Source organism: Mchenga conophoros, linkage group LG18 (assembly GCF_057382185.1).
Source record: "Mchenga conophoros isolate Kocher_MC1m ecotype Shallow Benthic linkage group LG18, M_conophoros_male_GT1.1, whole genome shotgun sequence".
Lineage (NCBI taxonomy): Eukaryota > Metazoa > Chordata > Actinopteri > Cichliformes > Cichlidae > Mchenga > Mchenga conophoros.
Genome location: NC_140543.1, coordinates 14,193,862 through 14,321,730, shown reverse-complemented (window position 1 = coordinate 14,321,730; position 127,869 = coordinate 14,193,862). Strand labels below are relative to the sequence as shown.

Sequence of the window (127,869 nt, the reverse complement as noted above, 5' to 3'; positions counted from 1 at the left end):
GGATACTGTCATGGTCCGGAGTCTGTGACTCCGTGTTTATGTTTAGTTTATTAGTATTCTGTGGTTTTGGTTACCTTGGGTGTTTGTACTCTTCTGTTTCATGGTTCATGTTCCTATGTTCTGTGTCCCCCAGTCTGTGTTAAGTTGGTGTGTTATGTCATTGCGTGTATGTGTTTCCTGTTTTATTGTGAAGGTCTGCATCCTATGTGAGTGTTTTCAGTTTGCCTCCCTAGTCTCGTCACGTTAATCACTCCCAGCTGTGTTCCCCACCTGTGTGTAATCTCCGTGTTTAATCTCCCTGTGTTCTCTGAGTGTATTTAAGTTGTGTCTTCTGTCATAGTAGTTGCTGGTTTGTCTGTGTTGTTTCCCCTCGTCTCCCTGCGTCTCTCCGTATGTATTTCCTCGGACCTCCCTGCATCTTCGTTTCTGGCTTGTTTTGCTAGTTTTACCCAGTTTAGGTTTCCGGTTTCATGTTCACCCACCATTGCTGTTTGTACCCACTCCTGTAAATAAATACTCACCTGCACCAGAGCTGCCGCCTTTTGGGTCCTTTCTCCAACTCCACACGGCTTGCAGCGGCAAATCGTGACAGATACATTTGTTGGCTGCATTTAGAGGAGTCTACGAATTTGGACAGCCTTTGTCGCGTCACTGTGATGTAATCGGCCTACAAATGCGGCCTCAGGAGGATGCATTCCATGAATTTAGACACCCCCAGTGTACCCCTTTGGCCTCTCCCGTTTTCTACAATTCCCCCGTGGGAGAGGTTGGTGTAATTTCTTTCCCAACACTGTAAAGCGATCATATAATGTATATTTATCCACCCTGATGCTTCTGATTGTGATTTTAGTTCAATTATTGTCATCATTGTGCCTGTTTTTGTTAGATGCTATAAATGTGTAGTATGTGTGTGTCATAAATGTGTTTTAGGCGCCGTTAACACTAGCATTAATATATAATTCTGGCTAGCTTGGAAGTTGTGATGGGTTGAGCTAACCCTCTCCCCCACTGTTGTATTTGGTCATAGGAGCTGGAGCAGGCAAGTTATTTACTTGGAGGTCTTTCTTTCTTTTACCTTTCTTTGTCAGACACAACGCAGGAACACATCGGTTACACACCGTATGTATCAATTCTGGTTGTGCTTACTGACCTCGAACTGATTTTGTGTGGTACATGGTGCTCAAAAATCTCTCAAAAAATGTTTTAGTACAACTTTGGTGAGCTACGAAGCTGCACCGCTTGATGGATTGTCGGAGCATTATGGCTACCGTTGTCAGAAGCTTTGCGGAGTAAACAGAGTTCAAACTCTGCTTAAGGTCCCAAAGTCAAACAAACACTGCGGCATCACTTAGACTTAAAATCTGCCTAAATTCTTTCATCTTTAATAAAAGGATCACCGTTGCTGCTTCACCAGGTGTAACAATTAAGTTTAACATCCAGGCATCCATGAAAACAGAATTTATTAAATTTAATGGAGTTCGAAGTTAGCAGGAAGTTAGCTTGTTAGTTTCCACCTAATCAGTGATGCTGCAGTGTTGGTTTGACTTTAAGTGGACTGAGTTTAGGACCCAGATTACTCCCAGATTTATGAGCGCCTTAGTCCAACAAATACGGCAATAATGACGGCCCGCTTGCATGTTCTACAAAAAATTTGCTTTGTAGTGTATCTGACGGGGAAACACCAAACCAGTTCCACATCACTGAAGTGGCACCATTTTTACAAACTAATGCTGGTTCATCCGCTTCACTCAACGATCTGCTTTCTCCCTTCTCATTCTCCGTTGCCGCCATGCTTGTTTGGCCATGTGCGTATGAAAACAAAGGCACTGCACATGCGCGTTTTACCCATATTCTATTGCGATATTTCATTTTCTTATCGTTGCCTAACATTGTAGCGGTATTACCGTGAACGGTATAATATGGCCCAGCCCTACCTCGAACCAACCTGAGTAAGAGTCAACTACAACCAGGTGATGTTGACCATTCCACTCAAAGATGTCAGTGGCGACGGTTGACCAGGGTAACTCCGGCACTGGATGTAGCTTGAGTGGCTCCTTCTGTTGATGTGGCCTGGTGCTGTTGCACACTGGACACACAGTTGTTTCTTGCTCTATATCTTCAGTCATTGTGGGCCAAAACACGATACCACGGGCCCTTTTGCAAAGACTTTGGGATCACTGTCTTCGGGCCTTTCATGACAATGCCATCTTCTAGGGTGAGTTCATCTCGATATGGGTGGTATTGACGAATTTCTGTGGGCAGCTGAGTTTGTCTGCAAGGCCACTCATTGTGACATTTCTCAGTTTCTGTAGCTCTGGATCAGAGGCAGTGTGTTCCTTCAGCTGGGTCAGCCTAGAAGAAGAGATTTGTTGGATCGACATGATCTCGTAGTCTGCTGTTTCATCACTGTGCTGACCTGTCAAGGTTGTGGGAGCACGGGACAAAGTGTCGGCGAGGTACATCTGTGAGCCTTTTTTGTACACCATCTGAAAGTTGTACTTTCATACATGCAGTATGAAAGTCTGAGCATCAGTCTGAGCAGTCTGAGCATCATGCGCTGCAGTTTGGCTGGAGCTGAGTGTATGGGCTTGTTCAGGATAGTGACTAACGGCTGGTGATCGGTTTCGATTTGGATTTGCTTTCCATAGATGTAATCATTGAACTTGGAACATGCAAATACAACTGCAAGAAGTTCCTTCTCGATCTGCGCATAGCGCATTTCGGTCTGTGTCAGAGTACGAGAGGAGTAGGCGATTGGGGCGCCTTCCTGGAGGCATGCAGCCCCGAGTCCATACTCCGAGGCATCACACGTTAGCGTGACGGGTTTCTGGACGTTGTAGTAGCTGAGAGTGGGTGGACTGGTCAGGCTCTGTTTTAAAGCATCGAATGCATCCTGATGCTGCTTCAGCCAGCACCACTGAATGTCTTTTCACGTTAGCTCCCGAAGTGGGGCTGAGAGCTCACTGAAATTAGGAATGAACATTCCTAGGTAATTAATCATCCCTAAGAAGCGTTGGAGACCTGTGACATTTTCAGGTGTGAGCATCTCCTTAATTGCTTTAGTCTTTGCTGGGTCAGGCTTTAAGCCCTTGCTTGTGAAGACATGACCAACATAACAGACTTCTTTGAGAAGGAATTTGCACTTTAGGGGGTTGAGTCTCAGCTTGACTTCCCTTGCACAGTCAAGTACCTTTCTGAGATTCTGTTCATGCTCTTTCATATCTCTTCCGCCGATGATTATGTCGTCGACGATGACAGCACAGGGGTATCCAGCAAAGATCTGCTCCATTGCACGCTGGAACACTTCGCTGGCTGAGTTTATTCCATACGGCATTCTGAGAAAGCGGAATCTGCCAAATGGAGAGCTTAAAGTCATGAGCATGGATGATTTGTGTTCAAGCATTACCTGCCAAAAGGAGCATTTTGCATCCGGGACAGAAAAGACTTTGGAGTTAGCCATTTGGGCGGCTACCTCCTCTATAGTATGCATAGGGTGATGCGGGCATTTCAGCGCTTTGTTTAGATCTCTTGGATCGATGCAGAGTCTGATGTCATCTGAATTTTTTTTGGTGGGTTGCCACCATAGACAACACCCATTCTGTTGGCTCGGTGACAGGGGTGATCACACCCAACTTGACCATGCGGGTTAATTCTGCTTTAATCTTGTCTTGCATTGGAACTGGTATTTTACGTGCAGGCTTTACTACTGGTGTGACTTCTCGGTCTATTTTCATGGAATAGGTAACCAGAAGCTTACTAAGTTTATCTTCGAAGAGATCTGAATACTCTAAGAAGATCTTTTCTGAAAAGGTGCTTTCCACATCCATGGCTACATGGTGGACTTCTTTGTTCAATGTGATTAATTGTAAGCGGAGTGAGCCTGGTAAGCCAAGTAGGGGTTGTACGTCCCATTTCACTACGAAGAACTGCAGAGGGTATTCCTTGCCTGCAGAGTGGCATGAGAGTGTTGCTGTGCCAGCGGTTTGATTTCCTCACCTCCATATGCCACCAGTTTAGTTTTCTGTGATGGCAGGAGTTTTTCATCTTGTCTCAGATGTTCAAAAAGGTCAGCTGGCATGACATTACATTTGGCGCCAGTGTCCACCTTGAGCTCTATGGGTTTTCCATTAATATACACTGTGGTGAAAATTTCATTCTTGTATGGAAAGCAGGGATTTATAGTGTCTATATTAATTCCAATCACATAGAACATTTCCTCATCGCTGCTAGGCGCTTGCATCTCAGTGTGGTTAATGGGTCTCTTTTTGAATTGCCGTGTGTGTGATGACTTGCAGTATTTCTGGAAGTGATTCCATTTTTGGCACTTATGGCATTGCTGGCCATATTTATTATTATTAACCTTTATTTAACCAGGAAAAGTCCCATTGAGATTAAGAACCTCTTTTTCAAGGGAGTCCTGGCCAAGAGGCGACAACATGTTGAAATTATTATGCTGGGCATTTGTCTCTTTTTGCCCCGTGGCTGCCCCCGCAGTTGTTGCAGTTTGTTATTGCGTGAGCGGGCCTCTGTTCTTGTTGTGTTGCACGCCGCTCATTGCCTGTCCTCGTCTTGACTTTGTGTAGATGTTTTTTCTTTATTATGTGATGCAAGGTGTCCACCTTTGCTGCCATTTGTTCTGGAGCTGCTAGAGCTTTTTTGTATGTTGATCTGTCTGCTCGAATATCTGGCACATTTCAATTGCTTTGCTCAAAGTTAGGTCACTGTTGCACAGCAGTTGCTTTCTCATGCTGTCACTATTTATGCCACAAACGAGTCTGTCTCTGATGAGCTCGTCTTTAAGCTGGCCAAATCTGCAACTGCCTGCCTTCTTTTTCAAGTCGCTCATGTAAGACTCAATTGTTTCATCTGGTCGTTGGTTTCTAGCGTTAAACTTGTGCCTTTCCATTGTTATGTTTGTTTGGGAATTACACAGTTTCCGAAATTTGCGCTTGAGACATTCCGGGTCTTCTCTCGATTCTGCTTCTCTCACCAATTGTCTGTGTTCTCCTTCCCCCGCGTGCACAGCGGGTGCATAAACGAAGGCGCGCTCCCGCTCGATGGCTTCAGAGCTGGCCAGGTTTAGCAGGATGAACGCTCTAGTTCGAGCATCCTTATGCTATGAATATGTCGTATTCCTGCTCGAAAACACGCCACTTCTCGGCGATGTTTCCACTGAACACCAATGGTTCTGGTCTACGGAATCCGTCTGACATGGTCATTGATGCTTAATAGCCTTTCCTGCGATAGCCGAGCAACGCTAGCTGGTTACTTGCTTGCTTCGTCTGCAAAGTGCTGAGAAAACTTTGGCCTTACCACTCTGTCAGCAGGGCTGTAGCACACGGCCAAACCACAACTTCTGACACCATGTTTGATGTTCAGCAATGACTCTGGATTCGTGATTACTAGCAAGCTTTGTTTTACTACGTAACTGAGCAGACATTACATGTAAGCAACTCCACACCCGGGGGGGGGGTAGGAAAATCACTATTGGTTGTCCTAAAAGTCGCTAGAAGTCGCTAAATGATGTCATCGCCTAATTTGCATACTTGGTTATGCTAATGTAATTGTAACCTACGTTGTTGGAGAGAGAAATAACATCGTGGAAGAGACATAAAGTGAGTAAAAGACATCCTAAATGCATTTAGAGTTTATTTAGAACTACAAATTAAATTTCTATTAGCAATTATTGTTTTTTTTAATGTCACAATTCCAGCCCTGCGTCGTCATAAATAAGTCTCCAATAACACCAGAAAAAGTCACCAGATTTGTCGCTAGTCGCTTTTTAGAAAAAAAGTCGCTAAGTTGGCAACACTGGGGGGGGGTCTCACCTTCGCGCTGTATCGCTGCATGCGTGCGCAGCGTACTACTCGGAACAGGTATATGAAAGCGGCATTAACGAACAATATTAGTCAGATGTTCTACAATGACTGAAAGGCACAGACAGTTATTTTTGCAGGTTTTTCGACTGTAATTTTAAATCAGAATTTACTTGACAGGTTAGGCACAAAATTTGGGATTTAGTCTGCATTTGGTCTTATTCAATGTCAGGCACAAAAGCATTAGTTTATTGTGTGTGTGTTTGTCTGTTTTTCCAATAACCTGTCCAATCTGTACCCCACTGTCATCCAATGCTAACATTCACACCTACTGTCAGTTTAGAATCACCAGTTAACCTAACTTCATGCATGCCTTTGGGTTGTGGGAGGAAACCTCTCAGACACATGCGAACACCACACAGAAAGCCCTGACTTTACACCCATGAACTACTTGCAAGAGGCAAGAGGTACTAAGTACTAATCACCAACACCATGCTGTTTCATATGTAGATCAAATCTGTTAGTCCAAAGTGTGCCTGAGAAAAAACAAATTACACGGTAACGCTAACACAAATTTTGCTTTTGAAAACTAGAAAGATAGCAACTAAACATACTAAATACACATTAATTGTTTATTGCCAAGTTTAATGTTTATTCAATACCAACAGGCAGTACATTTATGTATTTCAAGACTACAAGCAATGAACAGCTACTAGTGGATCTAAGCACCACATGTAATAATTATATACATTCAATCACAGGGATAAAGAAAAACAAATTGTTATGGGGAAATGTTTTTATGCTTCGCTTCATAATAATAGTGTTCATATTTTACACTGTGCAGCCCAGCTTCTAAACAGTAAACTGTAAGCCATATAAGCCATATGATAAGACCACATGAGATTAACACACAAAGCTGAGTTTTGCAGAATTTGACTCACAAACAACACCCACACACGAACATGAAAAACAGGAACTGCTATGCTTGTTAAATAAAGGAAACGCCTGCGACTCGGTGTGAGTCTCTCTGTTGAGCTCTCACCCGTGCACGTTAAAAATCTCTCCAAGTGTCTAAGTGTTGTTTCTTCACCTGAGTGTTTGATAATTGTTGATATCCTTGACACAAATCAAATAATAATCCTATTCATACAGACATCCTAGAGCTTAAATTGGTCTGTAATGAGGTTGCCACCTCCACTGAAACTCACAGTTAGTGACTTACTGTTAAATAATTGCATGTATTTACTGCATATAGTAAACAACCAAATAATAAATCATCAAAGTGTAATGCATCAGTTTGGAACACAGTAAAGTTTATATCCTAATAGACCCTACCTAAAATCACAAAGTTAAAACTGGTTCAGGGTTTTCTGCATTCTCTATTAGTTTATTGGTGTCAAGCACATCAGGTTGCGATCGTTCACCATTGAAGTACAGTGGATTTTCAAATGTGGGGAAGGGACCAGGAGACTTCTTGTAGAGGAAAAATGCAATGACTACCAGTGTGGAAGTGATCGTAATCACCAGTACAACTACCACAGTAGTGTGGACACGAGTTTGATGAGCTTGATCTCCATTAGATCCTGCAGGTTTAAGCAAGTAAGTTCAGATTTTAAAACATGATTTAAATTTTCACAAATTTTCACTAAATTTTTCACATTATTAGTAGTAGTATTGTTATATAATTAAACAACACAGAGCCATATAAAGACAGAACTTACCATCTTTTGATCCTGAAGTTTGAGGCATCACTAGTGGCAAAAAAACAAAGGAAAAGAAAGAAAGAAATGGTAAAAATGCAAACATATAGGTTTATTAGCTCTCTCTTTCCTGTAAACCATAAAACTTTAGCATTAATGTAAAGTAAGATGTAAGATATCCAATGGTAGATGGCATCTGTGTGGTGTACTAACAAGCTGCTTAGTAACACATGTAATGAGTATTATTAATTATAAATTATTATAGTTGTGCATTTGTTAACATTTTCCTTCAATAAATAATTGGATATAATTACTTCACATTGACACAATTATTTTACCTTTGGCTGTTTTACAGATATATGGTCTGTCGTGCCATCTGCGACCCGAGTTCCAAGTCCCATCTGAGGTTTGGATTGCTCCAAAATCAGAATCCGGCTCATCTGGAGCCCAGTTAGTGAAGTCCAAAATAGTTCTATCCAACCAAAGCCATGTCCCTAGAGACAAACAGAAATGTATTCCTTTTTTCACTTTGCTAACTTACCAATACCCCACTGAATGTGGCTACACAGTTGCTGACAAGAAAGACATGATAAATAGTACTGATTTAGTGGTGATTTGAGGTTATAGTTTGTTTCTTCAATTAAGTCAATAAATTGTTAATATGGTTTCATTAAATAGTTTTTCTATAAACACTAAAAGATTACACTTATTGTGGCCATACCTTTATGAGTTTTAAACAGACCAATCCAGAAAGAGTTGTGTCTGTCTTTGAAATTTGTCACAAAGCCTTTGATGAATTCTTGCTCGGAGGGATCTTCAATGCTAGCCAACACTCCACCTTAAAAACAAAAATCGACTGGTTGTGACAATGTTGAAAACACATATTAGGCTTAATCTTAACACCACATATTTACTGTATAGTGATTCTAAAATTATTCAGCATGTATCTTACCATGCCTTACACAGCTGCTAGCTGCATCTGCCCATTCAATTTCATCTTGGATAAACAAATAACAATAACCCCTATACGGCAGCCATGTGTAGCTCTGTTGGTACTCTAGATCTGTATCTTCAGGACAATTTCCAGGAAATATTGTAGACTCAGTTGGTGCCACTTCTGTGAAGAATAGAAGCAATAATGCTCAATGAATCACAAAATGTTTTACTGTGACTTGGTGAAACGGTTATCTCCTGGGATCAAAATGTTCTGCGATGTCTGTTACTGTAAATTAATGTAAATAATAAAAGAAGAACACTTGAGCTGACCAACAGCCAGCTAAGGAAAAAAAGCCCTCTGAAATAGCTCTTATTTAATGGACAGTAATGGGTCTCAAACACTCACAGGCCATCAAAGTTCTGTTCTCGTTACTCTCACATGATCAGAACACAGAGCACTGAAAATCCTGCCTCTTACTTTTAACTACATCCTTCTAAAGACATTAATAAGCACAGATTGCTTGACATTGGCCAGTTACCTAGCAGTTGCCAATTTAGTGATATCTAATATAGACGTTAAGACGTATAATCAAGATGCCAAAGATGTAGGAAAAATCATTAACTTGTTAAAACATACCTGTAGACTGCATACAGGCACTTTTTATGGTCACATTGCAGAAAGCGGTCCTCCATTTTCCATCCACATCTACATACACACAAGGTTTGTCCCTGCTTGGTTCAAATTCAGCCCAGCCGGCATTGTTCAGATGCCAACCATCAATATATTTAAAATAACCTCCAGTCTGAAAATAAACATGGATCAGATGTTGTCAAATCAATAGTTTTGTGGGGGATGTTTTCTGTCTGTCATACCTTGTTAAAACTGCTTCTGCCAATATGTGTTATATAGATTACAAATTTTGATTTTATTAAGAAGTCAGCAATCTTGGGTCATATGCCATTTGTCATGATTTTCCAAAATAAGTCATTTAATAACTTTATCACATCTTATTTCATACATAACCAAGAACCCTGTATAACTCTTATTTTCAGGTGTCCTGTATGTTTAATCATTTTATAGTACTTTTTATAGTTTTTATAGTAATTTTGGATAGTTGCAGCCTTGTACCTGCTGTTTGTTAAGTCCAATCCAAAGAGGACTATTGAGTTTTATAGCCAGTAGCTCAACATATGCCTGTGTCCAGTCATTTCGCAGGCTGGCCAAGTTGGCTTTCTCAGCGTTACAACGTTTCTGGGCATCATCCCAGGTCAGATTTTGAGTATTAATCTTGATGCTGTCATTTCCCAGAGTCTCATAGATATTATAATCTATGGTTTCAGGTGGTGCTTTAATGTTTGGATCTGTTAAGAGCAAAAATAAAATTAGACATGAGATTAATTCACATTTTTTGCACCACTGCAAACATTATAACTGTCAACAGGACTTTTTATTTATTTTGTTGTGCATTATTTGCAAATTTGTTCCCCATAGCAGGCCAAACACATTGATATGAGTGAACTACCACTGGAATGCAGTTGTACAACAACAATTTAACTTCTTAACATCCACCAGATCTCCAACGACCTCATTATGGGTTAGAGCTGGGTTTACATCAACCTCTCTATAACATTTTCACCTGTTTGCTCAAATGTAAATATAATAATAGAATTAAGGCTTATGTTTGAAATGAAGCTCTTTTTGAATTTGGATCAAATGCTACTTAACACTACCCCTAAATGGTGAGACTGCAGGAGAACAAAATATTTTATGAACTATGTTTAGCCTCTGAAAATGTCTACTCCAAAGAGATGAACTCACCAAGATTCTGTTGACATATATATCCATTGGTGTCATTGCAAGACCTTGTTGTCCATTTACCAATCCCAAAAACAGGATTTCCATTCAATACAACACATTCATCCTGGGTAAGAATGGTAAGTGAACATGATTTTAAAATCTATTTTTTTAAAATGCGCAATTAATTAAGATTACTTGTTGCATACAAACAGTGGTGACATGCTTAAATTAATATGGAAAATCATTACCTCATTCCATCTTTTATAAAAGCTGCCAGGATGACGATGATGTCTCTGCAATCAAAATGATCATTATTAATATTTCATTAACATTTCTATTCCTGGGAGAAGAAAAACTTTTGGTTGGAGTTTGACATTGACCTCTGACCAAGCCCAGCATCACTGGACACATCTCTAACCACACCTACCTGTCAAATCACAACGCATAGCTCAAACTATGTTTACCTCATTCCATCTCGGATACACCATCCCAAAAGGTTGTTCACGTCTCTAAAATCAAAATTTGCTAGTGTAAATATTTCTTTAAAATGTCAGTGAAAACTCAAAAGCTGGTCAAAGCTTGACACTAAATTCTGTGTAGTTCAATTAAATCATAGCATCACTGAATATATATCTGTAACTCGACAAGAAATGCGCATTGGCGACGGCTGCTGTGATTTGGTGCTATATAAATGAAATTTAATTTAATTTAATTGAAAATGTGAAATCATGATACAAAAGCAAGCTGTAAAATGACAATACAGCTACTGATAGTTGTACAAAGGATTAGCTTCACATTACACCTGTATGAGATTGAATGAACTCACAGAATAGCCCCAGTTGGTGTATTGCCTTTTTTTCCCATCGGTCCAGAAAAATCCCTCTTGGCTTATAGCATTCAAACCAATCCACAGGTCTGTAGATGCTGTATGAACCATTCTGGTGATCAAAAATGCTGAAAATTGAAGATACAGACACAAGATATTAAATGTAGGTTTCTGGTTTCTTTTCCATTTTTGGTAAAGTATTCACATCTTCATAAGCTGTATGATATGTTTAACTCTTTCCTCCATAATGACCTCCCCTGTGCCCTTAATGAGGAGTTTTGAAACCTTAATATACACCAATAAAAATGTGGTTTGACAACCATTTGAATGGGCTTTAGGTTTTTCCAAACTTAGCCCTAGAAATATGTAGCGCTAAGTACAGACAGAGATCAACCACACTAACTTCAGAAGCACACCCAGTAATTTTGTTCTGGAAGCAGACCTAAAATATAACAGAAACCATTGAGTCCAGAAAAGAGAAACAAGGGATACACCTAGTAGGTATTTAAGGGGGAAAGAGTTAAAGTTTAAATCCAAATCTGAATAAAACACAATTAGAACTAACCTTGCACACTTCTTGTAGGTATAGAGACTAAATTGCCTCCCACCTCAGTGCATTTTGACCGTGCATATTCCCAGGTGATCTGCCTTTCGTTAAAGATGTTGTAACACTGCAGAAAAGAAATGTAATTATTATTATGATAAGACTTAGGTGAAACATTTCACCACTGAAACCTGTGTATTTTAGATGATCTCATTTATAATTAGTACTGAATGAAGTACACAGATGGAGGGGTCAAAATTTGCTGACTTTTTTTAATGCCACTCCACATTCGACAAACTTCTTTCTGCTTCCTTCATTCTCCTTCATTCGTGTTTTATTTAGTTATTTATTACATTTTAAAGAATCAACTTGACATTTGAAGCCAAATAAAGGCTCAATGTAAAATTTGATGGTGGGCCTCTGCTGTAATGTTGTCATTTTAAAAACTTCTCTGAAATAAAGGTTTAAAAGTCTGACCTTTGTGCCAAATTTCATCCATCTTTTTGGGCAGCCACCTGTTGGAGCAACTGTTGGGGCTGCAGTGGTGTTGGTTGGCAACATCCTTCCTCGCTTGCAAATAAATGAAAGCTCTCTTCCACAATTAGAAGTCCTCCAGAAGCCTATAAGATCAACAAAGAATTCATTAGGAACATTATCCTAATCCATTAATCAATTATTTTAATCCAGACATCGTGTCTAGATTTGATCATTTTTCAATTCAAGCGTTCAGCGCATTTTTACTCACCCATGTGATAAGACATAAAAACACAGTTTTGATCAAAGCCACTAGTGCTGGGTTGATCTTCATCCCATCTTCGAAATGACACTGGAGTACCATCCATCCACCTTAATGTAGAGAATTATGGTTAAATTTTTAATTGTATCATATGAAAATATTCATCATTTGATGTTAGACTTTTTTGTATTATGGTGTCACTATTTCTATTCCATAATAAATAAACAAACATGTGACCACATGGATTTAGTTCACTGATGGCTAAAAAAGAAAAATCTTCTTTAGATCAAATGACAGGTCTTTTGAACTGATATCTGAAACTTAACCAGTAAAAAAAAGGAAATGTACCTCATTACAAATCTAATAGGAAATGCACTTCTTATCAATGATCATGAGTTGGCCTAAAAGCTCCCTTTTCCCCTTATGGCATTAATGATTACTCACCAAGCTGACCCATCAAGATCCACAGACAAACCTATATAATAACGCCCATAGCTTCTGGATATCTGTAGACACACACATAAATATGCACAATTATCTCTAGTGTGTGTCACATTCTAATGTTTTCAGCCTGCTCTAATGTATTAATAAAACAAAACAAAAAAGTACAAATTAAATACATAGATATTTACCTGTTTCCATAAGAAAACATTTTCCTCTTTACTGGTTATAGATACTAGGTCACTGTGCCTCTGCTGACAGAAGTGACGAGCATCTTCCATGGGCATTGACATTCTGTTAATATAATACTGATTCCCTCTCCGCTCCAGCCAACCATCCGAAGTGGTATTGAATTCTGTAAAAGTTTAGAAATACATTGATAGACTTGTCAGTGTTCTACCGTATCTTTTGGTCAGATCCGTTTGTCCAAGGAGACCCAACCTTAAAAAAGAGCAACTAAAACACCTGGTGGCCACATCAGACTTTTGAAGAGGGCTGAAGGTACACAATGAATAAAAAGGTATAAAATGTAAAATCTATCCCATTGATATTCAGATCATCCCAAATATTTTTCAACTAAAATTTATTTTTATTCATTAATTTCTTCAGTGATGTCATTATCAGAGGTGGAGCAAGTAAAGTACAAGCATTCTTTACCCAAGTAGAAGTACAGATATATTTGTTTAATTAAAAAAAGTACTAATTCAATACTAATTCAAGTTCATTACACACTCACTCAATTCTACCACCTATTTTTTATGCAAAGGTAACTGAACCTTGTCCTGTATTAATGTCATTCTAAAATAATATTATTATTACATGAGAACACAAATGTTATTCCAATCTAAATCTAAACCTAATGAATGAACTTTGCTTAAATCTTTTATGTAGGACACAAGTAGTTAAAAAACATTTTTTAAAATAACCATTTTCAGTTGTCCACATCGTAGAGCGTGACTTTGCCTCCACACCGCCACCAAATAATTTTTAATGTGTTCTCCAGTAGATTTTCTTAATGTGCAGGGTTTGATCACTTCATCACTTTGTGGATTTACAAAACTGAATTCAACATGATGTATGCAGATGTTTCACAGCTATACTAACAGTATACTGTATATTGTCCTTATACTAGACCTTTAAAGATGGTAAAAAGGTGGATGCTTAATCTAAGCATCACATGCTTAAATGCAAATTAATATACTACATTTACATAACACTGATCATGAGCACCACAATATGAAAATGGATAGAAATTATCAAAACACATCATATACAAATCCAATATGTAAAAATGCTGATGATTACATGCAATCAGTTTATGAGGTGTCACTAAGCAGTCCTTATCTTTAAATATAACCTCTCTTTTTCCTCCTTAGTTTTTTTCTATATTGGTCTCATGCTCTATAAAAAATACTGTTTATAATTTATAGTATAAGTTTGTTTATTTGAAAGGTAACAATGAAAATGATTTATCAGACTGCTTTGGGAAATTGCAAGTTTGAGCTACAATGCAAAACCACCAAAAAGGATGAAGCTGTACTCGGGCAAATCCGCAATCCAGGTTTTGTAGTGCATATGTGTTATTCACCCAGGTTATGTTCAAGGTTAATTCATGTGAACTTACCCACCACAGTATTATTCGAAGGTAGTTTTGGAGTCACTCCTGCAAGAACACAGACAGAAGTCCATTTTATTCAAAGGAAAGGAAAGCAACAGTAAACATGTGGTGGCACTCTGTAGTCTACACTGCGGTATACTGTAATGCAGTCATTATTTTTAGTCCGAAATGTGTTTCAACAATAGTGACAATTTCTCCAATCATATACACTGAAATCATGGCAAGAAGAGATTACATAATATTGTGAATATTAACAATAATCTCTTCACCCCTGAAGACAGAAAAGAACATGCATATGAAAGTTAGTTAAAAAATGTTCCAGCAGTGAGACTGGTCAGCATTCAGTCAACTATACCTGCACGGATCTGACACAACCAGTCATTGTAACTGTCACAGTTCAAATCATTCCAGGAACCTTCTTCATCCCAGTTATGTATCACAAACTCAGCACAAGATTCTGCATTGTTGAAATTGTTTGGTTCTCCTTCCTGCCAGTGCTGGAAATCTAGCTGTTAACAATAAGAAACAACAATATTATGTTGAGTTATTGTAAATATTTTATTAAAATAACATTTAATGATTTAATGACCAAAAACAAAAGAACAACAAGAACAGAATGCCATTAACTTACTGGGCTTCCATCAGTCCAGGCATAACCAGTGGTTGTTTCAGGAATGTGAAGTCCAATCCAGGCTTTTCCACCTCTGCTGTACAAAAAAGGAAACGACACTCTCACTGTCTTCTAAAGTACTAAAACAAACATTTTAGCTACATTTGCAGTTAGCTGATGGTGTCAGTCTCATCAGAGAAGCTAAAACATGTCCATATGTTTTCACCCTACAGGCAAGATGTGGTACTTCAGGTGATGAAAGTCGAAAATATGGTGCATCTGAATTTGCTACTGCATAGAACAGCAGTCCCCAACCCCCGGGCCTCGGACCGGTACCGGTCCGTGAGAGTTGAGGCTCAGGTGTGAAATGTATGGTTTTCAGCGTTATTTTGTTATCGTTTTTATCGTTAACTCAGTTGTCCTGGGTCTTTTCACGTGTGTTATGAATAAATCTTCTTTTTTTCGGTACCGGTACTAGTTGTATTTTGTTGTATTTGCCGGTCCGTGAAAATATTGTCGGGCATAAACCGGTCCGTAGTGCAAAAATGGTTGGGGACCGCTGGCATAGAACACAGGTCAGATAAGTCGGTGTGAAATGTACTACTATATGAATGCTTTTTTTCAGTAGGTTAAAATACCAACATGGTGTGTTGTGTGAATGTGAAACATATTTGCCAGCATGCTGAATATTTTTAAACAGGATTATTTCACATAGATGATCATTGTCTAGAGTTTGATCTTATGTTAGGATAAACTAATGGTTGTATGATTTAGACTGGAAAATAATTGACAGAAGATATTATAAACAGTAGTTGTTATTGTAGACTAAGTCATGCTGTACCTGAACAGTCGTAGCTCAGCAGAACTGTGGATGCTAAGCAGATCTCCTCCAATGGCCCTGCAGTAATCCCTGGCCTCAAACCAAGTCTTTTCTTCTGAGCGAGGACCTGTAAAAAACTTCAAACGCAAGACAACAACTCTGTAAATTTCTCAACCGCAGATAGTTCATGCAATTGAAGGTAATTGAATTTAATTTAATTTTGTGAGCACAACACTGAATGGAGTCCTGAGGAATAAGGAGAAATAGAATGCAAAACACGAAGAACAAGTCCCTATCGTGATGAATGAAGAGATTCTTAAAACTGACAGGTTGCTAGTGTATCATAGGACTAACACACAGAGACCCAGTTACACTCACATTCACACTTATAGCATATTTTGGCTGACATCGCATTGCTGTAAAGTGCCAGTGCTAAATACTCCACAATAGACAAAGTTTCTTTGAGTTCACTCAAGGCTGACCGAAGGTTGTACCTTAGCGCACATAGCTCTCGTTCCCACTCGAGTCCAACCCTCTGGACATTTAGGAGGAGCTACAGTTGGTGGTGGAGCAGTTGGAACCATCCCCTCTGCCATGTACTTGCAGATATATTTTTCTTTGTTGGTGCAGGGAAGCAGGTCCCAAAGTCCAGCCAAAACCCCAGTTGTCATGGCAACACAACCCTGCTGGTAACCTTGGGGCATTGAGGAAAGCAATAGTCATGTGCAACTTATTGGGCTGCAGTTTATTCCTGATATTTAAGTACAGAAATTCAGATGCATCCATACCTGGCATTTGACTATTCCAGTGAGTGAACCTTACTGTGGGTGAGTTGGTCCACTCAAAAACATCAATATTCTTTTGATTTGAGAGCCCTATCCAGAAGTGTTTCTCTGGTCTCAACCCCACCAAGCTGACAAGGAAGGCATTATCCACCCTGCAAAAATGTATACAATTCATGGATTTCTTGTCATTTTTAATATACCGTGCAGCACATGCATCTGCATGCATGTTTGTGGATTTCCCAAAGAAGTCGTTATGTGATTTATAACAAAGATGAACTGGTTGTTTTCTTACCCATTTGAAACATCAGCTAAGTATGAGTTTGAACTCTTGCAGTCTTCACTAGCTTGACTGAAAGTCTTTGTCTCAGTGCCTACAAAGTAGCAGTAGGAGCCATGTTTTTTCCATCCCTATAGGAGAGTAAATACATCACAACTGAGGAGTACATTAAAATTTCATTTATCTATTTTTAATCTGTTTTTTAGAATGTACTACTGATTTCACAAAGTGAAATTTGAACCTTAATCATGCTTTGTTATTACTCACGGCTTTACATCCGATGTCTATATCTGGTTCATTTCCAGTGCTTTCAGTGGAACTTTGCTTCATACAGATAAAGCCATGTTGCTCATCACATGACCGATCTGCCCAGTTCCCGTTCTGCAAGAACAAAAGCATTGTAAACACTTGCAGATTTGTGGGCTGGATTGCTGAATCAATAAAATTCAAATATTTAAAGCACTGTAATTACAGTTACTCCAAGGTTCTTTGGTATATTTCTCAGAATGCTAAGCACTCAAAGTGCTTATATTTGCAGTAAAACACTATCACATCCAAAAAGCCTGTAACTTGCCCAAAACCTTTAAATCATGAAAGGTTTTAAAGTTTAGATATTTCGTAAGAATGACACATGGCTATAGAAGTAAATGCATTGCCTTCTAATTCTAAAGGAGTCTTGTCGTGTTTTCTCTCACAGTGAATCTACTTTACCAGTCTACCACACCTAAGATACTGATTTCATAACATTCAACTTTGTAAACCAGTGTGGAAACTATGAAGAAAAATGTCGGAAGAAAATATTCTGCAGCTCACAACTAAGTTAAAACGGTAGAAAAATATGTAAAATATCAGTATTGTAAAACATGTACTCTAGAAACAGCACAAAAAATACAGTTTAATATTTCTTGCAAAACTTTTTCTTGAAGATCAATACATCAAGGGTAGTGGATTATGCTTCCTCCATGCATGATTTGTCTAGCTAAACACATATAGATGAATAAATATGCACAAGGTCTTACCTCTCCCCTGATGAGAACACAGTCATCTCCATCAGTGGAGAGTCCTGGTTTTCCATATTCCCAGCTGGTGAAGGACACATGAGACTGGTCACTCCAATCAAACAGTCCCTCTGTCCTAATGTCATTCAGTCCAATCCAAAGCTCATCAGTGGATGCTACAGAAAAATAATGGACCAAATATCAGCCAGAAGCTCAAATTTCCCCATTGCACTGAAAATTACTTGTACAGTTCATAGACTGGTAAAGAGCGACAGGCATTGTCTAAATCGTACTTTAACATATGAAAAAATCAACAGCTCACACATGCGTGGAAATATTTGACATAGACTCGCAGCAAGCTAGAGCTGAATGAATGACATGATCTCTATTGTCACTCCTAAATGTACAGTCATGCTGCCAGTTATTATGTGTAAAGTGTGCATGTCATTCTCATCTGTTAAGGCTTTCTTAATAATTAGTCTTTTATACAAAATTCAGTATTTTTTTATTATTTGCCAGAGTAAAAACAATTATGATATAGGGATGAATACAGCACTCTCTCAGTGATATTACGAAGTGAAACTGTTATTCATATATTGTTATTCATATATCACTGGCTGTTTATGTATTAGTAAACATTTTGGTTTTAATTAAAGACAAACTTGAATAAACTCAGTAGGTGTAAATAGAAACTGGATTAGGTGGAATACACATTTTGATTAGGTTTAGGTGAGATAGACAGTTTAGTTAGAGTTTAAAAAAACACGATTTAAATTAAATGCAAATAAAGATGTTGTGACCTAGCCTGTGTACTTTTTTTAAACCACAAAATATCCCTAAAGTTTACCATATCCTGCCACAACAATAAAGAGTTTAATGATGCTATTAGTGAATTACAAACTGGAAACTGATGTGTTCAATCTCAGCACATGTGCACCTTGTCAAATGTATGAAATATATTTGCTGTTGGGAATCTGTTTTATATTAACATTATTTCTTGGAGATATGATTGCCACATACCGTATCCAAGCTGAGAGATCACAAAGCTTTGATCCTCCACATTTCGGACGGTCGCTAAGTCGCCGCCTTCTGCACGACAAGCTTTCTGAGCGCCAGACCATGTTTGAGCATTACGCTGAAGATGAAAACAGTGGCCATTGTAGGGAATCCAAGGTGTTGAGCAAAATCCTTGTTCAACTGATGATGAAAAGAACAAATATATAAGAACTTCACTTCTGATGTCCCCCAAGAAACTACTGCAATCTAGAGAAATATTCAAATCGCGGTAAAACAGAATCGAATTTTTTTATATACTTTGTGGAGGTGCTGGTGGGACCCCATCTTTGTAGCAGATGTAGCCCATTTTCTTGGTACAGGATGAACTTTGCCAAGAGTGCTCTCCAGCAGTGTCAAGAATTGCACAGTTGTGTCCTGGATTAGGAAGTGGATTCCCTAAATCAAGATAATAATGATGATGGTTAACACTCACACATTACCCAATCATGCACAATAAGAATTTTAGGAGTACTTTAAATCTTTGAGTAATTTGTAACAATATTGGTAGTATTTAGCATTTAGAAAAACTAACAAAAGACGGATAGAAAATGAAAATACTGTATTAGTTGTTAAAAAGATAAAAATGTGTAATAATTAGCCGAAACTTGGAGACATGAATGAATATTTAGTTGTTGGTTTTTTTAGGTTTAGACTGTTGTACTTCTTACGTACATGAATTCTTGAAAAACCTTTTACCCTAAGAGTCTAGTTGTCACAGGAGTTAGGCTAACAGATTATATTTGCTTAACACTGTAATTTTCTGCAACTTTTCAGTTAATTTCCAGATCGCTCAGATGTTTTGAGGATTATTGCTGAAAGGAACTTCGTCCTTGCAGGGAGGACTTACCAGAATCCCATCGCAGATAACGGAAAGGTTTGCCATCAGTCCACTGCCAACCATGTTCTGGGTCCAAAACTAACCCAATCCAAAGTTTTTTTCTCCCTGCTCCCAATAATGCTGTGTGTTCAAGTGTTTACGAGACAGCGGGACGAAAAAAGAAAAGCACTTATTTTTCTTTCCTGAATTAAAATATCAGCTTTACAAAAGTCAGTTGGTAGGAATAACACAGATAAATACTAAAATATAGTGCAGGTTCATGCAACATCAAAAGTATTTGTAATCCAAAATCTTGATTATTTCATTTAAAATTCAAAAAGCTGCATCTGTTTGAGCTCTGGCAAATATCCACCAGGTGGCACCTCACCTGAGATCAAAGCTTGCTCACTGGGCTCCACAATACTGACCAAGGAGGCAGCCTGCTGTTTACAGCTGGTATCAGCTTGTCCCCAAGTCAGAGATGACTGTATGTTCAGCTGGTAATATGCTCCTGTTATGAGATTTTTTCTCCAGTGATCTGTGGCTGTATTTTGACAGAAAAAAAAATGAATTCAAATAATTCTTACATTTTCACTCCAGTGATGTTGAAATTTGACAAACTCACAAGTGGTTGGGCAGTATCCCCACTGTTCACGTTCAAATTTTGTTTCAACTGCACACCATGGTCGCTTTGTTGAGGAGTCAAATGTAGTGCAGTCTCCATACCACCGGTCTTTGTAAAGGAAGGGAAACATGCAGATCTTTCCTAATGCATTTCCCTCAATGGTAAATAACTCTGGAGGTGAAAAGAAAAGGCTTCAGGTTGGGTCAAGTGGCTATAGACAAATGCACACTTACACATAAAAGCATATGTTTTATACTATACCTCTGTATGTTCTTGTACAAGCACCGCTTGAGGTCCCTGTAATTGTGAACTGGTTATTTGGTCCTGTTGTTTTTGAGAGAGCAATTGTTTCATCAGCTTTCATCTCAATGAATAAATTATTATTTTTGAGGGCAAGCAGAGTTCCATTCCTGCATTCCCACTTTTGCAGGTCGCTCTTGTCATCACAGTCATACAGGCTCACTTCACTTCCTATACTTTTGCCCTGAGCTCCCAGGCATTTTTTAGTTGTGGTAACATAAAGCCGGTCATCAGTCGTCCAGCGTAGGTCAAGGCAGCGGCTAACCCTTTTCAGCAAACAAAAACCAGTGGCTTTGTTCATGAGTGAAAACGGGGAATCTGCAAAGGGGAAAGTTAAAAAAAAAGATCAGCCTGTTGCACAAAGTTTATTCCAGTATGGATTCAAACAAGCCTTTAATGAAAGCCGTGTTTGAATCAATAAACATCCTAATATATAAATATATTTCCCAAACAATTGTGGGGTTTCTCAAGGCTTGGTCATGACAAATCGTTAAATCAAATGTTTGAGCTTATACTGTACCATTTGTTGTTGAGCATTGGCATGTTGTGATGAAGAGGCCAAAGACTGCTAGAGATATTCTTGGGAGCATCATTCCTCCAATCAGTCTCAGAGCAGTAGACAATGTCCATGCATTGCAAGCAGAGGACTTATGTGCCTGAACATGAAAAGGAGGCAACCTTAATATCTCTGACATGACTTTGTTTCCCCCCCTTCATTGAGAAAGTCTCATGTTTCACATTGGCACATTTCAACATTTTGCTACTGGTACGTGGGTGGACAGGAAGGAAGGAAGGGCAACATACACAAAAGCACACAAACACACACTCTTTCTGTTAGACTCCAGACACGGCAAAAAGCTGTCCCATTCACTTCCCCTCCATAGGAAGAACGAAATGTGTAAGACAATTTGCTAAACATGTTTCATGAATCAGCATTAGTGATCCAGAGAAACAGTAATTCACAAGCTTTGATGCAGTACATATGGATTTATAGTGTTGCCTTTGACATCTTCCTTATGATTAAGTAAGGGTCAGAATCACAAAGTTCCTCACAGTACTACAGTACCATAATACTGTAACAATGTTATCAGGATAAAGGCATTCAGCAATATTCTACACAGCCCAAGATTGTCTACTATCACACTCAGTGATATATTTGTTACGAATTAAGAATATTGCTCTGAAGAGGCAAAGGCAGGAAATGTGCTTCTATTTATTTGTACACATATATTAAATTCATAATGAATTTTCTGTGTAGAGTTTGCATGTTCACTGCAAGGCTGCGTGGAGTCTCTCCAGGTTTTCTGGCTTTTAAGCCAACAAGTAACGTACCCAATGGCATGTTAGCTTATCTTGTGATTCTAAATTGGCTGTAGGTGCAAATGTGTGCAAGTGAATGGTTACCCTGTGTCTCACCCAATGAAGCTGAGGTGACTGATGCTACCAATGCTATAATTCATGATGTTATGACAGATCCGGGGGGGGGGGGGGGGGGGGGCTGTGTGCATCCTGAGTGTAGTAACATAATGTCCTGCTTTACGGAGTAGGCATTCAGATGTTTTTCTTTTTGTTTGGTTTGTTGTGTTTTGTTTCCAGTTCTTCCTTAATATCTATCACTGCATTTTGTATTTTCACTTCCCCTTTGGTTATTCTCCTTTTTGTGGTGGCACATTGTGCTGAAGTATGAACCTTTGTTACCACGATGATGTTTTTATGATGCCTGGATGAAGCTGCTACACTAATAAAGCTCGAGCTTTTGTTAAGCAAAAAATAAAATTATACTTTTTTCAACATATTTAGAAACAAAACTATTATTGTAGGGTAAATCAAAAGAAATACCTTCAAGAATATAAACACAAATGCTTTGCAACAAGGTGCAAACTATTGTTTACACAAAAAGCCCAGATTAGACACAAAAATATCTAAAATAGAGTGCACAGTTCTGAAAAAAAAATCTTTGGAGAAATGAAAGTAAGATAAATTTGGATGATGGGAAAAGAAAAATGCAAAGAAAGAGAAAAACATTAACGATCCGAAAAATTATCCGACAAACATGGTGAAGGCAGTGTTATGGTATCAGCATGTTTGGCTACCAGTGGGACTGGGTCACTGGTGTTTATTGATGATATTAATGCTATTGATGATAGAAGCATCCGGATGAACTCTCTGCTCAGATTTAGCCAAATCCTGGAAAACTGATCGGACAGAGCTTCACAAATGGATAAAGTAAAGCTGTTGGTTATTTAAGATGTTCTTAAATAACCAAGTCAGTCAGCTGATCTAAACCCAACAGAGCATGCTTCTCACAAGCAAGCAGCAACTAATGGTGGCTGCTTTAAAGGCCTGGCAGAGCATTATTAGGGAATAATTACATGTGATGTACAAGGGTAAAAGGTGTGTTATTTCAATTGCTATCCAAGTATAAAAAACAATCCTTATATCCTTATATTAGTTTGTCCAGATTTTCCTGGAGCCGACCCAGTTAGAAGGTCAGATCAGACCCAACAGGCTTGACCATTACATCTTTTAAACAGGAAGTTTACTTCACAAAAAAAGTGAGAGGTCTCCACTTTTGTATATTTATATCAATTTTAATAACAACGAGACACATTAGTAAGACCAAAAGAAAAAAAACACTTAAATGCTTGACCATAAACCATGTTCTCAAGCCATTAAATGCTTTTATAATCTACAAAATATAAGTTAGCCATGCATTACGAGTTATGATTTACAAGCAAATGATAGAAATGCAGTGTCGCTCATTGAGCACACCCTGGACTTTGGTGTTTGATAAGGTTTCACAGTCTCAGCTCAGCTGTGGTAATAAAAGCTGATGTCCAGTATTTCAGGTACAAACTGAAATACTGGACTTACACTGTAACCTGGTTATGATGTTGAGATGTTTCTCTTTATTTGGACTCCTCACGTTTCTCTTGTCATCTTTGTTTAGATGTGAAACAAATATTTGCTCTGCTTTCAGGTATGTTTCTCTAATCTGAAATTGCTTGCAATATATTTTTTGTACATCCTGAGGAAATAAGGGGTATAACAGTGAGGGAGAGCACTCATGACTTGTGTAACCTCTGACAAATTGTGCAATGTTTGCTGTAGACGCTTTAAAATGTATGAATAAGAGTAATATAAATAAATATGCACCAATAAACATGTCTCCTTGATATCTTCTTGTAATGAAACTGTCTTCACAGTACTGTTAGTCATCGTCTCGTCTCGTCCTGATGAGGAATTTAACAGTAATTCTGGTGAATGTGTTCCTGCTGGCCTCAACTGTGATTTCAAAGAATTGTGGCGACGGCTCTGATGAAGAATTTTGTGGTATGTGGTCGTTCTACACAAGTTAAGCTGAAGCTTAAATTTATATTTTAGTGTCAGCTATTTAAAATTTACCTGGAGAAATTGTGATGTCCTTGTCTCATGCACATGGCCAGTTTAACATGTGTTGAGTAACTCGTGCATCTGTTAAGATTTTTAACTCTTTGACTACATCATGATCATTATTTTCAGACCTGTTGCAGTCTGTGAGAAATGTAAACACAATTAAAGCACAAATAAACAAATATAAGCGATCATGTGTTCTACTTACTGTTCTACTTTGAAGTGACTATTTTTCTTTTTACATGAGTAAATTTGTTCATTAATTTACAAACACTGGTCGTGAGATGCTATGTAAAAGCTTGATATCAGAACTTTTTCTTTGCACTTTTAGTTTGTAGCTTTCAATGATAAATCCATAATTTGATATATCATCTAAAAGGCTCATGCGACTTTGAGGATCACTCCTGTGGTTGGAAAGATGTTAGTCAGACCTCTTATTCCTGGAGAAGGCAGATGGCAAACATTACCTTAATACCTGGACAGGACCATACCACAGGAAGTGCATGGGGTGATTAGTATAACTTCCTGTCATATTGTTGATGGCACATTTTAAAGTGGATGCAAAAACTACTGAGATCCATTTTTCATTTGATTATGAGATTTAGCCTGTTAACACTGGATTTTTTTTTCTGATTGCCACAGGTCATGTAATGCATATAGATGGTAAGGAAGGAGGTGGGGTTTTTTCAGATGCTAATTTGGAATATTCTGTTGACCAGGGAGCTGCTCTGGGATGCCAGATTAGGTACTAAAAATTAATCATTAATATATGAGTCCCACAGCTGAGTTCCTGATTGATAGTGCATATCAGTATGCCCCATGCCAGCAGTTATCTGTTTTTATGTAATCTGTCTGTTAATATGTTTCAGGTTTTGGTACCATATTTATGATCAAGAATCATCATCGCTCCCATCAAGATCAGCTCTTACAGTAAAAGTGATCAGAGACCACACTGAAACAGATTTACTGACGATTTCTGGTGAAACAGATGGTTGGGAGAATGCCACAGCGCTAATTGGGAATCAGCCAGGAGGATACAAGGTTAGCAAAGCATCCTGTAGACTTTAACCAATACACAGAAAGTAACAGCAAACATTTAATTAAGGTTAATATCTTTTTAGTTCCTCCCTCATATTATATTGATCTTTATCTGATCTTTAACTGTTTCATGTTCTTCTGGAACACCTCTGCATCTGGGGCAACAATAAAGCATTTTTTTCACTAAAAATGCAACACCATAGCACTCAGAATGATGAAGATGCTTTTGTAAATTAAAATACACATCATAATTTCAGGTGAACTTAAGCAAACAGGCCAACCAGGTAAAATCCGGATGCTTTCCATTAATCAAAGCAACAAATGTATCAAAATTTAGATGTACATGAATGTCAGTGACCTAAAGTGTTATTAAAAAAAGAGATTACAGTAATACTAATTTTATGGCTGTTTGTTCTGACGTATCGACCAAAGTAGTTGTCATTGTTAAAAAATATGCCTTTAATTCTTTTAATTTAATAATCTAATCTATTCTTCTCATTTTGTCATGTATGGACCCAATAGACGTCTTTTCTACTTGTAAAAAATGTCAACATCCGTCGGTTTTTTCAGCTATACTGGAACCCAGTAGATCACATCAGGGTTTCAACCGTGTTTTCATGGCAAGATGAAAGTGTCATGTTTTCAGTAATTTCCTACTGTACTTAAAAGCAGCAGTGTACAAACAGTACAGAGAGTTTAAGGAACCATTTCTTCATTTCTGACCCTCTGCAATCATAACTAAGAGATTGTGGGGGGGTGTCTTCAAAGAAATGCAGTAATCTTCTCTTATAAGGGTGAAAAAATACTTTCTAACTTTTGATTATGAATTTAATACTGACTTTTCAGAACAAATGAAGAGTAAAGGTCTTTTTCTTTTTGCAGCTACTGTTTTTATTCAGTCTTTCATTTTTGGAAAAACTGGATGTTATGTTGGATGATATCAACTTTGAATACTGTAAAGAAGGGGAAGTCCCAGCTGGAGGTATAGACAACCTTTCATGTGACTTTGAAAAGGATACCTGTGCATGGTACCATGACTACAGAGCCAGTCTCTTGTGGGAAAAGAGTAAAGGTGGATATGATCTCCCAACTGGGAATGGTGAGTAGCCTACTGAGCATTAACATATAGGTTTAATATTTTGGATCTTCCTGGGTGACATGGATTGAAATATTGTGATTAATAAATAATATTAAAGCCATCATGAAACTATATACAGTGGGGCAAAAAAGTATTTAGTCAGCCACCGATTGTGCAAGTTCCCCCACCTAAAATGATGACAGAGGTCAGTAATTTGCACCAGAGGTACACTTCAACTGTGAGAGACAGAATGTGAAAAAAAAATCCATGAATCCACATGGTAGGATTTGTAAAGAATTTATTCGTAAATTAGGGTGGAAAATAAGTATTTGGTCACCTCAAACAAGGAAAATCTCTGGCTCTCACAGACCTGTAACGTCTTCTGTAAGAAGCTTTTCTGTCCCCCACTTGTTACCTGTATGAATGGCACCTGTTTGAACTCATCATCTGTATAAAAGACACCTGTCCACAGCCTCAAACAGTCAGACTCCAAACTCCGCCATGGCCAAGACCAAAGAGCTTTCGAAGGACACCAGGAAAAGTATTGTAGACCTGCACCAGACTGGGAAGAGTGAATCTACAATAGGCAAGCAGCTTGGTGTGAAAAAATCAACTGTGGGAGCAATCATCAGAAAATGGAAGACATACAAGACCACTGATAATCTCCCTCGATCTGGGGCTCCACGCAAGATCTCATCCCGTGGGGTCAAAATGATCATGAGAACGGTGAGCAAAGATCCCAGAACCACACGGGGGGGACCTGGTGAATGACCTGCAGAGAGCTGGGACCAAAGTAACAAAGGTCACCATCAGTAACACACTACAACGGCAGGGAATCAAATCCCGCAGTGCCAGACGTGTTCCGCTGCTGAAGCCAGTGCATGTCCAGGCCCGTCTGAAGTTTGCCAGAGAGCACATGGATGATACAGCAGAGGATTGGGAGAATGTCATGTGGTCAGATGAAACCAAAGTAGAACTTTTTGGTATAAACTCAACTCGTTGTGTTTGGAGGAAGAAGAATACTGAGTTGCATCCCAAGAACAGCATACCTACTGTGAAGCATGGGGGTGGAAACATCATGCTATGGGTCTGTTTTTCTGCCAAGGGGACAGGACGACTGATCCGTGTTAAGGACAGAATGAATGGGGCCAATGGGGCAACAAAGGAGTGGCTCCGTAAGAAGCATTTGAAAGTCCTGGAGTGGCCTAGCCAGTCTCCAGACCTCAACCCCATAGAAAATCTGTGGCGGGAGTTGAAAGTCCGTGTTGCTCGGCGACAGCCCCAAAACATCACTGCTCTCGAGAAGATCTGCATGGAGGAATGGGCCAAAATACCAGCTACTGTGTGTGCAAACCTGGTAAAGACCTATAGTAAACGTTTGACCTCTGTTATTGCCAACAAAGGTTATGTTACAAAGTATTGAGTTGTATTTTTGTTATTGACCAAATACTTATTTTCCACCCTGATTTACGAATAAATTCTTTACAAATCCTACCATGTGGATTCATGGATTTTTTTTTCACATTTTGTCTTTCACAGTTGAAGTGTACCTCTGGTGCAAATTACTGACCTCTGTCATCATTTTAGGTGGGGGAACTTGCACAATTGGTGGCTGACTAAATACTTTTTTGCCCCACTGTAGCAACACAGTTTAAGTAAACTATAAAACCATCCAGAGTACTATGCATGGCCTCTGATGTGTCTTTTAGGTCATGTGATCTTCTGTAGTATTAATAACGCAGTCATTATCTTAAATATCTGCTCACGTGTAAGATTTATGTATCATCTATTACAAATTGCAGTAAATTCAAGTGAGTGTATAACTTGACTTTTGCATCTCACTCATCACTTCAAAGTTTATGAGATTGCTCTGAGTGTATCTCCTGTTGTGTTTTGTTTTTCTTCTGCAGGCTACTACATGCTCATAGAAGCTAAACGAAACCTAAACATCTCATCAGCAGCCAGACTCATTAGCTTTCCTCAGCCTGCGGGTCAAGTGCTTTGTGTGAGTTTCTGGTACCACATATTTGGCAACAGCATTGGTACGTGAACCGCTGTCCCTAACTGCACTTGGAGGCAAATTTTATCTAAATGCACAGAGAGATAACAATATGTATTTTAATGAATTGAGATACATTTAATGTATTGCTGTTCTCTCATCATCAGGCTCACTCAAGTTTATTGCAAAGCATTCTGGTGAGCCAGAGACAGTTATGTGGATGAGAAGCGGCACCCAAGGAAACAAATGGCATTATGCTGATCTTACCTTCAACAGCAACAAACCAATACAGGTATAACTGATGCTTTTGTAATTGCTATAGCTTGTTTGTTTGTCTGTTGGCAAAATCTTTTTCAAGAAATACTACTGGAAAAATATTTTGTGCAACAAAATCTGATGTATACCTGTTTTCCAGTTTATTATAGAAGCTGTTACCGGAGGTGAACAAGGGAGCATAGCCATTGATGACGTAGTGGTGTTCAGTGGCAAAAATGGTTCTTGTCCACCAGAGAGAGAGTGCACCTTCCAGGGCTCCCTTTGTGGTCTGCTGCCTCACCAATCTGCAAACTTCAGCTGGGATCGGATCACCGGAGAGTCCCAACCATCCCTCTCTTCAGGCCCCAGAGTGGATCACACACTGGGGACAGATCAAGGTATGCAAATGTTTAGAATAACGATATACGGTTGATTTTCAAAACCACACATATATTAAATGTTTTGTGTTGTTGGAATAAAGCTCAGTAGATCAGTTGAAGTGATATGATTCATCCTCTGGGGAGTATGAATGAATTACATTTTATCAAGGCCAAAGTCCACTTTATTGTCAGTATTTGTTGTTTCCTTTCCAATCTTGAAGTTTTAGGCAGGAATAGAGATGCAGTGCATGTGTTGTGTTTATTGGCACATGATACGTTTTCAGTAGAAATATTTGATCTTATTTGAAAGTACCTGCAATGTTTTTTTGAGGATGACGCATTGTCACACATGATATAGTTAGTGATTTCATAAACACGGTGCCTTTCCAAGCTAAGCAACCTGTGCACAAAGATAACTATGCATTTCCTCAAAATAAAGCAGAATGTATGATAACGCCACAAATTTTGTAGGTTATTACCTGAGCGCCCAATTGTGGAGCCATCCTGTGGGGTCCAGAGGTGCAATGACGAGCGCGGTGCTCGAGCCTACCCCTTCAAAGGGGGAATGCCTAATGTTCTGGTACTACATGGAGGGAAGTGGCGTGGGAGAGCTAAATGTGTATCTTCAAACCCCCGACAGCCATGAAGATCCCGTCCAGCTCTGGACCAGAGCTGGTGATCAGGGGAAGCACTGGAGGCATGGAAGAGTGACACTTCTCAGTCCTCATAGCACATATCAGGTATGTACACATAGACACAATGTTTTTTGTTTTTTATGTCATTTTATATATTTTCTGTAGTTTGTCTAATAATATAATATAAAATATATACTGTTTTGAGGTTTTTTCCTCTGGGACAATATTGTTACGCTTCATCTAATACTATATATATCTATAAAGATTGCCACTGTCGATTAACTGATTTTTTTAGTTATGTTTTCTCCTGTATGGCTTTTTACTTGTGCCTTGTGTTCAAACATTTTATATATTTCAAGGATAATGAAACACTTAAAAAAACACTTACTTTCATCATTTTAGCAATTATACTTTAAAGGATGTCATGTAAAAGACAGAGCTATTACACGACATTTGTGCTTTTGAATTCGAGGTGATTTTTGAGGCGATAGTTGGGGATGAACCAAGCAGAGATATAGCCATTGACGACCTCATAGTCCTGAATGATGCATGCCCTCCGACGGGTAAGTAGCCACTGTAGATTTTAGATAACAAATTAATCGTAGTGTTTATTTGTTCGATTGATTTGATTTGATTACACTGTGTGTATCCAGCTGTATAATGTGTCTGTGTATTTCTTTGAAGGTTTTTGTGACTTTGAGAGGGACTTCTGTGGTTGGGTCAACAATCCTCCCCCAGAGTTTGGAGTTGAGTGGGATTGGCTCTCTAGCAAAAGTGATGGCTCAATGATTCCACCCAGAGACCACACCACAGGATCTGCTTTAGGTAATTTACATGTCACACATGTACTTTAACTATAATGGCAGGCTCACTTCAATATTACTGTTATAGCATTTGCTCTATAAGTGAAGATATCCTTCAAATTCTTAGGCAATGTCAGAAGATGCCACTTTTTAAAAAATAAATATGTTTTTCAGGCCACTTTGCATTTTTCATGGCATCCGATTCTGATAAAGAAGAAATTGCCCAACTGGAGAGTGAATCAATGGCAGCTGTTGACCAAGCTTGTCTGGAGATGTGGCACCATGTTGGAACATGGCTATCAAGTAGTGAGTACAGTTTGTTTTTTTTTACTTTATATTAATCTTGTTTTATTAACAATCTGCAAATATGTGGTGTAAACAAGATAAGGTCTGCTTTTCTGCAGTCAAACATGAATAGTTATCAACTTTACAATAACTTAAAGACAGAAACTACCAACATTAATGTCAGTCATGCCATGTTAGTGTTAATTACACAGTGTAACAGTAATTTCATGCTAAGTCCAATGCCAGTCATGAAAAAACTCAATCCAGATCTTAGTACAGTTATCAAAATTGACATTGTAAGTGGAAAATTTATTTCAACCTGTCAAGAGATCAGTGAATCTACTGTAGTAACATGTGGATACAAAATAATAGCATCAATGTAACTACTAGCAGCTATAAATTGAAGTAGCAAAAGCATTTGTGTGAAAATTAGCATGCAGTTGAACCTTCACTTACATTCATTAAAAGACCCAAACAAAAGTCTTATCATTAGTGGTGCTTTGTGTTAGAAAATTAAATTGCTGTCGTTATTTAAACCCCTAAATAAATTGTCACATGTTGATTATTGAGGCTTGGATCCGATACAGACAAGTGAGGCAGAGCCATTTATTGAGGCTGAAGTTAAAGTCAAAAACAGCACACTGAAGTTGTTCAACCAACTCTAGAAAAAAAACTGAGAGGAAAGACTGTTTATACACATAAGGGGTGGAAATACCAAAGTAACAAGTCACAGCTGCAAATAGTCAAGACAGCAGGGGAGGGAGCAAAACCCAAAACCAGGCACAAGAGTTAACTAATTAATAAAGTATAACCAGTTAACTAATTAATAAAGTATAACCAGTAATGAATGCAGAGACAAAGAAATAACTCCTCTGTTAAGCATCTCCTCAACAGAAGGGATAGCACAGGAGAATGAAACAAAGGGAAACTAGTAAGGGAACTAATAAACTCCACAATTAAGAAACAAATAAAGGCTCCAAATACTAAAATAATAATAAAACTTTAAATAACTTATACATAAATAGTAAACATAACTAAGAACCAAACAGAGAACCTCTAATAACAAACATAGTATAAACAAAGAAATAACACTTAATTATTCTCTTGATGACCCAGAGCCTTCAGCCATTACACTGACGGTGTTTGTCAATGAGCCTGCTGGACTGCGTGCTGTGTGGAATACAAGTGGATTTTCTAATAACAATTGGATCAGAGACAGGGTGGATTATAGCGCATCAGGCCCTCACCAGGTAAGAATTGCATCATTTTGATGTTGATTTTCTCATGAAAATATTGACCAATGATAAATCAGCGCAGAGTTTTAAACTTCTATTGTTCTTTATCGCAGATTATTTTGCAAGCCAGGTGTCCCGCCTCAACAGATGACAGCTTTTCCCTGGATGACGTTCACATAATCAGGAACATGTCTTGTGATGACCTCATTCCAACCACTACACCATACCCAACCACCACCATGACCAGCGCTCCTGCCTCTGCCATGGACTGCACCTTTGAAGAAGGTAAAAGTGCAAAATTTACCAGAAATTTAGCAGAAATAGCTTCATTTGTTAATAGTATGCTACAAAATGAAATGCCATTCAAGTTCTTATGATTACTGGCATTAGAGCTTACAAATCATGGTCATGATAATGAAAATGTTAGACATAAAATTACCTTTAAGAGCTTTTTCCACAACTAAAAGCTCATAATCATTGCCATTGTGTTTTTCTTTTAATCATCAGTGACTTTGAAATATATGGACACAACTTAGCTCAATGAACAATAAAGAAATATAAATGAATTTACAATATTTGTTGGTATTATTGGTATCCCATCTCCTTCATGCCCAGTTCAAAACACCGGGCTTCATAACACGACTTCGCTAAGTATGCATTGGCTATATCCATCACTATATATGATCTATAACATATATAGTTATATAACTATAACTATATATGATCTATCTATAACATTTTAAAATATTATAGATATGAATGTGTAACCACTCCTACATGCATTTTTCTCAATTTGAGTATGTCAATTTTTTCTTTCCTGCTCATGTACTTATATCGTGTTTGAATACTCTCTTGTAAAAACAGGTCTGTGTAACTGGGTCCAGGAGGCCAATCATGATTTGAACTGGACTCTCAGTATTGGACTTCCAGTTGAGCAACCATGGGATGGACCTCAGTATGATCATACTGTTGGGAATAATGAAGGTATTCATTATTGACAGTAATATAAGCACAGAGGCAGTGCATTTATAACAGAAGTCTAGTGATACACCTTAGCTGAAAAATAATGAACAACTTTGATACCCAGTTATCCTTTGTCTTGTTTTTCTAGAGAAAGTCTTTCTTTCTTTCTTCTTCTTCTTTTTTTGGCTGTTCCTTGTAGAGGTCACAACAGTGTCTCATCTGCCTTCAACTCACCCTGTCCTTACCATCCTCACCTGTCACATCAACCTTCTGCATGTCATCCTTTACTACATCACTACTTCTCTTTCTGTTATTCTCCTGTTTAGAAGCTCCATATTCAACACCATTCGGTCACTATATCCACTATCCCTGTTCTGCAAATGTCCAAATCATGTCAGCCTTGCCTCTCTAGGTTTTTCTCCAAGCTGATCAACCTGAGCCGTCCATCTGATGTACATATTTCTAATCTCGTGTATCACTCCCAGTGAAAATCTTGGTACCTTCAACTCAGCCTCCTGTCTTCTTGTCAGGGTCACCATCTCAAACCATACATGATTACATCATACATCTCACAACCAACTTGTAAAGATTTCCTTTCTCTCTTGTTGGTATGTTTCTGTCACCTCTGACACCCATCTCCATCCACTCCACCCTGCCTATACAGTATTCTCCTGTTTTCACAACAGCCCGGCCTTTTATTCTCATCTTCATCCATTTTCCCCTCTCTATCAAGGTTTCTTTCTACTTATTAATGGATTTGGATCTAAGAATGGTGAAAAAGCAGTCATCTCTGTTCCTGTCATTACTCGTGCGTCACCAATCTGTGTTGATTTCTGGTATCACATGCTCGGGCCTTCAGTGTCAAACCTGGATCTGCTGGTTCAAACAGTATGTAACCTTTTTAACACAACTGAACCTTCAGTTTCAGGCTGTGCTTTATATCATCTTCAGATTTCTTCACATTCCTTTACATAATTTTTTCTAGCAATCATCTGAACTCTTAGTTTGGACTCGTCGGGGAACGCAGAATCCAGAGTGGATGAATGCGAAAGTAACCCTCAGCATGAATGACATAGTACAGGTAAACCTCACCTTGCCATAAAAATGTCAGTCAATTTTCAAGTAATTTTTTAGCTTCTGACTCTGAATAGAAATGTCTCTAATTCAGAAACATTTAATGTAGCACTTTGGCAGCATTAAACTTTGCATCATCCTTAATTCACAGATTGTGTTTAGTGGTCAAAGAGACACCAGCAGTCAAGGATTCATTGCTATTGATGATGTTAAAGTTAAAGAGGGGGCCTGCAGTAATCACGGTATGTAAACATTAACTCAGTACTCCCAGTTATCGTCAAATAACATCAAATCAATATCAAATAAATAAATAAAATAAAACTTTGCAACCTTTTTGTTTTAAACACCATTTAGATGTGTGTGGGTTTGACTCGGACTTGTGTGGCTTTGAGAATGATGTGAGTCATTTGGGTCGCTGGATTCGCAGAAAAGGAACAAAGCATCATGTGGATCACACATATGGAACTGAGAATGGTGAGTGCTGAACTGTGCCACAGTGCCACTGCACAATGTGGGATTAACAGAGCTGAGCAGTCATGGTCTCACTCCTACAGGACAATATTTATGCTGTAACTATAATGGTAATATATTGTAAGTCCTAAGTTTGTCCCTTGATATCAACTTGTGGATCAGAGCTCTACAATAATAAGTCACAATAAAAATGCGACTCATCATCTTGTAAAATAATTATCAAGAAGGAGTATGTTGCATAATGTAACACATTGTTTTAATGCGAAAATACTGCATAGCTTTATTACTCAATCCAATCATCTGTATTTGATGTGTTATATCTAATATTTCATACAACTCTGTTTAAAAAAAGGATTCTGTTACTTAACAGGCCTGCAGGATTATCGAGGTGTAGGCTCTTCTTTTAGCTAATCCTCTGCAGTGTTTGACACCTTTTAGATGGCAGCTAAAGCTTAGACGGCTGTTACAGACAATATAATACAATACAATATTTTACCACTGAAGCAGGAATGTTATAAATTGCCATAAGCTGATTTTCACAATCAGTCATAAGTTCAACAAATTGTCTGAAAGTAGCAGCATTGTTCTCTGCCTCAGATTTTAGTCATCGTTTCTCAGAAATGTCCCAGTCAACAGTCGTCTTTGCATTTTTGTCACAAAACAAATTTTGTTTTTATAGGTTTCTACATGACGGTAACATCAAATTCTACACAGGATGAGATCGCTGAGCTGTTCACACCAGATTTACCTTCAGCTAAAGAAATGTGTGTGCGCTTCTGGTGAGTTCAAAGATCCATCACAGATTTACAATTGGAGGTTGAAGACTGGTGCACATATTACTGTACATTTAATGTAAATGTACTATTTTTAGGTACTGGTTACCCACAGACTCCTCTAGCAACCTCGCTATCCATATAAGACAAAGCGCAGAAGTTGGTGATGTCCTCTGGCAGCAGACTGGAGGGCTGTCTACAGGGTGGGAGGTGGCAGAGGTCACGGTGTCATCACCTACAAAATTCAATGTAAAAGCATTTGTTTTCTTTTCTGACAATCAGACAGTCTTATTCTTCCAGTATGTTTCATTTTGTATTTTTCTTTATCTTCTGTGGGAATTCTACCTAAAACTTGCTTGATCAGGTGGTGTTTAAGGCTGTTCATGTGCATGGCACGAATACCACAGTGAAAATTGATGACTTTTCTGTGAGGGACGGAGCCTGTAGTCCTCTGGGTAGCTGTGACTTTGAGTCTGGACAATGCACCTGGGTCAACATCCTCCAAGAAGACGGACATGACTGGGTGCTGGCCAGAGGAGGCTTCCACGGTCCACCAACAGACCACACCACTCAAACCCCGGAGGGTATGGCCTTAAACAAGGATTACTGAGTCAAGGTTTTAGCCACAAAAATGTGATATACAGGGAAAAAAAAACTAGATAAGCCAACAGTTCTCTTTGATACATTTGGATAAAGATTCTTACATGTTGGGTTGGTTTTCCATCGTCTTGCAAGACTTGGTACAGGACTTACAAGGATTTATATGACCTCCATTGCATTTTAGTCTGATGATATCAGCTTTTTGAGCCTTTTAGGGAGATTTGCATGCACATTTTGCATATTTGTGCATATTGAATAAAACAATCAAGAAACCACTCTTGGTTTAGAAAGAATTTATTTTGGTTCAAACTCTAGTGGCTGACAGCTCAGTTTTTCATTGATATCCGCATTGGCATAGACAGTATTCAGACTTATTTAAAATACATTTAAATCCTTAAAACTGCACTGACCAACATTTTTTATTTGCTTACATATTTTATGTATAATATTAAAGTGGTGACTCTTGGGATTCCCATCAGCTCTGCACTACTTAAATGTCTTCTAGCTGACACTAGCGTTACAGTTTAAGCTCACCCTTACTGCTCTTATCTGCCTTACAAATAGCTAAAGCTAAACACTCAGAAAGTCAACCAATGGTGTGGATTTCAGTTCCCAGTGAACATTTTGTCTTTGTTTGAAGTTTCAAAATGTGACAGATGGTGTGAATCATCCGAAACTTAGTTAATTATAATCAAAAACTGCTGATGTTGCAACCTGTTGATGTTGCAACCTGATCTATGTGAACTGAAGTTAATTTTTAACTGACATAACATAGTTACTTGAAACATACTTCTCTTTTTTTTATCCCTGACTTATGTCCTGTTGCTGACCTAACCTCCTCCCTGACTAGATGTAATGTTTCTAAATTCTAGATGCTCTCTATTTATAAATATCTAAACCTTAACAACTGCATTAATATCATTAGAAAATAATATGTTTAATCTTTTAACGTTTATGCTGGTGTACCCCAAGTTTGAATTGTTAAAACAGCAAAAGGAGCAGCATTAAATATTAACTGTATTTATTTATTGTGTGAATTTTGTTTTCTTTTTGCATGGAGGTCGGTTCCTGTTGAGCTCGTCACCAAACCAAAGTCACAGCAGTGTTGCACAGGTAGTGTCTGAATGGATCCAACTTAAAGACACCACATCCTGTCTCACTTTATGGTACCACATGGACAACAGGTCAGCAAAAAAAAATCAGGTTGCACTTTATCCTGTTTATCTTGTGTAGTTTCCTCACTGACTTCCTCAAGAAGTGTGCACAAATGTCATGTATTCGTGAATCACCTGCTTTACTTTGTGCAAGACTGAGAATATTCTGTGGCAGAGTTCAGTTTGTTCCAAAAAGAGTTGCACTACCAACAGTGAAACCAGCAGCCTTTTAACCCTGTAGCAGAAAGATGCCATTATTAGTTTTGGAAATGAAAAGTGTATATTTCTTGTTTTTAACAAGAATCTCTCTTTTTTTTCTCTCAACTAAAACAATTTTCCTGTTGTCCATCAGCGACTCCGGGACTTTGCAGGTGTTCATACATTCAGGGCCGTCAGACGAGGATCTGATGTTCCACAGTAACAGCAGTGAGAGCCGCTGGGGCAAGTTCTCTCAGTCTGTAGAGACATCCAAACCTTTCCAGGTATTGCAAACAGATTTAGCTGTTACATTAGAACCCAGGAATATTATATACATATTTACATGCTCTCTCAAAAACAGCTGCTGATCGAGGCAGAGACTAGCAGAGGATTCATTGCCATTGATGACATTTTTCTCACACCAGGCCTCTGTCAAGGTACAGCTATTCTTTTTTTTTTTGTTGCATTCCCTTTTTTCTTAGTAAATCAAGTTACACAAAATATTTTGTTTTCTTTTTGACACAGTTAATGAAACAGATTTGGGGTTTGCGGGTTGCTCGTTTGAGAATGGCACATGTAACTGGGAGGACATCAGTGTTGGCCAGTGTCGGTGGATGAGAGGAAGGAACGTTACTGGGAATACAGGACCACCCGTGGACCACACTCTGGGCACTAATCTAGGCAAGGCCAAATACACACACTAAAGATATAATAATACATTTACACCAAGCGTCAAATCAAACTGTCTCAGATTACTTTTCCTAAACCTGGACTCTTCTTACAATCTCAGCCGGCTTTTGTCTTTTTGTACAATTTGGAAAGTCTTAGCAACACTTGTGTTTATGCAGTTTCACACTGAGATAAGTGTAGACAATCAGCAGTTTTAAGTAGGTTCTGATCTGATGTGTCCAGGTTGGTACATGGCAGTGGAACCTAACCAGGGTGATCAAATGAGCCCTGCTACCCTCCAGAGTCCCCTTATGAAACAGGCCAGCACCACCTGCATACTGCACTTCTTCTACAACATGTATGGGGAGGGTATGTTTATAGGATCTATGTCTTCAGCAAATAAATAAATAAATAAATAATACAATTCAAAAAATTTATTCCAACCTTTGCAACAATCAATCAACAGATGCAGAAGAGCTGAACGTGCTACTGAAGGAGGGATCCAGGACCACCAGGCTGTGGTGGTTATCTGGTAACCACGGAGATTCATGGCAACACGGTGAAGTAACGATTGGCAGAATACCTCAGGACTTCACCATCCTGTTTGAGGCCTCCAGGACCTTCGATATACCCGGATACATCGCTATTGATGATGTGGACTTCACCAACTGCAGCTTGCCTGGTAGGCTACCTGCTCACCCTGTGCGCTCTGATGTCCTCTTTACTATTTTGTCCCTTCTGGACATTTATTTTTTATCTTTTTAAAAATTATTATTAGAGCCACACCCTCAGTGTCCTGAGGGTGTGTTCACATGCAACAACAGCGTGTGTGTGGACACCAACCATGTCTGTGACTTCAGCGATGATTGTGGGGACTGGTCTGATGAAAACAACTGTGGTGAGAAAAGAAAAAATGCTCTGTGGTAGATTTTGTACTTGGAAACTGAATTTTTGTATTAATTACATTTATTTTTTTAATTATTCACTTCTTTCTTTATCTGCTAATCACGTAGAGCTACAAGGTGTGTTGGAGCGCTGCAGCTTCGAACACGGCCTGTGTTCCTGGGCAGCAAGCGATGTGGACACACCCGGAGCTGAGTGGACATATCACAAAGGAGAGGACGCCTGGCCCCACCACGGACCTCACAGGGACCACACACAAAATTCTGATGCAGGTCTAAGAGTTAAAGTCTGAATTAACTTTGCTTTGAATCAGTAATGCTATGATTTATTTTAGTTTTTAATTCCGTCTTATCCAAACAGGTCACTACATTATACCTGGAACTCACCTGAGTGCAAGTGGCGAGGCATCAGAGATTCTGTCCAAAACTTTATTGCCCAGCTTTAATTGCAAAGTGAGTTTACTGTATGTAAATTAAAGTGTTGTTTACAGAAAAACACCACCTTGTGTTTTTTAGGGTACTGACAAGTCATAAAGTTCCATAAAAGCTAAAAAATAAAAAAAATCACCAAAATGTCAAATGGGGAGAAAAAGCAGGCAGTTAATAAGCTTTTAATAAGCTGCAGTGGTTTCATTAATGCAGATAATAGTAATAGCTGATGGGGGCAAAATCTTGACAGATTGACAAACTGCAGGAGATAATAATAATAACCTTTGATGTATTTAATAGCATCTATATGAAGCACTTATGGGGCACAGTACAAATAAAACTGCTGAACACTTCTGTAATTATACTACAGTAATTAACAATGCTTATCTACACATATTTTTATTACCTTTCTGATTCTTATCTTGAGTAATTGCAGTAAAGTATTAACTACTCCTGCAGGTTGCTGAGTCTACAAGAATTCTTTAGCAAACACCATCCTGTCGTCAGCCCGTTCTTTTTATGCTCACGGTACTGTTGTAATACTTTCAGGTGAGATTCTTCTACTTCAGCCTGAATGATGCTTCAGGCCGACTGACTGCACAGTCCAGGACTCTACGGTCCGGTAGTGACGACAGAGTTTTATGGACCAGGGAAGCATCACAAAGCTACAGCTGGCAGAGAGCCGAGGTTACGTTGTCCTCCGCAACCAGCAGCAAGGTTAGTGAGGACACAAGCAGTTAATTGAATGGCAGCCACTGCCTCATGTGTATAAATGCTGTTAGACATCAACTTAAATAATAGCCTTAAATCCCTGAAGCTTACAGACATTATTGAAATTATAAGACCAAGAAGACTGTTGAGGCCTTTGCATAAAAGTATCTGTAGACGAATGAATACTTCTTATATGTACAATATAATTATGTGTTGTATCAGAGCAGTTCCCTGGCAGAATAATAGCTAAAAGGCCACAGTCTAATCTCTGTTTTATCCTCAGATTGTCTTTAGGTATGAGCTCGGCGACGGTCTCAGAGGTCTGGTTGCACTGGACGATGTATCTTTCTCCAGGGATTGTGTATTTGACCCCAACAACAGCGAGCTACCTGACCTGTCGTCAACCTCTGCCCCACCATCAACCTCTAACACACCCACTTCTCCACACTTGACCTCTACTGCACCAATAAACCCCTGTCAGGTAAGCTGCAGAATCTGACTTTATTTCTGTGATAGCAAACTTAGGAAACATAAATTATAAACAAGTCTAAATACACAGTGGGTATTTGTCTCTTTTTTTTCCTGATGCAGGATAATGAGTTTTTTTGCTGGCAGTCACAGGGAAAAGTGTGTATTCTGGCTACCTTACAATGTGACTATCATCTAGACTGCCCGCAGGGGGAAGACGAAGCCGGCTGTGGTGAGAGCTGCATATTGTATTCAAGTTTGTCTTGAAAAAAGTGTTATTATCAAAGTTGTGGCAAAAATCCATTTAATCACTGTTTTTCCTGAATGTGGCTAGTTGGAGAGGTCATTTAAAACAGTAACGCTGCCATAAAATACACTTCTGTAGTCCTCTAAATGCTAATGTTGCCTACTGCGACAGTCCTTAAAATAATTCCTCCTTTGCAATGGTTAAAATGGTTTATTCATCCCATTTTAAAGCCTGCATGTTGTGGTGCTGCTGAATTTCATTATTAGTGTTTTTACATTTTGACAGTAAATATGGTAGAGTAAATATTACCAAACAGTATTATGAAATTTCACTCTTACTTACAGTGTTTATCCACTGTATAAAGATAGTTTTATTCTCAGGCTTTTTTTTATGCCAAATATTCATTTTTTTTAAGCCGTGCTGTATAAAAAAGAAGCACTGGAATAGTTGGGAAAGTTTTCATAAGCGCAAGAAATCAGATACAGATGGACTCTGCATAGAAATGAGTTGCACACTTATCCCCAAACAGGTCATGTGCAATTTCAGCGCCAATGAAAGAAGAAATTTAAGTCCTCGCACACTTATGCAGTGTTGTGATTTGTAAGCCTTGATGACAATTTCAGTGCTTTGACATAACCCTAAATAGGCTGTTTGTGCTAGAAAACCCTCCAATGTGGTTGAATTATAACAATTCTGCAAAGAAGAGTGGGTCAAAATTCCTCCACAGCAATGTGAACGATTCATTGCCAGTTATCGCAAACACTTCGCTGCCGAGGGTGGTGACTTACAATTATTAGGTTTAAGGGGTGAGTACTTTTCATATATGGGAGACTAGTAGGTTTGCATAGCTTTTATTCCCTTAATAAATGAAATCATCAAAACTGCCTTTTGAACTCAGGAAGGGGGCAAAACGTTTTCACAGCACTGTAATTGCCACCAAAACCAATTGTATGCCTTTAACAGGAGAAAACTGGATCAGTTATGCTCTTCTTTCTTTTGAGGCTTGTGTTTGGGCCCAGCACCTGTTTTTTCTTTGGCCGTGATGACCATGAATATTGTGACTGTTTTATCAGCAGAAATTCCTTTGACTGACGCACCTGCATACAACACAAAATCTTTTAAAAGCGGTTTACTTCTCTCGAGCGAGTGATTTCCACAGCAGTGTTACATCTCTTGATTTGAACCCTTCAGGTCCGTGCACATTTGAGAATGATCAGTGCCGATGGACTGATGTTAGCGATGGACAGAGCAAGTGGCAGAGGCAGCGAGCCAGTAACAACACTGAGCCACCCACTGATCACACTGCAGACACAGGTGGCTGTTATTGAGTAGTTCATTGATGTTATTGTCATAGCTTCACTTCACAGCGTGTTTAATCACCACGTGTCTGTTATTCTCAGGCTACTACATGAGAGTTAATTTCAGTAAGGGGTCTACACAGAGTGAAGCTCAACTCCAGAGTCCCCCGCTGTCTCCTTCGTCCCCCTACTGCCAGATTCGGTAAGCAGTGATGCGCAGACAAATGATCGCGTCAAACCTGGTTATTTTGATGGATATATTTGATGGATATGTCCGTGTATGAATTGCTCAATGCTTCAAAGCTCCCCTCCCCTCTTTCTACCATGCAAGTGTCTTCCCAATCCAACGCTCTCTCTGCGTCTTCCTTCCTTCTTTCCTACACACAGGTTTCACTTCCACATCAGTGCAGAGAGCGCTGGGTCACTCAGAGTGCTTATGCAGCAAGCTGGAGGGAGTGAAGCAATCTTGTGGTCACGTAGTCACAGCACCGTCTCTCATTGGAGCCCGGAGCATCTGCCTCTCGGCCTGCACCAGCAGCCTTATAAGGTGTTTGATTTTGCCTCCTCTCAACAATGAAAAATGTACACAGGAAGCAATGAGAACAAATGAGTTTCATATAATAATAAATAATAAATACTAATCATTAAAAAGTGCCTGACCATTTTTGTCACCAGGTTTTGTTCAGTGGCATGAATAATGCAGCTGCTTCTCATGTTGTTGCTGTGGATGATATCTCTTTCCTAAACTGTGAAAAATCCTACCAACCTCCAGGTAAATAAAGTTAATTCAAAGTGACTGTTAGTGAATATATGACATGAGAGGTAGGGGAATGAGTGTGGTGCATGTATCATTTTATATCCATTTTTGTGCCATGTTCAGACTTCCAGGATTATTTTTGTTTTCCTTCCCTTCTCAGCTCTGGCGTCCTTTGGCTGTTCTTTTGAAGATGGTCTGTGTGCTTGGGTTCAGGGGGCTGAGGATCAGCTGGACTGGCTTAGCGGGGCAGGTCCCACTCAAACCTCTAACACCGGGCCTGCAGGAGACCACACCAGCAGCAAAGGTCCTTTTACCTCATGCTAAATTTTCATTATGCTAGTCTGTATATTTATGCAAGTGCCAGATGCCTTGTGTCCATCAAGGCTGGCCTTTGTAACCTTTGCTGAGCATCAGCCACTGTAACCACAAGAGACCATTAATGTAAATTGACTGTTGACATTATAACAAGTAGAACTGAGTGAACAGGACAGACTGAGTAATGTCCATCACAAAATGGCAGAATGCACATAAAAGACAAATCCTGCAAGACTAACTGCAAGATGGTGCATCTTAATTCCACAGTTAAAGCTTAAAATTGATTAACTGGGGAGTTTTCATAAATTGTTATAAACATTAGCTTAGTTTTTGGGACTATATAACCAAAAAGAAATAGTATTGTATTGCTTGAAGCAGTGGCATGATACATAAAATTATAGTCTTACAAAATGTCTATTTCTTTTTACCTTTAGCATTTATCAAATTTTGGTTTCTAAAATTCTCTCTTTAAACTTTTTATGGCTCAGTGTGACACAATGTGAAAGTGGAGCATCACTCCTCACATGCCACATATGCAAGCTTAGGACATAAGTTGCAAATTTATTTTTATTAAAAGGTTGAGACCTTGAAGTTGTCTTGTTTTTGTTTCACAGGGAAATACCTTTACATCGAGAGTTCCTCACCGAGCATAAAGGGTGATTCAGCCCAGCTGAAGTCTTCACTGCTTCCACCTGCTGGTGAAAAAGGATACTGTTTTTCATTTTGGTACCACATGTTTGGAGCCACTGTGGGTTCCCTCAAGATGTTCCTGCAAACATCTGATCCCTTAGAGAAAACTCTGGTAAAAATATGCATGAAATTAGTCATTTTCTCAATTTATTTTATCCAGTGAACGCCAAAAAATATGGCAGAGGCCTTAAGAAGGCCACTTAGGTTTTTTTTTTTCTTTTTGTTAGTCATGCCGTTTTAGTCTGGACACGTTACTTCCCTTTACTGCAGGAAAAAAAAGGGAAAAAAACGTCTGTGTGGCCGATTGAGAAATATTTGCGGCTGTTTCCACTGTGTTTTTCTCTGTGTTATTATACTTTTCACATTCTTGTGAAATGCTGATTGCAAAATCACATTAATGCATGGCATAATGAATGCAAGATGCACACTTTCAGTGCATAACACTGAGAACCTTAACAGACAGTGCATAACACTGTGTTGCAAAAATCCTCCTCACATCCTTATTGGGATGAGTGAATCAACATTCTGTCTTTCCTGTAGGTGTGGCAAAAATCAGGAAACCAAGGAGATAAGTGGCTGCAGGTTCAGAGCCATGTGAACCTGCAGAAAGTCCACCAGGTTGTTCTGGAGGCAGCAGTGGGGGGAGAGGCTGGAGACATAGCCATTGATGACATCTCCTTGAGTCCTGGAGCATGTCCTGTTTCTGGTAATGGAGCTGAAAATGATAAAAATTCCAAGCAACCACATTAATGTCTGTTATTTGCTATTTTTTGCCACACATGTTAAGTAATTATATTGTTCCTTTTCAGTTTACTAACTGTATAGATCAAATAAAATGCTAAATGGGGGCGTAATAGTCATTTTGCAAGTATTCATTTTAAAAATGATGCAATAAGTGTATAAAAACATACCAGGTACTTCACATGGGCATTTCAAGTTGCCCTGCCTCACACTCTCCTCTCCCCAGATACCAAAACAAGCCCTCCAAAATTTGTGAGGAAGCTGCCAAATTTCTATTTCATCCTCTGTCAGCTGCATCTCTCTCTGATGTTTCAAACTTCCATCATCCCAACATCCACCCCTTGGGTCCAAAGAGATGTTTACTTAAGTTTAGACTCCAATTTCATTCATTTGCTCTATTAGAGTTCAAACAGGAGCTCTCTGACCAAAATACAAAATAGTTTAGCAGCTCACTGAAACTGCAGCAGAACTAGTCTTATCCAATGCACAGGGAGCTAATTAACTGCAACAGATATTACAGTGTTAATCAAAAACTGTCATGTCTAATGTCCTCAGATTAAGTTAAAATGTAATAATGTTGTACAGATTTGTGTGACTTTGAGGATGGGAGCTGTAACTGGGAGCAGCAAGCAGCCAGTGATTCTGAGTGGATCAGACATCAGGGATATACTCACAACCCTTACACAGGACCGGAGAGCGATCACACCACCAGCACACCTACGGGTCACTACTTCTACCTGCCTTCATCGTCTACTGACCGAGCTGGCCAGAAAGCTGCAATGTTTTCACCTCTGTACCCAGCGGGTGAGAGACTCAGCAGTATTTTTATATAATGCAGACAGGGGCCCGCGTTCAAACAGGGCCAAAACAGTTCAGGGGATTCAGATGTGATTTTTTTTGTCCTTCAGACAAAGGATCTTGCGTGCAGCTGTGGTACCACATGTATGGCAAAGGAATGGGGACACTAAATGTTTACCAGCAAAGTGAAGATGGGAAGGAAGCTCTGATTTTCTCTCAGACAGGAGACCAGGGCCTTCTGTGGAGGTTCGCTCGGGCTTCTCTTCTGCCTCGGCTTCATCCTTACAGAGTGAGTCACAAAGATCCATCCAAACTAGTGAACAGAGCAATTTAAGTCATAAATAAGTTATTTAGTCCAGTGAGAAAATTAGTTTTGTGTATTCAGTACATACAGAAGCAGAGGGCAGCGCTCCAGCTGTAAACCAGTGCCTTGATCAGAGGCACAAAAACAGTTACATAAATAAACACGTGTGAACAAATAGATGCACAGACAACAACAAAAAAGCAGTACAGTGTCTAAATACATTTTTAATTTTTCACACACACACTTATTCTAATATAAAACATAGTTAATGCTTTTCTGTTAATTCAGTAATTATAAAATATTAGTACATTTTAATACAGGTTTAACCCTGCTGTGGGTCATTATGTCCCCATAATCAGTATTATTACTCACCACTGAGGTTGTTCTTTTTTTTTGATGACACTGTACTTTCACTTCCACTACATTGTGGTATTGTTACACAAGTAAACTCTGGGAGTGTTTTTTTTTTCATTACTACAACTGTATATATTTGTAAGCCATTTCCTTTATGTTGTTTTCATATGCTGCTTAATTTGACTGTGTTTAAACAACATCTGTAAATATTCAAAATAATGTAAGAGGTGTCATATTTTCATTTAATCTTTGTGTTGTGTAGAAAAAAAGAGTTGTTTTTGTAAAATGGAGTTGAAACGCATGCACTAATTGTTCTCCGAAAACACTAAAGTGTTTCCTGGTAATAATGTGGTGAATTAGAGTAATCTACAAAAAACAGAAGACCAATATTTCAAAACCTGATCACATAAAACTGCATAAACACATATTACTGTGAGAGTTTATTTTCTTGGGCAGACAAAAATTATGGCACATTAATTGGTAACACTACTTTGAGTGTACAACAGTGCAGTGTCATGGAAATGATACAAAAATATTTTAAAAAAACACTAAAATAACTCTTCCACTAAGATTTTTTAAAATCTGGTGTACATGCTTTGTGTCTCAGATTGTGGTGGAAGGTGTGAAGGCCGGCCCTACACAGGAGGGGGACATGGCTATTGATGATGTACAGCTGACTGATAATCAGTGTCCTCCTCGTGGATTTTGTGACTTTGAGGACACAATGTGTAGCTGGAGCAACCTGGGTGAAGGAGTCGACCAGGGAGACTGGCTCCATGGCAGTGGTGGTTCCCCGAACCCACATACAGGACCCAGTGTGGATCACACTACTAATTCCACACAAGGTAGTAACTATACCGGATAGAGACAAAAAGTAGACTTTACAGATGCACAAAAAACACAATTGCCATGAGCAGTGTTGGTCAAGTTACTTGAAAAATGTAATCAGTAACTAATTACTGATTACTTCCCCAAAAAATCCCGTTACTTTACTGATTACTTATTTTCAAAAGTAATTAATTACTTAGTTACTTCGTTACTTTTTAAAAGCACGATTTACAACCTGAATAGGTGATAAAGCAATAGCTCTTTCAGCCCAATTCTACTTTTTTTTGCATAATCCATCATACAAAATGTAATCAAATGGACAAGTCCCTTTTTAAAACTTGTTTTATTAGTTTTAATCTTTTAACTTTATGCATCAAGCAAAAATTTAATTATATGTAAAATTCTCTGACTGGAAGAAATTTGTTTAACATTTAAACCTATTTTCTGCACATTCCAGAACATAAAATAAAATATTTTTTTGTGTTTACACTCAGTCTTTCAAATAGATGCAAGTGAAACACAGTAGAAAATAAATAAAATCAAAGACTAGCAGCCCTGTTGCTCTATTTTCACCTGTAAAGCAGGACTGCGGTAGGCGGAGGTTTACCCTTGTGCAGGTGTGCCACAGCGGTCAGTGGAAGAATCCGCGAGTTTCTCTGTGAATTTCCCATTACGTGGTTGCGCACTCGGTGCTTGCTTGGAAGTTTAGGGGTTTTTTTCGCTGTAAAAAGAAGTTTTCTTCCCACGCACAACGGACACTAATGTTTTTGTCACTTTTTACGGAATCAAACTCAAAGTAAGGTCAGTACTTCCACGCTTTAAACGCTGCACACTCATACTCTCTCCCACAATCGATATATTATCCTTTGTTGATCTGCACACAGCTGTTGTCACGAACGTCGCACTCGCTTACGTCACTGTCATGAAACATTCTCGCAAAAAAAATCACGGTTTTAGTAACGCAGTAACACAGCGTGCTTACGGGAAAGTAACGGTAATCTAATTACCGTTTTTGCGATAGTAATCCCTTACTTTACTCGTTACCTGAAAAAAGTAATCGAATTACAAGTAACGCGTTACTGCCCATCTCTGGCCATGAGTTCAGTTATACAGGGAGTGCAGAATTATTAGGCAAGTTGTATTTTTGAGGAATAATTTTATTATTGAACAACAACCATGTTCTCAATGAACCCAAAAAACTCATTAATATCAAAGCAGAATTTTGTGGAAGTAGTTTTTAGTTTGTTTTTAGTTTTAGCTATTTTAGGGGGATATCTGTGTGTGCAGGTGACTATTACTGTGCATAATTATTAGGCAACTTAACAAAAAACAAATATATACCCATTTCAATTATTTATTTTTACCAGTGAAACCAATATAACATCTCCACATTCACAAATATACATTTCTGACATTCAAAAACAAAACAAAAACAAATCAGCGACCAATATAGCCACCTTTCTTTGCAAGGACACTCAAAAGCCTGCCATCCATGGATTCTGTCAGTGTTTTGATCTGTTCACCATCAACATTGCGTGCAGCAGCAACCACAGCCTCCCAGACACTGTTCAGAGAGGTGTACTGTTTTCCCTCCTTGTAAATCTCACATTTGATGATGGACCACAGGTTCTCAATGGGGTTCAGATCAGGTGAACAAGGTGGCCATGTCATTAGTTTTTCTTCTTTTATACCCTTTCTTGCCAGCCACGCTGTGGAGTACTTGGACGCGTGTGATGGAGCATTGTCCTGCATGAAAATCATGTTTTTCTTGAAGGATGCAGACTTCTTCCTGTACCACTGCTTGAAGAAGGTGTCTTCCAGAAACTGGCTGCAGGACTGGGAGTTGAGCTTGACTCCATCCTCAACCCGAAAAGGCCCCACAAGCTCATCTTTGATGATACCAGCCCAAACCAGTACTCCACCTCTACCTTGCTGGCGTCTGAGTTGGACTGGAGCTCTCTGCCCTTTACCAATCCAGCCACGGGCCCATCCATCTGGCCCATCAAGACTCACTCTCATTTCATCAGTCCATAAAACCTTAGAAAAATCAGTCTTGAGATATTTCTTGGCCCAGTCTTGACGTTTCAGCTTGTGTGTCTTGTTTAGTGGTAGTCGTCTTTCAGCCTTTCTTACCTTGGCCATGTCTCTGAGTATTGCACACCTTGTGCTTTTGGGCACTCCAGTGATGTTGCAGCTCTGAAATATGGCCAAACTGGTGGCAAGTGGCATCTTGGCAGCTGCACGCTTGACTTTTCTCAGTTCATGGGCAGTTATTTTGTGCCTTGGTTTTTCCACACACTTCTTGCGACCCTGTTGACTATTTTGAATGAAACGCTTGATTGTTCGATGATCACGCTTCAGAAGCTTTGCAATTTTGAGACTGCTGCATCCCTCTGCAAGATATCTCACTATTTTTGACTTTTCTGAGCCTGTCAAGTCCTTCTTTTGACCCATTTTGCCAAAGGAAAGGAAGTTGCCTAATAATTATGCACACCTGATATAGGGTGTTGATGTCATTAGACCACACCCCTTCTCATTACAGAGATGCACATCACCTAATATGCTTAATTGGTAGTAGGCTTTTGAGCCTATACAGCTTGGAGTAAGACAACATGCATGAAGAGGATGATGTGGACAAAATACTCATTTGCCTAATAATTCTGGACTCCCTGTACAGCATGAGTAACTCAAGCAGCATTCATAAAGAATCATTGTGCGAATAAAGCACTTTACAATTATTGGCTCGTGAGAAATAGCAAATGAGCGCTGACTGTTTGAAATTTCATGCATGAAACACTTGGCTCGGTGCCTAATGCAGAAGCAAGCTGTAAACCAGACGACAAAACTGTTAGCAGGAGGTCACTTTTTACACAAGCAGAAAATATAGAGCTAAGTTTATTCAATGTTTGCATTAACCTGATGTTCTTGAATCTAACATTCACTTTTTTTTTACGTCTCTTTTGGGTCTCCTTTGGTCCTGGAGGAACCTGGAGGAGTTCTTACTTGCCTGAGTCTATGATAGACTCCAGATATATAAAAAGATGAATTAGATTAATTCTAAATAGAATATAAATATTAATTGTAGCAGTTTTATTCGCCAATAAGGTTCCGCATAGAGACAGAATTGATTATATAGAATAATTTGTCATCGGTAGACTGTGTTTGGCCTAAAGGAAGTATACCATCTGATAAGATAAGATAAGATAAGATAAGATAAGATAAGATAAGATAAGAGGAACTTTATTTATCCTGAGGGAAATTCTTTTGTCGTTCATTATTTTGATATGCATGCTTGTTTGAAATCACAGTTCTTTATGACACTGGCTGCTATTGTTAATCTGAATGTGCTTGCTGTGTTTCCATCAGGTCACTATGTTTACGTGGACAGTTTTGTGGGTGAGTGGGGAGTCTCATCCTTCCTGGTCAGTGATGTTTTACAGCCCTCCACACGAGGGCACTGTCTCACATTCTGGTACCACATGTTTGGAAACCATGTTGGGACTCTCCGTGTCTATATAAATAACAGGTAAATACTTCTGTCTGAAGATCATTAATATTAAACAATATTATTATACGAATGAAATTTTCTGCATTACATAAAATAAATGGGTGTCATCCTGTCTTGCAGGAAAATGCAGGCTGGTGGTGATGAAGTGGGCCTATTGAAGTGGACTGAAACAGGAAACAAGGGAGAAAAGTGGCAGATGGCAAATGTGTCTGTCACGCATGATGAAGCATTTTGGGTATTACTGAGCTTGTGATAAGTTTCATGTGGAGAAATACACAAAATATAAAAGTGAAAAATGAAATGTTGATTTTATATTGCAGCAGATTACATTACAGATTACTTACCATTACAGAGAAATGATTCACAGATGGACACAAGTAACACATTTGGAACAAAAACTCTTATGACTGCTTTTTGATAAAGCCCATTAGCCAATTTTTATGATGACTGTCAACAAAGGCAGGAGTTGACTTTAGAAGTCTAAAATTACTCCATTTTAAAAAAATATATACATATAATAATAATAGGGGTATGGGTTGTACAGTGGTTACCCACTTTGTACCTATGGACGTAAACAAACCCAGGTCCTGGTGACTCAGGATTTAAACTATGTGCTTTTCAGATGTGGATCCCAGGGCCCCACATCACATGAAAATGTTTCTGTTAAAAAAAAAGGCTTTGAGTGCTAGGTGAGAGTAATTGCTATATAAATTAATGCTGCATTATCACTACGTTTGATTTATTTGTTTTAACACTTACAGTTGTAATATTATATTCTTATGGTATATATTTAAAATTATGACTTATTCAGTTTCATCTTATTCAGCGTCACGACGTGGACGTGTGTATTGCACTGCTTTTGTCGTTATCAGTCGATGAACATTTGATGACCTGATTGCTCCTCGTGTTTTAACTTTGCTCTTTGATGCGTAACAGTTCTTCTCAGTTGGTTCTTTATAATATTTAATGATAATTTTACTTATGGATGGACAAAATGTTAATTTCAGTTATGCAGAGAAGGTCTGACAAGGATTTTTATGCAAACCCTTCATGAACCTCAGCATTAACAAAACACTGAAATATTAAACTAAAAGCAGCACTTAAGAGATTATGTATTTGAATGGGTTTACTGAGGATTTATATAATTTGTGGCTGAGTATTTCACTTTCTCTCAAAGCCTTCATTGTCTGGGAATTTTGACAGATGTCAGGAGCAAACGTTTGAATTTATAGGCGATGGCATACATGCTGTAAATGCACTTGTATTTATGGGCTTTAAGACTTTATTTACATTTAAATTACAGATTGTTTGTCAGTTCTTTTGTTAAACCTGCGACTCACCGACTTCATTCATGGAATTGAGCACTCATATACACCCATACAGTGATATACCAATCCCTTTAATTTAAGCAGTCTGGATCATAATTTTGTTTTTGCATGGAAGTAATATTCTTCTTATGTGATTTGTACACAGTTGTGTGAGCTGAGAGGTGGGCAGCAGTATATATTTGACAGCTACATTGCCTCGCTACAGTCTGCTTCATGGTTTTTTTTAGATATTTATGTAACCTTTAAACTTCTCTCTCTTTCCTTGCCACAGTTTGTGTTTGTGTATCAGCGAGGCAGGATGGCAGGTGGGGATGTTGCTCTTGATGATATCACCATCATCCCAGGCAGCTGCTACACAGAGCCTTCCATTGATCACTCTGACAATAAGGGTAACTGTAACTTCATGAATACATCTTACTATTTTTTTCATAGAAAACTAGAAGAAAATAATTTCTTGTACTGTGGAAAAATGCTTTTCTTATGTAAAAAATGACAAATTATTTGTGGGTTTACATATGATCCCAAATGACCATAGCAAAACACCTACTTGCATTAATATTTGGGGCAGACACTGTCTCTTTTTTTTTCTTCTTTTGCACTTTATAGCACAGACTGCCAAGCAAGGTTTACTCCCAATTGTTCAAATCAAGATACTTTAAATGGGTCACGAATATTTATCATTTGATTTTGGCAGCTTGAAGTTAGTGTTAGGATGCCTGGGTCGTTGACCCAGGGTTTTTGAGTTTATTATATTATGTATACTTTCTAGTCTTTGGTTTCTTTGAGTTCTGTCTTATGGTTTATGTCTCTGTCTTCTTTAATGGCTCTGTCTCCCCTATCACCTGCATCCCCTTGTCTAGTTCGCGTCTATGTGTATCCTAAGTTCCTATATCCCCGTGTTCAGTCAGTGTTTGTGTCTGCCCTGGTCCCACGTCTCTGTTCCCTTTGTAGTGCCTGCATGTGAGTCTGTGTCTTTGTTCAGTCTGTGTTATGTGTTTCCTGTTTTACTTTGAAGGTCTCTGTCTTTTCTCAGTGTGTTCAGGTTACGCTTCTTTGGTCTCGTCAGTTCTGATTTGCCCCAGCTGTGTTTCCCTCCTGTTACTCATTTCCTGATTGCTCCCTCTGAGTATTTAAGCCCTGTGTTTCTTAGTGTCTGTGTCGCGATCTATATGGGCTCAAAATGTAGTCATAAATATTTTGTACTTGTAAATCGGTTTTGTACTTGTGAAAAAGATTTGTGTGTGCGTGAAAAAGATTTGTGTGTGCGTGAAAAAGATTTGTGTGTGCGTGAAAAAGATTTGTGTGTGGACTTAGCCAAAAAAAACCCTACAAGTTACAAGTACGAATTTTGACCCTATTTTTCTTCCTTTCATCTGATTGGTGAATGTCATGTCAATCACAAATGTAACAATCCAATCAGAGAACAGATGGGTTTGGCTCTCAGAGGGGCGCTTTTTTTGAACTGCAGGTCTTTGAAGGGAATAAATGCCCTTTTACATGCCAACCCAGCGTTTACCTTCATCACCACGAAGGAAAACAGTCTGTGGTCGTCCGAGTTTGGTGATTTTTGTGTCACAGGACTACGTGTTTAATTTCAGGGACTTCCACAGCCTTTTCAACAGTGCTGCAGACAGCGCTGCGGATGCGGGGGGGGGGGCGGGCCAGTGTTTTGGAAATGACAGTCTTCATTACAAAGCTTTCTTCGTTATGGATTAGCATACATGTTTTTATTGAACTTTTGAAGAACCAGCAAAAAACCTCCACAAACTCTTGTAGTTCACATAAAGTCAGAGATAAAAACGACAAGGAGCAGGTGCATCTAGTGCAGGTAGAGCTGCTGCAAAAACCCACAGAGCCCAGCAGCCAGCAACAAATTCTGGATCCTTTGCTTTTAGTTAGCAATTAGCATTAGCAGCACATCCGATGCGTCTGATGTGAAAGGACTTTTATGCTGCGCGCTGTGACTCACAGCAATGGTCCCGGGTCAGCCCTGACGTTGTGTTAAACTAATCCTAAAGTAATAATGGTATTTCTAACCACTGATATACCACAACTTAATCCTTTCAACAGCTGCTGAAAGTAAGGGGACCTAACTGCTATCGGATATTTATATAGAGATTACCCTTCAAGGACCTGCAGTTCAAAAAAAATGCCCCTCCGACAGTCAAACCCATCTGTTCTCTGATTGGATTGTTTAATTTGTGATTGACATGACATTGACCAATCAGCTTAAAGGAAGAAAAATAGGGTCAAAATTCGTACTTGTAACTTGCAGGGGTCTTTTTGGGCTAAGTCCACACACAAATCTTTTTTACACACGCACAAATCTTTTTTACACATACAAATCTTTTTTATGCACGCACAAATCTTTTTTACACATACAAATCTTTTTTACGCATGCACAAATTTTTTTTACACATACAAATCTTTTTTACAAGTACAAAACCGATTTACAAGTACAAAATATTTATGACCCCATTTTGAGCCCATATGTTTACCTCCACCGGACAGTGTGTATTTGACTAAACAATGACCAGACAGTGCTGCTCATTTATGTGCTTTTATCTGCCTTCACTGATAAGAAGAACATCTTTGAATACTGTCAGCTTCGTCTTTCAGAAAATTAAATATTGGAAAAACAGTCATCTGTTTGAATGTGCATTCATCATGGTTCTCTTTGTGTGCAGGTATGATTGTCGGCCTTGCAGTTGGGCTAATTGTTCTTGCTGGGATCATCATCTTCATCGTCCTTGTTATGCTGAACCAAAATCATAATAAAATGTAAATTTAACAACAGTGATTAGGGATTCAACATCAGGTGCACATTAATGATTGCTCGTTTTTGATGTTCAATAACATTTGTACTTTGTGGTCAGGAATCAGCAGCTATTTGTGAACGATGACGATGCGATTAACCAGAACTCAATGTTTGACCTGTATGACTGCAGAATAGATGTAAGTAAACATGATGTGGTAACAGGAATCCTGTTTTTTTTTTTTTGTTTTTTTTTTATCAGATTATTTAAATATGTTTCTTTTCAGGGCACGCAACATGGCACTGAATCTGACTTCTTCTTTAACAAGATTTATGATCCATCGCCGCAAGCAAGGGAGGCCACCACTTCATCGACTGACGCTTAGGACAGATGTTTTTCTGTCAAAGTAAATAAAATAAGTAAAATCGAAAGGATTTTCTCTTTATTGAATAGATGTTAATTTCATGAAATCAAGTAAATTACGTTGGAATGTGCATGTGGGACTTTTCTCAGGAGAGAACATAATCAGTAATTCCTTAAGTGTAGGATGCATCCCCCTGGTGGGCCCTGAAGATACTGCAGGTTGGCATAACAATCTTTTGCCTTTTAAATTATTCACATAAAAAAACAAAACAACACTAAAAGAAGACAACCATTGTATTTAAAAATGAAGCATTACTCTTGGTTTTCTGAACCATTTTCCCATCTTTAGCATTCACTTGTAACAGGAAAAACTAAAACAGGGGAAATGGCTATCAGGTGCAAGAAGTAAAGCTGCTGCCAGCAAGTCGAGACTAAATCAAAGTGAATCAGTGAAAAATACATTGAAGAAAAAATACTCTAGCTTCTGCCTGTGCTGAGGTAAAACCTTTGCAAAAACTTATAGTATTCTTATTTTAGGAAACTATACATTTTCCTGTCATTGTGTAAGGGCACTTTTTCTATAAAGGATCTTATGATGTCCAAAAGCAGCAGCTTCTTTCAAGTCTTTTTATTAGACAAAGTGCAATGTATAATACAAAGCACTTTCAGAATTTCTACATTCTAGTTCTCTCCTCGACCATTAAACAACAAAGAAAAACACACAACCAAACATAAAACAAACAAACAAAAATCAGGAACAATAGTCGTGGGCCTTTCAAAAAAAGTCCAGAAAAGGGGACCACAGTTTATAACATTTGTTTTTTGGCCCACAAGAGATTCAGGGTAGTGGCTCAGTTTCTGACCACATTACTGAGGTTTACTACAGTGTCAAGCTAATATACAGTGGTGCAGCGGTCTCCATTCCACATGTTTTCTATGGTTATATTAGCATCAAAATACACTTGAAGTGTTTGAAGTGCTACATGTAAAAGGCTTTCCTTATGGAGGATGCATATTTTCAAGAATGATGTTTGGTCCTGAGTTCACCCACTTTAACAACTGTGTCCGTCCTGATTGTCCATGGGAAATATTCAATTATCAAAATAAAAAAAGAATTCATTTGTTTTCTTTTCTAAAAACAAATATAGAAGGTATAATTTATTAAGTTAACATAGGCTAATTCTGACTAATTACAACAATCCATTTCACACTGATCAGTAGCTGCACTTCATGTTCCAGAGGTTGTTCAACAGAATTAAACTTAAAAACATTCAGTTCTGTTATTTCAAGGCGCATCCTAATTTATTTTTGCCTATCCAAAATGAGAAACCCATCCAAGTCAAGTAAAATACTTTTACCACAAAAAAAGAAAGAAAAAGAAAAATATTTAATTTTTAGGATGATGACTGAAGTACTCTGGTCTTCTGCAGGCACATCCTTTACTACTCAGTTTTTAAAAATCCTGGAAACACCTGCTTTCAAGATTACCTGTCTGCATAACGTAATAATCTGTGTGTGCAAGAGAAAAAAAATGTCTTCTAGAACATCGAAGGCCCTTTTTTTTCCCATTGTGATTCATTTATTTGATTACTCAAAAAAAAAAAGAAAACTGGATCTTCATGGGGCCCCTGCTTGGGTTTGAGAATGTCACTACTACGCCCCTGTGTCCGCTCAACGAACCCACTAGGTCGGGAAAAAATCAGTAAACTGCATTTTTAAAGCCAAAGATTGGCTTTAAGGCTCCTTATTTATTCCCACCGTGGCATACATCGAGCAGCAGTTGAAGACAGCCGCGTTTTTTTTTACGGCTTTTAGCCCACCAAACCACTTGGGACGTTATACTCGACGGCTTCATTGAACGAGCTCACAATCAGAGAGTACCAGGAAGACAGACAGAGGGAGAACTGTGCTGAAAGAACAATGGGAGTAGACGTCGAAACCCTCAGACCAGGAGACGGTAAAGCTTTTTTTGTCCTCCCCTCTTTGGTTCCAATTATTCCGTCCGTTTAAAACTATATTTGCCTTTGGGTGTATATCAACCTTCGTTTTCTTTCTTCAGGAAAGAATTTTCCGAAGGAAGGATCGACAGTTTCAGTTCACTATGTCGGTAAGCCTCGCCTCTTTTTGACCATTTATTCATTTACTTCGAGGTGAAAAAATAAATATGTATTAGTATAAACTGGGTTTGTAATAAGCATAATTTCTCATTTCGTGGACCTGCGGACAATTAAATGAGAATTTGATTGGTGGCAGCAAGCTAATTCTGTAGCTAGCACTGCTTAGCTTAGCTTAATTTAGCGTAGCATAGTTTAGCGCCTGGAAATGAGGGGGCGGATAGCCGGACTCTAAAGACACCCTCTCTGTAATTCCTTCCCACCTTTAAGATTGCCTCGTAATACCTACAATAAATAAAATGCGAGAAACTGCAAACTATCGCTAGGGTAACGTGTGTCTTTATTCTAAGGATTTGTGCTAATGTGAGATATTCTAGCCGCATCCTGACGGCAGCTTCCGGCGTCCTAAGATGTCGAACAATTCCTGCTCAAACTAAGCTGCACCGTGTACCCTCAGCAGTACATTTTTACCCAGTCACCCTGTGTGTGAATACAACATGACAGTCACTCGAATCTTTTAATTTGTATCGTTTGGCTTCGCAGAGGCTATCAGGCTTTGACTTTATTAATTTGGGGGTGCTTTCCGACAGGCACCCTGACAAACGGCAAGAAGTTCGACTCCTCCAGGGACCGAGGATCACCCTTCCAGTTCAAACTGGGCGCAGGTGAAGTCATCCGTGGTTGGGATGTAGGTGTAGCTAAGGTAAGTGGAGCTTTGAAGGGGCACACTGATCAATGTTATGTTAAACACATGAAGATACGTTCGGTGCCTTCGTTTTGGCAATAGCTCCGAGTCATTTCCCCCTCAAAAATAACAAAAAAATATCACTGTGGCTTACTTTAGTGTTTATGTGTAAGATTATTGTAAGTCACAAATGAATCTGTTAAGATGTTTCTGCCTTTTATTATCAGAGGCTGCAAATATGAGCAGAAACCAGGCCATCCATTATCTACATTTTACACTCTGAGCCATTTTATCTGATGTTTGCTAGCAAGCCATTTTAATTCTGTTATTTCAGTACTGCTTTTTAGAGCTTATGTTTTATCATATAGATTTTATTTAATATTTGCATACTTATTTTAGTTTACATTTTCATTTCAAAAGGATTTTATTTTTAATAAAGTAATGGTCTGCCAAAAATACCAGAGATTTCATTGCTTGGCTAGATTATGAGGTAAAATTGTATCATAAAGGTATGTCAAAGATCGTAATTAGGATTGGTTGTTTTTTGCTTTTTATTTCATGTTTCTTATTAACTTAGTCATGAAATGCACAAAGGCCAAAATACTACTGTGGTTATGAGGTGTATAAGTTTAAATATTTCAAAATACAAACACAATCTTCTACACAGAAAAAAAACCCACTTTGCGATCGGTTTGGTTGCCAGCAGCTTGCTGCTGTTGCCTGAAATTTGCAAGGAAGACACTGCCTTTTCCGCAATCACTCGCCCACTACTTGCTGCACAGTAGTAAAGCACTAAAAAGTGCAAGGTGCAAACAGGCAGTGCAGAGCAATCAGTCATGCAAACTGCAGCTGCTGCACACACAGTGAAACTGTTCATGCTGCATGTTACAGTAACAGAAAATACAGGCAACTTTCATCTGGGGCCTTCAGGCCTAGTATTTGTTGTTGTTTGTTGCTGTCTCATATGGCTTCACTCATTTAAGCCAGCGTGAAACGTCTAATGAACTATATTCACTTGTGTAATTTTTTTTTCTTTTCTTTTTAACACATCTTCAAAGCTGTATCAATCACTGGGAGGGCTTTTAAAACAAAGTAAACTTTGTTCATTTCACTCACCTATCTAACTTGGTCTTCATCTCCTCCACAGATGAGCCTGGGCCAGGTGGCCAAGCTGACCTGCTCTCCGGACTACGCGTATGGCAGCAGAGGATATCCACCCCTGATCCCTGCAAATTCCACTCTTATCTTCGAAGTGGAGCTTCTGAAATTCTGAGGGTTTAAATTGAGTGTTACTATTCATTTTTTTTCTTCCTCATCCTTTCCATCCACATTTAATAGTTTGATCAAAGGTGCTGTCATTATCATTCTCAAACCCTGATTATTGTAGAAAGAATTTGTCTCAAATACATCTTGTGTAGATGTATTTGAGACAAATGAGAACAGGCAAATAAGCGTCTTAAGGTAGTGAGATGATTGTGAAGTCTCTAAAATTTGAAGTAGTAGTAAAATAATTTGGGGAAATGCTGGTAGCTTTCTTGCTGGAAGTTGGATGACATCGGTAATACTTTTCTCTGTTCAATAAATATGAAAAACCCAGCTTAAGACCAGAATTCAGCAATGTCTCTGTTCAAAGAAATCAAAATCCACCAAGGCCAGTGCTTTATCTTGTGAATTTTAAATAAAATTATTTCAGTTGTTTCTTTCTTTGACCATGCTCAATCTCTCCACTGAAGTGACCAATAGATTCTGGGTTTTGTTTTTTTTGTTTTTGTTATTTAAAACTCTGTGTAACAGCACTGAAAATCTAACTAATTAGTGATCTAGAGGTGTTGGTAAATGACTTTACTGACCTTTTAAACAGTAGGCTCATATTTACCAAACGCATATGAGCAATATTGATCTCATCTCACTTTATGTAGAAAGTCTTTGCCAAAAAAAGCCTGTTTAATAGGTTTCAGATGAATTTAAACTGGCATTGGACGAAAAAAAATCAGTATTAAAGGATATGATTGCTGAATCTGGCCAGTTTATATTGGTAACCTGAAAATGACAATTTAATGCAGTCTTGGATGCTAAGTGAAATTTGAGGATTTATTTAGCCTTATTTTCTGCCACTTGCCTGTTAAATTTTTAAGTTACCTGTTTATCTGCATCTTACCTATTACTCAACACAAAGGGCACACGATAGCACGCCAAAAAACAAAGTAACATTTCAAAGCGTGTTGGATATCAGTCCTTTTTAGGAAATTTTCATATTGTTCAAGCGTTTTTAAAGTAATGTGGTAATCCCTGTCAAAACACATATAACACCTTTTAGTAATTTTTTTTTTCTGAGTAGATTTATCCCTTCAATAAAAGTATTGATTTCACAGCTTAAACAACCAAGAAAAAAGGAAACCCTTTCTATGTTTGGAAATAGTAATGCACGGTGACCTGTTCAGTTTCAAACCTAATCATGCCATTTATATTGTTGGTTACATTTTACGAAACCTGTTCTCCTTTAACTTTCCTCCTGTATCTTTGAAGTTACAAAGTGTCTTTGTCTTTTGTCATAATACAGTCACATTACTGGTAGTGGGGGGTTTCTTCACTGTATCATCCATTGGAATTTGTCTTATCTTTGGGAACTGCATTCTTGAATTAAAAGCGTAAACTATAAATGTCTCATTCATTGCTACACCAAGTCTCTTTGGGAATTCTAGTTTAGAAGACTGCTGTATTTCCAAGAATTGGTGCAGATTTCTAAATGACTAAAAATGTGTTTTTGTTCTGCTTGCTTAAACGTGTGTCAAAATTGAAATCCTTAATCAGAAAGATTTCTGCTCTGTGGGTTTACTGGTTGGAGTTAAACTGATCTGTAGCAGTTTAATGATAAATCCTGACCAGGAGTGTGAATTGCATTTTTTTACTTAGCAATACTTTAAGTGTGCTTTTTTTTTTATATAGGAAAGAGATGAGTTTTTATAAAGTGCCTATAAACAAAGAGTATTGTTAGGCTAATAGGCATTGCATTACTGTAATTAAAAGCAGTTGTTTAAGTTTTATCATATTAATGCCTAATTGAACATGTTAATATTATACAGCTTCTTCAGTTAAAGACAATAGTATTTGAGATATATCCATTTATTTGATGTCATATATATATATACACTGAGTTCATGGGTTTATTTTTAGTAAGTTTATCAATAATTTAATGTAATTATGCTAATATATCTGTAATAGCTATTTTATAATACAGCAAAGCAACACCCAGGGTGCTCCTGCTTGTGTTGAGAGCCTAGCATAAAGTCACACAGGTGCCGCAGTTTCCTTGATCTCGTCTACATGTTTGTGTCCATGATGCACCGCCATCTAGTGGGGAATAATTGAGTTGCATTCACTTAGACTCAGTAAGCTACCATCATATATATGTCATAAGATTTCAAATCATTTGACAATGGCTGTTTTATAGTCTGTTGTGTAAAAACACAAACAAAATAAACCCCAAATAGTATTGATATTTACTGCAGTTTATGCCCCTAGTAACCTGCACCACCTAACGGATGAAAACAGGAAGTCACTGTAGTTTTGAGAAAACTTTTATGATGACAGAAAAATTTCAAGCATCAACACGTTTTTCAGGTCATAATGAAACAGCATTGCATAAAATACCATAAAGAATATATTGCAAAATCAAAGTGAATTTACTCAAGTACAGGTGTTAGAGCACATCATCTCATGTGCCACTGTGCTTTTTTTCATTGTATATTCTGATCTTGATTTGTTGAGCTGTAAAGTAGAATTTAGCAACAAACATATACAGATATACAGCCATTAATATAGTTATATAGCATAGCTACACTTTTACTGTAATGCACACGATGCTGGAGAAACAAAGCAGAGTTCAGCAATAAACAGAAATATTTGGGCACAGCCTGGTGGATCTGAATGTCTCAAGATTACTTTATGTAAGAAGGATCCATCAAGTGGAACGATCTTTGTTAAAAGGATCCCGGTCATTCGATATGTGTTTGGGCTTTTATGAGACCTATTTAACAAAGCCCACCTCTGCAGTCAGTCACGAGCTCTCCAGCTAATGATCCAGATGATAAGTTTTAGCCCGTTACACTTCCACTTACTAATTTACCTGTATTAGCTCATTTAATATAACATGATTTTCCTATATTAGATCGAACTCTATAGTATTCATTATTTTCCACTTTCTCCGGAGCTACATACAGGTTTTCACTTTTTAGCGTTTGTGTCATCTAGCAATCACTTTCTTTATTGCAGAAGCATCGTAGCAGAAAAGAAAAATAAACAGATCTTCAGTACAAGGCGTGTAGTTTGCCTTTCTGAACACTAGAGGGCACTCTGGTACTCTGGAGTTCATGAATTCAGAAGGCTATATAATAATCATTACTGTAATCCAAGAAACAGATTGCTACAGCATTCTTAGTGTGCTCTTTGTTCTCTGGCTGGGGAATCAGAACTTACATGATCAGCTGCTAATTTCATTGAACATGAGTTCAAAGGTGACAAATGTTAGCTGGTTGCTGGCAGTTATTACTTATCCCTTTTTTTCTACAATGACCAGTAGATGGGAAAATATAGTATTATAGTATTAGTATTATAGTATAGTATAAGATCAAAACATCAAGAAAATAATTTTCTTCACAACACAGAGAGCTTTGTGATCTGGTAGGTGAAAGATCTCCATAATTTCCACTCTTGATTTGCTTGTAAGAGTCACAATCTCAGGCCTTAGAAACTGAAATGTTAAGAAAACACAAATACACTCAAATGTATGCCATTCTACTCCTCCTTTTCATTAGGAATCATATGTAAATGATGAAAATATGTTAGTTTTTTTAAATTATCATATTAAATGTAATTTTACCTTTTCTTCACAGGAGGTTGGTGACTTTATTCCTGTGTGGATCATTTAGATTGTTGTAGCCCTGGTTATTGATCCACTCAGTAATGGTAGTTAGATGGTCATTTCTCATGACACCTTTGTTTTGAAGCAGAGAAAACCATGTCTTTACCATCTCTGTGCTGTGTTTCTGAAAACTGTTTTCGAAGGTGTCAAGCCTGGTTTTACTCATTGGGTTGTTCTGAAAGTTTTTCAAGTCCTTTTCACTATCCAACCAGAATGTTGGCACTGCACCAAGGATCGTCAGCTTGAAGGTTCCCACAATATCATCTTTACTTATTGTGTTGGCCAAGTGTGTTTGTGATGTTGTACTGGGAAATTCACAATGTATTTCTTTAGGCACGTAAATGATTGGGCGTTCACCGCCATGATATTTGTGTACATCAGAAATGTTCCCAGTAATTGAGTTTGTTGCCATTTCAAGCATGGCTTCTGCTAATCTGCTATTCTGGTTCAATTTTCTGGCCATCAATATGCTACTGACTGGTGGCTGGTGATCTGCATTGATGAAATGCCCAATTCCTTTATTTTTTTATTGCATATGTTTTCCATTCTTTGCATAATTTCACTTTTCCAACTTCTTCCTGATGTAACTTTTTGCTTTCTTTTATGACTTTTCCAGAATTGCTTTTGCTGTTCCTCCAGTGTGTGATTTAGTTTTTTCAATCACTGTGTAGAGGGATGAATTCAGTTTGTTCTGCCAGCTGAGGTCTTCATGGAATGGCTGTATTGCAGTTTTGCTTAACTCTGTGAAAACGGCCAGCAGCTCTTTCAAAGTAAAACAGAAAACATAACACAGAAACTCGCACTTGACACGGGGATACAGCAGACAGAGGAGGCAGCAACTATGGATCACAGAAAGAAAACCAAAACACTAAAAGTCTAAGAAAACCCACACAGAGAATCTAAACTAAGAATAATCCTATAACCCATAAGACAAAGCTAGAATATAATGAAATAAACAAAATCAAAGAACCAAAAACACAAAACACTGGGTCAATGAGCCAGGCACCCTAACAGACTTATGGCCAATATAGTAATTAAAAGAGAGGAAGGCCCTAACATCGGCCAGTGAGAGAGTGGGGGAGGCCGGCTTTAACCTGACGAATGGGAAACAACCATTGGGGGGCTTTGACACAACACCACCCCCCGCCCCGGGTGAAGGCAGAGATCAGAGAGAGACTCGAACCTAGCATGCCATTAGATTCAATTACAGGAAGAGGCCCCTGAATCCCACCCACAGCCAGGATATGGATAGAACACAAATAAATAATGAAATGAAATAGACTGAAAATTTAACTGAGTAATCAGGAAGCCCTGTGTTTGGGTCCAATTTTCCGTAAACCTGACATTTGTTTCTTAGTTGCTTCACACTAACGGTGCCTATTCCATCTAAAAACAGCAACATGGTTTCCATATGACACAGAGTGATGACTTTGAATGAACCTGGTTGATTGAATCTTGATTAAATTTGTATTGTTGCTCTGACCACTTTGCAAAGACAAATTAAAAACTCACAAAGACAACCAGCTTGTGTGTAATTCTATTTATTTCAGAATGTTCATAACAGTGGCCAATTATGTTTATAGGCCGTTTTCACCAATATGTTTTAAATATATTTAGATAAACTTTTAAAGTATGTAATATCGTATTGGTACATTTACCTGCAGTTTTATTGTCCACTATTGTGTAAAAACATTTCCATAGAGATAATATATTTTATAATTTCACTGTTAACCCCCCCCCCCCCCACTACCACCTTCATAGTTACACTGAATTAAACAAAAATTATACACCGTTTGCATGATAACGAATAGGATGCTGCTGACAGTGAACTACATGCAGGTTTTTTTTTCCTGTAGCTTCTGTGATTCATCAAAAGCAGTTTCTTTATCTCCAGAGCTCCTTTCACAGTCAGGCTCTGCAGAATTACTCCAGCTGTCACCTTGTGCTCCAACCAACAAAAAAGAAAATCAAGCTGCTAGATCTTAATATGACACATGTGTAGTTTGTCTCTTAAAAACACTAGGGGGCACTCAGGTACTCTGTGGATGATTTAGAAGCCTTTCAGAGTGATTAGTAATTTACTACAAGAAATACTTTGTTGCATCATTTTAGTGTGCTCTTTGTGCGCAACAAAAAACAAAACCTGTCATAAGCAATCTACATTAAGCTATAATGGCTAAACAAGCAGTTAGGACTTTCTTTTTTTTTTCTGTGATAAGCACAAAAATTAAGTTAAAATTAAACCAAAGGTACAGAGAGCCTTGCCGTAATGGTCCATTTGATTCACCTTTTATTGTTTATTTTATTTTCACTTACTGAATACGGGACAGACTTGACTGGGGGAAAGAAGGGGAGAAAGAAAGAGGGAAAGAGAAACAGCTGAGAAGAGGGACGGGGGAGAAGGGCAAAAGACAAAAACCAACAGAATGAGCAGAAAAAAAAAGAAAAAAATGCATATATCAATCACCTGGATCACCTGCTGAGAAAGAAAAAAGAAAACAAGCAGAAGAGAACAAGAGTAATAGAATAAACAACATCACAATGATATATGGGAATATGACAGTAAATACTAAATATTAAACATTATTGTGCAGCACATAAGATCAACAGAACACAGTGTGCTTTGAGGTAGGAGCCAAAAAGGGTGTAGTTTGTGGGTGTGATCACCCGTGTGTACACCTGTGAGCATGGACGCGCTTGTTTTTTCAAAAGGTTCCTTCATGTAATGATCTGCTAGAGGGTGTGGGGGGGCCACAGCCCCGTCCTCCAGGGCATGAAGCAGGTATGGAGGAGATCAAAACTCCAGACATCCAGAGGCCCCCAGAACACAAGAGACCAAGGAAGACCAACAGAGGGGCAGCCGCGCCACTGTCCCAGAAAGAGCTGAGGAGAGTCCCAGATGAGGGCTCACTCAGCAGCCGCGGAGCAGAAGCCAGGGGGGGTTGCCAGCCATGCCTGAGTGACCGAGCCCCAGGCCGAGAGGCTGGGGGCACCCCACCTCCGAAGTGGCCTGAGCGAGCCCCAGGCTCCAGGCCCCGATAAGCGGCCGCCAAGGAGTGAGCCGGTGTGTACCTGGACACCCATCCCCGGACACAAAGAACCACCAACGCACCGATGTCTGAGGGGGTCTGCCACTGGTAGGGAAAGTGGTGGGGGGAGATAAGTCTCCAAACCTTGGAGGGCCTAAGATGTCCCCAGAGAGGTGGCGCCTGATACCCAACCTGACATATAGACACAGAAATACAGGCACACACAGATACAAACATCCATTCCCACCCTCATGCTCTCATATGCACTTACTCCACACTCAACCAACGTGGAGACAGACATAAAGAGACGCTGTACACACGATCACACTCCCCAAGCGTACTCTACAAACCGGGTCTAGGTACCCTTGCCCCTGGAGGGGGGAACTGCACCCAGACCCAGGTGGTGTTACCCTTTTCCCTGCGGTGGGGGGAGGCAGACCGCCCCGACTCCGCAGCAGCAGGGAGGCCCCACACTCCAGACCGCAGTCGGACGGCCAACTCCTCCTCCTAGCCCCCCCGCTCCAGCAGGTCGCAGAGAATGGGGGTGAGAGAAGACTCCAAACCTCCCTCCACCCGCTCATTGTAGTGTTGATGCATGTGTGTTCTAAGGTGCATTTAAAACCCAGGAGGGCATGGAGCTACCTGCCAGAGAGCAGCAGGTGAGCGCATGGTCCCTCCTGCTAGCCCTCAATGTCTACGTGTATTTAACATTGAGAGGTGGGCAACAACGCCAGGGGTGGGGTGTACACCCTGATGGTACTTTGGATTCCGTGTATCGTGCCCACCCCCAAGATCCTATATGTATGTGTAATGAGAGTGTGAGTAATGTGAATGTCTAAGTTGTGGGATAAAATTGAGGCAGAGGCAGCCAGAAGGGGACAGGGGGGGTGGTAGCTTCCTCTGAGGAGAGGAAAGCTCCTGCAAGATGTGACAATCTTCCCCACCAGTTGAAGAGCCCCCCAGGTGGCTCGATGCACCGGCGGCACCCTGCTCCAGGGCTGGGCCCCCATGCACCCACCCGCCCACAACCAACACACCAACCAGGACCCAAGCCCCCGAGGCCCGGCCCGGGCCCCAGCCCAGAGACGGAGCGCCCCCAGAACCTCACGCCCATCCCGGACCCACCCAGGGGCAGCCAGGCTACCAGGTCAGTAACCCACGTCCGTCAGCACAGACCCTCCCCTAGCCCCGCTGCACGCAGCCGCGAGGAAACAGTCACCTGAGAGCCAACAGAGCCCCTAACCGGACATGACCGCTACCCCGGGTTGGGCCAGCTTTAACCTGACGGATGAGAAACAACTATTTGGGAACTGCGACACTGCCTCACTCCACCCCGGCTGAAGCTAGAGATCAGAGAGAGACTGGTACCACTAGCATGCCATGAATTTCAACTACAGGAAGAGGCCCCTTAATCCCACCCACAGCCGCGATCTGGATATTGCACAAATAAATAATGAAATAAAATAGACTGAAAGTTTAACTTAGTAATTAGGAAGTCCTGTGTTTGGGTTCAATTTTCCGTAAACCTGACATTTTGTCTCTGTTTTTTTTTTCTTATAACTGTTGCTTCACACTAACGGTGCCTATTCCATCTAAAAACAGCAGCATGGTTTCCATATGACACAGAGTGATAACTTTGATTGAACCTGGTTGATTGAATCTTGATTAAATTTGTATTGTTGTTCTGACCACTTTGCAAAGACAAATTAAAAACTCACAAAGACAACCAGCTTGTGTGTAATTCAATTTAATCCAGAATTTCATAACAGTGGCCAATTATGTTTATAGGCCATATTTTCACCAATATGTTTTAAATATATTTAAATAAACTTTTAAAATATGTAATATCATATTGGTACATTTCCCTGCAGTTTTATTGTCCAGTATTGTGTAAAAACATTTCCATAGTAGTAAGGGAAATTACTACAGTTTACAGTAATCTGCACCACTGGAAGAAAACAGGAAATCACTGCAATTATTACTACTAACTCACTTTTATTTTGACAGAAATATTTTAGAGATATGGATATATGGTTTTCAGGTGAATACAGATAATATGTATTATAATTTCATTGTTAACCTCCCTCGCCACCACCATCATAGTTACACTGAATTAAACAGATAACGAATGGGATGCTGCTTACAGAGAACTACATGCAGGTTTTTTTCTGTAGCTTCTGTGATTCATTGCAAGCAGTTTCTTTATCTCCAGAGCTTCTTTCACAGTCAGGCTCTTGCAGAATCAGCAGTCACCTTGTGCTCCAACCAACAGAAAAGAAAATCAAGCTGCTAGATCTTAATATAACACATGTGTAGTTTATCTCTTGAACACTGGAGGACCCTCAGGCACTCTGGAGTTAATGATTTAGAAGCCTTTGAGAGTGATTATTAATGTACTTTAAGACACACTTTGTTGCTGCATTTTTGTGTCCTCTTTGTGCACTGGCTAAGGAGTCAGAACATGTGTGACCAATTTCAGCTGTTCATATATTTGAACATTGAGTTAAAAGGTGACAAATGTCAACAGGTCTCAGGTTTTAAAATCTTCCCTTTTTGTTATTGTCAACATTGGTATTGAAAGATTAAAACTATCACATCTAATATCACCACACTAATTTGCTGGACACAGTGTAATTATTGCTTTGCTACAAAGTCTAAGCAAGTTAACAAATTAATTTACAATCTATACTGAGCTAAAAATGGCTAAACAAACAGTTTTTTTCTGTGATAAGCACACTGAATACAAAAATTAAGTTAAAATTAAACCAAGGCACAGAGATATCTGATAATGATGATTAGGCAGGTGGAAGATCTCCAGGTTTTCACTGTACTTCATTTGCTTGTAAGAGTCACATTCTCCTCTCTCGCAAACTGAAAAGAAAACAGAAATCCACTCTGGTCAGATGCTTACCACAATGCATGCTACTCCAGGTACCTCCCATCCCTTTCATTATGAATCACATATAATATGATGTAAAATTTGATGTTACCTTTTCATCAGAGGAGGTTGGCAACTTCTTTCCTGTGTGGATCGTTTTGATCTTTGTAGCCCTGGTTAGCGATCCAATTATTAATAGTAGTTAGATGGTCATCTGTCATAACACCTTTGTTTTTAAGCTGGTCAGACCATCCCTTTACCATCTTTTCACTGTGGTGTGGAAAACTTTTTTCAAAATCTTTAAGTCTGCTTTTGCTTATATTTGTATTCTGGAAGTTTTTGAAGTTCCTGCTACTATCCAACCAGAATCTTGGCATTGAACCAAGGATTGTCAGCTTGAAAGTACCCACAACATCATTACTACTTATGGCTGCAGCCAAGAGGTCTCTGAAGGCTGGTGATTTTGTACTGGGAAATTCACGATGTACTTCTGCAGGCACATAAACTGTTGGAAGTTCACGGCCATGATATTTGTGTACATCAGAAATGTTCCCAGTAGATGAGTTTGTTGCCACTTCAAGCATGGCTTCTGCTAATCTGCTATTCTGGTTCAATTTTCTGGCCTTCAATATGCTACTGACTGGTGGCTGGTGATCTGCATTGATGAACTTTCCAATTCCTTTATTTCCTTTTGCATGTGTTTGCCAGTTTTTGTATTTTTCTACTTGGCCAACTAATTTCTGACGTAACTCTTTGCTTTCTTTTATGGCTTGTTTGGGTGCAGTTCCCTCTAACATGTACCAGTCCCCTCCCCTGATTGTTTCAGTTAATTCTTTCCGCTTGATGAAAGGCTCCCATTGGCCTGGGTAACTGAGGAGAGCATCAGCCTCCACAGATCGAAGACGATTTGCTTCCACAGTGATCTCTTCTTCACTGGCTTGTGGTTTTATTCCACGTGCCCAAGCAGAAAACAGACAGCTCTTGCCTTTGTTGTCTATGCTCACTGTCTGGTTGTTGATGTACACATCATAATGGCCATCGGGGTATTGGTCACTCTTTGGTCTGTAGATCAGGGTCACAGTTTGACTGGCATGTCGAGTGTCTGGGCTCAGCTCCTGCATTTTGGTAAGTCTTCCATTGCTGTCCTCTGTTAGGATGACAACTTTAGTGCCAGTGGCTTCTGACAGGACTCTGATATCAAGGATGGTGCCTGCAGTCGTGGAGTTCTTGATCTTTTCAGCATGTGATCGTGAGCGTTGACCTGCCTCTCCTTCAACTTTTAGGTTAGAATTTGGGTGTTTTGGCATGTATGCAATGTATCTGTTGTCCTGTCCAGCTCTGAGCTTTTCCTCTGTTCTTTCACTCTTTAAACCCTTTCTCACATATTTACCAATAACACCATTTGCCTTGTCTTTAACAATAGAAAACATGTGACTGGAGAACTTCTGGTGGAAAACTTCCACCAAAGCATCAGCCAATAACGTACTGATGGTGCTGCCTAAATCCTGCTTGAAATCTTTCAGCAGTTTAATGTCTTCTGCAGACAGATCACTTACATTCACAGTCTCTGATTTTCGTTGCTTTTCTTTAAATATTTTCAGCTGTTCATGAAAATTTGAAAAGAATTTGTCTGACAGGCTGAGCACTGCACTGATGGCTTCCCCTGCCAGTGTGACCATGTGGACACCTTGTATAACTGTCAGAATTGCTTTTGCTGTTCCTCCAGTGTGTGATTTAGCTTTTTCAATCACTTTGTAGAGGGATGAATTCAGTTTGTTCTGCCAGCTGAGGTCTGCATAGAATGGCTGTATTGCAGTTTTGCTTAAGTCTGTGAAAACGGCCAGCAGCTCTTCCTTTCTTCTCTCGTCATTCAGGAGATCATGAAGTTGTTTTTTGTCCTCAAGTTGTGAAAGAATAATGAGGTCTACTAATGAAGATGACGGCTCTTTTTCTATTTTTAATTTCACATCATGATCAGTTCTCTCTTTCACCTTGCTTTCGATTTCTTCTAATATTGTTTTAATTATTTCATCTTCTGCCTTTCCCAATCCAAAGGTGATGAGTTCTTCTGCAATTTTTTTAGCTGTGTGTTTTACTGCATTCCTCATATTTGTCTTTAAAACAGTACTGAAGCCATCTTTAGCTTGTCTAGAGAGAAATTTTGGCATTGACTTAAGCTGTTTGCCAAATTTAACTAAGGATTTAAAACATTTGAAGCCCTTTGAAATCAGCTTTCCAACTCCAAACCCAATGAGAGAGACACCAATAGAAATGGCTTTTTCTATAGCCCATGACTTCCAGCTGAATTCTCCTGTCACCATGGCCTCAATGCCAGTGATGCAGTCTGATATTCCCTCAATAATCAGTCCCATTCCAACTTGAGCAAATGTTCCAAATGTAAATGCAATGAGCAGTGCTCCTCCAACAATCTGTAAAACTCCAAGAAAGAACACCAGCAGACCTTCCCATGAGAAACGAGGCTTTTCTTCCACAGAAAATACATATTTCAGACCTCGTCTATAGAGATTGTAAGCTTCATCTTGGAGATCTTTATCAGCATCTGAAAATAGTGAGAACATTGGGGATTTTGGGGCCATTGCATCCCTCCCTTTCTCTCTTATTTCTCGTAACTTTTGGATGGCCTCAGTAATGTTTTTTTCAAAGTAACTATACATTGTGGACCTGGTTGATAACTGTTTTTCCAGGCTGGTTGTGTTGCTGTTGGCTGAGTCTGCAGAGGACATTTTTACAAACTGAAGACAGACTATTAGTTCCTCATTAAGAAACTTCAAAGATTCCTGTGCCTTTGTTAGATCATCTATGGCCTTAGTGAGGTAATCTGATTTCTTTTGTTGTATAGTGCAGTATGCATGATTGTAAAAAGCTACAGCTGCCCAGCTTTCATCCTGTTTCATGGCTTTTTCAAACAGTCTGGCTGCAATATCCCACTTTTTTTCATCCAGTGCAATATTTCCAAACTTGATATAGTGATAAATGCTGGAACTTGGTGAAGTCTGACTTTCAGACTGACTTTTTGCCTTTGACAAATCAGCTTTCAGACTCTCTTGCAGTTCATTTCTTTTCAACTGATCAATTTCTTCTGATTTAGTTTGCAGCCAAATCCCCCAGAACTCATTCATGATGGCAACAACAGCTCTTTCCTCGTCTCCATCAGTGGTGTCATAAATATCTTGAAGTGTTTCACAGTATTCTGAAAAAAGGTCCTCCCGCAGTTTCATCTCAGCAACATCGTTCATCATGTGTTTTATCTTTTCTGCTGCAAGTCTGTCTCTTGTGCTCTTGGCTTCCTCCAGAGAGGACACTGTGCTGAAAGATGGCTGCAGGTGTTCGGTGGAAATGATTATCTGAGCAGATCCAGGTTTACCTTTGCGTGCAGTTCGTCCAAAAGCCTGGAGTTCCACCCTCGTATTTTCAGAAAGGAAGGAGAGGATCACAAATAACCCTCCATTATTGTTCACCTTTGGGGACACTTTTATGTCTGTGCCACGGCCGGCAAGGTTTGTGGCAACAATGACATCACCAGGAAGCAGCTCCTTGTCTATTTTACTCAAACTGTCTCTGTCACTGCGGCAGTAAAGAATCAATTTTTTATTTGGGATGCAGCTCTTCAGCTCTTCGTAGATCTCTTTGGCTTTGTTTATAGTTTCACAGATCACCAACGCTGCTCTTCCTTCTCTGAATGAATTTGGGGAACTCTGAGCTGTGACCACATCTTTTATTTCAGATTCCCATTCTTCAGCTGTTTTTTTCAGAGTACCTTTGACCTCAAATAACTTTTTCCTGTTGAATGTTGACATTTTGCACACAGAGAGATTTGGATACAGGTCCTGCAAAAACTGAATGTCTGCTTTGCTCCCCAGTGTTCCTGTTGTTCCGTATATTTTCCCCTGGTATTTCTCAAAAAAAGAAACGTTGGAAATATAATTTGTCACTGTTGAAATTGTGCTCAGTTTGACTTGGTGTTTAATCTCCACAAACTGCTGCAGACCATCCCCCCATTTCTTATTCAGTTCAACAATACCAGTGGATCTGAAGTCCACTGGACAGACGTTGTCATTTTCTATGACATATTCTTGTCCTTGTTTCAGTAACATTGCCAGAAAGGCATTCTGAACCCACACTGAGACTTTCTTCTCCACCAGAGTCTTCAAGAATCCAGGAATGCTGATTTTTTCTGTATTGTTTTCACATGGGGTGTACTGAATCCTCTCAGAGATCATTTCTGCAATGGGCTTGACGAGAACTTCTTCTGACTCATAGAGAGGACAACACAATCCTTCCTCCAGCACAAGAAATGAAAGCTCTGGGATGTCCCGGTCATTATATGGACTGCACTTTTGAAGACAGAGCAGTCTCTTGTCATCTAGCGTGTAAACAGTAAAGCCATAAGGCACATAGTCCTCAATTTCTTTGAAAAAGTCAACCATAGCATCCTGACTCACTGTTTTCAGTTTACTGAGAATTTCATGGTTTTCACTCTTGTAGATATCTTCTGAAAATCCTTTTGGTACAATGTTGGATTCTTCAGCAATAGTTAAAATGTCCATTGGATCACTAATTTCAGTGTCTTCTGTGTTCATTGAGTCATAGATGGCCTTGAAGAATGAAGCAGGAGGACCTCGTACAAATGTCTGATGTCCTGTAGATAGGAAGCCATACTGACTGACGTGGCTCCAGATCATGGTGAGAATAATGTTCAGGTGCTGCATGGACACCATGGGGCTGGACAGGTATGTCAGCTGCACTCCCTGATCCAGCAGCAGTGAGTCCACTTCATCGATAATGATGCACTGAAAGTTACGATCAGCCCTCACATCCTTCATCTCAAATATTTGGCGAAGGTGATCAGCAGCAAAGGCTTCAATGGTTCCATAGACCACGTCCTTCTGATAGCATTCTTTCCGATCTTTATCCTCATTTTTATTTGTGTTTGTGTCGACTGTAATGCCAAAGTATTTGTAAAATTCTGCCCATTCTTCAGCATCTCTTTGGCATAACACAGAAGAGCTGGACACCACATCCACCTTTTCACCTCTAAGCACACGCAGCACTGCAAACATCGCTATGACACAAGACTTTCCTTCTCCAGTTCCCATCTCCAGGAGCTTCCCAGTGTCAGACAAGGCCAACAGGCACCAGCTTATCATCTGAGTTGTCCTGGGAAACCACTTCCTTTCAGCTTTGTGGAGGTGTACAGCATTGCATAAGACTGCAAGGACCTGCTGTAAATCCCCAACCTCCATGCTGTGACTCAGAGTCCTAGCTCGCTGTATGTCTCTGTGTTTTTTAATTTCACCAGTTTTGATTAAGTTTGTTACATGAGTTACTATGTTGTATGATTTACTCAGTGTTTGTTCATCAATTTCTTTCATCTGCTGTATTTCATAAAAAAGGTTGTCAATGCTTTCAGTTTTCTCATCTTTAAGGCTCTTTTCTAGATGCTGGATCAGATTCTTAGTTGTGCATGAATCTATGAGCTCAAGGAGAGATTTATTGTTTTCATCTTTCCACTTAGAGGAAACCTGATATGTTTCCATCAAATGTAAAATCTTCATGATGAAAATACAGTTTTGATCATAGTGGTGGTCAGTTAATGTTCCAAGAAGGTTTAAGACCTCTACTGGTGACCAAAGTCTTTGTTCCCCAAGATTTGAAACCATCTTGAAGACTTCTTTGGTTTCTTTGTCTAAGTCTTGGAATTGTTCCACGCAGGCAAATAAATTCTCCAAACAACATTTGCCTGCAGGATCTGTCATGTTTTTAACAGCTTCTGTTTCTCTAGCAAACACTTGCAAGAGATTTTCAAGAAAAGTCAAAATAAAGATCTCATTAGAAAGCATTTTCTTCCCGGTGATTTTCTTTGAGATGGTGATGATTTTTGTGTCAGTGGTTGTATCTTGGTTTAGATTGCTGTGGAGCACCTGAAAAAGGGCCTTAATGAACATGTGTTTCAGTCCCACATCTTCACTGTGAAATTTACTCATGAGGTTCTGCAGGACCTCCGCAGCAAACACCAGGGAGTCATCGTCTTTGAGTCTTGAAAGCTCCAGAGCATGCAGAACACTGAGACTTTGTTTTTCAATAATAAATCCACGACTAAACTGTGTATGCCCTGTTTCCATTGCCTCTATGCCACGTTGAACATAATCTGACACAAAATCATCCATTGTACCATAAACAATGTCTGCTTCATAGACATCCTGGAATGATGGGTCAGTCTTCTTCATGTTTGTGTTAAGTGAAATGTTAAGGTGCTTGTAGAAGTCAGACCACTCCTTTGTTTGCTCCTCTGAGTGAACATCGGAGCTCAGCACAATGTCCAGTTTGTTTCCCATGCAGACTTGCATGGCTGCAAACATGGCTGTAACACATGGGTCTTCTTCCACACCAACCAGTTGTACCACTCCACTTTTATGAGTCAGCACCAGTCCACACCACCGCACCATCTGCCTCACCGTGGGCCACCGGCCTCTTATGTTGAACACTGCTTTGCAGAGCTGACACAGACATTTCTGTATGTTGTCTGCATTCAAAGATTCACATTTAAATGAATCTTTCATAAAAGTTTCTTCTTTTGGTACATTTTCTGTATATTTCAGGACACCAGTGTTAATGTTTTTTATCATATCAATGACAGAGTCATCCAAATTCCACAACATCTTTACTTCTGCTAGAACTGCAGTTACACTGTTCTCATCGTTTCCTCTTAGAGTCTTTTGTAAATCCTGACAAAATCTCTCAGGAGCAGCAGATTCAAGGAGCTGGATTAGAGAGTGCCCACAGTCATCTATCCAGTCTGGTGGTATGTCATACACTCGTACCAAGGTAAGGATTTCAGTTATGGAATCATCATCTGCATATTTCTGTGACAGTGCTTTAAGCAGAGTGACTGCTTCCATTGGAGTCCATTGGTTTCTTTGTACAAGTTTGAGGAGCATTTCAGTGGATTTTGAGTGGGCTTCTTTTCCATTTAGATCTGTGAGTGTGAATAAGAGAAGCTTTAAACACTGGATTTCCATCTTTAAAGTGAACACAGAGGCTCTTCCAACTGCACTCTGCAGTGATGATGTGAGGGTGCTCAGGAATTCAATTATAAAGAGGTTCTCAGTGGAAATCTCATATTCTGCCCATTGTTTGGCTATGAGGACAGCATCATTATCAGATCTGCTACCATCACTGAAAAAGTGCATCAGGCTCAGATACAGGGCTTGAGACAAGAGGAAACTCTCAAAAACACCACATGCTGATTGGCTGATGGATACCAAAAGGGACTGCATATGATTGGAGATGGTTTGTAGGGAAACTCCTTCAGATATTTCCAGAGACAGAGCACAGAGCTCTGTGATGAACACCTGAGTGTGCTGCAGAGTGCTGATGGATGGAGGAGCACTGATCCACTCATCAAACAGAAGTTTGTCCAGGACTGAAAGGATCTCACTGAGCTGATCAGCTGTGAGCTGACTCAGACTGAGATTTGAAAGTGGAAGACTGCATTTCACTGAGAGGATTTCAAGAAACTCATCACTGTCACTGCCTGATTCATAGCTGGCTTGAAACTCATCCAGATGCCCTATTAGAACATCTCGTTTGGACTCACATTCATCTAAGATGTGGCTGCTCAATTTTTTCTCAAACTGCTCTTTAGCTTGTTGGTGAGATTCTTTTAGTCTTTGATTCAGTTTTTCTTTCTGTTGCTCCTCCTCTCTTCTCTTCCTTTCCTCCTCTCTTCTCCTCTCCTCCTCTCTTCTCTTCCTCTCCTCTTCTCTTCTCCTCTCCTCCTCTCTTCTCTTCCTTTCCTCCTCTCTTCTCCTCTCCTCCTCTCTTCTCTTCCTCTCCTCTTCTCTTCTCCTCTCCTCCTCTCTTCTCTTCCTTTCCTCCTCTCTTCTCCTCTCCTCCTCTCTTCTCTTCCTTTCCTCTTCTCTTCTCCTCTCCTCTTCTCTTCTCATTTCCTCTTGATCTCTGATTGGCTTATTAAAGCAATAATCACACTCATATGCATCATTGTAACCAACTGGTCTGTAGTATTCACCTCCATTAAACACATGTACGTGTCGCCCATGAATAGTACTTTGGTATAAGTCATCAAATGATTTGCATGGAGGCAAGACTTTAAAACATTTGCAGCATCTCAGGGAGCTTCCCATGTTACTCTCCTTTGGTAATTCATTACCCATTTTTGATGTTTTGGTGTCTAGAAGAAAGGTTTCTAGAAGAAAAAAAAAGAAAGAACAACTTAATGATCACAGACTACCCCAAGGCAGTGCCAGAGCATTTAGGCAAAAAGTATCACTCAAGCGCTGTTTTAGGTCATCTCCCAAGACAGGATCCTGGGATCAATTGGGATAGAAGGCAGAGGCAGTGATACAGGAAACAAAAATGAGCCTGCCAAGCTGGTGAGTGAGAAAGGGTAAAGAAAACACTGCACAAACCTACGCTGCCCAGCCTTTTCCTCACAAACCACGATTATTAACAAAGGGGATGAGCTGAGGCTACAGCTGGAAGATAATAGACTCACTGGGGACTGCTGCAGAGGATTTACCCAGCAAAACCCAATGCACTTGTCAAGACAGAAACCAGAACTCAAAGAAACAACAGCAAGGTGGGGGTCTTTCCCTTTATATTAATGAAAAATGAGCAAATAATACTAAGACTGTGGACAATCACTGCTCTCCAGACTTAGAGTTTGTGAGATTTTTCTTCCTCGTGAGATTCAAGCTATTCTGACCACGGCACTAGATATAGCTTCCAATGCTAAATCTAACTCAGCCCTTAGCCTTCTACATAATGCCATTCACACCCACCTGAATAAGAAAGATGAATAAGAAGCAGCACACATTAAAGCTGACGTCTTTAATCATGTGGACTTAAAAGTAGTGTTCCCCAAATTTCACCTGCATGTAAACTGTGCTACATCTGCGAAAAGGATAAAGTCTGCTCCAACATTAAACAGAGCTACTACAAAGCCTCACCATCACCCGCCTGGGCCAGTTGGACCACATATCCCTGTTTATGTTGCCAGCTTACATCCCCCTCGGGAAATGACCCCCCCCCCCCCCCCCCCCCCACCACCACACACACACACACACACACGCGCACCCCCACCCCGCCACATTTGTAAAACAAAAAAACTGTTAAGTTTTTTTTTAACAATGTATAAAAACAAAGCTGACACTTGTGAGACTTCATTAGAGGTGTAAGCATCACAGAAGGCGCCTTTTAAGACAGAACAATATGAAGGAGATTTTTTTCTATCCTGCCTTTTATAGCAGATAATCCCTTAAAAATATTCTGCACTAGATCAAAAATGGAAGAAAACCCGGCCCTGGAGCAGGGTGCCGCCGGTGCGTCGAGCCGCCTGGGGGGCTCTTCAACTGGTGGGGGGGATGGTCACATCTTGCAGGAGCTTTCTTCTCTTCAGGAACTCTCTGCAGGAGGGGGAGATACAGGAGAGGTGGAGGAAGATCTCAGCCTGGGCGTTTACCGTCTTATGTAGTCTGGAAGATGTGTGGATGGTGGGGTGGGTGCAGTTTTCTCTGTGGTGGGGTTGGGTGGACTGTCCAGGGCTCTGTGGAGCCGGGGGGCGCTACTGCACTGGGCCCCGGTCTGATGGGCCTGGGCCCCCCTTCCCTGGCGGGTCGTGGAGGGTGGGAGTGCCTACTGGGGTCAGCGGGGGAGCTGGCCCCAGGGAGGGGTTACCTGCCCCTCCCTTCCTTCCCTCCCCATCTCCAGCTGCCTCCCTCTTCCCGCTCCTCCACAACCACCCACACATGCAGGGCCTTGGAGTGGGGGTATGTCACCAGGGTGCAGAGGAGGCTACCCCCCCCCCCCCCCCCTCTGTCCCCTTCTGGCTGCCTCTGCCTCAATTTTATCCCACAACTTAGACATTCACATTATTCACACTCTCATTACACATACATATAGGATCTTGGGGGTGGGCACAATCACGGAGTCCAAATCACCATCAGGGTGTATACCTCACCCCTGACGTCGTTGCCCACCTCTCAATTTTAAATACACTTAGTCATTGAGGGCTAGCAGGAGGGACTATGCGCTTACCTGCTGCTCTCTGGCAGGTAGCTCCATGCCCTCCTGGGTTTTAATTGCACCTTAGAACACATATGCATCAACACTACAATGAGCGGGTGGAGGGAGGTTTGGAGTCTTCTCCCACCCCCATTCTCTGCGGCCTGCTGGAGCGGGAGGGCTAGTAGGAGGAGTTGGCCGTCCGACTGCGGTCTGGGGTGTGGGGCCTCCCTGCTGCTGCGGAGTCGGGGTGGTCTGCCTCTCCCCACCGCAGGGAAAAGGGTAACACCACCTGGGTCTGGGTGCAATTCCCCCCTCCAGGGGCAAGGGTACCTAGACCCGGTTTGTAGAGTACGCTTGGGGAGTGTGATCGTGTGTACAACGTCTCTTTATGGCTGTCTCCACGTTGGTTGAGTGTGGAGTGAGTGCATATGAGAGCATGAGGGTGGGAATGGATGTTTGTATCTGTGTGTGCCTGTATGTCTGTGTCTATATGTCAGGTTGGGTATCAGACGCCACCTCTCTGGGGACACCTCAGGCCCTCCAAGGTTTGGAGGCCTATCTCCACCCACCACCACTTCCCCTGCCGGTGGCGGACTCCCTCAGGTGTCGGTGTGTTGGTGGTTCTTTGTGTCTGGGGGTGGGCGTCCGGGTACACACCGGCTCACTCCTTGGCGGCCGCTTGTCGGGGCCTGGGGCCTGGGGCTCGCTCGGGCCCCTTTGGAGGTGGGGTGCCCCCGGCCTCTCGGCCTAGGGCTCGGTCACTCAGGCGCAGCTGGGGGCCGGCGGAGCTCACGGGCGCGTCACTGCAACTCCCCCTGACTTCTGCTCCGCGGCTGCTGGGCGAGCCCTCATCTGGGACTCTCCTCAGCTCTTTCTGGGACAGTGGCGCGGCTGCCCCTCTGTTGGTCTTCCATGGTCTCTTGTGTTCTGGGGGCCTCTGGATGTCTGGAGTTTTGATCTCCTCCATACCCGCTTCACACCCTGGAGGACGGGGCTGTGGCCCCCCCACACTCCCTAGCAGATCATTACATGGAGAAACCTTTGGAATGCAAGCATGCTGATCCACACAGGTATGCACACATGGGTATTCACAGACGCGGACTAAAGCTTTCTTGGCTGCTGCCTCAAAGCACACTGTGCGCTGTCTATCTTGCGTGCTACACAATATCGTTTATTACTTAGTAAATATTGATATCTATGACTAGCTAGTTTATTGTGATGGTGCTTTGTTTTCTCTATTATTATGTTGCTCTTTGTTGTTTGCTGTCTCCTCTGTTTGTTTTTTTTGTTTGTTTGTTTTTTTTCTCCATACAGGTGACCCAGGAGTTCTTTTTTTTTTTTCTCTCTCTTCCCCCCCCTTCTCACCGTCTCTTCTCCCCTTTGGTTTTCTTTCTTTCTCTCCCCCTCTTTCTCTCATTCATTCCCCCTGTCCTATTTATTAAAAAAAAAAAAAAAAAAAAAAAATGACAAAGGATGAACTGAAGCTCTGCCATCACGTAATGTCGCATACTGCTGTTTCTGATGTCATTAAAAAAAAAAAAAAAAAAAAAAAAAAAATGGAAGAAAACCATGAATCAACATATGAACATTGCCTGATGCTGAACAAAGTTTCAGAGGTTTTATTAGAGACAGAGCTAAGCATTTTGCAATTTGGCATAATTTGTAAAAGTTTCAATTTCTCTGGTATTGAACAGCAGAAATTAGGCTTTCTTGTCAGAGGTCATTTTTGAAAAAGTAAATAAATAAATAATAGTGGGCGACAGTGCTGTAAAGAACAGTAGACTGGTGAAAAAGCTTGCACACAATTGCAGCCAGTGACATATTTACCAAAAGAATCTTTGAAAAAAGTGGGATACAGTAATATTGTTTTCCAATGGAAACTAAAAAACAGGTCACTGCCTATTCAAATACACTCAGCACTGAAGTCATTAGACTTAACCGAGTAATAAAACAGATTTGCTCCTGGGATACACTGCATTGGCCGTTGGAGTCTGGGGCTCAAGCTCATATATGTGTGGAAGTAACAAAATAATTTCAGAGTATTTAATCAAATAAATGTTCAGTTTATTCCAAAATAGAAAAGGCTTTTACTTTGAATTACATCTCTGCTCTCCTTGTAATATATGCATTCAAATAAAATAATTTGAATGCAGCTAAACAGAAACAACATAAAAAGACATTACATTTTCAACTTCGTTTAACCCGATTTAAGCCTAGAAGTCTTTTACCACATGTTGTGGGCATCTGTTGAATTAACAGCAGTCTTTTTCTTCTTTTAAAGAAAGACATAAACTCATCATTTCAAATCCTGTTTGTAAATTGCTTCCATTTTACATTTTAAGCACCCCCAAAACAAAAGCTTCCCTGTCAACTTGTGGCATCACGGCAGCATCTTAGTACCATCTAAGTATGTTTCTCTAAGTAAAAAGGTGAATGGTGATACTGTCATGTTTGGAGTTGGTTCAAGTGTGGACCCAAAAGCAGACAGAGGAGGAGGCAGATTGCAAAGTGAAGCAAAACTAAATATAACATACATGAGACAAGAGTTTCCAAAATAAACCAGGAAATAACTAAAGCATGAGAACACCTTACACAGAGATGGGTGGTATATACTGAAACAGTGACTAAAAGCAAACTATAACCAAGAACTAAGCTAGATAGCAAAACTGTAAATAAGAATAGCCCAAGGATGAAAACAAAGAAACTAACCATGAATATTTGTAATAGAAAACTCCAAAAACTCAAAGCACCATAACACAGGACACCCCAAAATAAACATAAAAGCAAATGACAAGATTTTAACTAGCTGTCTCTCCAGCAATATGTTATATTGTGGACTGTATTGTGGATGCTGTCCCCAAATCTTAAATGAATAAATAAGATGTCATTAACACAGCAGTAGGCCCAGGCTATAACTAAACAATGGACACGCCATGCAGTTATGTCTTACATACTTGGCTTTGAAATGACGACTCTGGTTCAGTTTTGTTGAATTCCTATTTCCCGACTCAAGCAAAGGAGTGCGGAGTCGGGAAATAGGAAAAAAGGCCACACTTCAAATTCTTGCCAACTAATATTTTTACGTCCAGTAGATGTCCTACTAGAGCAAATGAAGCTTCAAGAAGCTTTGCGCTGGGGTGAACCAATTGGATGAAAAGCTTCAATGCTTCATGAAGCTTCATCTGCCCATCAGTTATCATGTTACTTGTTTTAATATCAATCTAAAACTTAATATTTGACCGAATAAAACTTACCGCAGCAGCAAGAAAAAATGGCGACCGAAGATTCTGAAATGCGAAGCTCCAGAGGAAATGAAGGCGTGGTCTAATTTAACACCCACAGTGTTAAAATGCAGTAACGACTAAAGTCCACACTTACACTTTTCAGGAATCAACTCCCGATGTGTTATTTTAACTCGATTAAGTGTTGAACTAACTCGGAACTCTGTTGAAATCTACTAACACTGAAAAATCAACACTGGCATTTTTGCTGTGTATATGTGAGGATGTAGAAACTGTGAAGAGAGAATGGGGGACTGAGAAACAACAAGGGAAAAGCAGAAGTGCAAAATGCTAACCGGTGTCTTATTTTACGAGTAATATCTTTGACAGCCCATGTTGCTCATATGCAGAGGAATTTGGCTGAAAGTCTTTTCTCCTCAGTGCATCTCTCCATCAGTATTTTCTAACTGTATCTTTGGGAAATATAAACATGCAAAACAAGTCCATCTAAACAACACCATGCAGCTCTGTGTGTCTTCATAGCTCCAAATTAGGTTAACTTAGTGTGTGGACAGTAACCTTATTGCCATCTGTCAAACAGATTATTTAATAGCCAAATCTAGAAATGAACACACACACACACAACACACAAAATACAGCACTTACTTTCTTGCTATGTCAAAATAAAAGCAATACGAAAACAACTTCTCATCATTAAGTTTTTTTTATGCTTTATGTGTAATAATGGCCATAACTCCTAGTAGTTAATAGCCCTACTTTATGATAACCTCTTGAAGTTAAGCTAAAAGTCTGCGCATAAATCACATTTTGACTAAAGAAATATGCATTAAAATCAGTCATTTAATCAAATCAAATTTGATTATTGATCACATATAAACAGATATGAAAGAAACTCCTTAGCTCACTCTGGATGTGCATGAAGTGTTCTGAAGTCTGCCACATATAAAATAACACATTTATGCTTTTCACCTGGCTCTTGGTGTGATTTCCTGCTGCCTCGACGTAAAGACAAAGGTACACGTCTTTGCTTCAGAGGATGTCCAACACCATCTGGGTTTACAGCTGTGTCATCCAGAAAACCACAGTTTGTGTCCCCATCGGAGCTTTTATTCTGCCCGTGAGTTTCGTTTTGAGTCGTTGTAACGGGACATGTTATGCTTTGTACGTTTTTTAAACTTTCTGTTTTGGGGTTGTTTCACCAGCTATTTACTTTTGCTTTCAGAGTTAGTCATTTGAGCTGTTTGCAAAGGTCAAGGCATGTAAGGGCTTAGAAACGTGACACTGAAAACAAATGTTGACTTTTCAGATTAAAGATATTTTCACTTGGACTATTCCACCAGGCTCCTCTCACAGTGGTACATCCCATCTTCCCAATATAGAAAAGTCACGTATTTTCTGAGAAATTTTGTTGAAATGTCCTTAATTTATGGTTGACCATAAAACGACAACGATGCATATTAAGTAGAAAACCTTGAATCAATAAATAAGTGAGTATAAAAGTTTGTTATGGTTTTTTTTCTCATTAGATTTACTCAGTTATTGCTTTTGGTTTTTTCTTTTGTAGATGGAGTGACTGAGCAAATGGGCTGGGTGGGACTCTCCTTTACAGATATGATCCAGACCAGTTGGAGGCAGAATATCATACAATTAAAACAACAACAACAACACCAACAAAACAAACAAAAACAAAAAAAATTCTAAATTTTTAATATTGATTTAATGAAATGAATAAACCTGTGATTTTAATGCAAAGCTGCCTCTTGTTATTTACATGTTAGAATCCTAATGTTTAATGGTAAGGTTAAAAAGGTTAAAAATATTTAAAACAGCATCATCACAACATTCATCCTGCCCATACATAAAGAAGCACAATAGTTTAAAGTGTTATTAGTAATTTGCTGTGTATCAGCAGAAATACCATTGAAGTCTTACTGCACTTTAGCAGTGACCTCGCTGCTGTTTCAGTATTGTGTTAGGGTACAAATATGATCAAGGATCAATGTCAGACTTCAACATATATATTCAGTTAAATTCAGTGATGGGAATAACAGCTTTATAAGTAACGGTGTTACTAATGGTGTTACTTTTTTCAGTAACAAGTAATCTAACTAATTACTATCATTACAATGCCATTACCGTTACTAACAAGAAACTTGATCACTTCAAGATGACAAAGCAACAAGGTGTTATATACCAGTTTTTAAATTGTGTTGATAGGCCACGTAAAACCAGAGTCATGATAAACAGTATATACGCGGCGTTTTTTCCTAAATACTTTCATAACGTTTACTTTCTAAGGACAGCGCTACACTCAGAAAAATTATGGTTCATAAATGGTTCTTCAGATGTCTTCATGGTTCTTTAAAGAACCATCATACGTCAAAGAACCTTTTTATTTTGTGGATGGTTCTTCAGCTATTACAAATGGTTCTTTAAAGAACAAAAGGTTCTTCATCCTTAGCAATCTAAGTTTGATGGTGTAAATGGCATAAATATTTATGCACTATAACGAGGCTGTGAATTATACTGTGTGTTTTCTTTGTGTGCATGTGTGTGCGAAGGGGGAGGGCGGATTACCTGGCAATTACCCTTTAAGAGAAAATGGTAGGAAACTGAATATTCAAATAAAAGTTAGAAATATTTGCTTAAAAATATACTGGTGGCAGGGGTGGGGGGACCTAAAGACCCTAACCCCCCCCCCCCCCCACACACACACACACACACACACCCCTAACCCCACAAACCCATTATGAATATGGTGAGTTAACAAACAGTAGACACAATACACACATTCAAATACTGTACTTTAGTTTTAAATTTTAATAAAGCATTACTATTTTCTACTCCAAGGCATTACTTTTGAGATTATTATATATTTTTGAAAATATAGTATAATGATAATACTAGTTATTGTAAACTTTACAAACCACCCAGCAGTATGTAAAGTCAAATTATAAAATACAAGTAAATAACAATTGCAGAACAGAATGTCAGTGTAATGAACACACACTTCGTTTTGACAAAGCACACTGCTTAGGTAAATGATCTGAGTAGTTGTTCATCACTGAGCAATTTGTTAATATGTGTTTCGAGCCAAATAAATGACAGGGAGAGAGAGTGACGTCAGAACACGTCATACTATAACCTCCCGGGAGTGGATGGAGGGGGTCAGTCGTTGCGATGCGCATGCGCAGACAGAGTGCGCGAGCGGCGGGCCTTGACCTTTCGGGAAAAAAACCACTTTCTCACGGCCGGTGTTCCAGATCTACTGGCGTTTAGATCAACTGGCGTTGGTCGAACAGATGTGTGGCAGTCTTGCGTTTCAGGAGCTGCTACCGACAAACCAGCAAAAAAACGCCAAATGTGTCACCTGTGACACTTGTGAGGTTGTCTCAAACACACTCCGTCAGTCTTGATGCTGTTGAACAACAAAATGTTTAAAAATGTGGCGAGTTTACCTGGTGATATCCTCATGCGCGACGCGATCGCGAAAACAGCAAACAAGTAACACCACGCCGTTGTTGTTCACAGGACACAAAGAGTAAACGATCGGGAGACTCTTGTCGTCGTTATCGTTCCCCTCGCACGGTTTATTTCTCCGAATTCAGCGTTTTTGCTCCACAACTACAGCGTGCTGTTTACTTTGTGCACTAACATGGAGTCGAGTCAACCAGCGCCACCTCTGGCCAAGTGCCACAGCCTACAGCCAGATCAACCTGTGACACACATCTGCACCACGTTTGAATTCGTGTCATGCACATTTGTACCTTTCAATTGTGTCTGTTTGTGCGTCATGCAAATAAACCTTTGAAAAGAATGAAATGATATCATATATTTATTATCAGCCTACATTTGTACAAAATTCCAAATTATATACACAAAGTCATAGAAATCACCACTCCAATTGGTCATCATGATTTTAATATTCTCTTTTTCCATAACAATGAAATACGCCTTGGACAAATATGACACATCAATATTTCATTAGTGTTGTAACATCACATGTCGCTAGCATAGTCTGTCTGTGTCTTTTCCCTGAAAATGAATATTTCCAGCCAATATAGGCAATTCATCAACATGGCTGGAGTTATATACAGTCTGTATAAGTGTGGTTAATCTAATGAACATTTGTAAGGAGACGGCAGTTACTGTGAATTCACAGCAGTTACACAGTGATTAGTAATAAACAGCCAGTGAGAGTGAGTGGATATGACTGTTCCCACCACTAACACATGACCATAGCCCACTACTAGATTAACTTGTGACACATCTGCACCTGCTGCTATGATCACAGTGAGTAGAGGCTGAGTGGCTGCACTTACCCCTGGTACATCCAAATCTGCCCACAAACATGTTGAAAGATGCAATGCCAGCAATGTGGATTGTCAACACTAAAAACAATCAGTAAGCAACAATGGCGTGTCCAGCGGGGTGGCCTGGGGGGGCACAGGCCACCCCCCAAACCAGACTGGCCACCCCAGGTGCCACCCCAAAGGCAAAACAATAAAATTCAATCAAATATCCGATTATGTTTTCACGGTGACGCTCAGATATCCGAGTGTAAGTGAATGCAGCATCGCTTCTGCGCTATGTGCATCACGTTAGCAAAGGTAGGAGAGCCAAGCCGAAAGACGGCACTGCAGGAAACAATTTTTCGGTGAAAGAAAATGAGGACAGAATAAATGTCCCGGTAAGTAATATTAAGTTTGGTGAGTTTAGTAAACTTTGGTGAAATTAGAATACCAAGGAAAAAAAATAACACTTAAAGAATTATTGCAGCTGTGGAATATTTCAGACAGTAGGCTACTGAGGGCAGCTAACATAAGAGTTATGAGTTATAAGATATAATCTAAGTCGTAACATTGCTGTATGGAGCTGCAGATTTGGTTGCAGGTTAACATAGCTGGACTGGCCATCGGGCATACCGGGCACATGCCCCGTGACTTATTTTTTATTTTTTTTGTAATGGCATGAACAATGAGAGGTGGTGGATTGGCCAGATGCAGGTCGATGTGTAGAAATAACTCCGTTGTTTGGTGGTGGCTATGACGGGGCTTCCACAGAGGCAACAGGTGGATGAGGGAAGGGGAGGCAGGAGGAGAGCCCCGAAGCAGCCGCCAGTCCGAGTGTCAGGTGAACTGAACTTCAGGTAAGAACTTATGACCTGCAGTCTATCTGGGTCAGATATGAACTAAGTTTAGGTGGAGTTTATTTTCGTTGTGCTGACTTTTTACTGTCAGTTGCAATAACTCGTACTGCGTTCTAGCCAGTTTGACGGAGTTTTTATACAGCTGGGTGGGTGCTATGATGTTACTGATAGTGAACTTTATTTTATTCATAAGGTTAGTTAGTAGAGTTGCCAACGGCTCCTTAAAAAAATGGAATGGTCCCTCATTCAGAGAAAATATTACACGTTTCATATTGAGCTGAGAAGAGACGCAGTTTGTCCCGAACTTCAGCTAGAATGGAAAAAGACACAAAGCTGGATTTATTCTGTCGTTACGCTGCACAGCTGCCTCTTCTTCTCTCGTTCTCTCCCCCCCTCCCTCTCCTGTTGCTACTTCAATCATGAAACTGATCAATGATCAGCTGATCGTCTCTCTTGTTTACTTATCGCCCACTTTGCGCCAGAAAGAGGAAACCAGCGGATGTCGCGCTAAACAACAGCAGCACGTTTAAGCTTGATCAGCTGTTGTTAGAATGTATTTAATATTAATTTCTAGTATCAGCTGATGTTTGCTGGAGCCACAGCTGTAAAGCTGCTGGTCATGATGTCTGTTTAGATATGTGGTGAGAGGGAAACATGAAGATGAAACCAGGAGATGTCCTTACTGAACCATCAGAGCTGAACAGGTGATGGAGAAACAGGTTTACCTTTTAGGTGACATGAATGAGTTGAAGGGAAGTTATGAACTGTTTCTGAGAGACAAATAACACCAGGATCCTTTTTTATGTAGCTGACAGTTGGTAACTGTGCAGGGGTGGATCTAGCAAAGTGTTTCCAGGGGGGCAGGTAGGGCATTAACAGGGAAAGGTGGGGAACAAAGAAATACTTTTCTTTCTTATTCTCATTTAAAATATCTAGCTTTTATTAAATAATTATCTAAATCTTACAACCAAAGTTTTTATCTGACGTAAAATGTATAGAAATCATACATATACCAACAAGACTGTACATCACTGTCACAACAGGGTTTGTTTTCAGTCAAAGTCTTTATGGCTTTACTACCTGGTGGGTCAGTCTGTAGTAAAAATGCCCGATTTTCTGTCCCAGTCCAGCCCTGCAGGTTAATACTGGCAGTGTCACCATGCCAGCTGACTGTATTTTATCATCAGCCAGTGTTGTTCTTTATCAATATTACCAAAGTTTACCATAAGGCAGCATAGAAAGTATTTACTTGCTTTCAGGTTTTATTCAAATGTTAGTTTTTTCATTTGTTTCCCCACTTTTTTCCTGTTTCAAAATCAAACACCAGTTTGTGAGAAGATTATCTTCTTTTTTTAACAGGCAGATAAAGTTTTGCATTGGCATTGGCTAATTTGTCAATTGTTTGTTACAAATGTTCGTATTTTAATTTTCAAAAATGTTTTTGCCCAAAACATATGTGCACTATATGTCAGTAAAAATACTATGCAAATATTGATGTCCTTGAATGCTGAGTAAACACTGACAAAACACTGATTGTATCTCTTGTCCTTTAGCAACGCAGTATCTAAAAACTTTGCACCGTAGTGGTTAAAATCTCATTCTAATAAGAGTTAAAAGTGCATTTGGTTATTAGGTTTATAGGATTATTGAATTATGGTTAATGGTTGGTAGAATTTTTTTTTAAACATTATCTGCCAATTAAATATGCCACCCTTCTCCAAATCTGTGCCCCTACCTGGCCCCCCCAACAAAAATTTTCTAGACACGCCACTGGTAAGCAAAGACAACAGGGATCACTTTTTTCTGTTTATTTAGCACCCACAACATTTGTAGTCGCCTTCTGCACAAGGGAAGTCCACACACACCGTGTGGTACCACTTTCCACAGAAGGTGCAATCTGCAAGATTGAATGAGATTGTCAGAGTCATTGTCTGGCTGTTTATTACTAATCACCTGCTGTACATTCACAGTAACTGCCATCTCCTTACAAATGTTTATTAGATTGACCACACTTATGCAGACTGTATATCACAACCAACTCTAACATGTTTGTTTGCAGAGGGCAGACACAGACAGACTACGCTAACGACATGTGATGTTACAACACTGGTGAAATATTAGTGTGTTCACGACATTTTTCGTATGGGCAAAAGTATTGATATCAGGATGGTGATTCTTATGTGTATGTCATTTGGCATTTTGTACAAATGTAGGCTGATAATAAATATATGATATCATTTCATTCTTTTCAAAGGTTTATTTGCATGACGCACAAACAGACACAATTGAAAGGTACAAATGTGCATGACACGAATTCAAACGTGGTGCAGATGTGTGTCACAGGTTGATCTGGCTGTAGGCTGTGGCACTTGGCCAGAGGTGGCGCTGGTTGACTCGACTCCATGTTAGTGCACAAAGTAAACAGCACGCTGTAGTTGTGAAGCAAAAACGCTGAATTCGGAGGAATAAACCGTGCGAGGGGAACGATGACGACGACAAGAGTCTCCCGATCGTTTATTCTTTGTGTCCTGTGAACAACAACGGCGTGGTGTTACTTGTTTGCTGTTTTCGCGATCGCGTCGCGCATGAGGATATCACCAGGTGAACTCGCCACATTTTTAAACATTTTGTTGTTCAACAGCATCAAGACTGACGGAGTGTGTTTGAGACAACCTCACAAGTGTCACAGGTGACACATTTGGCGTTTTTTTGCTGGTTTGTCGGTAGCAGCTCCTGAAACGCAAGTCTGCCACACATCTGTTCGACCAACGCCAGTTGATCTAAACGCCAGTAGATCTGGAACACCGGTCCAAGCCCGGGTAAAGGAGCAGGGTTGGAATTGTGACATTAAAAAAAACAATAATTGCTAAAAGAAATTTAATTTGTAGTTCTAAATAAACTCTAAATGCATTTAGGACGTTTTTTACTCACTTTAAGTCTCTTCCACGATGTTATTTCGCTCTCCAACAACATAGGTTACAATTAGATTAGCATGACCAATTATGCAAATTAGGCGATGACGTCAGTTAGCGACTTCTAGCGACTTTTAGGACAACCAATAGCGATTTTCCTTACTGAGGAGTTGGCAACACTGCCCCCACCACACTTCCATCCCATCATCGGTTTCTCCGTCTTTCTGGCCCTGTCCCACTACATCCCGGAAATCGGAATACGCCCTAGTTCAATAATTCTGATTTAATCAAAAAACGCACCATGAATTCACGTCGTCGTGCTCCAGATTAAGTTTAAAGTCGGATTCCAGTTTTTCCCTCTCGGAATTTTAATTTGAAATGGTCCCTCAATAGAGATTTGCACCTCGCAAACGTCGGAGCAGCTTCACAATCCCAGAGTTAACCATTCAGAACACTGATAGCTTTTCAGCATGAACGCCCACACTAAACGAAGAGCAACGTTTAAGCTAACTTTCACTACAGAATTTTAAAGGGTTACTGTTATTTAAAAAATAATTGCTTCAGCCGCTATATAAGGCAGCATGTTAGCCTGTGATATCATGGTTTCTGTGTTCCTCGTATTTGGTAAGTCAAACAGCAGCTCCATGTTTGCAGCACGTCTTTTATGTAAAGCTAACCTTAGCTTAGCTTGTAGCCTGTGTGGAGGATGCTTATCACTGCGTCCTAATCCTGTGCTTGCCTGCAGCATGTCGCGCTGCCTCCGTGGTTTCTGCGGTGTCTTGTCACACAAAGGAGTATGCAACAAGGGATGGGCAGTGCTGCCCGATGTGCCAAGAAGGTACGATAAGAAAACATTTCTAGAAGTAAACCCGCCCACATTATGTGAGTTCCCACTGTGAGAACAAAGAGTAAATAAAGAGCCGTCTATCTTATTTGATGTTACAGCTGCTTCTTTTATCTCACAGTTCTTTAAGTTAATAAACCAGAAAATCTGCTGACTCTTTTTTTTTAAATCATTTTTTCCCCTGAAACTGTCAACTAACCTTCATTAATAGTTAGAATTGACACAGTTCAGATAATAGCTTTCAGGAAACATCACAAGTATTGTAAATAAATTGTAACTTTGTCTGAGGGGGCAGCACACAAACAAGTTATTAAGTTGCACGTTCAGATGAGATAAACCTTTTTTTCATACCTTCCGTCCACCTCGACTCAGTTCATCTTACACATACTGAAACGTCATTTCATATGATCAGATGTGTTGAGCATGTGCCTCTACAGCACTGCTGGCACAGGGTGAAGTAATGCAAGGCTTTGTGGCACACTATAACCATTTCAAATGTACCAGAGCTGTAGAGGTTTAAAAACAACTTGATCCCCATATTCACAGTTCAATTCACATGTTATTTATATAGCGCCAAATCACAACTACAGTCGCCTCAAGGCAGTTTATACTGTAAGGTAGACCCTACAGTAATACACACAAGAGACACCCAATGACCTCTTTTGGTATTGTCACATCTTGAAACTGCTACTGTGTGAAAAATAATGATGCACACAAGGATTGTACAGTTCTAAACAAGGCAATTTCTTATACCCATCTATTAGTACCTGAAAAAAGTTGATTCTTTTCATCTGCACGTACATTTGAATCAGTGATATAACATTTCTCTATCTATCAACAATTAGTTCTTCATAATGCCCAAAAGATGACTAGGTAAGCTACTAGTCTGTGTTATCTTGTTGTTGTAATAATTATGTGAAATATGCAGATGGTTCACAGAGCAGAGGCTCCTCCACTATCAGAAAAAGTTGTAAGTGGTGCATACTATTATCTGCTCCACAGCACTCATCCACACAGGCTTGTATTTTGCAATAATTGCGCACACCAATTGTTCTTGAAATATAAAAAATTTAGTAATATATAGTAGGAGTACAGAGGAAACTATTATATTCTGGCAGTTATTTTGCCAGTACCAGCTGGTGGTTGCTTAGTAACTTTACACAGTCTATTGTGGTGTTTAAAGTTTTCTAAAATGTGTGTCTAAAAAGATTCACCCCAGATTTAATACACTGTGCATTCACTGTGCGTTTGTGTTCTTGACCTTTAATGTGGCTTTAATGTTCACATAAATGTTGTGCTGTGTTGAACAGGTACAGTTGTTCAGAGAGACTGCACAGCATATTCAGGAACTCGGTGCCGTTCCTGTGACCTGGGGACTTTCATGAACCAACTCAATGGTCTATCTAACTGTTTCCCCTGCACTACCTGTGATACAGGTACAGATGGAAACTTCTTAGTCAAATTTTAATTTAAAAAATAAAAAGGTTTTCAAATTCCACCGATATTTTTTTTTTTTAGGTCATGGTCTCTTTGTCAAGCGGAACTGTACAGCAAAAACTGACACAGTGTGTGACGTTTTAAATGGATATTACTGCAAAGGTTTGATCGACAGTAATGGATGTAGTTTGGCAGAGAAACATTCACAGTGTGAAGCTGGTCAGAAGATAAAAGAATCTGGTAAGAAAAGTTTTTTAGATGAGCTGATAAAGTAGGATTTTATTTTGTGTAACAACGAATGTGTTTCTTTCAGGAACCAGCAGAAGTGACACAGTGTGTGAAGACTGTCAGCCAGGCTTCTTTTCCAAGGACGGTGTGAAGTGCACTGCTTGGAAAACGTAGGTCATAATTTATAACAAAATCACTCTAAGTTTATTTTATTTTCAGTTATTGATCATCAATGTCTTAATGGAATCTCTCATATACTTCGCACTAGGGCTGTGCCACATCATATCATCTGCAATAATATCGGTATTACACTATACACTGTGTGTCGTTATAGCAAGAATATGTGTTTGTATCCTAGTGTTTATGACAAGGAGTCAAAACCATGCATGTCTGAATGTAAGAGCAGTGTGCAACTAAAAATGGAGCTACTTCAGCAGCTTCCAGTGAACACAGGAGAAAACATGCAGGAAAACTGTTTGGAAAAAAGTGAAAACAACAAACTGGTAGAAGAGGGTAAAAACATACCTTTGAGTAGAACGAGACACATGGGACATGAGCAGTCACTCGCTGCACTCGCTAGTTATCCTCTATATAACAGGAGGAGCAAACAGTGGATGGAAATTAGTGATGCAGTTACATGATGGAAAAGCAGAACTTTAAGCATACACTTTAAGCATAGACTGACCAAGGCAGAAAAAATTTTTTATGTTTCTATTTTTTAATATTAATATATGACAATATTGTGCAGCTCCTAACATTTTACAAGAGTAAGGTCATTTAGTTATTGTCAAAGTCAAGTTTTAAAATTTATTTTATACTTTGACTTGAAAATTCCAGGGAAAATACTACCTAGGCTACTTTTGTGCTTACATTTTCTTTCATTAGATTCACATTTCAGTTTAAGTAGTCTGACATTGGTGAGACTAGCTCTCTGGAAAAGAAGGATGCTTCATCTACTTACAGTTATTAATGCTGCTGCCTGTGAGCATTTAAAAAACATACAGTATTTTTTTCTATATCTTCATATCTCAGTTGTCATATATTACTCACCTCCACACAGGACTTTGGGAATTGCCCTCCTTTAGCAACCTGAGGACCAGTGATTCAGCTCATTGAACAGAAAATTAGCCAACTTTTATTTTAAAAATGTTGTAATGGTACAAGAAAAACTTTGAATTTGTTTAAAATAAAGTGACAGATGACAGCACAGTTGAGGCATCAGTTAATCCTGATGGCCACATTCAAACACATAAACATGAGCTCTGCTTTATCACAAACATCTTGCTTTTAGACAAGACACAAGATGCTTGTCAGCAGGAATACTAACTGGAGCCCATATAGAATGCACTTTACAGATATTAATACACTGTTACATTTTTATGTCAGGCTCATAAAATAATAATTAACTTAGAACTTAAAAGTTAGAACTACTGATGTAATATTCAGACTTGCAAAATTACTTCAGTTTTTCATCAACATTTGACAGGATATCAAAATATTATAACAATTTACATAAAATTATTATCTTGGAAATTCTCTATGGTCCTGCTCCTTCACGTGGATTAATTTGGATTTTCTTTCTCTTTCACCTCTTCTTTTACAACAGTTGCTCAAACCAACAGATAAAGGTCAAAGGAAGCTCGACCAGTGACGTTGTCTGTGGGAGAACATCAAGTCAACATTACTTTGTGTTTTTACCTTTTTTGCTTTGCTCAGTAGCATTTACTAGCCTTGTGACAGGTTAGTGCACAGGGCTCGCAAAATCGCTAGCCCGACGTCCCGGGGCTAGTGATGTTTCCAGTCGGGCTACCAAAATCTATCTCAGCTCTGCCCGTCGGGCTATCATAGGAAGTAAAAATATATGACAATGCCTTTGCTTTCTTTCGCTAATTAGCTGAGTCCTCATCAAAGAACAGTGCTCTTTAATGAATGCAGCACATAACTTTACATCGTAGAGGTAACAGGGAGACATATCGAGTTATCAGATAGCCGTCTTAACTATATTCTAACTCTACAATTTCCCGACTGCACTTTCCTCTTATTTCACGACACCACCCTCTAGTGGTGCAATATGGTATAGTCAGACAGGACACAACATCACTCACTAGCTTACTCTTCAAACGTGGCACGTGAAATCTCCCGCAGCAAGCTTAAACGTGCTAGAGGTTGACTGCGCAGAGAATTTAAAAAAAAAATCTCTGGCATGTGTAAAGACAGATGGATTTACGCAGGTATTTTAGTTCTGCTGAGCCAAAAAAGACAGGTCAGGATGAAGAAGGGACAGGCAAAGAAAGGCCTACCACAAAGCGGAAAAGTTATGATAAATCAGATTACGAGGCAAAAAGAAAGCACAGTTTTTTGGATTCATGGACAAAAGAATTTCTGTGGCTGGAATATGACAAGGTAAATAACATGATGTTCTGCCTGGTGTGTCGTGAGTTTCCCTCTATTGCTGAGTCGACAAGCGCCTTTGTTACTGGGACCAGTAATTTTAGGAAAGACCCCATCAGAACTCATGAGAAATCTCTGCATCACAAGAAATGCATTGGTGCTCAGTCTGCAGCATCTGTCCCAGAACAAACACCAATTGCAAAAACCATACTAAAAATAAACCAAGCACAACAAGAAGTCCTGAAAAAGCTGTTTAGAACTGCGTACTATGTTGCAAAGAGTGAACTACCACTGGCAAAATTTAGCAGTCTTTGCAAACTTCAGAAAGCAAATGGCCTAGATCTTGGTTCCACTTACCTCAATGACCATGCTTGCAGAGAGTTTATTGGAGCAATAGCACAAACTTCAAGAGACCAGATTGAAAAGGAAATTCAAGAAAGCAGGTTCTTATCCATTCTTGCAGATTGGCAGTACAGACACTGGTATAATAGAACAGGAGTTGGTTCACGTCAGGTATGTGAGGGATAATGGTGACATAGCCACATACATGATCAAATGTCAGCCAGTCAAGAGTGCAAATGCTGCAGGTATTTTAGAGGCTATTGATGAAACAGTGAACACCATGGGTATCAGAGAGGACACATGGAAAAAGAAAGTAGTGTGTGCAAATTTTGATGGTGCTGCAGTGATGATAGGTGAGAAAACAGGAGTAGCTGGGAGACTGAAACAGAGGATACCCCACATCATAACAATCCACTGTGTGGCACACAAACTAGAGCTAGCCGTGCTGGATAGCGTGAAAGGCTGTGAGTACCTGGTGAAATTTGAAGATACACTGAAAACCATCTTTAAGATCTACTACTATTCCCCAAAGAAGCGAAGAGAGCTGACAGAAATAAGTGAACTGCTAAATGAGAGGCTGGCACATTTCAGTGGGCTGAAGAGCACACGGTGGCTTCCAAGCCGGCTGAGATGTCTAAAGGCTGTGGAAAAAAAATTACACTCCCACTGTTGTTCATATGGAGAACATGGCAGAAGGAAGTGATGTCAAAGCCGAGGATGCAGCCAAGGCTAAGGGGGTGGTGCAGGAGATGAAGACTGAGAAATTTGTTCGCTTCCTGCATTTCATGTTGGACTACAGTACCATCTTATCCAAGTGCTCTACTGATTTTCAGCATGATAACCTAAACATCACACAAACAAATCAGTTAGTTGAGAGCACAACATCACGCTTACTCAGCCTAAAAACAAAACCAGGAGAATATCAGAAAACCTTGGACACAAAGTTCACAGCGAACCAGGATGGTAGCATTTGCTACTGTGGAACTCAGCTAACAAAAAGTCAGCGACCTGCTAGAAGAGGTGAGGGAACAGACAAAGACACCTTTGGTGCAGAGATCCAGAAGATTATTGACAACACAGTCAAGTACATGGACAACAGATTTAAAAATCTCCATGAAAAACCTCTCTCTTGTTTCAAGGTTTTTGACCCTTCCACTCTTCCCTACCCCAGAGAAGAACTAGCAAATTATGGGGATGAAGAGGTGGATTATCTTGTCACACATTTTGCCTGTTTGCTAGATGCAGAAGAGAAAGGGAAAATTCCACAAGAATGGATGGATCTAAAAGTGTGGCTTGGAGAACGCCGGGGTCGCAAAGTAGATTGCTTGTACAGAGATCTCCTCTCTGAGAATCCAGAACATCTCTCTCATATCTTGTTGCTGGTGAAATTAATGCTGACACTTAGTCCATCGACAGCCATCTGTGAGAGAGGATTTTCTTGCATGAACCGAGTGAAGACAACACATCGTACCTCTCTACACCCTGAAACACTGAATGACTGCATGCAACTCTCCATTAATGGGGAAACAGTTGAATCTTTTTGCCCTGACAAGTCGATTCGTTTCTGGATGTTTTCTGGAAAAGGTTCAAGACACCTGGATCATAAAACCCCGACAAGAACAAAGAGCAGTGAAATGGAGGGCAATGCACAGGAAGAGAAAGCTGATGAAGGAGATGCTATGCCCTCAACGTCGAGTGGCATTTTCTCATCCGAGACTTCAGTGGAAATTTCAGATTCAGGATCTGACACAGACTAATTCATGTTCTACACAGTTCTAACAAGTTCACAGAAAATTCTGTTTAATTAGAACCAGATATTTGAGTTGATTGTAATGTTTACACAGTTGTTGTAATTTGTGTTTTAACAATTTTTTGATTGATGTTTTGTTTCCTTTACAATATTATACAATAAAAATTATCTTTTTTTATTCGGGCTACTCAAATTTATTTCAGGCTACCAAAAACTAAAGAGTGCCTGCCCAAAGGGCTACCAGGGATTTTAAAATTTTGCGAGCCCTGGTGCATCGTCTGCATTGTGTTGATTTTTCAGTTTAAAGCCTTAACAACACAGTGTTGCCTTTTTATTATTGCTTAGGGTTTTTTTTCCTGCTGTAACACTAATTTTCTTTGTGTACCAATAAAGCAAAGAAGAAGAAGGAAGGGAAAAAAATGACTTTTTAAAAAGAAAATTGAACATGTGTCCAAAGTCAGATATTCACTAAAAGTGTAATTTAGTCACAAAGGACTTAGATGTAGAGTATCACATTAAACATTGCAGAAATGTAATGTATCCTCTGTACTGTGTGTGCTGAGGGGCTTTGGTCTGAAGGAGTTCATGTACAGCAACATCAGATAAAGTCTGTGGAGGGACTTTACTGAATCTGAAGGTGTCCACTGCATGAAGACACAGAAACACAGGAGCTGTAAACCAGGACACATGAGTCAGAGCGGTTGATTTTCTTGCTACAAGACAAAGTACTAAAATGAGCGTAATATGTAATATAAATATAAATAATATACAATTCTGTTCAGTCTTGTATAAAGTTTTTAAAATCAAACTAACAGATTTGATGGCTGTTATGATGTATTTGGTTGATGCTGAAACTGTGGAACATACCTTAATTAATGTTTCATAAACTCTGAATATGGTGTTAATTTGAAGTAAAATGGTAACTAACTAGTGACCTGCTGGTTCACTTTTCATTCACGGCCCTTTAAGTCACAGCTTACAGGCAAACAGCTCAAAGCAAACCTGATGAAAAGAAGCAAAGACTGTGGGAGAAGCAGTTGGAAAAGAAGAACTGCAATAAGAGTAAAAGTTACAGTGAAAACAAGCTGGATGAAATAATCTGTTGGCCAAGTTCAGTGTTCTGTCCAATAGAAGCTGATTCGCCTTCTGTGGTTTGATTTTAACCTGAAGCTGCACTCGCTCATTCTTTCACAGCTTAAGAAAAACAAAGAAATGTTTTTAGATGTTTCAGACTTTTTTTTATATCAGAATGAAATAATGACTCAGATGAGGTCATAACAGACACTCCTTCAGATGACCTGTAAGTATAAAACGGTGTATATTTGTGGCTTTGCAGGAACAGCCTCCACAGACAGTGGATGCTCTGACTGCAGCAGTGGAACATTAACACCTTGTCACTCACGCACTAAGTAAGTGACACTTCAGAGCAGACATGGACACGTGATTTCTTCCAGTGCAACAACTTTTTCATTTTCCCCCTCTGTACCTTCCAGATGTGAGTCACTAAACCACATGATAACTCCAGTGCTTATGCTCAATGTTGGAAACAAAGGGGAAAAAATTGTTACCATCACTGGCTGTGTGGTGGTTTTAGTTATGATTGCCATAGCTGTAGTGATTTTAATTATTGTCATTTTTAAAAGATGTATCTATGTGAGGATGTCAAAGATCACTGATATCATGATTTAGATTATATTTCCTGTCAAGTAATAACTTTTTTAGACAAAAATAAAACTCAAAACAATATAGGAAATGAAAGTATTTATATTTTTTTATTTTATTTCTGAGAAGGAAAGAAAAGAAAATGAAGCACTGAATGGGTCAAAGGAGCAGACAAGACAACAGTGAAATGTTCACTGTGGACTCTGATCTTTTTTAAAAAGCAGCTAAAAACTCAACTTTTTAAACTTGTATTTGGGTAAAGTTTTGTTTTAATGTCTTAGAATTTTGTAATGAAGCACTTTGCGATATTTAGAGACGATCAGATTTTTACTGCAGCATTATGGAACAAAGAATAGCAGTTTCTAATGTTTTTATCTTTCATATACAGATTTTCCTTGGAACTGGTTGTGGATGTTTGTGTAGATGAAAGTTCATAGTCAACACGTTCTCAGTCCCAAAGCGTAACATTTTACGTTGCCATAGTTATCCTTGTAATGTATTTATGGGGAATATTTCATAAAAAAGGTTGACTGCACAGAGACAATAAAGAAAACCTTCAACAAACTTGTGTAAAGCAGACTGTAGTTCTTCAGATTCATGGACACTAAAAAGTTTGCATCTTTTTATAAAGTTAAGGAGCCAACATGTTAGTTGGTATCACAGACAGCTGGTTTTATTTTATTTCCTGCACTCTCACATCTCCAGTTTCACAGCCTTGCACTTCCGGCCTTCTCGGTCTTCGAATGACCCGGCCCACGTAGACCGCGAAGGGCGGTGTCTGTCGGGGATACCTACTTTGGCACGACACCAGGTCCTGCAAGGATGCGGTTGAGGGTTTGGGACACAGCTATTAGGTCCTACGATTTCCTTCAAGCCCTCTCCCCCTTTTTTGTCTTTGTCTAAACGAAGTTGATCACCATCTGCCCTCAAACGTCATAAAATGGCTTGTTTTCGGTTTCTGTTTTAAGCCACGAAAACCGTTGATGCTCATTCTTTCCAACAATGAATAGATTTCCTGTTTACACCCACATCAAAACCCAAAAGCGATCATTGCTGTTAGATTTATATAGAAGTTTGGTGAAATAGAGCCTACAAATGTGTTATAAGGCAGCGTGTTAGGATGTGATATCATGGTTTCTGCGTTGTTTGTCTGGTTTCTGGTGTTTGTGTATGTATGTGTAATGTCTTTGTTTATATTGGAAGGTAGACTGCAGTCAAAACGATTTATCAGTTGTATATAAAATAAAGAAATTACCTGTTTTGCAAATATCTTTATGACTGCATTATTGTACCCAAATTATAATCAGTCTGGTTGTTGCCCACTTAAATGTCTAAAATACTATTATGTTATATTTGTTGCAATTTCTATTAGCCTCGTGATCCAACGTCTCTTTAAAAAGACATTTTTAATGTTTATGAGGTTTTTTAATTGGATCCATAAAGCCAGCATGGTTGATTCTCTTATATAAGACATACCAGAGTACCAGATTGATACAAACATGTAATGTAATTATAAATATTCATAAATCATATACAATTCTGTTCAGTCTTGTATAAAGTTTTTAAAATCAAACTAACAGATTTGATGGCTGCTATGATGTATTTGGTTGATGCTGAAACTGTGGAACATACCTTAATTAATGTTTCACAAACTCTGAATATTGTGTTAATTTGAAGTAAAATTGTAACTAACTAGTGACCTGCTGGTTCACTTTTCATTCACGGCCCTTTAAGTCACAGCTTACAGGCAAACAGCTCAAAGCAAACCTGATGTAAAGAAGCAAAGACTGTGGGAGAAGCATTTGGAAAAGAAGAACTGCAATAAGAGTAAAAGTTACAGTGAAAACAAGCTGGATGAAATAATCTGTTGGCCAAGTTCAGTGTTCTGTCCAATGGAAGCTGATTCGCCTTCTGTGTGTGATTTTAACCTGAAGCTGCACTCGGCCATTAAAGAGTGATTAAATTTGGAATCTAAAAGCAATGTGAGGATGACAAAGAACACCGACATCATGATTTATATTTTCTGTCAATAACTTTTTCTCAGACAAAAATGGAACTCAAAACAACACAGGAAATGACATCTTTTATGTCTTTTTTTTATTTCTGTGAAGGAAGGAAAAGAAACAGAGCTACTGAATGGGTCAAGGGAGCAGGTAAGACAACAGTGAGGTGTTTGTTGTGGAAAAAAAAAGCAGCTGAAAACTCAACTTTTTAAACTTGCTTTTGGGTAAATTTGTGTTTTAATTTCTTAGTATCGGTCACAGATTATTAGGCAGAGGACTCACTCGCAGGTCTCTTAAGTTTAGAGAGAAGGTGAAGGATTTATTTACAATGAGGCACCAAGTGAGGATATATTCATATATACAGTGAGACAGATAACACGGGACTCCAGGGGGGGTGGAGGGGGGTCCGAAGGAGAGGGAAGGTCCAAGGAAGGCGCACACACGCTCCTCTTCTACTGAATCCACAACTCACTCAGATAGTCCGATCCAGAATGCTCATGCTCACTCACACACATCCACAGGAATCCAGACAGCAGGGAATCCAGAAGGCCTGTACACAGAGGGAAACAATGTTAGGAGGAAGCTCTAGGACATAGGTGTCAAACTCTGGCCCGCGAAGCCATACCAGATTACTATTAGAGCTGGCCTGCTGGTATTATACAGCTAATACATATATATATATATATATATATATATATATATATGTTTTTATCTTTGCTATACACATTTTCTGTGGAATTCGTTGTAGATGTTTGTGTAGATACAAGTTCATATTTATCTTTGTAATGTATTTATGGGGAATATTTCATAAACAGGTTGACTGCACAGAGACAATAAAGAAAACCTTCAACAAACTTGTGTACAGCAGACGTGCAGTAGTTCTTCATCAGATTCACGGACACGTTTTCTAAAAAGTTTACATCATTTTAAAAAGTTAACACGTTAGTTGGTACCACAGACAGCTGGTTTTATTTCATTTCTTGCATCCTCACATTTCCAAGATTCAGTGTAAGTGAAGCACTGCCGTGTTGATCATTATGAGGTCACAAATTATTTGAGTCTACATACAAAGAAGATTAATCAAATGGTAGAGGAGACTGTGAGGATGGAGACAGGGAGACATCAGGATGTCCTGAAAGATAACGTAGCTGTTGAAACTGCTGGTTTTCTCCAATCACTGCTTTGTACTGATGCTGCTTAATAATACCAGTGAAGAGGTGACTGTCAATTCTATATAAAGACACTCACTTGTTTTTTGTTTGTTTGTTTTTACTTGTCTTATCTATTTATACTTGAAGTAATGATAGTACTGAACTGTTTTATACTTCTTGTGCTCTTTTATCCAATCCATCACTGGATTTTCAACTCTTTGCAGTGAATACACCACGACGTCTCATCATCTGGCGATTACGTTTCACCAAACTAATCCCTCTTAAATAATTACTCTTAAAACTTAAATATTATTAATTAATGGTAACCATCTACGTGGCTATAAATTATTTACTTTTTATTTCACAGTGGCAAATACGAATCCAGGTACAGGTTCAAATAAAAATCTCAGCTTCATTATTCATTAGTAAAATCTTCGGCTACGAATACTTCCGCGATCCTCAGTCTGTCTCGTGTTACTCGTAAATATTCATCGGGTTCAGGAGTAAAACAATCGCTGGAATGTGTACAAATTAAACATTAAATCCTACGATTTCCTTCAAACTCTCTCTGTTTTATTGTCTCTGTCTAAACGAAGATGAGCCTTGTAAAAGATAAGTAAAATATCTTCAGTTTGTCGACAAAAGTCACGAGAATCGTCAGTGTGGGATGGACTTTGGCTCTTTGTTCCCCAAGTTTTCTTCCTGTTACGCCCACATCACAACCGAAAGCTTAACGCATTTTAGCTGTTTCTGTTAGATTTGTATAGTACATTAGTGAAATAAAGCCTACAAATGTATTACAGAGCAGCGTGTTAGGATGTGATATCATGCTGTCTGCGTTTCTTATCTTCGGTAAGTACTGCAACATTTTCGTGTATACGACACAGCCTTTAGCTTAAGCTAACCTTTAGCTTAGGTTATAGAGCTAACTGAGCTATTTGTCTGTCCCAGGATATTAATATTCTTGTGTTTTCCTGTAGGATATGCCGCCGTCTTCATGGTGCCCGTGTTATCGTGTCAATCAAAGGAGTATAAAACGAATGGTGAACAGTGCTGCCCGATGTGCAACAAAGGTAGGAAGAAAAGCGATGACTGCAAATGTGCACAACCACATATCGATAAGGGGACATTGATATTTGATCCGTTTTGGTTTCGTCTTTGAAATGACACGATAGACAAAAGTAGACGAAATGCTGTTCACAGGACAGCAAGAGTAATCGATCTGGAGAATCTTGTCTTCGCTGTCGTTCCCCTCGTATGTTTTATTACTCCGACTTCAGCGTTTTCGCTTCATAACTAAAGTGTGCAGTTTACTTTGCGTATACTCAAATGGAGTCGCGTCAACTAGCGCCACCTGTGGCCAAGTGCCATAGCCTACAGCCAGATTAACTTGTGACACACACATCTGCACCACGTCTGAATTTGTTTCATGCACAAAACATTTGTAACTTTCAATTTTGTCTGTTTTTGCATCTTGCAAATAAACCTTTAAACTGAATGAAATTATATTATGTATTTATTTTCAGCCTACAACAGTAGAAAATGCCAGATTACATACTGAAAGTTATAGAAGTCACCACTCGTGATTTTAATTTTATTTACTATAACAAAGAAATACATCTTGGACAAATATATGACACATTAATATTTCACTAGAGTTGTAACATCACATCCTGTAAGCATAGTCTGCCTGTGTTAGGAGGATAGGACCTATCACACATCTGTTATGTAGAACACAACAGATTTAAATCAGATCATTTTAACTTTTTTCTTCTTCTTTTTTTTTGTCTTGTTTTAAGCTTGTTTGCTTTGCAAGGAACTGGACTTAGTTTGCAACTGAACAGCTCCACTCTCCTTTCTCCCCAATCCACTCTACAACAACAGTCTCCTGCTTCCCTTTTGAAAAACTCTTACAGATTCATCCATATCCAATTTTTTTGCTACTGACTTTTCATGGACCAAGATGACCTTTTATGTAACATGGTGTGACAACAGGGGGTTAGGACCTATCACACAGCATTAACTTTCCCTTTGCGGGCTGCTGGAAGCTGGGGTGAAAAGTTTAGTTTTACTAAAATCGCTGAGCTTGACTAAAATAGATGTATTTTTTAGTTGTTAATTATCTGACGAGTCGCTGTGATTTTGATGACAGAGATTTGCTGCTTCATTTTGCTCTGCTCTGCCTACTGAGAAACCTATCAATGGGTCATTTATATACTAACAGTGATTGGATGTTTAGCTGGGGGGGGGGGGGGGGGGGGGTTTCTGCTGAGTTTTGTGTGAGCCTGTGCAAAAAGGGAGCACGAAGGGAAAGAGTGAACAAGAGGTGAAGCCATGACATTTGTGCCTTGTCCAGTGCATTTTTCAGATGCTGTAGTAAATCTTGTCCATATTCAGTTTGTGGGTAATCTGTTTTTTTTCTTTCTCAGTTTCTGAAAGTTTGATTTAATGGGGCAGGACCTTTGTTTAAGCCCCCTCTATTATTAGATATTTTATGTTGCATTCAGGTAATTAATATTGACTTCCTGCATCTCAGTTAAAACATATTTCTTATTTTAAATTTATTATTTTTATTATTGTTTATCACAAGCAGTAAAATGAAGCACAAGTTGCATCACCAGCAATGTGAGACAATATATGTAAAGGCAAGAAGTCGGTAGTGACCAAGAAACCTATGAAGTACATTCCATGGTTCTTAAAACAGTTAAGAAAGATTTACATGTAAATGTGTTAATAATGTCTGTTTAAACATGATTATTTTCATGTTACTTGAAATAAAATATCTCCCTCTGCTGTTACTGCAGCTTCTGCATAAGTGTCCATTTCACACTTTGGAGAGGTCAAGCATGAAAGGGACACAGTGGACCGATGTGTCTGTTACACGTTTTGCTGTGATACTGGATCAGGATACTAGGCCACATTGAATTTGTAGATCTGTAATGTTGTAGCTGCTTGACTTACTGTATATAACACCCAACACTACAACTACACAACTGTAGATTCACTCTGTGTTAAATGCTAAAAGTCTGACATAAATGTTGTGTTCTGTTGAACAGGTACAGTTGTTCAGAGAGACTGCACAGCATATGCAGGAACTCGGTGCCGTTCTTGTGAGATGGGGACCTTTATGAACCAACCCAACGGCCTGTATAACTGTTTCCCCTGCACTGCCTGTGACACAGGTACAGTCAGATGGGAAATCCTCTGTAAATTTTAAATTAAAAAAATAAAGCTTTCATTTAAAAGTAAATTACAGAAACATCATTTTACACTAATGTTCTTTTTTGGGTTTTTTTAGGTCATGGTCTCTTTGTCAAGCAGAACTGTACAGCAACAACTGACACAGTGTGTGACGTTTTAAATGGATATTACTGCAAAGGTTTGACAGACAGTAACAGATGTAGTTTGGCAGAGAAACATTCACAGTGTGAAGCTGGTCAGAGGATAAAAGAACCTGGTAAGAAAGTTTAAAGTCTAAGTCTATTTTTAAGATGAGCTGATAAACTGTGATTTTAAGTTTTGTTTTTTTTTCTGGATTGTGTGTAACAACGAATGTGTTTCTTTCAGGGACCAGCAGAAGTGACACAGTGTGTGAAGACTGTCAGCCAGGCTTTTTTTCCAAGGACGGTGTGAACTGCACAGGTTGGAAAACGTAGGTCATAATTTATATTCAAATCCCTCTAAAGGTGTATTATATATTCAGCTATTGATCATCAATGTCTTAATGGAATCTCCAATATCCTGGGCTGTGTCACATCACATTGCCTGCAGTAATACCAACATAAATCTCCATGTGATTTAGTGTCATACCAGAATATCATTGCTAAAGCAACACCATGTGGCCATGTTCTCTTGTTTGTATATACAGTCATATAATATTATCAATTATTAATTACCAATAATAATGTGGTGTCTCAGTAGCTATGTACTGATGATAATCATGATTTTAATAATATAATATCTATAGTGTGAAAGTCACATAGTGACAAATAATTGTCTAATTATTTGTTTTACACAGTCTTGCTACATTTAGTTTAATTATTTTGCCACAAAGACAAAATAAAGGTTTAAAAAACTTTGACTGTTGACTGTGTTTCTATAGATATTGCAATAATGATTATTTACATGATTGGTGTGAAAATTGAATTATGACATGCCAATAAAATGTTAGTAAAATGATGAGAACTGGGTAATCGCAGATAGAGTACTGGGTAGTTACAGGTAACTAGATATTAAAGTGGAACCAGCTACATTCCAGGACATGTTTGTCCTGCATATCTGAGCCACAGACAGACGACAGGACAGTTAAACAGTTAATATTGATGGTCACATTGTTACAAAGATCTTTACAGTGCAAACACAAATAAACACTGATAATAATGATTTATTTATATTTTATTTCTTTTTTGCCACAGTTGCTCTGAGAGCCAGATTAAAGTTGAAGAAGGAAGCTCAACCAGTGACGTTGTCTGTGGAAGCGCATCAAGACATCGTAATTTTTTTATTTTATCTGTTGTGCTTTTCCTAATAATAGTAATTTGCCTTGTGACAACAGGATTTGTGAAAGCAAGGTAAGTGCCATCTAACCAGTGTCAAATCTGCTCCCTCTGCACAGCACCTACAGTCACTAACATGTTAATAACTCTGTTTTTTCAGGAAACCAGATAAGAGCAGAAAATAATTGCTCGGGGACTGCTGATGATGCCTGAGAAAGCGGACCTCATGTTCACCATCTCTCCTCCATTTTGCTAGCAGGATTGATGTCCTGACATCGATGATAGCTTCACCTGGTTCGGGACTCACTGTCCAACGTGCCACTTACACAGATGTGCACAGCTGTTTAATCAAAGTGATGCTGCAGTCATCTGTTGAGGGTGCTGACCAGCCATCACCAATTTCTCTGCTCGATGCTCGCTCCACAAACCACTTATTCTAAACAATCTCCTCATCAAGGAGTCTCCAGACTTCATGCTGCTGACTGAGACATCGCAGCAGGACATGGATCATGTTTATTTTGAGGAGATCTGCACAGCTGGCATTTCCGTCATTGTAACTGGGTGTCTTTGGGGATGTGGCAGAGGACTTTCTGCTGTGTACCAGCACAGACTCACATGCAGGCTGATGAAGTCAGACTCTATTTCTTCATTTAAGTTACAGATGATTAGGGTCGGTTCTTTGAAAACCTTTTATTGTATTTCAGTCTACCGACCTCCTGGTGTTGCCAGAGCATTTTCAGCTGAATTCGGCGACCTTTCATCATTTATCATTACATTGGGGAAGGTTGTAATACTGAGATATTTTAACCTTCATATCGATGGATCCTGTAACTCAGCTGCTGAGTCTTTGAACTTTAAGCACCATGTTTCTGGCTCCACACATATAAAAGGCCACACGCTGGATCTTGCTTTCTCCCTGGGTTTAAAAACAAACGATGTATGTGTGAAAAATGTACATGTGACAGACCACAGCTGTATATTTTTTAGTCTGTCATTTGTTCTGGATCCTTCACTTCATAAATTGATGATTCAAAGGTGGATTATAAATCACAATCCTGCTGAGAGGGTCCCTGCCTTTTTTGATGCCAACATGACTCATAGTGAAGTTCACACATTTATTTTGTCCTTTAACAATGAATGTAGGTCTACTTTTGACCCACTAAAAGAAAGAATTGTCCAATATTCAAGTTTTTGTACTTGGAAAAATGAACATATTTATTATTTTAGGAGGTATTTGTACAAGTTGGAACATTTGTGGAAGGCGTCCAAGCTCCAGCTTCATGAGTTACATGTTAAAGAATCAGTTTCATCAAAAAATGCCAGAATAGACTATTTTTCACATCTTATTGCTTCAGAAAAGAAAACTCTTAAAGTCTTGTTTGATACAATTAACAATTTTTTCTCTCACAATATTCCTCACGTACCAGTGTTTTTAAAGTCTGAGTGCAGTTTTTGCACTGTTTTATAATTAAGCTAATGATAAACAGGCTTAAGGACAAGTTTGGGATTACTGGTGATTTTTTAATATGGCTCATGTCATATCTATCTGGGAGATCTTTTAGTGTTTTTATGAATTCAGTTATCTCTGAAACAACAGTTGTTCCTTCTGGGATACCTCAGGGGTCTGTTTTGGGTCAGATTCCTTGTTTGCTTCATGTTCTCCCTCTGGACCGAAATATTAGAACTCATTCATGCTGTACAGATTCTGCTAACCGTTTAAAAGAGCTGCAGAACACATTTTTGTTCAAAGCTTGGTATTTTATGTTGTATTATATCTTTATGATATGTTATCCTTTTCTTTCTTGTATAATTGTGAGGCAGTTTATTTGTAAAAAGTTACAAAATGTAAATAAATTTTACTTACTCTCCTCTCTACTACACATGATACTGTGTCCTTGTTTTACAAGAATAATTGAAGAATTGAACTGTAAAGTACTAACATAAGTAAGGTATTAGTTTTCAGACTCCTTCAAATTTACAGTTCAGATTAAAGAAAACTTGTAATGACTTTGTCTAATCCCAAACTTCTTCCTTGCTTTGCTTACTGTGCATTTAAAAATCAGCCTTTATGATGACTTTAGAGGACGTGGAGGTGTCAGTCCATCTGTTTTTTGTTTTTTTTTGTTTGTTTGTTTTTTGCTGTTCTGTTTGTTTTGAAGCCCTGACACAATATACATGATTTCCTGCACATGCCTCACGCTAAGTACATGTATTATACTGTGGAGTCCAAGTGTTCAGAGATATTTATGGTGAACTACATCAAGACTTCACCATTAATTTTAGGTCCTTTTTATTCTTCTCGAGAAAGCACCTCATTGGTCCCGTATTCATTTTACAACAAGACGAGCTCAAATATAAACATAAGAGTCACAAACAACTACAACCACAATTCCATACAAGATGTTCAAAATATAAATAAAAACAATGCAATGATGCTTACCTGTTGCTATGTAACCTGATGAGATGCTAAATGTTCCTCCAGCTGTTTCTGTTTGTTGCTACTTATTTCTTCAGCCTTCTGTTGCGCTAATCGCAATATTTTTCAGAGCTCTTGTTGTCATTGAAATTTTTTTTCTTAAAATATATATAAAATATGGGTTTATGAGATACAAAAATAGTGTATTTAACATTCATAGTTCAAAACAGTAGTCATATAATGTATGAGCACTGTTTCTGAACTATAAAAGCTGAATTTATAACCAAATTAACAGTTTATCTGTGTTCTGTTGCTCCTCGTTGGTCATCACTGCCCTGCCTCTCCTGCTCTTGGCTGTGGGAGCTCTGTCTGGTTCCTCCATCTTCCCCCTGCTGGGGTGGAGGCACAGTTGTGATAGCGATGTGTGGCCTTGGGTTTTCAGCACTCATGGGGGACCCCAGATGGCCGGAGTCTCCTGGTTCTTTCTTCTCTGCCTCTGGCTCTCCCTGTTTTCTCTTTCAGGCACTGCTTATAAGTGTGCTTTGCTACAGATGCAGCAAATGGAGACCAGCATGTCTGCTTGTTTCATCCCCCACCCCACTTCTTTTCTCTTTCTTTCTCTCCCTTTTTTTTGTCTGTTCCTCTTTTTCCTTCTATCTTTTGCCAACCTGGCCTTCTCCTCCTGTCTGCTCCAGCATAATATCCACACAGATAATATAAAAATAATGAATAAATACAATAAAAATATTAATAAAAGGAGCCTACAGAGAGTCCATAGTGCTTCTCTTGGAAAAGCGAATGTGTTTTGCACAACAAAGCAATCAGATCATGATTCTACAAACTACAAGTGTTTCATATGGCAGGTGTTTAAAAAAAATAATGTGCTGATCTGAATTTCCTTTAATACAAATACAACCAATAATTATAAATCATATAACAAACATAAATGCACCTATATTAGCCCAGTTTTTTCATATTTCACAAATGTTTGATTTTTTAGTGTAATCATGAACCTTAAAAAACCCCACATGCATCAATGCAACAGATTAAAAAAAGAAATCACTGAAACACTGAAAATGTTGCAGCTTCAATCCTCTTCCTCGGTCATCTCCATGGATACATCATGTTTGTTACCTGTGGGCAGAGTTAAGAAATCAGGATGGAGAACTGAAGTGGATGATTGGCGTATGTGTTGAAATCTAGATAAGAGAGTGTACCTCATTTCCTGCTGCAGCAGATCAACAGCAGCAGGATGGTAGAGATGAAGTATGGACAGAAAACCAGCAGGTGGCAGAAGAGTCTTAGTACAGACACAGAGGGTGAACGAGGACGAAGAGAGGAAGAGGCCGAAGGCTCAGTATTACCAGAGGGCGAGGGTGAGTGTGAGTGTGAGGGTGAAGGAGTGTACATTATGGTTGTGTGAGGGGGAGGAGGAGGCTCTGCAAGAGACATGATGAAGATGGTTCAGTTTATTATCAGGTCAGCAGTTTAGTTTATGCTTGTGAATGAATGCTTTTCTTATTTTAAGTTTCTCACTTCCTGGAGTAAAGAGAGAGAGGGATTAGTTTTAGATTTTTTTTGCCCCCGACTCTTTATCTTTAAAGCAGGAGTGATGTCGCTGCTCTGACCTTTGACCTTCAGCCTGCTTTGAGGAGACTGATGAATAAGAGTAGAACACGAGTAGAGCCCTTCATCAGACTGCTGCACATTATGGAGAATCCATTTTCCTTCAGGTCCTTCTCCAAGTTTGACTTTACCTCTGAAGAAATAAGATTTTTTTGCTGAACCGTTTCTGGGTTTGCAGAGCAGAGTGACATTACTTCCTGTGTTCACTGGAAGCGCTGGGATCTCCAGGATCAACTGTTTTTCTGACCAGCAGAGACAAACAGAGTCATTTAGAGACAGAGGTCCACAAAGCAGAGTCATACAGAGACAGCAAGACAGATGGGAACAGATCGCTTTCTGTACCTGAAACAGCGATGAAGACTTCATCGCTCTTCTGTCCAGATGAGTTTTCACACCAGAAACTTCCACCAGATGAGACGGAGAGATCCAGAACACAGAAGGAATTATTAAACCTTCTAAAGTCTGCAGCTGTACTACAGCCCTCAGTGGATACTCCTCTGGTCCTCTTTACTCTCCATCCATCAGCTGTCTGACCATCATCGACACAACTCAGGGAGACATAACGGTCTCCTTTGAAGAACTGCTGATGGTTTGGGCTGACATACAGAGAGACTGGAGGACAGACAGAAACACAGACGGACTAAATGTATTTGTATTGTTGGTCGAGTGAATAATTTCACTTCCATAAACTCACCGGCAGAAACAGTCGGTGCAGACAGCAGCAGCACACACACACCTGCAACATGAAGACAGTCAATAAAGGTCAAAGGTCAGAGAGAGATGAGTCTAAGTAAATTTTAGTAGTTATTCAAATTGCTGTGGGTAATAATACAGCTGTGGGATGACTATTCAATTCAGTTACATTTTATTTCTATAATACCAAAACAGTCACCTACTGACAGAGAAAACCCCAACGATCATGGTGAGGTTTTCTTCTCGAGTCATCTTTTATCCCCTCGCTTATTTATTCATTAGTTATTATTACTCTCTGGCTCCTCCACAGCATGTCTTTGGTCCCGTCTCCTTCCCCACACTTGCTCATAGACGGTCATCTGATGTTTTCTCAGTATAATTGAAGAACCTTCATCTTACAATGTAAAGCACCTTGATTCTTGTGTTTTGGAGCTGTATACATTAGATTTTATTGAACTGTATTGACATTTAGTTATAATTTCACAAGAATACACTTTGCTGGCACAGTTAAGCCCTGATAACCTGACTGTTTATGTTGTACACACTTTACTAGTTTGAACTGGACATGATCAGAGAAGCACAGCAGTTTAACAGTAGAATAACAGTTTAATAATTCAGTTAAAACTTGTAAGGAAACAGAAATTAGGGTCAAGCTTTTGCATTAGATGTGGGAGTGATCAATTAAATGTTAAATGTTAAATGTTAAAGTTAAATGTTTTTTAAATCAGATAAAAAATACTCTGCAGGTTAGTGCAGGATAAACAGGTTGTTTGCTGTACTGTGTGATGGGGCACATTGGCTGTGATGCTCATGGTCTAGTATAAAGTTAGTACATATAAACAGTATACTTCCAGTGTAGAGGATGGAAACATCTGCTTTCATCTTGATAAATTTAGTTGTGTAAATCCACAAAGAGCAGTAAACCTCAGAGCAGCAGCAGGTCAGCTGATCACAGCCTGTACATTTATAAAATCTACCGAATTCGCAATAGAAATTACTGTAAGTTATGATTCTTTTCTGCACACTAAGACATTTCAACCGATTTTGGGGATTTCCCACCTGCTGTATCTCACTTTAACCCCTGACGGTACACAATTTCTGTTTAGAGGCAAAGTCACCCTCTACAAAGTAGGAACAGAAAACAGAGCAACTTTTTATTTTCATGTTCACCTTAACTGACTCAAGCTGAGAATATTTATTAGAATTAAAATTTAGACTAAAATAAAGTTTGTATTCCCATCTACTAATATTATTTTATTATTACCTTAACATAGCAAGGTTTGGTTAGCTTTGCAGTGTACTGTGTGTACTTTTTCACTTTTACTTGAGTAAAGAAGTTGAATCAGTACTTCAGCTTTTACTAGAATATTTTTTTAATACCAGTATCTGTACTTCTACTTAAGTACAGAATGTCTCTACTTTTGCCACCTCTGGTCACTTTCATAATCTCAAAAATAGATTCATTTTTACTGACTTTTTTCCTTTTTTAGCAGGGGTGTAATTTCCATGGGGGTTAGGGGGGTTATGACCCCCCCCCCCCCCCCCCCCCCCCAATAATCAGACCCAACCAATATAACACCCCCACAAAAATTATGAATTATCTTGCATAAATAGGCTGTTGATTTTCTTTACTCGTTTCAGGTATTACCAGCAAAATAGTTGTATGTTTAATCATCTAGGAATTTACCCAGATTTATGTTCAGCACAAAGTTGCGCCGATGTTTTTGAGTGTGCACTGTGGTTTCCATTAGCTTCTGTTGTTTGCTAACATCTTTCTTTATTATTTCTTTCAGTTATCTAAAATGTTTCATATCTAGGTTTAATTAACTGTAAAAAGCTTGATGTTAAAAGTCTTCAGAAAGTCCTGACCCTTGTCTTAGATAAGTCAAATCCGAATCACATGTTTTCTGTTTTTTTCCTTAAGGCCAAACTTTCACTTCATTTTTTTCAGACCTTACATCTTTCCTTGTCACTGTAATGACCAAAGTTACAATATTTGTCTTAACAAAAACTGTCTTTCTTCTAACTTCGGTTTAATACTTAACTGAATTCTTACATAATTTTGCTCATACAAATACAACTAAAACAAACACAAACACAACTTTATATATCCCAACAACAAAGTCGTTTCTTTCACCTTCCCATAACATGTGAGTCAGGTAAAGTATGACTTAACACAGCAGCCTAATTGATGACATCACCATGTCACTAGGTGCTCGAAAATTTTATCCATCTATTCATTCTAATCGACTTATCCATTTCAGGGTTGTGGGAGTGCTGGAGCCTATACCAGCCTATACAGGCAATTTAGAATCACCAGTTAACCCCATGCATGCCCTTGGATGGCGTGACAATCTGAAGTACTCGGAGAGAACCCACAAAACATGGAGAACACACAAACTCCACACAGAAAGACCCCGTCAGATGGCTGATTCAAATGCATGACCTTCTTGCTGTGAGGCAACAGTATAACAGTAACAGAAATGTAGAAAATTGAAGATAAAATGTGCCTCTTAAAGTTATAGTGAATGTTAGATGTTTTTCAAAGCAGTATTAACTAAAAACAAACATATTTCTGTCTTTTAGAGACAGAGTGACCCTCAAACTCAAACAGATAGTATGAGAGAGAAGTTCAACTAATCTCAAGGAGACTTTAATCTGTCTCTGAAATTATGTGTTTTCCATTATTCATATGTGCTGGATCTATACTGAATTAATTAATAAATGACTAAGATAGAAGCTCTGTGTTTGACTCACCGAGTAGCAGAGAGACAGATGAAGTTTTCATGGTGTCTTAATGAAGATTTAACTCCACACTGAGCAGATAAACAACTTCAGCTTCCCCACTTCCCTGTTAGCACATCTAGGGATTTACTGGGACTTTTATTTCCTCCTCTCTGTGACCTCAGTATCAGTGCTCCATGTTAAAGGTTCTCTCAGTTCCTTAAATGTCTCAGGAGGACAGCGCTATCCTTTAGAAGTGGGAAGCATCACATTCATCTGTGTTATCATTTCCCCCAGGCTGTCAGATTTATTCTCCTTCCAGTCCAGAGAACAATAGAAGATGATGTGAAACACTGGAGAAATCTTCCACTATCAACCATCAAAATTAAAATCTTTTGTTGGACCATATTAGTCTTGATACAGCCTCTGCTGCCACATTAGATCAATCTCTCTCTTGTTATAGTAGTTGTTGTCAGGCCTATTTACCCCCACCACACTACCTGCCTGTGGCCTGTGCCCCCACCCACCTCGGACTGATTTGGTAGATGGACTGATTCTTACATAGAGTCTGCTCTGAGCACTCAAAGTGCTTTATGCAACCTGCCACATTCACACAAGCATTTTTTCTATGCTTTAAATGCTTTCTAGCTAACATTCACACACATTCATACTCCGACGGATGCATCAGAGAGCAACTTGGGGTTAGTATCTTGTTAGGATATTTGGCATGCAGACTTTAGGAGCCAGCCCGGGGTTTAGTCTGCTAGGGCATAGCCGGCTTCCTGCAGAGCCTGCGGGGTTGTTGCGGGCCCCCTGTAGTTTCTGCACTATTGGTGACCCCCTTCCAGGTCCTCCTGGGGCTCTTGTGCTCTGGGCGACCTATGGAAGTCTGTGGTCTGGGTCTCCTCCGTGCCTGCTTTATGTCCTGGGGAGCAGGGCTGGGGCTTCCCACACCTACCATTAAATACTTGGAGAAACCTTATTAGCACACACTGGTTTGCACATAAGTATTCACACAGCTGTCAAAACAGGTACTTACAAATGCACAGTATCTTGGTCGGCTGCTGCCTGTAAACATGTCATGTGTCATTTATACTGTGTGCTGCTCAGTAACATTTAATATTTATTATTTACTGCTACGTATGCATATGTTGGTTGTCTCTGTGGTTTCCCTGCTGTTTTGGGTTTTTTTTGCTTGTTTTTTTTTCGGTGTTTCTCTCTCTCTCTCTCTCTCTTCTCTATTTTTCTCTCCCTCTTCTTAATTTTCTCCCCAACTTCTCTTTCTCTCTTCTTTCCTTTGTGATTTTGCCTAAATTGCCTGATTTTGTCTATTCGGGCTGTAATAATTCAAAATAAAAAAATGTTTGTAAAAGTCTAATAAAGTACGCATATCAAGTGGACTAGTATAGCAAAAGCAATAATACTCCACTTGGACATTTTGTTTAACCTTCAGACAACAATTCTGATCGCTACACTAGTGATGGGATTTCCGGCTCTTTTTAGAGATCCGGCTCTTTCGGTTCGGCTCACTAAAAAGAGCCGGCTCTTTCGGCTCCGAACCGGCTCTTCAGGTTGTTTTGTTGCTTTAATTAATTTATTATTAACAATAATATAAAATTATGCACAAAAGGAATTACTAACGTAAAAACAAGTGGTTTTATTTATATATGTTTATATATAAATATATGCGGTGGCCCCTAGAGACAAAACACGTACAAACTCCAAAACACATTTCTAGCATGAACTGAACTTCCAAAGCAGAGCTACTAGATCACTTAAATTACACAATTGAAAGCATGTGTGTGTTGTTTGTGTATTTATACACAGGCACTCATATATATTCAAATAATTTAAAAAAAAGTTCATTTACCTGTTATTACCACACACCAAATCCGGTCGTTGGTACTTGCTGGCTTGTGTAGCCACAAGATAACAAAGGCTCAACACTGCGCCCAGCATCCTGGAGCACTTCTGTTGTCTTTTGTACGTGTTTTGAGTTTTTATGTGCTTCTGAGTTTTTATATGCTTCTGAGTTTTTACGTGCTTCGGAGTTTGTACGTGTTTTTACGTGTTTTGGAGTTTTTACGTGTTTTGGAGTTTGTACGTGTTTTTACGTGTTTTGGAGTTTGTACATGCTTCAGAGTTCGTACGTGATTTGAAGTTTGTATGTGCTTTGTCTCTAGGGGCCACCGTAAATATACTTTTATTTATTCACTCCACATAAAATGTAATAAATAAATCATATAATACAAAAATCAACTATTCACATTTCAAGTTTTAACTATTTAAATTTTCAGCTTTTTCCTTTCACAAATTTAAAGTGAAAAGAACACAAAACACTGCAAACCACAACACAATTAAATATAAATTATAATATGAAAACTAAAAGAACATGCATATTCTCTGTCATATGGACCTGCATGAATAAACTTTCTCAATCCTTTATCATCTGCAACTGAAAATAGTTGTGGATGATTACTATACCTTTCTAATGTTGTTGTCCCTGCCTCTCTTTCTCTCTCTCTGGCTCTGTTCCTGTGCTACTGAGTGTAACTACCGCCCCTCCCCCCTCTGCCCAGCGTAAAGCACAAGCCTCGCGTGCAGAGTGAAGCGGAAAAAAAGTGCGAGAGAGAGGCTGAGAGAAAGAAAAAAAAAAAAAAACCCACGTGACGGCTCGCGATAAGGAGCCGGCTCGCGTCGTTCACGTCAAAGAGTCGGCTCTAAGAGCCATTTCGTTCGCGAACGACCCATCACTACGCTACACTGCCGGAGAGGACAGGCAAAAAAGAACAAATAAAAGAAAAAGTAAAAGAAATTAGTCAGCATCAAATGCATTATTATACTTTAACCAGAAAATGTTTTATTCCTTAAAACATAAGCAAATTAATTGTTAAGCTTCAGCAGTTTCCCTTGTATTAAAAATTAGTCAATAATACAACAACTCAAAATTTCAGAGAGTGGATATCCACTGTGGTCGTCTCAGGCACACAAAGCTTCTGCTTACAAGGAGCAACTAACCAGAAAATGAACACGTAATCTTAAAAGAAGAGGAAGTAACATGGCTCATTTCAGACAGAGCTGAGGTCAACACCAATGCCCACCAAAACTGTGAAACAACTGTAGAAGAGATACTTTTCAAGGAAGCATTTAAATCCACTGATTGTTTTTTCATTTGGAATAAAACCTTTCTCTTTGAAGCTTTATTTCAGAATATCAATGAGCAGACCAGATAAACACTAACTTATCTTTTACACAAAACCCCTTAGAGAAATAATCACAAATCACACATTCATTTCCAAAATGCAGAGAGAAGACATGTATCCCCTCAATACATATCTGAGCATTATTTGTCAAGCAGTCACTTAATGCAAACATACCAGCCTTGCGTATAGATTGTTGTTCCTAAATGTCAACGAGCTTAAAGTCTTTGGTGGAAATAAAGAGAGGCTCTCTCAGTAAGAGAAAGAAAGTCAAACAGGAGGATAAACAGGAGAGGACTGAAAAGATGTCGAAGAGTGAGCAGCTCGTTTGGGTGCAGGTCAGCCACAAACACAAAGTATTGGTATTGTTGAAGCTTTCGTTCACTTTTAGTCAATGTGCAAAGTTTTTCATTATAATTTATCTGGATGCTCTCACATAAAGCTATTTAATTCATTTTGAAGGTTTGTGCTCACTTTGCACCATGTTTCTCTTTTAAAGATTTTAATTATTTTGGCCTCGAGTGCTTCAGCTTCCGCTAACATGCACATTAACAGATATGAGAATTTTCTTCTTGCATCTATGTAATGTAGATAAAACCATATATCTTATAATGATGATAATCATAAACGAATGTTCTGTATAACCCTGACGTCTGTGTGGGACACACAGCAGAACACAGAACATTATTTAGCGTCAGCCCTCCGTGTGTTCATGAAGAAGCCGCTCCTCTGCTACGTGTGTGAATGTGAGCAGGTTGTGTGAGGGTACAGGTATGAAACTCAACCCGTCCACCATATTGTTTCACTTCAGCAATAAACACGAGTAAGTTTAGCTGAAGGCTGAACCGCACTACCTCATATCTAATCAATTATCTTTTTACCTGGAACTAATCACAAGCATATAACTTAATATCATCGAGAACCCATCACATAAAACTTTTTAAGTCCATTTCTGTGTCTGTCCTCGATGAAGCACCAACACGATTCCCTCAGTAAGAGCTCTGCTCACGTTTATTCGCTGAGGCTCTAAAACCACACCCACACTGAAGCTACACCTTTAACCTCAGCCGATAACATCAGTCATGTTCACAAAATAGTTACCAATGAAGAAGATGAAGGTCCTTAGGTTGAGCTCCATGCTTCTGTTTCACTGTCAGAGCTCAGAAACTGTCAGGAAACCCGTTCACATCACCTCTGAGTGCAGTTTAAAGCTTCAAATATCTGCAGCATCAGAAATCAGCACCACTCTAACACAGCTTCCTGTGTGACCTCAGTGTGGGTAAAACAACAGGCTCACTCATCACTGCTTTAATAACCTCTGAGAAAAACAAACTGCATTATGTGTTATTTTTAATATTTATTTCTTTAGCACATAAACACTTTTTTACACTGAAACACAAAAAGATTTTCTGCTGCCATCCGTCAACATCTGTGAGGAGAAGACAACAGACCTTTAAATGCTTTGGGTCCATCACAACTTTTAACTTTACAAGACTTTAAATGCTTTACAAGAAACTGAAGTTCATACTGTATGGTTATTGTATTTATGATCACCTGTGTCAGTATGTAGTATAAAGACATTATATGAATGTAAAGTTTCAATACATGAAAATATATCTCATTAATTCATAAATTCAAACCCTTTAATATTCATAAGGATAGAAAAGAAATAACAGTTCGCTCACTGCAGAACTCCAGTTTCCTTATTTATTGCATCTTCTCAGACATTTCGAGCACACCTACTCTTCATCAGTAATAAGGTTTGTCAAAATCCAGGGGCTGCAGCTGTCATGAAGCATAGGGCAGTACCATCTTAAATCAACTGTGATAGGTCACATGACCAATAGGAATAATATCCAATCAGAACAATGTCTTATGCCAGACAAACAGGTGATAAACCATCTATAATTGATACATATTGCCTTTACTTGAGTGAGAAAAGGGCAAATGGGAAGAAAGAACAAGAAAAGAAATAGAAAGATGATTAAACAAAGAAAAGAAAGAAAATGAAAATCCTCATTCAGATTGACTAGTTTTACCTCAGAGCTCCCCAACTTTCCCACAGGTCAGTCTCTGAGCTCCTCAATCTCACGTTTCTACTGGAAAAGCCAAAAAAGCAGCTGACCTGAGGACGGGCTCCTCATCCTCACTTCTGCTTTTCAGACCGTCATCTGTTTTTACCGCACTCACTCATAGTCATTTCAACACCATCAACACTGAACCTTCAAAAACACACTGCAGCGTTTTTAAACCACAGCAGGATATCATATACTCACTCTGTGATCCCTCTTTAACATTAAAAAGCTGGGTAACGGTCAGACAGCATCAGGTGACCCTGCGCATCTGTATTTGTTCTATACAGAGTATAAAAACACAGGTGGACAGTGAGACTAACAGACTGACACTGGGTCATCCACAGCAAATAAAAGCAAATATTTACACAAATTTTAATTTAAAAAACGAAGAAACAAATGTTTTGGTTCAGGTCATCAGGTTAATTCAGTTTTCCATAAAGATTGCAAAGAACATCACTGAACAGACTAACAACACTGCAGATGGTGAGACTTTTTGATGTCTTTAACTGTCAAAATAAGGAGAGTAAATAGTGGTGGGGACATGTATTGTAGTTGCTGTAAAAATAAAGGATGTTAGCAACGATAACCTGTAATTTTATGGTTTTGGAAGAAATCCATTTTCTTTTAGGTCTCCTAAACGTTTCCCACCAAGTTTCAGAATTAAGGTTCTTATTAAATAATTAATTGAAAATAAAAAGAACAAAAAGAAAAAAAAAGTTACTTAGTCGATCACAAATGAAAAAATATTTTACAGAAGTCGTCCATCTGTTTTAGAAACTTTTGTATTCTTCCAAAACCAGGAACACAAAACAACAGAAAAGTCACAAAATGACATTGTTGTGCAGATAAAATATAACATGTTTCTTTTTTTTTTTTTTTTTTTTTTTTTTTTTTAAATGACATCAGAAACAGCAGTATGCGACATTACGTGATGGCAGAGCTTCAGTTCATCCTTTGTCATTTTTTTTTTTTTTTTTTTTTTTTTTTATAAATAGGACAGGGGGAATGAATGAGAGAAAGAGGGGGAGAGAAAGAAAGAAAACCAAAGGGGAGAAGAGACGGTGAGAAGGGGGGGGAAGAGAGAGAGAAAAAAAAAAAAAAAGAACTCCTGGGTCACCTGTATGGAGAAAAAAAAAAAACAAACAAAAAAAACAAACAGAGGAGACAGCAAACAACAAAGAGCAACATAATAATAGAGAAAACAAAGCACCATCACAATAAACTAGCTAGCCATAGATATCAATATTTATTAAATAATAAACGATATTGTGCAGCACGCAAGATAGACAGCGCACAGTGTGCTTTGAGGCAGCAGCCAAGAAAGCTTTAGTCCGCGTCTGTGAATACCCATGTGTGCATACCTGTGTGGATCAGCATGCTTGCATTCCAAAGGTTTCTCCATGTAATGATCTGCTAGGGAGTGTGGGGGGGCCACAGCCCCGTCCTCCAGGGTGTGAAGCGGGTATGGAGGAGATCAAAACTCCAGACATCCAGAGGCCCCCAGAACACAAGAGACCATGGAAGACCAACAGAGGGGCAGCCGCGCCACTGTTCCAGTAAGAGCTGAGGAGAGTCCCAGATGAGGGCTCGCCCAGCAGCCGCGGAGCAGAAGTCAGGGGGAGTTGCAGTGACGCGCCCGTGAGCTCCGCTGGCCCCCAGCTGCGCCTGAGTGACCGAGCCCCAGGCCGAGAGGCCGGGGGCACCCCACCTCCAAAGGGGCCCGAGCGAGCCCCAGGCCCCAGGCCCCGACAAGCGGCCGCCAAGGAGTGAGCCGGTGTGTACCCGGACGCCCACCCCCAGACACAAAGAACCACCAACACACCGACACCTGAGGGAGTCCGCCACCGGCAGGGGAAGTGGTGGTGGGTGGAGATAGGCCTCCAAACCTTGGAGGGCCTGAGGTGTATAAATATAACATGTTTCAATGAGTTGTGTTAGAGTTTAGCAGTAATTTAAAGAAATGTCAAGTATTCTTACGCCAGTATCATAGTCTTTGGGAGCGAACAGCTTTGAGTAGAGAGTTTGGGACCTCCCAGTCGCCTCTCCACAAGGGTGCAGAACCCTCTCATTTTAGGTTTTCTGCAGCACTGGGATTAAAGGTATTACAGAAATACAAGTAAATGTTGTGATTTCCTCCAAAACTGAAGCTTGTGTCCATGTCTCTGCCCTAAATCTGCATTTTGTTCTACTCATGATCATTGACTGAATATTTTCTCTTTGCACTGTTACAACCAGCTCACAGGCCTTAACAATGGTGTGTGGTGTGTGGTTAGCACCATTGCCTCACAGCAAGAAAGTCCTGGGTTTGAAGCCACTGGCCAGCTGAGGTCAGCAAACTTTGCCCATCTACTCACATGCATGACAATAACCTGTCATGACAATAAGTCAAAAAATGAAAATAAATAGATAAAATGAATAACAAATATAACTTCATAAGGACATACCTAATAGAGACTATCATCCAGCATATTGGAAACAGTTCAGTGCAATTATAACAGTGGATATGAAAAAAGATTAACGTCCCTTAAAAAAGGAGAAAGAATGAGTAGATGAAACGTGCTGCCAATCAGCTGATCAGTTTGGTCAGAAAGGCAAGCTTATACAGTCATATCATTATTGCAGTCCCATGGTAGGCACTCTGCTGCCCTCTACTGTCCACAGTGGTACACATTTACTTGAAACACCAAATTTGGAGGACTTGGTGAAACTCATAACACAAAAGTGTGAAATCTGTTTGTTCGAATGAATTAAATTATAAGGATCTTATTTTCACACTAAATACAACAAATAGCAGGCTAATAGCTTTGGAGGGCGTGAAGACGAGGCCACTGCAGTGCAGCAGCCCCCATGAAGCAGCAGGCCAGAATAATACAAGAGAGTGTGCTCATAAACTCAGATAACATCTCACTCTCCCAGGCTTTGGTGCCAGTGTGCCTTAAGACATGTACAATGATTGCAGCAGTAAAAAGCATGAATGACTATCACCCGTTAGCTCTGAACCTGATAGTCATGGCCCACTTACAGAACAACATCAACACAGGAGAAAGCCACAAACCCGCTCTGCTATTCATGGAAGCAGCAGAGGTGGAACCACAGAACCACAAAATCCCTGGTAACGACTGCTAACACCATTTGTTTTTAAAGCCACTAAAATCAACGTCCTCGCCACTTCTAATTCTCCTTATTGCTCCTTTTTTCAGTGTTTGCTTTCATTTTGCTGTAGTTGATCCAGTGTCAGTCTGTTACTTTCACTGTCTGTCTCTGTCTTAATTGACAGGATCTCTTTTTCTGAACATAACAAACCAAGTCCTTTGGTTCAGGTGGGTTTAAAAAACATCACAATGTGTTCAGTGATGATGTGCACTGAAGTGGCTCAGTGTGATGATGGGTTCCTAAAACAGATGTGAAGATCTGAAAAGCAGAAATGAGGTGCAGAAGTTGTTGCTCGGCTCAGTTTCATATTCAGGGTGTGGTGAAGTTATTCAGTCCACACAAACAGTGTTACTCACACTTTGGATCTTACTTCTGTTGTTTCTGTAACCTGCTGTGTTTACACCTGCATTTGTGTAGCGTTTGCATGGATACGGTTTGTCAGCTGCCATTTTCTTCTTCTTCTTTTCTTTTTTCTTCTTCTCTTCTTTCTCAGAGAGGCCCACAGCCATTCATGCAGTTATCCTTATATACATGTCTTTGGACTGGGGGAGAAAGACTGAGTATCTTGAGGGAACCCACACACACACAGGACCAGGAAGAAGAAGATGGGAAACTCCACAGCGGAAGAACTCAACTGACCATCTTCTTCAAACAAGAAACTGTTGTGTCACTCTCACGGTTTTTTCAGTACTTATCAATTATTTGGGAGAATGAGGAGAACACAATAACACAATAAATAGTAGATATAAAAAATTTTGACTATAAAAACATTCACAGAAACCCAACTATAAACTAGAAGGTCAGTGTTTGCACAGCACAACCTGCAGCTGAATCCAGTGCCACCTAATAACTTTAATTCTACTGTGAACACCCAGCATATATTTTGAAGGTTGCTGCTCAGTAAATGTTAAAAACAAGCCTCTACTGGTTGAATGAGTCATGGTTTCAACAAATGCAGACATTTCAGTATTCAGTATAAAACTGGAAAGAAAAAGTGTTTATGAAGTGTAGTGGGAATAAAGAATGACTCCTAATAACACGTCTGTGTCATTGTGACCCTGTTTTCTGTGTGATCACGGAACTGAAAGAGGCAACTTTTAACCCACCGTTAAACACTCGACTGAAACTATGAAGGAGAAAATAAGGGACTTTTAATGAACTGACTTCATATCAGTATACGTTTATTCATATTTAAATGTTAAATATAGAATAGAATAGAATAGACCTTTATTGTCATTGTACATGTACAATGAAATTATGGGTGATCCAAGCCAGCTGTGCAGGAATAAATAACAAAGAGGAGAAATACATACGATAAAGATGTATTTCTGTATGTAAGTAAATGTATGGTTAGTGAAGACCCGGAAACTGTGTAAGGAAAGGAATAGCATTCAACACAATCAGAACAGAGTGCTGCACATGCAATAACTAACTGTAACAACTGTGGAGGAAGCCACATGGCAAAAAGAGATAAATGCCCAGCATATGGCAGTAATGTCATAAATGCAAAAAATGGAATCACTTCCAGAAATGCTGCAAGTCATCACAAACAAGGGGATTTAAAAAGAGATCTGTAAACAGTGTTGAGATGCAAGCGCCCAGCAGCGATGAGGAAATGTTCTTTGTGAATGGGGTCAATGTAGACTCTGTGAATCCCTGTTTTCTGTATAGGAATGACATATTCACCACTGTGCATATTAATAGAAAACCAATAGAGCGGCGCTAAATGTAATGACATTCCAGCCGTTCTTTTTGTACAACTGAAACAAGATGGAAAACTCCTGCCATCACAGAAAACCAAACTGGAGGCATATGGAGGTGAGGAAATCAAACAGCTGGCACAGCTGGCACAGTTAAACGCTCGTGTCACTCTGGAGACAAGGAATACCCTCTGCAATTCTTTGTAGTGGATCAAGATGTACAACCTCTACTCTAAAATTCAGATGACATTACACTGCATTGATCAAAGAGATTTAAATAAAGCTCTGAAACGCCTGCATCACCCTATGCGTACCATAGAGGCAGTGGGCGCACAAATGCCTAACTTCACAGTCTTTTCTGTCCTGGATGTGAAATGCTCCTCTTGGCAGATAACGCTTGACTTCAAGTCATCCATGCTCACAACTTTCAACTCTCCATTTTCTGCTTTCTCAGAATGCCATATGGAATCAACTCAGCCAGTGAGGTGTTCCAGAGTGCAGTAGAGCAGATCTTTGCTGGATACCCCTGTGCTGTCATCGTCGACGACATAATCACTGGTGGAAGAGATATGAAAGAGCATTAACAGAATCTCAGAATGGTACTCAACCGTGCGAGGGAAGTCAAACTGGGACTTAACCCCCTAAAGTGCAAATCCTACTCAAAGAAGCCTGTTATGTTGGACGTGTTTTCACAGGCAAAGGCTTAAAGCCTGATCCAGTGAAGACCAAAGCAATTAATGAGATGCCCACACATTAGAAAACGTCATACCTCCAAATCTAAACTGATCATCAGTCACAATCCTAAACAAGCCCATACAGTCAGCTCCAGCCAGACTGCAGCGTATGATGCTGAGACTGCAAAGGTACAACTTCCAGATGGTTTTAAAAAAAAGGCTTGTAGATGGCTGAACAGTCCTCTCAGCTGGCTGGCAGTTCTTACATTAGATGATCTGGGAGAGTTTGCAAGCCAAAACTCCACGTATGAACACTAAGGCGTAGAAGATGGACTGTTTAAAAAAGCTATTGCTATTCGTGGAAACTACATGTAACTTGATGATGACAAAGTGAAATGCTGATTATGTTCTTACCAGTGAAAGAGTTTCAGGTTTGAAGTGAATGATTATTTTCAAGCTATAATGCTATAAACTAGAATCTATTGTTAATGCATTATGCTGAAGATGTCGTTAGTCATACAGTCCTAAGCTAAAGAAAGAACATCTCACCAGTGTTATTGTAAAACGGGGGTTTCCCATATCTGTTCGAAGCAAATAGTGCACTGCGCATGCACCAGTAAAAATGTCTAAGACGGGACTGTGCCGGGTCCCCAGCCATGAGTCAAGCTGTTTGCATGTAATGTCTCTTCAGTTACAGCAAATGCTTACAAAGAATCACGAATCCAGCGTCTTTACTAAAGATCAAACAGTTAGAATAACAATACTAAGAATCGGTCAAATATAATGATGCGGTGAATTCACTGACTTTATAAAAGCCCAGAACATTCTTTAGTGAAATTACTTAATTTAAAAACTGTATTGTATTGTGAAAGCATCAGACTTCCGGTTCAACCGAAAGTAAAGGTGGATTCATTGTGGGAAGGGCGATAAACTAGTGCAAGGTGAAGGAGGTCTGTTCATCTGTTTTCTTCCTCTCGGTCACTTTAATCTGGTTCTTCGGTCAGTCAGATTAAACTGGAGTCCTCCAGGAGGATGAGGATAACCGTGCTGCTTGTCTCCCTCCTGCTCGGTAACATCACCTTTATTCCTCTTTCTGTTTCTGTCAGTTTGATCAGTCAACAGTTGAAATACTCACTTGGCGCACACACGCACCGAGTGTGGCGATTCTTCACGTCCAGTTCACGTTATTTCACCACAGTAACAACTTAAGATTACTCAGATATAACTTGTTAAAATGCCAGTATGAAGTTAAGAACATGAAGTCGTCTGTGTGAGCATCTGTATCAGTTCTTAATCGCTGCTTTCGGCTCCCTCCCGTGTGCGTGTTTTCTTACGTTTTTCATTCTTTCCTCATTACCTCTCTGTCTCTCTGTCATCCCTCTCCCTCACTTACAGTTGGGTAAATATTTAAATTCCACCGCTTTTCACAGAGATATCAACACAGGTATAACTGATAGCTCAGGTGGAAGCAGGACTGCTCTGCGTTCAAATATGGGTTGATTACTTGCGCAGAGTGCAGAAGAACAAAACATGATCTGCGTCGGACACATCCGCATTACACAGTAACTGTGTCATTTGGGTAAATACGCACATGCCAATGTACCGGTATTGTGCAGTGTCATACTGGGTATTTATTAAAGTCGGTAGCCTATTAAAATCCTGCCAGTCCACTGCTTGACTGCGTGCATGCATTTTGTACTGGGTTTCCCCTGCCGCTGTGAAACTGGGGACCCCAGGTCATCAATAAGCATCAATGCTGTTGAAACCTGGCCTACTGAATTGTACTTTGCTTCTCTTATTTGACAGATGATGATGATGTACATGCAGTGACACAAAGCGCTTTACACTACATTCAGTCATTCACCCATTCACACACTGGCAATGGCAAGCTACATTGTAGCCACAGCTGCCCTGGGGCGCACTGACAGAGGCGAGGCTGCCGGACACAGGCGCCACCGGGCCCTCTGACCACCACCAGTAGGCAAACATGGGGTTAGTATCTTGCCCAAGGATATTTGACATGCAGCCAGGATGCAGCCTGGGATCGAACCACCGACCTTCTGATTAGTGGCTGACCTGCTCTGCCACCTGAGCTATATGTCAGTATAAAGCATAGCATTAGTTTATTAATGTTTATTAAATTAATTGTATTTATATTTATAATCAATAACTAACATTTCTGTTCATCTAAAGGTCACAAAAGAAAATGCATGAACATCAGAGAATCGCTGTATATTGACTAATAGTACTTACTGTCATGTCACGCTGCGGCTCTGAGGCAGGAAATTTCCTTATTTTACTCGATTTACACACCTGTGCTCCTCCTGCATGTTTTTACATGTGCTGACAGAGTTTTCATACTGTGTGTATACCTCTGAGGATTTATACTATAGTTATATTGAATAAGTGACATTGTCATGGTCCTCCATCTTTGAGTTATGGACCTAAGAGTTCTGTTTGTTGGTGTCTAATTCCTGCTTGATTCATAGTTAGTATATTGTTATGTTTTTTCAGTTTTGTTTTTAGAAGATATTTTCTAGCTTATTTCTATAGGTTCTGTCTTAGTTTTGTAATCTAGTTTTGCAATTCTGGCTCAGTTCAGCTGTGTCTACTTTTCCACTTGTTTTTTAAACATTAAAATAATTCATTTAAATTCTGTTTATATACCACTAGTTCAGAACAACAGTCATGTCAAGGAGCTTAATATTGTAAAGAACCTACAGTATTAGAATCAAAACCTCAACAGTCAGATGATCCCCTATGACCAGCACTTGGTGACTGTGTGAAGGAAGAAAAACAACAACAAAAAAGGGAGAGAAAAGACAAGGGTAATGACATCCTGTAGTGGTGTATAAATGCACGGGGAATGAAAATAATGGGAAAGGAGGAAAAATGCATCATGGGAAGCCTCCAGCAGCCTGACCTCATAACTAAGGAATGAATCAGTGTCACCTGATCCACCCCTAACTATGACAAAACTCAGATCTGCTTTCAGAAACTGTTTTTTAGCCTCAGGAACTCAGGACAGAAGTTCACCCACTACCGTTTTCATTTTGTAGTTTCTTAAATTTCAGAATAGAAACAGGAAAGCTGGACTTTCTTTTCATGTGTTTGCACAATTGAGCTACAGATAATTCTACACCGGCTCACATTGTTTGTTTAATATGGAACTCAGACTGATTTAACCTCTTTCTGCGTCCTCAGTTTCCCAGTATGCCTCAGGAGTCGAGGTGTATGAGGGGGAGGAGTCTGTCCTTCTGCTCTGCCAGCTTCCCGTTCCAGCTGAAGAGGGTGTAGTTGTGTGGGGACGCGATGACCTGAATCCTTCAATCATCCATGTTCGCACAGAGGAAGGTGATTATCTTACAGAGCAAAATAAACAATACGTCAACAGAACATCCATTCAAAAGGACGCCCTGAAGACTGGAGACCTCAGCCTCACTCTGAGAAAACCTACATTCTCTGACAGTGGACTCTACACCTGCACCGTACGCAAGGTTGGAGAAAAACAGAACCAGACTGAAGTGCAACTAAAGGTCAAAGGTCAGTGCTGTAGATTCCCCTTAGAGAGTGACCAGAGAGAAAAGTGACCATCCAACATTACAAAGATGAAAGGCTTTCAGGAACGGTCAACATAACCAGAGAAGATCAAAGGCTACGTTCACACTGCAGGTCTTACTGCTCAATTCCAATTTTTTGATCAAATCTGATTTTTTTGTCTGGTTGTTTACACTACAAATAAAATGTGACAGCAAACCTGCTCTACTGTGAACCATTCACGGCCCTCAAAGCGTAAAAGAAGACGTCACACACAACGCGCTCTG

At 39.4% G+C, this 127,869-nt stretch overlaps 8 protein-coding genes across 20 annotated transcripts in view; 5 read left to right on the top strand and 3 right to left on the bottom strand.

The window, feature by feature from the left end:
- Nucleotides 1–6,444: 6,444 nt before the first annotated feature.
- On the bottom strand, nt 6,445–21,398 carry LOC146553400 (macrophage mannose receptor 1-like). 4 transcript variants are annotated; one of them, XM_085254456.1, is made up of 32 exons: nt 21,224–21,398; nt 20,665–21,021; nt 20,404–20,574; nt 20,167–20,322; nt 19,809–19,919; nt 19,220–19,357; nt 18,926–19,102; nt 17,927–18,081; nt 17,175–17,288; nt 16,923–17,038; nt 16,634–16,782; nt 16,340–16,539; nt 15,867–15,982; nt 15,047–15,122; nt 14,771–14,924; nt 14,422–14,460; nt 12,989–13,152; nt 12,801–12,862; nt 12,366–12,466; nt 12,098–12,240; nt 11,642–11,747; nt 11,077–11,204; nt 10,715–10,759; nt 10,499–10,543; nt 10,272–10,374; nt 9,582–9,814; nt 9,090–9,255; nt 8,469–8,633; nt 8,238–8,354; nt 7,855–8,010; nt 7,538–7,567; nt 6,445–7,399 (listed from the first exon to the last, which is right to left on the bottom strand). In XM_085254456.1, exons 1-32 carry the CDS (start codon nt 21,396–21,398, stop codon nt 7,158–7,160), a joined length of 4,410 nt encoding a protein of 1,469 aa, XP_085110582.1. In that variant the 3' UTR covers nt 6,445–7,157. The 4 variants fall into 4 exon arrangements, with proteins under 4 accessions (XP_085110582.1, XP_085110583.1, XP_085110584.1 ...); XM_085254457.1 differs by having other exon boundaries at nt 15,047–15,119; nt 21,224–21,384; XM_085254458.1 differs by lacking the exon at nt 10,715–10,759 and having other exon boundaries at nt 21,224–21,384.
- Nucleotides 21,399–23,536: 2,138 nt separating this feature from the next.
- Nucleotides 23,537–54,571, top strand: LOC146553399 (MAM and LDL-receptor class A domain-containing protein 1). 2 transcript variants are annotated; one of them, XM_085253656.1, is made up of 51 exons: nt 23,537–23,683; nt 23,910–24,036; nt 24,476–24,604; nt 24,739–24,841; nt 24,966–25,137; nt 26,017–26,233; nt 28,123–28,254; nt 28,379–28,503; nt 28,627–28,864; nt 29,318–29,586; nt 29,954–30,044; nt 30,166–30,306; nt 30,459–30,590; nt 31,686–31,819; nt 31,918–32,089; nt 32,669–32,788; nt 33,501–33,655; nt 33,753–33,848; nt 33,993–34,083; nt 34,196–34,315; nt 34,992–35,091; nt 35,184–35,334; nt 35,450–35,669; nt 36,746–36,869; nt 37,192–37,321; nt 37,399–37,474; nt 37,563–37,718; nt 37,950–38,075; nt 38,173–38,388; nt 38,485–38,604; nt 38,720–38,881; nt 38,970–39,061; nt 39,587–39,754; nt 40,032–40,229; nt 40,340–40,448; nt 41,655–41,777; nt 41,864–41,963; nt 42,149–42,308; nt 42,437–42,533; nt 42,679–42,822; nt 43,448–43,635; nt 44,064–44,229; nt 44,850–45,068; nt 45,173–45,351; nt 46,328–46,565; nt 49,915–50,074; nt 50,177–50,291; nt 51,656–51,773; nt 54,072–54,165; nt 54,261–54,339; nt 54,427–54,571. In XM_085253656.1, exons 2-51 carry the CDS (start codon nt 23,940–23,942, stop codon nt 54,523–54,525), a joined length of 7,161 nt encoding a protein of 2,386 aa, XP_085109782.1. In that variant the 5' UTR covers nt 23,537–23,683; nt 23,910–23,939; the 3' UTR covers nt 54,526–54,571. The 2 variants fall into 2 exon arrangements, with proteins under 2 accessions (XP_085109782.1, XP_085109783.1); XM_085253657.1 differs by lacking the exon at nt 23,537–23,683 and having other exon boundaries at nt 24,014–24,036.
- A 1,613-nt stretch (nt 54,572–56,184) lies between these two features.
- On the top strand, nt 56,185–59,962 carry LOC146553398 (uncharacterized). Its single transcript, XM_085253658.1, has 4 exons — nt 56,185–56,460; nt 56,563–56,610; nt 57,208–57,320; nt 58,450–59,962. Exons 1-4 carry the CDS (start codon nt 56,424–56,426, stop codon nt 58,573–58,575), a joined length of 324 nt encoding a protein of 107 aa, XP_085109784.1. The 5' UTR covers nt 56,185–56,423; the 3' UTR covers nt 58,576–59,962.
- Nucleotides 59,963–66,430: 6,468 nt separating this feature from the next.
- LOC146553397 (uncharacterized) lies at nt 66,431–82,535 on the bottom strand. 2 transcript variants are annotated; one of them, XM_085254982.1, is made up of 3 exons: nt 82,389–82,535; nt 68,243–76,357; nt 66,431–68,123 (listed from the first exon to the last, which is right to left on the bottom strand). In XM_085254982.1, the coding sequence occupies exon 2, from the start codon at nt 76,323–76,325 to the stop codon at nt 68,250–68,252; it is 8,076 nt and encodes a 2,691-aa protein (XP_085111108.1). In that variant the 5' UTR covers nt 76,326–76,357; nt 82,389–82,535; the 3' UTR covers nt 66,431–68,123; nt 68,243–68,249. The 2 variants fall into 2 exon arrangements, with proteins under 2 accessions (XP_085111108.1, XP_085111109.1); XM_085254983.1 differs by lacking the exon at nt 82,389–82,535 and adding an exon at nt 81,432–81,678.
- A 6,308-nt stretch (nt 82,536–88,843) lies between these two features.
- LOC146553396 (tumor necrosis factor receptor superfamily member 14-like) lies at nt 88,844–99,383 on the top strand. Of its 7 annotated transcripts, XM_085254484.1 has the most exons (7): nt 88,844–90,104; nt 90,226–90,318; nt 91,635–91,760; nt 91,843–92,001; nt 92,075–92,159; nt 97,809–97,881; nt 97,966–99,383. In XM_085254484.1, exons 1-6 carry the CDS (start codon nt 90,062–90,064, stop codon nt 97,837–97,839), a joined length of 537 nt encoding a protein of 178 aa, XP_085110610.1. In that variant the 5' UTR covers nt 88,844–90,061; the 3' UTR covers nt 97,840–97,881; nt 97,966–99,383. The 7 variants fall into 7 exon arrangements, 6 of the variants coding, with proteins under 6 accessions (XP_085110610.1, XP_085110609.1, XP_085110608.1 ...); XM_085254483.1 differs by having other exon boundaries at nt 97,809–99,383; XM_085254482.1 differs by lacking the exons at nt 97,809–97,881; nt 97,966–99,383 and adding an exon at nt 93,596–95,584 and having other exon boundaries at nt 88,844–89,169.
- Nucleotides 99,384–101,970: 2,587 nt separating this feature from the next.
- LOC146553395 (tumor necrosis factor receptor superfamily member 5-like) lies at nt 101,971–107,662 on the top strand. The gene is made up of 7 exons (XM_085253943.1): nt 101,971–102,140; nt 102,269–102,361; nt 104,345–104,470; nt 104,587–104,745; nt 104,856–104,940; nt 105,704–105,859; nt 105,945–107,662. Exons 1-7 carry the CDS (start codon nt 102,116–102,118, stop codon nt 105,967–105,969), a joined length of 669 nt encoding a protein of 222 aa, XP_085110069.1. The 5' UTR covers nt 101,971–102,115; the 3' UTR covers nt 105,970–107,662.
- A 1,304-nt stretch (nt 107,663–108,966) lies between these two features.
- LOC146553394 (uncharacterized) lies at nt 108,967–113,675 on the bottom strand. The gene is made up of 6 exons (XM_085253942.1): nt 113,277–113,675; nt 110,521–110,562; nt 110,169–110,438; nt 109,829–110,068; nt 109,418–109,639; nt 108,967–109,334 (listed from the first exon to the last, which is right to left on the bottom strand). The coding sequence occupies exons 1-5, from the start codon at nt 113,305–113,307 to the stop codon at nt 109,419–109,421; spliced, it is 804 nt and encodes a 267-aa protein (XP_085110068.1). The 5' UTR covers nt 113,308–113,675; the 3' UTR covers nt 108,967–109,334; nt 109,418.
- An 11,294-nt stretch (nt 113,676–124,969) lies between these two features.
- Nucleotides 124,970–127,869, top strand: part of LOC146553393 (uncharacterized) — an 11,092-nt gene continuing 8,192 nt past the window's right edge. For both annotated transcript variants that reach the window (XM_085255298.1, XM_085255299.1), the window contains exons 1-2: nt 124,970–125,114; nt 127,250–127,588. In XM_085255298.1, coding sequence (XP_085111424.1) covers nt 125,078–125,114; nt 127,250–127,588 — 376 coding nt within the window. In that variant the 5' untranslated portion in view covers nt 124,970–125,077. The remainder of the gene's footprint in view (nt 125,115–127,249; nt 127,589–127,869) is intronic.

Bases quoted from the DNA above. Each gene is read 5' to 3' on its own strand.
- LOC146553400 (XM_085254456.1), bottom strand. From the start codon at position 21,398: ATGTCAGAGATATTAAGGTTGCCTCCTTTTCATGTTCAGGCACATAAG. The intron at 19,920-20,166 runs GTGAGGTGCCAC...TTGAACACACAG, and splicing joins TGAGCAAGCTTTGATCTCAG to CATTATTGGGAGCAGGGAGA. The intron at 7,568-7,854 runs GTAAAATAATTG...TTTTGCCACTAG, and splicing joins TATCTGTAAAACAGCCAAAG to TGATGCCTCAAACTTCAGGA.
- LOC146553398 (XM_085253658.1), top strand. From the start codon at position 56,424: ATGGGAGTAGACGTCGAAACCCTCAGACCAGGAGACG. The intron at 56,461-56,562 runs GTAAAGCTTTTT...TTCTTTCTTCAG, and splicing joins AACCCTCAGACCAGGAGACG to GAAAGAATTTTCCGAAGGAA. The intron at 56,611-57,207 runs GTAAGCCTCGCC...GCTTTCCGACAG, and splicing joins AGTTTCAGTTCACTATGTCG to GCACCCTGACAAACGGCAAG.
- LOC146553399 (XM_085253656.1), top strand. From the start codon at position 23,940: ATGAGGAATTTAACAGTAATTCTGGTGAATGTGTTCCTGCTGGCCTCA. The intron at 26,234-28,122 runs GTGAGTAGCCTA...TTTCTTCTGCAG, and splicing joins TGATCTCCCAACTGGGAATG to GCTACTACATGCTCATAGAA. The intron at 39,755-40,031 runs GTTAGTGAGGAC...TTTTATCCTCAG, and splicing joins CCTCCGCAACCAGCAGCAAG to ATTGTCTTTAGGTATGAGCT.
- LOC146553397 (XM_085254982.1), bottom strand. From the start codon at position 76,325: ATGGGTAATGAATTACCAAAGGAGAGTAACATGGGAAGCTCCCTGAGA.
- LOC146553395 (XM_085253943.1), top strand. From the start codon at position 102,116: ATGCTGTCTGCGTTTCTTATCTTCG. The intron at 102,141-102,268 runs GTAAGTACTGCA...GTTTTCCTGTAG, and splicing joins GTCTGCGTTTCTTATCTTCG to GATATGCCGCCGTCTTCATG. The intron at 104,941-105,703 runs GTAGGTCATAAT...TTTTTGCCACAG, and splicing joins AACTGCACAGGTTGGAAAAC to TTGCTCTGAGAGCCAGATTA.
- LOC146553396 (XM_085254481.1), top strand. From the start codon at position 90,062: ATGTTAGCCTGTGATATCATGGTTTCTGTGTTCCTCGTATTTG. The intron at 90,105-90,225 runs GTAAGTCAAACA...GCTTGCCTGCAG, and splicing joins TTCTGTGTTCCTCGTATTTG to CATGTCGCGCTGCCTCCGTG. The intron at 92,160-93,595 runs GTAGGTCATAAT...CTTTTACAACAG, and splicing joins AAGTGCACTGCTTGGAAAAC to TTGCTCAAACCAACAGATAA.
- LOC146553394 (XM_085253942.1), bottom strand. From the start codon at position 113,307: ATGAAAACTTCATCTGTCTCTCTGCTACTCG. The intron at 110,439-110,520 runs GTGAGTTTATGG...TCTGTCCTCCAG, and splicing joins TGCACCGACTGTTTCTGCCG to TCTCTCTGTATGTCAGCCCA. The intron at 109,640-109,828 runs GTCAGAGCAGCG...TGTCTCTTGCAG, and splicing joins AAGCAGGCTGAAGGTCAAAG to AGCCTCCTCCTCCCCCTCAC.